Source organism: Dreissena polymorpha, chromosome 3 (genome assembly GCF_020536995.1).
Source record: "Dreissena polymorpha isolate Duluth1 chromosome 3, UMN_Dpol_1.0, whole genome shotgun sequence".
In the NCBI taxonomy this organism is placed as follows: Eukaryota; Metazoa; Mollusca; class Bivalvia; order Myida; family Dreissenidae; genus Dreissena; species Dreissena polymorpha.
The window spans coordinates 130,733,780-130,877,958 of NC_068357.1; the positions used below are offsets into that span (position 1 = coordinate 130,733,780).

General features: G+C 36.4%; 4 protein-coding genes and 1 long non-coding RNA gene across 14 annotated transcripts in view; 4 read left to right on the plus strand and 1 right to left on the minus strand.

Annotated features, from left to right (window-relative positions):
- Positions 1-18,496: 18,496 nt before the first annotated feature.
- Positions 18,497-19,897, plus strand: LOC127872594 (uncharacterized protein K02A2.6-like). Its single transcript, XM_052415922.1, has one exon. The coding sequence runs from the start codon at positions 18,497-18,499 to the stop codon at positions 19,895-19,897; it is 1,401 nt and encodes a 466-aa protein (XP_052271882.1).
- Positions 19,898-25,464: 5,567 nt separating this feature from the next.
- On the plus strand, positions 25,465-42,169 carry LOC127871466 (uncharacterized). Its single transcript, XR_008045349.1, has 2 exons — positions 25,465-25,586; positions 41,910-42,169. It is a non-coding gene; the product is annotated as an uncharacterized LOC127871466 (long non-coding RNA).
- LOC127871465 (uncharacterized) lies at positions 33,961-82,525 on the minus strand. 2 transcript variants are annotated; one of them, XM_052414410.1, is made up of 15 exons: positions 82,393-82,525; positions 65,064-65,084; positions 64,644-64,817; positions 56,239-56,396; positions 55,776-55,865; positions 51,324-51,390; positions 50,368-50,522; positions 49,944-50,070; positions 49,767-49,808; positions 49,456-49,635; positions 48,763-48,914; positions 47,256-47,348; positions 45,302-45,368; positions 43,658-43,845; positions 33,961-43,354 (listed from the first exon to the last, which is right to left on the minus strand). In XM_052414410.1, the coding sequence occupies exons 1-15, from the start codon at positions 82,442-82,444 to the stop codon at positions 43,142-43,144; spliced, it is 1,779 nt and encodes a 592-aa protein (XP_052270370.1). In that variant the 5' UTR covers positions 82,445-82,525; the 3' UTR covers positions 33,961-43,141. The 2 variants fall into 2 exon arrangements, with proteins under 2 accessions (XP_052270370.1, XP_052270369.1); XM_052414409.1 differs by lacking the exon at positions 82,393-82,525 and adding an exon at positions 77,026-77,272.
- Positions 82,526-123,897: 41,372 nt separating this feature from the next.
- LOC127871469 (SREBP regulating gene protein-like) lies at positions 123,898-138,851 on the plus strand. The gene is made up of 5 exons (XM_052414421.1): positions 123,898-124,013; positions 131,576-131,735; positions 133,648-133,796; positions 134,427-134,540; positions 138,356-138,851. Exons 1-5 carry the CDS (start codon positions 123,921-123,923, stop codon positions 138,443-138,445), a joined length of 606 nt encoding a protein of 201 aa, XP_052270381.1. The 5' UTR covers positions 123,898-123,920; the 3' UTR covers positions 138,446-138,851.
- A 29-nt stretch (positions 138,852-138,880) lies between these two features.
- LOC127871467 (uncharacterized) overlaps positions 138,881-144,179 on the plus strand; it is a 64,373-nt gene continuing 59,074 nt past the window's right edge. For all 9 annotated transcript variants that reach the window (XM_052414413.1, XM_052414418.1, XM_052414419.1 and 6 more), the window contains exons 1-2: positions 138,881-139,336; positions 143,309-143,455. In XM_052414413.1, the coding sequence (XP_052270373.1) occupies positions 139,223-139,336; positions 143,309-143,455 (261 nt within the window). In that variant the 5' untranslated portion in view covers positions 138,881-139,222. The remainder of the gene's footprint in view (positions 139,337-143,308; positions 143,456-144,179) is intronic.

Here is a 144,179-nt window from a genome sequence, read left to right on the forward strand (position 1 = left end):
AGAGTGGGTTTGCACCTTTAAGGGCCCATTTCGGACAAACAAGAGTTATCCTCCGGAAACGACCTAGTGCATGCTGAACTCCCGTCGGCTGCTTGTCGGACTGACCTAGTTTCGGCCCGGGGTTTTAATTTGGGTCGGCGTCACCTACAGCTATTTTAGCGTATGAATTATGCTTTATTTAGCGAATTAGGCTCTCTTTACATGGCGAGTGGGAATGCACCTTTAAGGGCCCCTTTCGGACAATTAAGAGTTATCCCCGGGAGCGATCTAGTGCACACTGAAATCCCGTCGTCTGCCTGTCGGGCTGATCTAGATTCGGCCCGGGTTTTTTATTAGGGTCGGCGTCACCTACAGCCTATTTAGCGAATGTATAATGCTCTATTAAATGGCGAGTGGGAATGCATCTTTAAGGGCCCTTTTCGGACAAACAAGAGTTATCCCCCGGAAGCGACGTAGTGCAAGCTAAACTCCCGTTGGCTGCCTGTCGGGCTCATCTTATTTCGGCCCGGGGTTTTAATTAGGGTCTGCGTCATCTACAGCCTATTTCGCAAATTAGGCTCTATGTACATGGCGAGTGGGTATGCACTTTTAAGGGCTCTTTCGGACAAACAAGAGTTATCCCCCTGTAGCGGCCTAGTGCACGCTGAACTCCAGTCGGCTGCCTGTCGGGTTGATTTAGATTCGACCCGGGGGTTTCATTAGAATAGGCGTCACTTACAGCCTATTTAGCGTATGTATTATGCTCTATTTACATGGCGAGTGTGTATGCACCTCTAAGGGCCCCTTTCGTACAAAAAAGAGTAATCCCCGGAGGCGACCTAGTGCAAGCTAAACTCTAGATGGCTGCCTGTCGGGCTGATCTAGTTTCGGCCCGGGGTTTAAATTAGGGTCGTCGTCACCTACAGCCTTTTTAGCGAATTAGGCTCTATTTACATGGCGAGCGGGTATGCACCTTTAAGGAACCCTTTTGGACAACGAGTTTTCCCCCGGGAGTGAGCTAGTGCACGCTAAACTCCCGTTGGCTGCCTGTCGGGCTGATCTAGTTTCGGCCCTGGGTTTTTATTAGGGTCGGCGTCAGCTACAGCCTTTCAAGCGTATATATTATGCTTTATTTACATGGCGAGTGTGTATGCACCTTAAAGGGTCCCTTTTGGACAAACAAGAGTTATCCCCCGGAAGCGGCCTAGCGCAAGCTGAACACCCGTTGGCTTTCTGTCGGGCTGATGTAGTTTCGGCCCGGTGTTTTAATTAGGGTCTGCGTCATCTACAGCCTTTTTAGCGAATGACGCTTTATTTACATGGCAAGTTGGTATGCACCTCTAAGGGCCCTTTTCGGACAAACAAGAGTTATCCCCCAGAAGCGACCTAGTGCAATCTTAACTCGCTTCTTCGGAGCCTTTCAATATACGAAGATTTACAATCCTTTCAATTTCAGTTAAAAATACCCAACATTTTATAATAATGTGACATGTTTGGCTTACTTAATCTGAATACTGCAGATTTTGTATTCATTTGTATTGGTAATTTACAGGACAGAACAAAGGGTTATCATCCTTATATGTTTATATAAAACAAGTGACCTCCAGCGTTAGGCTAGTTTTGACATCAGGGGCATAATGTAATATACTCGGTAGATTTTTTTTAAATATTCTATATACTAAATGTGTAAGTCATGTGAATTGCGGTTTAAGTTTATCAGTTAAAGTTAAATAAATAAGCCCTCAGGTCTAGGGGTTACTAGTTTTACTTAAAACAGTTTAATTCAGTAAGGGAGAAACCCCGGTTTTAATATGTCTTCTATGGCAAAAAAAAACCATTGCACATATTTCCAAACATTGTAACAAAGCACGAAAGCAAGAGTATAAAGCGAGAGCTAAGAATAACTAATATAGATGGCGTTCTCTCCAAATTACTGTCATACACGGCGTGTTCTCGAGTACTGTATTAACAGATATTGTTTTGCAATTTTGTGTTAAACAGGGGGGCACGCGTATACGGGAGCTTACAGCGTTTAAGTGAGAAAGTTGTTGCAAAACTTCAAGATGGCGTCGTTTGTTGGATTTTCTTAAAGGGAGGGAGGATATTTTCACCCTGTTAGCCCCTTTGTAGTTATAATTATTTTAAATGAATATGCCGTTTCGGCTCTCCAGTGTGTGTGCTTCCCTCGTTTTTAAGATGGTCGCTTTAGCGACCGTCTAAAGTGCTTAATGTGAAATTCAGGTCGATACGACCTAGGTATGATTAACCCAATAACCGCTTGCGTATCCGCGCAAGAAAGAGTTGTATAATTTATGCAAGAGGTTTGAGTTCTCCAATTATGTGTATTCACAAATGGAAACATTATATAAATATCGTGTTACATTCAATATTTTCGAACGGTGTTTTATAGGAAAGAATCAATAAACAATGATCGTATTGTAACTGTCGCGGAGGAGATTGTTTATGAATGATTAAAATAGTCCACTTTCTGCTTCGTGTGCGTGACGTAGTATTTTCGCTCAGCTCATTCATAAATCTGAGGCTGGCGATAAACAAAGGGGAGTCCGTGTGAGAATAACGCAATAGCATAAGGTTACGCTTGTTTATATTCACAGGTCTCAATTAATAATACGTTGACCACGAGTTCAACAATTATTACAGGGATACGATAGAAAACATAAAAAAAATGTTTCATTATCGCTGAAACTGTTAAAAAAACATTTAAATGTAACAATAATATTCTCTAAAAAATGTAGTCTTGCTGTTTTGAAATAAGGTTTGGAATTTTGTTTTCTAAATAACTTAATTCAAAACAAAAGTTTAATTATAGTGTTTTTTACTTGTTAGTCGCATATTTACCGCATTATAATGTGGGTTATAATAGGCAAACCATACATTAGTAAAATTCAATCTGCCTTCGCACATAGAAGGAATGGGTCAATTAGGTGCTGCGTTTCCTTTGCTTACTTCAGTTAGAGGTCAATTATTTACGTAATAGCAATCACACGGCTCCGGGTTCAAAGGAATTGCGGAGCGTTCTTACATTATAAAAGTCGTAGTCGCATGGTATTTGCGTTTTGCGTCCTATTTGGTCACGTGGTTCTTTTTCGAGGTTGTTTTGGCATTCATGATATGAGGCTATTAATAGATGCGCCTGTCGATAAACAAAGGAAAGTTTACGGGTTATAACAACGCAATAGGTTACGCTCTCGCATACAACTCAATGACGTAGTACAGGTCGTAAATTGAGAGATTCGGGAAAAAGTTGACGCTTATTTATATTCTCAATTTAAAACGTCGAACATAAGTTCAACAATAACTTCAGCGATACGATAGACAAAAAAAAGTTTCATAATTGCTAAACCCGAATATAATAAAACAATTTATAATAATAATACGAATGCAATAGTAGAAGGTTAGTAGAAGGTTAAGCTTGTTTATATTCACAGTTCTCAATACATAGACAGTTGGATATGAGTTCATCAATTACTACAGGCATACTATAGGCAACCTCGAAAATGCTTTTTAATCGCTAAAACCGAAAACAACTTAATATATTATATTAAATATATTTATAACAATAAATGTCTTTTAAAAATGTAGTCGGCGTATACGCTGACTTTGAAATAAAGTTAGCAATTTACTTTTTTAAATAATTAAATACAATTAAACAAAAGTTAAACTATTGTGTTGTGTTTTTCACTTGTAAGCTGCATATTCACCGCATGAAATGTTTGTTAGCATTGTCAAACCACACATTAGTGTGAGTAAATAAAAAATATACTACGGGAGTGCACTTCATATGTGTCCTCATATGCCTTGTTTTGAGTATCTTTCTTCACTATCGAAATATATCGTATGATTATATTGGATTTAAACGCAGTTTTCTTTCGACACATTTTAATCACACGTCAATAGCGCCGTCATGCGAAAATGGATCTTATGCGTTTCGGCAAGCGTTTGTTAAACCCAACATGTGCTTTTGCGCAGTCAGGCCATAGGCGATGCTGTTCGCTTTAAAATCACTCAATATGTTATGTTTCTTCTTACCAGATGGAGGGATAGCTGAGAGGGCTATTTATATGATGGGCGCATATGGAATAAGACCCATTTTCGCATGACGAGGGTCATTACAAATCTCATTGCGAATTGAAAATGCCACATTTAAGAACAATGCTTTTTGATACAAAATTGAATTGAAAATAGCAAACATGTTAATAATGGCAGCCTATCCACACATTAAGGAATGATTTCCAGACGTGCTGACCAAGTACGGCAAACATTGTGGTATGATAATTAAACGATTTTCTCTTATCGTGACACTATACTATTTCGCTAATGATTGTTTTCTCATCTTGGAGGCGAAAGTGAAATTCTGCGAGATGGATTGTAACGCGTAATTGTAACTGAAACAGCTACGCCTAAAAGCGCATTAGTGCTCTATACCTATGTTTATGTTAGCGTTGTTGACACCGTGTGAACTGCTCGGGTAACAAGTAAAGCATAAACAGCAATGTTTATATACTTTTATTCTTCCATATACAAGATACGAAGATTGTTGTATATTTTGAATTTGTATATGGTGTCAAAAATCAAAAGTTTTGTACACGGAACTTTCATTACGAATTTATATTCTTGGTGAGATAGTCATTTGATATTAGAAAAAAATATTCCTTTAATATGATGGTGACTGCAAATTTTCTTTATATTAAGTTATCATCACCATTTTCATCATACTTTCTATGCTTTCAGAACTTCCAAAAAGCATGTTGTTTTTATTTTGTCTTAGTTATTTCTATGAAATAATAAGGATGATAAAAAGTGCACACAAAACTCGACCCGTGCGCTATGACACACACTTTATAAAGTTGAATGGCGTGTGTTCATTTCAAACTTGCGATTGATTTTCAAAAATGAATTGCGTGTTAAATTATGCAATAGCGAACATCTTCAGTGCCTTCAGCGCTTTGATTTGTTTCAAGATCGTAGACGTCGGGATAAAAAAGTTATTGAAGGAAAATCGTCCACAAATCTGTTGTCTACTTACGGGACGTTCGAGAAATTGGATGTACAAATATCATTTTCTCTCATAATAAACAGTATTGACACAAGTGAACAGAAAAATATAAATAAAATCATGATTATTTCATTTTACCGACGCCGTTTTATCACTGATAATTAATTTATTGGCAAACATTATTGGTTTAACCCCCTTATTTGGAACTGACTTCCTTTTAAGCACATTTTGGGACCTGACTTCCAAATGACAAACAGCTCTTTCATATGTAAAAGAGCTTGACATGATATACCTACCTATCTTAAATAAAGTGTATATGTGTACTTCAATATTATAGTTTTATAGCATGTTACGTGGTGCAATATAAGTGTTTTCTAAATCACGTTACTTACTGTAGAATAATGATAATGCTGTTCGAAAAACCTGCCGACCAATTGAATCAATTCACCTATTTTCAAGAAGATGGGTTGTGTGGTGGCTGATGAAAGAGATAATACAACGTTTATCTTTCGGTAATATTATAATTAATTTCATGTATTTTATGACGTGTCGACCTTATTTGCTATGAACTTTTTTTAACCATTCTTTTACTGTCTTTTCAGATGATGCAGGTTAAAGGGCGAAAATAAGTGCATCTTTCGTTGCAGTATATGTAATGAGGAATTTTACATCAGGGGAGGGTTGAGATATCATGCCCCATTCATGGACCTCATGAGTTTAAATGTAGAATATGCAAGAAAGAATCCTTTAACAGAGCCGGACTAAAACAGCAAATAAAAAACACGAACATAACAAAACATGTACAGCTGATGTTTGTAGTGTTTTTGTTTTATTTATAAAGTCTACATAGACACGTCTGACATATAATTGCTATGAGTGCTACTTACTTACACGTTTTATTCCGTATATGTCATGATGCTAGTTTCTCACTTTGTTATGAAAATAAACAATTATCTGTGTTACGTCATTTCTTCCTACGATGTCTCTGCATTAATTTTCAATTGTATTCAGCACTTACATACATGAATAAAAAAAAGATTTGGGTCGGATTTAATTCGTTATGCATTTGACATATTAACATCACTTACGATTAGAAGGCAATGTTAGGAACAAACGAAATAATTTTTCTAAGTGAACCAATACTTTATTCCCTCAATACAACAGTCATAAATAATATGTATTCACATAGCTATAAAAGAGAAAAAACATACATTTATAAAAATTATATTGATCACTTCTACTGAAATCATATCGTGTATTGCATTTGCACAAATCTTTCTATCCACTACAAATTCACTTTTTGCGATTATAATATAGTGACCAACTCAGAACTGGTTTAAAAGAAGGTCGTCCAAAATGTGTCACATCTAAGTCACATACATGTATCAGTATCGTTATGGTAAAACGCGTAAAATGTCATTGTATTAAATAAACAATTCATATTTAAGTATCATAAAAAAAACATCCACCGATATGCATCTTTTAAGCAGATGGCAGGTATTCCAAATTGCTTCATGTATTCCGAATCGCAACAATGGCAGTATTTGGTTACATCAACCTAATACTAGTATCAAACCGGCTTAACCCTCTTCTGTTTTTCATTACACTTTTATTGCACGTATATGTGATTGTTTGGCAAGGTACTTCGACGTAATCTTTTTTGTTTGAGTGGTGGGTTTTCATGTACCTATCGCATTCTAGAGCGGTACACACTTCGTTACGCCGTCTTTTTTAATCTTGGCATCCTCAACATATAACTGGCGTCTAGATATCTGGAAATAGTAAGCATAGTTTTCCGTTGGATGCATATACAAACATAAGTATGTCCATATGTGTTAAAATAAACAGGTAAGAATCACACTGTGTTTATAATACCGTCGAATTTCTTATATTACACACACTAAATGTTAGCGTTAAGTACGCGATAAAACATATAATAATACAAATTAATAATAAAACAATTAATAGAAAAAAGAAAACTCTTGATTTCTTCAAGTGAAAATGTTTTCCAAGAAATTCGCACGAATGCGGAATTCATTCACGAAAGTTATTTCGCATAAAACCTTGTAACATAGGAAAGAGCTGTTAATCATTTGGAAGTCAGGTCCCAAAATGTGCTTAAAAGGAAGTTTAGTTCCAAAAATGGGGGTTAACCCGTTATAATTCGGCATTAAATGAATTAATAGACATAACAACGCGTCGAGATAATAAAGTATTCGTGATTTATGTTATATTTTACTGTAAACATGCACAAATACTGTTTATTATGAGAGAAAATTATATTCGAACATCCAACATCTCGAAGGTCAAGAAATTAAACAACAAATTTGTCGACGGTTTTGCTTCAATAACTTTTTTATTCCGACGTCTACGGTTTTGAAACAATAAACCGAGGGGAGCACAAACACCGTAGAGCCGAAAGGTATTATTCATTTAAAAGAAATATAAATATAAACTGGCTTACCGGGTGAAAATATCCGCTACTCCTTCACGAAAAACACTTAAACGACGCCATCTTTGAAGTTTTGCAACAACTTTCTCACTTTAACGCGGTAAGCTCCCGTATACGCGTGCCCCCCTGGTTAAAGTTGTTTAAAAAGCGACGAGTGGTTCATTTCAATTAAATTTAATGATCAAATGTACCAAAGTATTTTTATTGGACCTATTAAGTGCTTTTTAGCAACCACTCAATATTGACACTGAATGAAGAATAGTACAAATGGAATTGCACTCAGAATCATAACCAAATGAAGCTTTTAATCGTTCTTATTGACAAACAATCTGCATATATCATTAATTTACGACTGCAATAGCCTTGCAAAAAAACTATTTTGAGATTCATCGCCTCTTTCAATAAAGACCAAAACGTTTGACATGATTGCACGAAGTCTTTAGAATTACAAATAATTGAAACGGTATTGAATTATATCTTTTGCATTCATAACCCTGAACAAACGTGATATATTTATCCGCACTATGTATGCGATCTAATCTTTCATCTCCGTTGCTTTTCATTGCTTTTAATTGCTTGCAATACTCAAGATTCAATCCCTAAAGGTATTATACATACAGCTCACAATCCAAACACGGTGCATGCCTCAACTAAAAAAAATTCAAAAACTAATTAACAAGATATCACGCAACAAAACATTTAAACCTTAATGTACTCCGGGTGCAGAAAATATACTTACACGTACCCAGCCAATTTAGACTTTAACCGAGTTTTATTCCCGCCCAAAATCCGATGACGTAAAACGCGCTACGGAAAACAAAACAAAATTCTCTTTGAACAAATCCTGCCTCATCATGCTTTTTTAAGTAGGAGTTGCGATAATATTGCGGCAATTTTACAGAATATTGACATAAATATAAACATACTTAATAAATAATTCGCCGACAACGGCCAATTTCGCGTAAAAATTTCCGGGTTACTTTCAGTATATTTTTCGTACCAAGAAAAAAAATTAAGTTTATTTAAGAGTACCCGGGGTACATTTAAGTAGTACCCGAGCCGACAATCACCAATCGAGCATCATTAAGTTACCCTTAACATAGGTAACCAAATACCACAAGTGGCACCAATTATAATGATAAAAGTCAATTAAATTTTAAAAAGTCTAACATGAATAAGGTGTTGTCATGATTAATAAGAATAATCATGACCACATTTATGTGTTACTTATTTTCGATAGTTTTTTGCACTTAACTTGCTTAATAGGCTATATAGGCTGAAAAGGGTACTAAATAGGATGCCTAAGTCAAGCTATGTACTAGTTTTGTTTAAAGGCTAAATAGGCAGAAAATGGTGCTAAATAGGCTAAACAGGCTAAATAGGATGCATGTTTTAAACCATTGTAAAAGACTTGTAAAAGGGCTAAATAGGAAGAAAAGACTGCTAAATATGCTAAATAGCCTAAATAGGATGCATATGTAAATCCATGTACTAAACTTTTTAAATAGGCTAAATAGGCTGAAAAGGGTGCTAAATACGCTAGATAGGCAAAATAGGATGCATGTGTCATCCTATGTACTAAACTTGTTAAATATGCTAAATAGGCAGAAAAGGGTGCTAAATAGGCTAAATAGGATGCATGTGTCATCCTATTTACTTAACTAGTTAAATAGGCTAAATAGGCTGAAAAGGGTGTTAAATAGGCTATGTAGGCTAAATAGGATGCATGGTTCAACCCATGTTCTAAACTTGCTAAATAGGCTTAATAGGCTGGAGAGGGTGTTAAAAAGGACAAATAGGCTAAATATGATGCACGTGTCAACCTATTTACTTAACTTGTTAAATAGGATATATATGCTGAAAAAGGTGCTTAATAAACTAAATAGGCTAAATAGAATGTATGTTTAACCTATGTACTAAACTTGCTAAATAGGCTTAATTGGCTAAATAGGGTGCTTAATAGGCTAAATATGCTAAAAAGGATGCATGTGTCAACCTATGTACTTAACTTGTTAAATAGGCTAAAAAGGCTGAAAAGGGTACTAATTGGGCTAAATATGATGCATGTGTCAACCTATGTACATGTACAAAACTTGTTAACTAGGCTAAATAGGTTGAAAAGGGTCCTAAATAAGCTAAATAGGATGCATGTTTCAACCCATGTACTAAACTTGCTAAATATGCTGAAGAGGGTGCTAAATTGGCTAAATAGGATTCATGTGTCAACCTATGTACTTAACTAGTTAAATAGGCTAAATAGGCTGAACAGGGTGCTTTATAGGCTAAATAGGCTTAATATGATGTATGTTATAACATATGTACTAACCTTGCTAAATAGGCTAAATAGGGTGCATTTGTCAACGTATGTACTTAACTTGTTAATTAGTCCAAATAGGCTGAATAGGGTGTTAAATAGGCTAAATAGGATGAAAGTTTTAAATGAAGCTTTTAATCGTTCTTATTGACAAACAATCTGCATATATCATTAATTTACGACTGCAATAGCCTTGCAAAAAAACTATTTTGAGATTCATCGCCTCTTTCAATAAAGACCAAAACGTTTGACATGATTGCACGAAGTCTTTAGAATTACAAATAATTGAAACGGTATTGAATTATATCTTTTGCATTCATAACCCTGAACAAACGTGATATATTTATCCGCACTATGTATGCGATCTAATCTTTCATCTCCGTTGCTGAAAAGGGTACTAATTGGGCTAAATATGATGCATGTGTCAACCTATGTACATGTACAAAACTTGTTAACTAGGCTAAATAGGTTGAAAAGGGTCCTAAATAAGCTAAATAGGATGCATGTTTCAACCCATGTACTAAACTTGCTAAATATGCTGAAGAGGGTGCTAAATTGGCTAAATAGGATTCATGTGTCAACCTATGTACTTAACTAGTTAAATAGGCTAAATAGGCTGAACAGGGTGCTTTATAGGCTAAATAGGCTTAATATGATGTATGTTATAACATATGTACTAACCTTGCTAAATAGGCTAAATAGGGTGCATTTGTCAACGTATGTACTTAACTTGTTAATTAGTCCAAATAGGCTGAATAGGGTGTTAAATAGGCTAAATAGGATGAAAGTTTTAACCTATGAACTAAACTTGATAAATAGGCTAAATAGGCTTACTTCACACACGTTTCAGCCCGATAGGCAGTCGACGGCTGGTCAGCGTGCACTAGGTCGCTTTCGGGGGATAACTCTTGTTCGTCCGAAAGGGGCCCTTAAAGGGGCATGCCCACTCACAGGCAAAATGTCGCGTAATACGCTAAATAGGCTGCACCTGACTCCGATCCTAATTAAAAGTCCCGGCCGAGACTAGTTCAGCCCGATAGGCAGTCGACGGCTGGTCAGCGTGCACTAGGTCGCTTCCGGGGGATATCTCGTGTTCGTCCGAAAGGGACCCTTAAAGGGGCATGCCCACTCAGAGGAAAAATGTCGCGTAATACACTAAATAGGCTGCACCTGACCCCGATCCTAATTAAAAGTCCTGGCCGAAACTAGTTCAGCCCGATAGGCAGTCGACGGCTGGTCAGCGTGCACTAGGTCGCTTCCGGGGGATAACTCTTGTTCGTCCGAAAGGGGCCCTTAAAGGGGCATACCCACTCACAGGCAAAATGTCGCGTAATACGCTAAATAGGCTGCACCTGACTCCGATCCTAATTAAAAGTACCGGCCGAAACTAGTTCAGCCCGATAGGCAGTCGACGGCTGTTCAGCGTGCACTAGGTCGCTTACGGGGGATAACTCTTGTTCGTCCGAAAGGTGCCCTTAAAGGGGCATGCCCACTCACAGGCAAAATGTCGCGTAATACGCTAAATAGGCTGCACCTGACTCCGATCCTATTAAAAGTCCCGACCGAAACTAGTTCAGCCCGATAGGCAGTCGACGGCTGGTCAGCGTGCAATAGGTCGCTTCCGGGGGGTAACTCTTGTTCGTCCGAAAGGGGCCCTTAAAGGGGCATGGCCACTCACAGGCAAAATGTCGCGTAATACGCTAAATAGGCTGCACCTGACTCCGATCCTAATAAAAAGTACCGGCCGAAACTAGTTCAGCCCGATAGGCAGTCGACGGCTGTTCAGCGTGCACTAGGTGGCTTACGGGGGATAACTCTTGTTCGTCCGAAAGGTGCCCTTAAAGGGGCATGCCCACTCACATGCAAAATGTCGCGTAATACGCTAAATAGGCTGCACCTGACTCCGATCCTAATTAAAAGTCCCGGCCGAAACTAGTTCAGCCCGAAAGGCAGTCGACGGCTGGTCAGTGTGCACTACGTCGCTTCCGGGGGATAACTCTTGTTCGTCCGCAAGGTGCCCTTAAAGGGACATGCCCGTTCACTGGGAAATGACGCATACGAGAAATAGCTAAATAGGCTGCATGCACGGGGCCGACTCTAATTAAAAGTCCCGGCCGAAACTAGTTCAGCCCGATAGGCCGTCGACGGCTGGTCAGCGTGCACTACGTCGCTTCCAGGGGATTAATAGGCTAAATAGGATGTGTATGTCTACGTATGTAGTAAACTTGCTAAATAGGCTAAAAAGGCTGTCAAATAGGCTAAATAGGCTAAATAGGATGTATGCTTTGACCTATGTACTAAAATTTCTAAATAGGCTAAAAAGGCTGAAGAGGCTGTTAAATAGGCTAAATAGGATGTATATTTCAACCTATGTACTAAATAGGCTAAATAGGCTTAATGGGCTAAATAGGCTAACTTCACACACGTGCCCCTTTCAAGGCCCGTATATATGCTTTGATGTAGCACGGGTATTCCCTCATGTACTGTGTGTACTTAGGTTATTAAGTCTAAGATTATGATATGAACGAAGATTCGTGTTGTTATGAGTTCCCGTGATCTCGCGGACCCCAATATGTATGTCACGTCATTAACCACGTCGTCGGTTCATCAACAATAGCGGTCATGATTTTCCTTCTGAGCAGTCGTTGATAAACTGGCAAAATAAATGAAATAAATATAAAATAGCAGGATATAGACTTTATATAATGTCGGTTAAGTGGTAAAAGAAAAAAAATGTTCATCGGTATCATTTTTAAAGTAAGAGAAGTCAGTATATATAGTCTTGTTTATCCTTTTGGTTGCTCTGTTTAATAGCTTCGTTTTCGCTAAATAGTCTATGTTGGTGGAACTAAAAACTGCATTTATTCCACTCAGTGAATTGCCCATATTTACAGTGAACTACGGTGGTTTTAAGTTGTGAAATGAAGTATAAATGTAGGGCGCCAAAATTATGTTGGATGAGATTCTGTCATCTGTGTCGTTACTATGCGTTTCTTTTCATCTGCTTTTACAGCCTGGTAAGTGCGAAAATGTACCGTGTATTCGTTTTATTACCAGTTTAATTAAGTAGCCTTAACATGACGTTTTCGATGTGTACGTCCATGTGTACGTCCAATGCGTTTAAATATACGTAAGAAACTTTATTCACCACGTTTTATCATTGATTTATAGCCAAAGATACATACTACAATTTCTAAAATGCTTCTTTTGTCTCTAAGATTTGACCGGTAATATTCGTTTATGTATAAAACTAGCTGTCACTGTATTCAAACGTAATCGGCTAGACGCGTGTACAATCGCAATATAAATTATGCACTTCATAATGACACAATTAACGGTCGTGCGATACGCAACGAAACATGTGACAGCATGGACTTTTTCTGATAATTTACACGGTAATAAGGCGATTACCACAACTATTCCGCTCACCGTCAAAATTGTATACTTCTGACAAGATCACGGTATCCTTCAGACGAAAAGTAACATGGCGGACGAAGCAATATAAGGTAAGTGGGTGACAATTTTTTTATTATAAAACACTGCAAAATGATTGCCACTACCGAAGCAGTCCATCGAATTTCTGAACCAATATGTCGTCTATTTAAAAGTTGACCAGTCGTGAAATATTTAGCATGACTTTGAAATAGTGTTTACAAAAAGTCGTGTCGCGCTCGACACCATTCGTACTTGTGAGAAAAATGTAATAATCAGATGATTGTCGATGTGTCAGACCTGGGTCCGGTTTAATGAAAAACTATATAAAAAAAGACTGAAGTCGGTTGACTGTGTGGTCGACCGACGCTTGTCGGCCGCCAACTGACCACTGGTCGCATTCAAGGAGCAAGTTGCCGCGACTGTGGTCGCACGACGGTGTGGTAAGTCGACTGCCGTCGTGGTAGTCGCTATTTTTAGGAAAAGTTCCACTTCCGCCATCAACATACGACGGCGAAAATACACGTGAAAAATGGAAGACTAAGATTCAGTGTCATTCATGGTCCAAAAAAAGATAGATATCCTTTTAGAGCTTGTTATCGAGAACGAGAAACTGCTGGAGGGAAAGCAAGGGCCATTGGTGACCGAGGCAAACAAGCGGAAAAAAGTTGCAGGAGATTGTTGAAGCCATAAACGCGTGTGGGGTGGCGTTGAGGACAGCAGACACATGTTAAAACAAGAGATGTGTTTGTCAAAAACACAAGGCCTTCTATTGCGCCACTTTGAAGCCATATATTTGACCTTCGCCCTTGAAGGATGACCTTGACCTTTTACCACTTAAAATGTGCAGCTCCATATGATGCACATGCATACCAAATATCAAGTTGCTATCTTCAATATTGCAAAAGTTGTGGGCAATGTTTAAGTTTTCGGACGGACGGACAGACTGACGGACTGATGGACAGTTCAAGTGCTATATGCCACCCTACCGGGGGCATAAAAATATAGGGACATAAAGAGGAATGCATTAGACTGACCACTCGTCGCGTTCAAGGTACCAGCAGGAGACTCCCAGACAGTTTGAAACGATGTAAAGACCGCCTTGACACCTGCAGGAGACCCCCAGAGAGTCTGCGAAGATGCAAGACAGTCTCCAAGACCGGCGGAGCACGGTGCCAAACAGTCTCCGAGACCGGCGGCCATATGCAGGAGACTCCCAGACAGTTTGCGAAGGTGCCAAGACCGTCTGGACACCTGAAGAAGACTACCAGACAGTCTGCGATGATGCAAGACAGTCTCCCAGACCGGCGAAGCACCAGCAGGAAACTCCCAGACAGTCTGCGACGGTGTCATGACCTTCTGGACACCTGCAAAAGACTCCCTGACAATCTGCGACGATGCAAGACAGTCTCCCAGAACGGCGATGCACCAGCAGGAGACTCCCAGACAGTCTGCGACGGTGCCAAAATCGTCTGGGCACCTGCAGGAGACTCCCAGACAGTCTGCAACGATATCATGACCATCTGGGCACCTGGAGGAGACTCCCAGACAGTCTGCGACGGTGCCAGACAGTCTTTTAAACCGGCGGGGCACCTTCAGGAGACTCCGAGACAGTGTGCGACGGTGCCAAGACCGTATGGGCACATGCAGGAGACCCCCAGACAGTATGTGACGTTGCCAGACAGCCTCTTAGACCGGAGGGGCACCTGTAGGAGACTCTCAGACAGTCTGCGACGGTGTCAAGCCCGTAAGAACACATGCAGGAGATTCCCAGACTGTCTGCAATGGTGCCAGACAGTCTCCCAGACCGGCCGGCCACATGAAAGAGACTCACATACATTCTGTGACGTGCCAAGACCGTCTGGGCAACTTCAGGAGACTCACAGACAGTCTGTAACAGTGCCAGACAGTCTCTCACTCAGTCGAAGACTGTTTGGGAATCTCCTGCAGGTGCCCAGACGTTCTTGGCATCGTCGGAGACTGTCTGGGAGTGTCCTACAGTTGCCCGCCGGTCTTAGATATTGTTTCGCGCCGTCGCAGACTGTCTGGGAGACTCTTGCAGGTGACCCGCCGGTCTTATAGCCACTCTGGTACCTTCTGGGAGTCTCCTGCAAGTGCCTCGCATGTCCTTAAGACTCTCTGGCACCGTCGCAGACTGTCTCGGTGTCTTTTGCAGGTGCCCATATGGTCTTGGTAGCGTTGCAGAATGTCTTCGAGTCTCCTGCAGGGGCCCAGCTGGTCTGGGAGACCTTCTGAAACCGTCGCAGACTGTCTGGGATTGTCCTACAGGTGCCCAGACGATCTTGGTACCGTCGCAGAGTGTCTGGGAGTCTCCTGGCACGGGTTTTGGGTGCCGACAAAGCGTCAAGCGACGAACTGTCGTGGTGTGAGGGGTGGACTGCGGTCGTTCGACAATATGTCGAACAACGTGCGGTCGACTGACGATCGTCGCTCTCCATTAAACTCGGTTATCGTCGCACGACGAATATTCGCTGGTACAACCATAGTCGCCCGACCATGGTCGCTCTCATTAAACCGGACCCAGATGTAACACACTTAAATCATTGTATATATAAAAAGAACATGCCATACGACCCTGTTTGTTTCAATATCTGTTAAAGGCCTAATTTTTTGGTGAAGTATAAGCAAATGTTGGTGTAAAACTAACCGAAGGAAATAATACATTTAGTTATTATTAGAGTGTACAAAGTGATGGTGCATTGGTTAAATTTACTGAAATATGAATTTGGTTTTTGTGGCCCAAATCAAAGATATATATCAGAGATGCTCTCGCCTACTTATATCATAAACAAAGGGGTTACAATTATATAAAAAAAAACTTTTTTGAGACTGTCTATAGAAGTTTGTGAGTGCATTTCTCCATAGATAAGACATTACAGCGAGGTCCGTTTTAACGAGATGTAAAGGGTTCGAATAATAAATTGTTATTTCCGTCAAGTATTAAAAAAACAATTGAAAACCAAATATTTTCAAAGTACATTGTAATATTCAGCACCCGGAAGAAAAAGTCTAATTTTCTTGTTTTTTTTTATTGGTTTATTCAAACATATATTCGAACGTCTTTTCCTTCTGAAAGAAAAAATATCAGAATAAAGCGGTGCCAAAAATTCATAAAGATGCGGTGCTTTTACGGACATTGTTGAGCGGTAGTCATATTTCTATAATGTCAGTGTTGGGCGGTGCATACTTGATAACACGTGTAAATGTAAAAATCACAGTTATATTCAATGAAGCATGCCAGAATGTGTTGTAAATTGATTCTTCTACCATAAAATACCGTTTAACAAAAAAAAATCTTTCATTTAAAATGTTTAAAATCTGCAAAAAATACGATTTTTCGCGTCATGAAAGTCACTTCTTTCCCGACATGCTCAAGTTGTTTTCACTATTTTGAAATTAATAGCGACTCAATATTGATGCGGTAAACGGCAATTAGATGTAAAGTATAAACTTCGTTCGATGGAATATCTTTTTATTACCAACTTACCTTCTTTTCTCGTGTTTTCTTTCATTTCTGGACTCGCCAAAAAGTTTGCGACAATGTTTTTGACAGAAGTATAAAATTTCGACGGTGAGCGGAAAAGTTGTGGTATTCGCCCTATCACCGTGAATTAGGTTTAAATACTCTGTGATGTGTGTCCGAACGTCATGATACGCTTCTTTGCACTCCGTTTTAATCTGCTTACGATTTGACAGGTATTTGATAGGTAGTACCACTATCGTCCTACGGACAATTTCCATTCCGCTTGGCGATTCTTCGGAGTCTTCAAAAAATATTCTGCGAGTGACTCTCCCCTCGATCGCGACGTGCATGCTCCAGCTGCTGACCGAGCTCTGTGAAACTAATGAATACTATGTCATTTAAAGAATTACCTTGATTTTTGGACAATCGCCATTTTCTATTACATGTTCAACTTTAATCGCGAGCTGACAAAATTGGCGATTTTGTCGATCGGAAACGGCCCGAAACGCTAAAATATAATATCGTGATTTTGAAATAAAGATAAATAAATACACTTTAAATAATTTTATAAAACAAAAAGAGTTAAATTGTTGTTGCTTTTGTCACTTTTTTGTCGCATATTTACCGCTGAAATTTGTGTTATTAATTGCAAGTGTATTCAAACCACACGCAATTGTTGTAAATAAAAATAATAATACGGGAGATCACATCATTTGTGTCCTCAATTTACTTATTATACGCTTATTTTTTTCACTATCAAAATACATGGTATACAAATATTTTTATTAGCATGCAGTTTTCTTTCGACATGCATTTTTTCGACACATTCAAATCATACTTTTCTACTCGCGTCATGCGAAAATAGGTCTTATGGCGTGTTGGCTAGCATTCTATACAAAGATGGTGACGTCAATACGTTATTGTCACCTCTATACTAAAACGCATCACATTCGCCTGGCTTTGGGAATAATACTTCCGCCAAAATAGTTCTGCGTAGGAATGAAAATGTTAATAATGAAAGAAAAATCTGTTGTGTATTTAGATGATGCCGCTACGCCACGCCTACTTGTAAATGAAGCGTAGCAACGCCCCACCCCATGTTCTTCATCACTGCATGTTGACCTCTGATCTGGTTAGTTAGTTGTTAGGCATTGATCGCTTCTATCGTTGAATGATAATAAAGTAGCCACTGAAATAATTATGCGTTTCACATCGTTTGTTTACCCAAACACAACAAACTGGCGACGAGGATAAAACTTTGTGGATTATATTTCGAGAATTTTATCCGTTTAATAAGATTGTGCGTGAAATTCTGGATATAAACACAAAATGGCAACGGGCCTGATTGGGAACATTAACGCATATGACAAAAATGTCGAAACATGGACTTCCTACCAGAAACGACTTGAACAGTACTTTATGGTCAATGACATCGATAATGAACGAAAAGTGGCAGGACTTTTAACACTCCTCGGTGAAAAGACGTACGGGTTGTTAAGGAACCTCACCGTACCAGCAAAGCCGTCCGAGAAATCGTATGAGGAACTTTGTCAGATTTTACAAACTCATTTGTGCCCGAAACCGTTAATAATCGCGGAACGATTCCGGTTTCACAAGAGAAAACAAGCAGTGGGCGAAAGTGTGAGTTGTTACGTAACTTCACTTCGGAAGTTGGCAGAATTATGTGAATTCGGATCGAACTTGAACGATTCTTTAAGGGACAGGTTCGTTTGTGGACTTAAAGATGCAGGAACACAGCGAAGATTATTGTCAATCGTTGATTTGACACTGCAAAATGCCATAGAAATAGCGCTTGCCATGGAAGCTGCACATAAGGACGCCGCCGAGTTACAGTTATCGGCAGCCACCGATGTGCCTGTCAATCGAGTTGGACATTCAACAAAACCCAAGAAATGGAAGCATCACAAACACGCCAAAGAGAGCAGCAAGTGCATCAATTGTGGGAAAACTAACCATTCCTCCGAGAAATGCAGACTGAAAGATGCAGTTTGTCATCACTGTAAAGCAAAGGGACATATAAAGGCTATATGTAGGAAGCTTAAGTCGGTGCAGTGTATGGAGGAAAACGTTTCAGTGATCAACACTGTGAACAAAGGAGACAACGGGAAAATCATCGTTAAGCCGAAGATTAACGATGTCGAGGTACCCATGGAGCTTGATACAGGATCAGCAGTTACCCTCATAACAATCAAGGATTTCCGAAAACGATTCGGAAATATGAAGCTCGATCCAGCTTTTTCCATACTGAAGACATATTCAGGCGATGTCATAGAGCAACAAGGGACAGTTATGGTGCATGTCAGTTATAATGGACAATCGCGAACAATGCGACTTTGCGTCGTAAAAGGTGATGGGCCTGCACTGTTCGGAAGGGACTGGCTGAGTCACATCAAACTGGACTGGGACACACTTTTTAACGTGAAATCTGTGACAACGGAAGGCCTGAAGGTACGTCTAAATTCTATACTTGACAAACATAAAGACGTGTTTAGTGACGGTATAAGACAGGTGAAGGGCATTAAGGCAAGGCTCACCCTAAATGAAAATGCTCAGCCTAAATTCATAAAGGCTAGGCCGGTACCGTACTCTATTAAGCCAAAAATAGAGAAAGAACTGGACAGTCTCGAGAGTCAAGGAATCATCTCGAAAGTGGACACCAGTGAATGGGCGACACCGATCATTCCTGTCGTAAAAGGAAACGGCGATGTGAGAATATGCGGTGATTTTAAGGTTACCTTAAATCAATCAATCAAGGTTGATAGATATCCTCTCCCAAGAATCGAGGACATTTTCGCCAATCTGTCAAATGGGCGAAAGTACAGCAAGCTTGATATACGACAAGCGTACTTACAACTAGAATGCGAGGACGAAACCAAGGAGTTGCTTACGATCAACACCCACCGAGGATTGTACCGTAACAACCGGATGCTATATGGGGTTTCTTCTGCTCCAGCTATATGGCAACGCACAATGGACCAAATTCTTCAAGGAATCCCTGGGGTGCAGTGCATGCTCGATGATATGGTGATTACTGGTGAAAGTGATAATGTGCATTTGGATAACTTACAAAAGGTGTTGTGTAGGTTACAGCAATATGGAATTAAAGTAAATGAGGACAAGTGTGAGTTGTTCGTGCCAAGGATTACATTCTGTGGTCATGAAATTGACGAACAAGGTTCTATGGAAGTGTCAGGATAAAGTAGAGGCGGTATTGAATACACCACCTCCATGTGATGTTACATCACTTAGGGCATATCTCGGGGTACTCAATTATTACCATCGTTTTCTGCCAGATCTCGCGACCGTAACAAAGCCCATGAACGCGTTGCTCGAGAAAAATCGAAAATTCGTCTGGTCAAAAGAATGCCAGAGCGCGTTCGAAAAGTCGAAAACACTTCTCATTACGGAACCTGTTCTTACACACTACAACCCGTAACTTCCGGTTAGGCTCGCGTCGGATGCCTCACCGTTCGGTATTTCCGGTATATTTTCACACGTTATGCCAGATGGCTCAGAAAAGCCGATCGCATTCGCATCAAGGTCACTTACCAAAACTGAAATGAAATATGCTCAAATCGATAGGGAATCATTGGCAATTTATTGGGCAGTACAAAAGTATTACCCATATCTCTATGGTAGAAAGTTCACATTGGTTACTGATTGCCAACCCCTCACTTCAATATTCAGCCCGAGCAAAAGCATTCCGGCAACGACTGCTGCACGCGTTCAGAGATATGCTATATTTCTCTCTGGATTCGATTACGATATACAGTACAAAAGTACTAAAATGCATACTAATGTGGACGGATTGTCGCGTTTACCCGCGCCGTCAAAGGAAGAAGGTAAAGAAATTTCAGTTGAAGATGTGTTCTACACTTCTCAGTTAGAACAAATTCCGGTGACGAGCGCGGAAATCAGCCGTGAAACTAGGCGGGAGCGCGTTATGTCACGTGTATTTAGGCAAGTATAACAAGGTTAGAATACCAATGATAATGACCCTCTTTTGAAAGGCTATTACGCGCGACGAAATGAATTGACGATTCACCACGGATGCTCAATGTGGGGCATAAGGGTGATAATTCCCATTAAGATGCGCGAACGTGTGCTTGATTTATTGCACATCAGCCATCCAGGTATCGTTAAAATGAAGGCACTAGCGCGTAGTTACGTCTGGTGGCCTGGCATTGACACTGACATCGAACACATGGTTAAAAGATGCGAACCGTGTCAGATGCAACAGAAATCGCCCGCGAAAGTTCAGTTACACCCGTGGGAATGGCCTACGTCAAGTTGGGAGCGAATACATGTAGATTTCATAGGTCCATTTCTTGGACGCTGTTTTTGGTTATCGTAGATGCTCATTCGAAATGGCCAGAAGTCATCGAAATGAAATCAATAACTTCTGAAAGAACAATTGAAGAATTACGTACAATATTCGCAAGATACGGCTTGCCCAAGCAATTAGTATCAGACAATGGTTGTCAATTTACATCTGAAGAATTTTCTCTGTTTATGAAGAGAAACGGGATAGGTCATATAAGAACTGCGGTAGCAAAACCGTCCACAAATGGTCTTGTGGAAAGGTTCAATGGCTCTTTCAAATCTGCAATGCGCGCTTTAATGCATGAAAACACCGATTTCAATTTGAAGATCAACTCTGTCTTGTTGGCATATCGTAATACGCCACATTGTTCGACGGGGGAAACTCCTGCAAAACTGTTTTTCGGTCGGAATTTGCGCAGTAAACTTGAGTTGATGATACCCGACACACAGACACGAGTCACTAATGGTCAAATGCAATTGTCAATGGCTGACAATAGAAAAGTTCGCGAATTCGAATTAGGCCAACGTTTGTTAGCGCGAGATTTCAGACCTACTTCAAGGGAAAAATGGATCCCTGGGTCAATAGTTTCTCGAGATGGTCCACTATTATACAAAGTAGATATCGGGAATAATATGACATGGAAACGCCATGTTGATCAGCTTCGCGCGTCGGAAATGCAGAAGTATTCTGTTATAAATGTACCTGTTTTCACACCCTTAGAAACTACTTTAAATACCGCGAACACAAATGTCAGTGAACTTCAGCCGGCACCGAATTCGATGGAAATAAATGAGTCCCGGGATAATCGTGGTAATGATACGGATGTACGATTGCCAGAAAGACGCTATCCATTACGCAATAGAAGACCGCCCGAACGCCTGCAGTACTAATGACACTGATGGTTTAATGTTACCGTAAGCCAATTACGTTTTATAGTGGCATACAGACATGAACTTTAGTTGGCAGGAGAGAAAGACAGGTTATCGGTTGTTTTTACAACCTGTGTCGAATTCGGACGCTCACTTATGTTCTTTGATTGCATGCTATAATGAATAAAAGGTCATGCTTAGTTTAGAGAGGTCATGAACTTGAAATGGAAAGGTTTTATTGATTTATTATTCTAATGGTTTGTATGATCAATGAAATTAAAAAGGGGAGAATTGTTGTGTATTTAGATATGCCGCTACGCCACGCCTACTTGTAAATGAAGCGTAGCAACGCTCCGCCCCATGTTCTTCATAACTGCATGTTGAGCTCTGATCTGGGTTAGTTAGTTGTAAGGCATTGATTGCTTCTATCGTTGAATGATAATAAAGTAGCCACTGAAATTATATGCGTTTCACTCCGTTTGTTTACCCAAACACAACAAAATCGTGTTGTTATTGTGTGTTTTAAACGGAATGTTGTTTAAAGAAATGTTATTTAATTATGTTTAAATGTGATTTTTAATCTCTATTAAAACTGATAGCGATTATCAGAAGCACGATTACCTGACCTACTTTAGCTTTTCAGTCGTAAAAGAAGTGCCTTTCGCGTTAGTACACAGGTCAATAAGACCGGTGTGTACAAAATGCGTTGGCTAGCGTAGCTAAAGCCCTGTCTGCGCAGTTGCGCACGGTTCGTGAGTCTCGTTATGTATCGCTGACCTACAGCGAGATGCGCAGGCTGGACCATAGCTACGCTAGACGCATATGGCATAAGACCCATTTTCGCATGACGCGGATCTATAAAAAATATAATTGTTTCTTATAAATGGAACATTTGAGCACAGTACTTTTTGATAGGAAATTGAAGTAACACTGTGTTTTTTTTATAGAGAACTGGGAAATTTCGGTGGCATTTCAGTCTTTCAAGAACGACGTCCATACCGACTGAAGAGTACGGCAAATATTTGTGGTTAGATAATGAAATTTCCTTCTTTTCATAACACTAGATTTTTCGGTAGTTTTTGTTTCTCATATTGAAAGCAATACTGTGTAATCAACGTGTATCAATAGCCATATTGTGTCTTCCCCGGACGATTTAGTACCGAGTAAAAATGCAAAGTATTATTTAAACATATATCACACGCACAATAAGATAAAAAAAAGATCAATCCAAACAGTTGTGTTGTTTTCTTTTGAGTTTTAGCGAAAGTTCATAAATTATTTCCGATTGTCACGAATTTTCCCAATGAACTGCTTTTTAATTATAATTATAAAACAATAATGAAATTGAATGCATATGAATACTAAAATAAAACGTTTTTCTTTTAATATATTTTGCTTCATTTATCGGTTTTTCTTCCGTTCATCTGATAAAGAATCGGCCGTTATTAAGATTGAATACTAAAAGCATCATCTGCGCACGTGTATGTGTGAATTTCATTTAGATGTCCTGCTGCAGATTTCCCAGCCATATCAGATCCCCCCCACCCCCTCTGTACTACCAGAAATCAGCCAAGCGCTATCAACGTGATTACGCAAGAGACGCATGGTAGTGTATTGCAATCTCGACAGCAGTCATTTTATTTTCCCTGATCTATTAATAGCCTCAGATTTGGAATGAACTTTGCTGCGCAAAAATACCACTTGAATGACGTAGCTCGTAGTGGACTATTTTAATCATTCATTTACTTACTCGTCCGCGACACGAATAGCTAAACAATAGTTTTTGACTGTTTATATATACGATCCGTTCAAAATTATTTCATTAAACACGATATTCATATTATGTTTCAACTTGTAAATGATTGTATTGCAAGAACTGAAACAACGCCGCGAATTATTTCTCGGCGCGTATGCAGGCAGTGATCAGGTTTGGGGCCTGATTGATTTTATTTGGTAAACATATGAACATTACATAGTTACTACATAATGCAGACAATATAAAATATATTATCACAGCAATATACATAGCAAACCATGGAATGCACACACAATACCAAGGATAACACAAAAAAGAGAAAAATGATTTTCACTTATTTCCATTGTGGTCCTTGTTATTGGTGGCAGTAACCATGAAACAGTCATGTATTAGATTTTAATAATGCATATGTATCAAATATGTACTGTTTAATAAAGTATATTACTGATTAAGAATGAATAAATATAATCACATGTTCATTATTATCACAGAAGTTGCATAAGAAAGTTACACACTGCATAGGTAGTTAATAAACACACTTTGTAGCATACTATAAGTTAAAGAATAATTATGAGATCCTTGCATCTTATTGATCATAAGACTTAAAAATGTATCACAGTATTTTAACAGAACATAAAATTCATAATAAAAATTATACTATAAAAAGCTATAAAGACTCTAAAAACTGTTTCTTGATGGCACCCTTGAAATTGTTAGGTTTAGGTACATCCCTGATGTTTTGAGGAAGATTTTTCCATAAACAGATACCATTATATGTAAATGTTTTAGAACCAAAACTTCCTACTCTTGGTTTGGAAAAACGACCAGAGTCTTCAAATGTAAAATTTTCAGCAAAATGATCAGATTCTGGCTGAGCTACCATATTAGACCTAGTACAACGATTATGTACGCCAGACACTGGCTTAAAATTCTCACCCATATACTCTGGTGCAAGGCCATTTTTAATCTTATGTACATGACAAAGTATGATCTGTTCTACTCTTTTTGAAACAGGCAGCCAACCTAAATGTGAAAACTGTTCTTGACCAACATGTGATCTGTTATCCATATTCAGAACAAACCTAATCATCTTGTTTTGTGTAGTTTGAAGCCTATTTTTAAGTGACTGAATAAGACCAGGGTACCAAAAAGAGCAGGCATAGTCAAAGTGGCACTGTATAAGAGACATGACAAGGAGTTTTCTGGTGTGCAATGTTAAGAACTTACTATTTCTGTATAGGAACTTTAACCTTGAGTTTGCCTTTGTAATAATTGATCTAGCAATGGTTTTACCAGACAGGAACTGGTCCAATACAGCACCTAGGTACTTAACAGAACTTGATGGAGTAATTGACACATCATTGCAAGAGACATTTAACTGACATTCATCATCAAAAGTGGCTTGCAAAACTTGCTCATAACATGCGCATGCACAAACGCAAAGGTATGACATATTAAGAAGCATTATGATTATGTTATATAGTTCCGACATGCACTGAATGAAAACACAATGTCGCGGAATTGTAAATGACACGTTTAAATATATGCACTTCAACCTAGAACAGACCAAATTGAGAAAGTTATAAATTACTGTTTAATGATCAATCCGAAATGTATAATACGTTCGAAAACAACAGACGATATCAACATGTACGCGAAATTATATTGTTACCATAGGAACAGTTCTAGATTAACACAAAAGCATCAAATATACATAAAAGAGGAAATAATAAGAACGAGAGGGTCAAGAAGGCCCTAAAGAGCTCAACGGCGTTTATGGTATAGTACTTAAATAGCATCGAAGGTTTGACCCATTGACGTGGTTTGTTGATGCACGCGACCAAAACTCAAACTAAGCTTAAATATGATCGACACATTTTCAAGAGAAACATTCTGACCAAGTTTCATCAAGATTGAGTCATAAACATGGCCTCTAAGGTGGTAATAGGGGTTTTCTACACGATTTGAACAGGTGACAGTTTTTGGAGGCGAATTGAATGTAAATGTCCTATACTGACGAGGACCTTAGTAGCAAGTAATCGAGTTAACAAATAAAGCTCTTTTATGGTAACCATAACTATAGTTTATACTAACAAGCCTAATAATCACATTCAAAGAGCGTGCCCCCTTAGCGTGATCTCATTACGTAAAAAAGGTTCCGATGAACATTCTTTTTATTACAACTTAACCGACATCATATGAAGTTTATATCGTGCTGTTTTATATGTTACTCCGCCAAGGACGGTCCCAAGCCCGCGCTGAAAAAGGAGGAGGGTTGGGCGTATGGCTACCTACCCTACCCTACCCTGTTGAAACCTTATTGCTACAGAAATGCCAAACAGAATAACAACAGACATCACGGACCTTGGAGAAGGTGGACCTCCAGCTGGAGGACGTATGACGCCGGACGGTGAAAGCCAGTGTCAACTGGAACCCATCCCGCCGAAGACCATCATCTCCACCAGGACCAATAATACCATCGGTACATGGAATGTCCGAACCATGTATGAGACCGATAAGACAGCACAAGTGGCCGCAGAGATCAGGAAGTTCAACCTCACCATCCTAGAGATCAGTGAATCAATATGAACTGGCTCTGGGCAGAAGCGACTGACTTCCGGTGAGTTACTGTTGTTCTCGGGGCATGAGCAGGAGCATGCAGCATACACACAGGGAGTAACCCTGATGTTTTCAAGTCGGCACAGAGAGCGCTCATCGGGTGGGAGGCACACGGACTTCGGATCATGATGGCCTCTTTCCTTTTAAAGAAGAATGGGATCAACGTGGACATAATCCAATGCTACGCCCCAAACAAACGACAGTAAAGAGGATGAGAAGGACAACTTCTACAATAGACTGTTAACCATCATACAAAACAGACCAAAGAGAAACATCTTCATGCTAATGGGTGACTTCAACGCAAAGATCGGCAGTGACAACCGAGGATATAAGGAGATCATGGGAAAGCAATGGTTAGACGAGATGAACGACAACGGGGATAGATTCGTCGACCTGTGCGCCACAAGTAACCTGGTCACCGAAGGAAGTGTTTTCCATCACAGAAGGATACACAAGGCAACTTGGGTGTCACCACACCTGTCAATGGACGTGATTGACCAGATTGACCACTTGTGCATCGCAAGGAAGTTTCGTCGCTCCTCTTCATGATGTACATGTCAATCGAGGAGCAGACGTTTTCTATTTCTGTTTGCATATGTAGACATCTTATGTCTTATATTATAATCTAACTGGACATGTTTTAAAATAGAAACTTACTTGACAAACACACACGAATTATCATTTATATCACCCATCACTTTTTTAAATGATTAAATTATGTACTCTAAATGTAAAAGGGCTAAGCAATAAAGACAAACGCATAAAAATTAAAAAAAAAATTATATGTCTATTACAGGAAAGTCACTTAACACATACTTAGAAAATATGAACTTTGGTGAAAGTCTCATTCAGTGGGTCAAACTATTCTATACCGATATTAACAGTATAATCATTAACAATGGCTTCTTTTCAAACAGTTTTAACATCGAACGAGGGGTTCGACAAGGATGTCCACTCTCATCATCGCTATTTATTATTTGCATCAATCATCTATCACATCACATCCAATCAAATAAACATATAAAAGGCATATCAATAGAACCTGATGAAGAAATCAAACCGTCCCTATTTGCTGACGATGCAACTTATTTTTTTAACGACAATTACGATTCTTTCCATAACCTAATAGAGTAACTAACCCTTTACGGAATGACATCGGGTCTTAAACTAAACAAAAGTAAATGAACTGTGCTACGAGTAGGTAAATCCGATGAAGCCACAACGTTAGGAATTACTTTCACAAACAATGAAACGGATACAATTCTTAAAAACATACTACCTAAATAACAGAATTTAAAAAACGGCTAAAAAATCATGGCATCACCGTAAACTTACCCTTATCGGAAAAAAACACAGTATTGAAAACGTTTTCACTTCCTAAATTAATTTATGTATTAACAGTTCTCCCAAATCCACCAAATGATTTTATTAACGATATAAAAGCAGCAATATTTAATTTCATATGGGACGGTAAGCCTGATAAAATAAAACGAACTCAGTTAATTCAATCTGTAGCAAATGGAGGTATCCAATTAACGAACATTTACCCATTCTTGAATGCAATCAAATGAAGCTGGGTTAAAAGATACCTAGATAATACCAATACGAGTAAATGGAAATTATTCTACCAGAAAATCCTAAAAAAATATGGTGACTCCTTACTCTTTGAATGTAACATCAGCAATACTATCTTACATGAAATTGCAAACGAAAACATATTTCTGTCTGATGTTCTATCAGCATGGAGTGATGTCACTCATAACCTAGAAACCCAAACCAGCAGTAAAACTATTTTATGGAACAATAAGGACATAACTTCAAACAATAAGACGTTTTTCTATAAAGATTGGTTTGAACGAAGCATTAAATATGACTACAGAATTAAGGATTTTTACTCTTTTGATGATATATGCTACATATACGGAATACCTTCAAATAATTTTCTGAAGTACTACACACTAATCAAAAGCATACCCATACATATTAAATCTGAAATCAATACAAATGTACCCAAACAACATTCGTAGAAAACATACTTGGAAGAAAAAACAAAACGAATAAAATACTTTACACACTACAAATTAAAACCCCTACAGAAAAGTCCAAAACCCAAAATAAATGGCAAGTCCTTTTCGGAGAACATGAACTAAATTGGAAACACATATTTACCATGCCATATAAAGCAACTATTGAAAGCACACTGAGAAAATTTCAATATAAATACACCCATAGAATTATAGCTACAAATAAATATCTCTTTAAATGCAAATTATCTAACTCAAATCTGTGTGACGTCTGCGGTGAAAACATCGAAACTATAGGACATCTTTTTTGGGAGTGCAAACACATCCAGCCTATTTGGAATCAATTAGTATATTTTCTTGAACAACAGCAACTAAACGTTAAACTATCGTTCATAAATGTATGTTTCGGAATTTACTCATTGAAATCAATAGACTGTAATAATATTGTGAATTTTATTCTTATATTGATGAAATATTTTATCTTTAACATATAGAACAAAAAACAAGTACCAAATTGTAATTGTTTTGTCCATATTCTAGAACTAAAAATCCAGATTGAGAAAGAAGTAGCCCTCAGTAATGACACATTACAAATCTTTGAACAAAAATGGAATCGGATTAAATTCTCATAATGTTTGTCCACTTATATACATTTCACTCTAATGTTAGTTTATCTTTCTAAAATATTTTTGTATATTTTTTTTCAATCTTATAAGATCATTGTGAATATACAACAAAACACACAAGTCCAGTATGCTTTCTTCCGACTTTATACAACTCATCATTTTTCATAACTATTCTTCTGTTGTTCTTTTCTTTTCTCTTTAAAAAAATTATATATATACTAGCATATCTTGTATAACTTGTCTTAACTTTATTGCTTTGTACAATCACTATGTTGTATGATCATGTACATGTATACATTGTGTGTATTATATTGAATAAAAAAAAGACGTGGCTTCGGACCATCATCTCCTTGTCTCCAGATTGAAATTAAAGCTGAAGAAGAGTTGGACAGGAGGGGCGTGTGCAACCAACGCCAACTGCACAACAGTGCCAAGGCCCAACAACAGATGCAGGAAAAGACAACGTGGTAGCTGACAACTCAGCTAGACTATGCCTCACCATCAACAGATGGAAGAGCAAGGTGTTCAGGACCAACGCATTTAACAACACACCCATCACAGTCCAAGGCGAGGCGCTGGAGGAGGTGGAAAGCTTCACCTATCTCGGCAGCATTCTGGACAACCAAGGAGGAACGGATGCAAATGTCAGAATCCGGATCGGTAAAGCACGAGCAGCCTTCCATCAGCTGAAGAACATCTGGGGATCCAGTGCAATTGGCATCACCACCAATATTAGACTCGTCAATCCCATTGTGAAGCCGCTATTCCTCTATGGAGCAGAGACCTAGAGAACCATAAAGACAATACAGGTCTTCATCAACACCTGTCTCAGGAAGATCTCAAGATCCGCTGGCCAGACAAGATCTCCAAAGAAAAAATTATGGAGAAGAAAAAACCAGCAGCCAGTTGAAAAAGACATCCTTCAGAGACGTTGGATGTGGATAGGCCACACCCTTCGCAAGCCTGCATCCAATACGACAAGGCAATCCCTCACATGGAAAGAACTAGTTGCAACAATAACAGTAGCAGCTGAAGCAGAGTAAATGTAGGAGAAGTGCTGGTGGTAGCAGAATGAGTTATAGCGGCAGATGCAGCAGCAGTAGTTTGAATTGCAGTAGTAGTATTATGATTATTATTATGACAAGTTTTTTTCTTTATATTATTTCGTAATAGTATTACATTTTATGTAATTTTATCAAAACACTGAAGGCACTGCAGTTGTTCGCTCTTTGAACGTATTTAATATAACTTACAGTAACAGGACATGAAGTTCGACTTTTGAACACCAATGTAACTTACTTTTGATTGCCTACAGTGGTGAGATTTTGAAAAAAGAGATGCCATTGATTTACAGTCTCTCAGAGTTTTACACAGGATTCACACAGACTCCACTTACGATTACAAAGATGAAAAGAGAAATTCAACGTATATCTAAGATGGCGCTAAGGAAAAATATGTGATTCTAAGAATGAACCAAGTCATAATTCTATGCTAATTGCTTTGTCTTTTTATGTCCCTGTCTACAATGATATATATTAAGTATTACATTATGACATTAATTGTTTGGCATATGTAATTCTTTGCATTTCACTGTCAATAATTATATGATATTTTGTTTTGCATTAGTATTTATATATATATCTGTTTCCAGTCTTGTAATAAAACGTGTTGGAAAAAAAATCTTATAATAAATGTATTGGTATCAACGAGCAATGTATTAAATTCTCGATCAAACCACATAAACAAATATTAAATATTTTAGCATGAAATTAAATGCGTGATTGAATGTATTTCAATTTTCATTTTTATTAATTTTCATGTACTGACATTAACGCCTAACTCCTCTACTCCGCCCGTCACCAATATTTTTATGAACGTACAATCTACTGCTAGGTTTAAATTCGGAAATTAACGTATGTTTTCAATAGTTTCAATGGGTCAATACTTTCTCATCGTGTGCATTTATTCCGATTTAAATTTTGCATCCTAAAATACTTAATGAACTGAATTGCGCGTCTATATTTATTTACAGCACCTGGTCTTTTGCAACACGCACGCTTTACATGCATGGAACTTGATAGACAACAGCAACTATTTCGAACTCTAATAAAAACACGTTTGTAGATGCTTACGAAGAGACTTTAATTAGCAAAAAAACAACAAATGGCTGAAAAGCGAAATATACATGTACTGAAATTAAATTGCTATCGCGTAGATTCTTTAAAGGTTGTTGTTTTCACAGCCTACTCGTCATAAGGATTCAGTTGCTCAACATTTTGCTTTTAAGTTTCCATAAGTAACTATTGTTTACAGTTAAAGGTGTGATGATGATACCCGACATTGTATTTAATATGCTGTATGAATTACCGTTTTGTATTACGTAAATGGTAAAACTGTAATTACGTGTCAAACAATCTGCGGTAAACGCTTACTTCAGTGACCGACGTCAATCAAAAATAAATGTCGCCAGTTAACCCCAACCTCATAAGCATTCTCGGAACCGACTGGACTGCGAAAATTACAGTTTGGCGACTAGAAAGTAACCTGCGAATCTCTCGTGACGCATCTTTGTCAGTACAAATCACTGTAATGTGGCTTGTCAAATTTACCTCGGCTGCCCGGCTATTCGCCAACGAAATAATTTTTATTCGAATAGACCAGTGCACGGTGGCGAATGACACCTTAATGTGCACTGGTATACAATTTAACGGCAATTCATGTTGGGTTGCCCTTAACGGAACAAAGTTTCTCTGCAAAGGGAGTGCTGACTATTTAAGAAGACCTTCTTCCCGCTCCTCGCGCACTGCGCTGCTTGTATGGCCTCTCTAAACGCCACAAGCTCTCGACCCGAAACCCAGAACGGTTTACCCTGCACGTTGAGCGTACTGGGTACCGCCCTCTTTCGACACTTCCAATATCTTTATAGGGTCAGACCCTCGAAATCCTTGCCTGTATATCTGCCAAAGGTCCTCCACGCCCGTCTTCTACGCCGACACCTCCGCTGTCCCCTTCCATCTTCCGGCGATTAAGTGAAACCAATATCTACCTACGGACAATTACCATTCCGCTTAGCGATCCTTCCAAGTTCTGGGAGTCAGCGAAGTCAGCATAAGAGGACGTCCGGGTCGAGAGATGACGGTACTCGCTTGATTAACAGAGTCGCCCGAGGAAGTTCCCATATCCGACCCTCCTCAGGCGATGTAGGGAAACCACTTTCTTCCTACGGGCAATTCCCATTCTGCTTGGCGATTCTTCGGAGTCTTCAAGAAAATCTTCTGCGAGTGACTCTCTCCCCCCCCCCCCCCGATCGCGACGCGCATGCTCCAGCTGTTGACAGAGCTCTGTTCAACTAATGAATACTTCATGTATATCATGTAAAGAGTTACCTTGATTTTTTGGACAATTGATGAGATTAAAATAAAGATATACAAATACGCTTTAAATAATTAATCAAACAAAAAGATTTAAATTGTTGTTGCTAGTTGTCAATTGTTTGTCGCATATTTACCGCTGAAATTTGTGTTATTAATTGCACGTGTATTCAAACCACACGTAAATGTTTGTAAATAAAAATAATAATACGGGAGATTACATCATTTGTGTCCTCAATTTGCTAATTATGAGATTTTTTTTCACAATCGAAATATATGGTATTCAAATATTTTTTGTAAGCATTCAGTTTTCTTTCGACATGCATTTTTTCGACACATTGAAATCATAATTTTCTATCCGCGTCATGCGAAAATAGGTCTTTTGGCGCTTTGGCTAGCGTGTCTTAAGCCCTGTCTACGCAGTTGCGCAAGGTTTTGTGGTCTCATTATGCAATTGCTGACCTACTGCGAGATGCGCAGGCTGGACCATAGCTATGCTAGCCGTATATGACATAAGACCCATTTTCGCATGACGCGGATCTATACAAAGCTCATGGTTTCTTATAAATGGAACATCTGAGCACAGTACTTATCGACCGGAAATTGAAGTCAAACTGTTTTTTGTTATGGCAAACTGGCAAATTTCGGTAGCATTACAGTCTTTCAAGAACGACTGCCATACCGACTGAAGAGTACGGCAAACATGAAACGATTTCCGTCATGACACTATATTTTTCAGTAGTTTTTGTTTCTCATCTTGAAAGCAATACTGTGTAATCAACGTGTATCGATAGCCCATTGTGTTATCCCCGGACGATTTAGTGCCGAGTCAAAATTTGATTTGGAATGAAGTGTGCTATGCAAAAATACCACTTGAATGACGTAGCACGTAGTGGAATATTTAAATAATTCATAAACTTACTCTTCCGCGACACGAATAGCTATAAAATAGTGTGTTTTTTACTTTATTTATATACGATCCTTTAATTTTTTTTTGTTTAACACGATATTCCTATTATGTTTCAATTTGTAAGTGATTGTAGTTAAAGAACTGAAACAACACCGCGAATTATTTCTCGGCGCGTATGCCGGCAGTGATCACGTTTTGGGTCATCATCAAAAGTGGCTTGCAAAACTTGCTCTTAACCTTAGTTGTTAGCAAGCGAACAACTAAAAATGCAATTAATATAATTATTGTTCTACAAAATTTAATTAATTATTATTTCTTAAAGCTTCATTTGATTTCAATTTTGATTAATATTAGTTTGCTTATTCTCATAAATAGTTCTTATTATTATAACAGTATAAACTTTGCCATTACAAGGCATACAAATTTGTAATGTGGTACTTTCTTATGATGTCATTTTACGCATAACTTGGATGACTTATGCAAGTTTTTGTGGTCCAAGTTTTCATTTAAAATTACATATTTCTTTGAAGAGAACATATAACTTTGTAAAATACTTGAACTCGCACTAGAAAATACCCGAATATGACGATTTATTATTGTTGATCTGTGAAACATGCGCATGCACAAACTCAAAGGTATGACATATTAAGAAGCATATGATTATGTTGTATAGTTCCGACATGCACTGAATTAATAAAAAATTTCGTAGAATTGTAAATTACACGTTTAAATATATGCAATTCAACATAGAACAACATTGAGAAAGTTATAAATGACAGTTTAATGATCAATCCGAGATGTATAATATGTTCGAAAACAACAGACGATATCAACATGTACGTGAAATATTATTGTTACCATAGGAACAGTTCTAGATTAACACAAAAGAATAAAATATACATGACAGAGAACAGAAAAAAAAACGAGAAGGTCATGTGGCCCTATAGCGCTCAACGGCGTGTAAGGTGTAGTACTTAGATAGTTTTGAAGACTTGACCCAGTGACGTGGTTTGTGGATTCACATGACCAAAACTCAAACTAAGCTTAAATATGGTCAACACATTTTCAAGAGAAACATTCTGACCAAGTTTCATCAATATTGAGTCATAAACATTTTTTTTTATTTTTTTTTATTCAATATCATACATACAATGTAAACATGTATATGATCATACAACATAGTGATTGTACAAAGCAATAAAGTTCAGACATGTTATACAAGATATGCTAATATATATATATTTTTTAAAGAGAATAGAAAAGAACAACAGAGGAATAGTTATGAAAAATGATGAGTTGTATAAAGTCGGAAGAAAGCATACTGGACTTGTGTGTTTTGTTTTATATTCACAATGATCTTGTCAGATTGAAAAAAAAATAAACAAAACTATTTTAGAAAGATAAACTAACATTAGAGTGAATTGTATAAAAGTGGACAAAACATTATGAGAATTTAATCCGATTCCATTTTTGTTCAAAGATTTGTAATGTGTCATTACTGAGGGCTATTTCTTTCTCAATCTGGATTTTAAGTTTAAGACTATGGACAAAACAATAAAAATTTGGTACTTGTTTTTTGTGCTTCATGTTTAAAAAAAATAAACAAAACTATTTTAGAAAGATAAACTAACATAAGAGTGAAATGTATAAAAGTGGACAAAACATTATGAGAATTTAATCCGTTTCCATTTTTGTTCAAAGATTTGTAATGTGTCATTACTGAGGGCTATTTCTTTCTCAATCTGGATTTTTAGTTTAAGACTATGGACAAAACAATTAAAATTTGGTACTTGTTTTTTGTACTTCATGTTTAAGATAAAATATTTCATCAATATAACCATAAAATTCACAATATTATTACCGTCTAGTGATTTCAATGAGTTAATTCCGAAACTTACATTTAAGAAAGATAGTTTAACGTTTAGTTGCTGTTGTTCAAGAAATGATATTAATTGATTCCAAATAGGCTGGATGTGTTTGCACTCCCAAAAAAGATGTTCTATAGTTTCAATGTTTTCACTGCAGAAGTCACACAGATTTGAGTTAGCTAATTTGCATTTAAAGAGATATTTATTTGTAGCTATAATTCTATGGATGTATTTATATTGAAAATTTCTCAGTGTGCTTTCAATGGTTGCTTTATATGGCATGGTAAATATGTGTTTCCAATTAAGTTCATTTTCTACAAAAAGGTCTTGCCATTTATTTTGGATTTTGGAGTTTTCTGTAGGGTTTTTAATTTGTAGTGTGTAAAATATTTTATTTGTTTTGTTTTTTCTTCCAAGTATGTTTTCTACAAATGTTGTTTGAGTACATGGTGTATTATTTGTATTGATTTCAGATTTAATATGTATGGGTATGCTTTTGATTAGTGTGTAGTACTTCAGAAAATTATTTGAAGGTATTCCGTATATGTAGCATATATTATCAAAAGAGTAGAAATCCTTAATTCTGTAGTCATATAATTGGTCGACATATTTAATGCTTCGTTCAAACCAATCTTTATAGAAAAACGTCTTATTGTTTGAAGTTATGTCTTTATTGTTCCATAAAACTGTTTTACTGCTGGTTTGGGTTTCTAAGTTATGAGTGACATCACTCCACGCTGATAGAACATCAGACAGAAATATGTTTTCGTTTGCAATTTTATGTAAGATAGTATTGCTGATGTTACATTCAAAGAGTAAGGAGTCACCATATTTTTTAAGGATTTTTTGGTAGAATAATTTCCATTTACTCGTATTGGTATTATCTAGGTATCTTTTAACCCAGCTGCATTTGATTGCATTCAAGAATGAGTCAATGTTCGTTAATTGGATACCTCCATTTTCTACAGATTGAATTAACCGAGTTCTTTTTATTTTATCAGGCTTACCGTCCCATATGAAATTAAATATTGCTGATTTTATATCGTTAATTACATCGTTTGGTGGATTTGGGAGAACTGTTAATACATATATTAATTTAGGAAGTGCAAACGTTTTCAATACTGTGTTTTTTCCGATTAGTGTAAGTTTACGATGATGCCATGATTTTAAGCAGTTTTTAAAATTCTGTAATTTAGGAAGTATGTTTTTAAGAACTGTATCCTTTTCATTATTTGTGAAAGTAATGCCTAACGTTGTGGCTTCATCGGATGTCCAATAAAATTTCATTTCTTTTTTATATTGAACAGTACTTTGTTTTAATTTACCTACTCGTAGCACAGTACATTTACTTTTGTTTAGTTTAAGACCCGATGTCATTCCGTAAAGGGTTAGCGACTCTATTAGGTTATGGAAAGAATCGTAATTGTCGTTTAAAAAATAAGTTGCATCGTCAGCAAATAGGGATTGTTTGATTTCTTCGTCAGGTTCTAGTGATATGCCTTTTATGTGTTTATTTGATTGGATTTGATGTGATAGATACTCGATGCAAATAATAAATAGCGATGATGAGAGTGGACATCCTTGTCGAACCCCTCGTTCGATGTTAAAACTGTTTGAAAAGAAGCCATTGTTAATGATTATACTGTTAATATCGGTATAGAATAGTTTGACCCATTGAATGAGACTTTCACCAAAGTTCATATTTTCTAAGCAAGAGAACATAAATGAATGATCAAGCGAATCGAATGCCTTTTCAAAGTCTGCAAAGAATATTAGACCAGGATTATTTGAATTGTTGAAATAGTGTATGCATTCTTGGATAAGACGAACGTTTTCACCAATGTAACGTCCTTTTATAAAACCAGATTGAGATTTTGAAATGATTGATGGTAATATTTTTTAAATTCTGTTTGCTATACTTTTAGTTGCAATTTTATAATCATTGTTTAGTAAACTAATCTGGCGCCAGTTTGATAAGGATTCTAAGTTTTTTCCAGGTTTTGGAATAAGCGATATAATACCTTGTTTTTGTAGCGTAGTTTTCGTTGTTAAATGAATAGTTAAGTGAATTAATTAGATGTGTTTTTATCTCATTCCAGAATATTTTATAAAACTCGATTGTGATGCCATCAGATCCTGGGCTTTTGTTATTTTGCATTTCTTTTAGGGCTAATCCACATTCATATTCATTAAGCAATCCGTCGCACAGTTGTTTTTCCTCTTGGTTTAAAGCGTGATGTGTATTTTTAAAAAGGGTGTTATTTTCAACATTTTTTCGTTTATAGAGGGTTTCGAAAAATAAACGTTGTTCTTCTAGTATTTCAGTTCTGTTTGTTATATCTTTGCCATTGACTACTAATTTGTGTACAGTTTTTTGTTCACTTCTACGTTTTTCAATGTTTGCGAAATATTTTGTATTTTTTTCATTGTGTTCAACATGCTGTGCACGCGCTCTTAGTATTATTCCATTGAGATGTGTATGATAGATTCCATCTAATATTTGTTTTTTTAATGTTATTTCATTTTCAATGTCGGTGGTATCATTTGTGTTTGTTTGATGCAATTGTTTTTCAAGTGTTTCAATGGTTTTGATGGTTTCAGTTTCAAGTTTGTGTGTTTCTTTTTGTTTAAATGATGTGTATCTAATTGTTGTGTTACGTATATTTCCTTTAATTACTTCCCATAAGGTGTTTGGGTTTGCATCTTTATTATTTTGAACTGTATTTAATATTTCCTGTTTTATTTGTGTTTGATATTGTGTATCTAATAAGATGCTATTGTTAATTTTAAAGTATCCTGGGCCTCTTTCAGGAAGTATATTGTGCAGTTTAAGTTCAACTAGAGAGTGGTCAGTCATAAATCCTGGTTTTATGTTACATCTGTCAATAATGTTGCAAAGAGATTCAGATATTAAAAAATAGTCTAATCTACAAAATATTGTTGGTTTTGTGTTTGAGTGCCAGGTGAATTTGCTTTCGTTTGGATTTATAGTACGCCAGATGTCTATCATATTGTAGTTTTCAATTATGTTATTTAAAATGTTTCTATTTTTAGGATGAGTATAAAGGTTTCCACTCTTTTTGTCTAATAATGGGTTAAGAACAGTATTAAAATCACCACCGACTATGATGTTTTTATCTTGGTTATTAATTATAAAGGATTGTAATGTTTCGTAGAATGTGGAATCATCTATGTTAGGGCCGTAAACATTAATTAATGTTAATTCTGTTTCGTGTATTTTGATATCTATACTTGCTTGTCTGCCAATTATTATTTCGTTAAAGTTATTGACTGTGATCCCTATATTATTTTTTATAAGAAAGGCAATGCCTTGTTTATTAGTATGTTTTCCACTGAGATAGATTTCTCCGTCCCATTCATCTTTTAAGGTTTGTGCTAAAGTAGGTGTCAAATGACATTCTTGTAAAAGGCATATACTATTTTTTTTTGTCTAACCATTTGAAGATTTTTATGCGTTTGTCTTTATTGTTTAGCCCTTTTACATTCAATGTACATAATTTAATCATTTAATGGAGGGTGATGTAAATGATGATTTGTGTGTGCTTGTCCAGTTAGTTTCAAATTTAAAACATCTCCAGTTAGTTTCTATTGTAAGATAAGATATGTCTCTACATACAAACAAAATATGGAAACAAAAATGAGCAGAAAAAAAGTTATGTTTACACCCCGAAAAGCAACGGGTACACATGATAAAAAAAACTGTTTACAATGACAAATAGGAAGAAAGGGTTCCGCCAAAAAAAAATATATATATATATTGTGTAACAAACACTATCATTACACAAGTAAAAAAATGCTTAAGAGAAAGAAAAACAGCACACAGAACAACGCAAACACAAAAAACACTGGCATGCAAAAACAACAACAATGTTTGCGTGGCGTTTGCGTATTTAAACAGTACGTGTTTTTGTTTCCTATGCCGTAATCTCAAGTAATAAATATGTTTAGTTTGTACGCCTGCTCGTTGATATAATGTGATTGTTAATAAGTATATGCGCAGGTTCGTGCATGTGTGTGTGTGTGTGTGTATGTACATTCATGCGCGCGTGTGTGTGTGTGTGTGTGTACGTTCATGCGTGTGTGTATGTGTGTGTGCGGGTGTGCGTGTGTGTGTGCGTGTGGGTGTTTGTGTGCGCGGGCGTGTGTGTGTGCGTGAGTGTGCGTGAGTGTGCGTGTGTGTGATTTTTGTGCGTGTGTAGGCGCGCGTATATGTCCCGGTGTTTTGTGAAAATATATAAAACATCTAAAGGGACAGAGAAAAAACAACAGAACTACATTAAACATACATTAGATACAACAACCAAACATGTTGAAAATTCTTTTGAACAAAAAGAATAAAATTGGTAATTCGTTTGTATTCGAGAGAGCGTGGTTGCTTGCATGTAGCCATGCATTGGTGTGTTTTACTGTGTGTGTGTGTGTGTAACACTGATTTTTCACCAAAAAAAATAAAAAAGTGTAGTTTGTACGCCTTCTTGTTGATGAAATGAGATTGTTAACAAGTATATGCTCACTTTCGCGCATGAGTGTGTGTGCGTGCGTGCGTGCGTGCGTGCGTGCGTGTGTGTGTGTGTGTGTGTGTGTGTGTGTGTGTGTGTGTATGCGTGTGTGTGTGCGCGTGTGTTTTTTGTGTGCGCGTGTAAGCGTGCGTGTATGTCCCGGTATCTTGTGAAATATATAATACACAAAAAGAAACAAAGAAATAAAATATTAACAAACAGAACAACATTAAACATAGTAGAAAAAAACATAAGGTACAACAACCAAACATGTTGAAAGCTATTTTAAAAAAAAGGTAATTCGTTTGTGTTCGAGATAGCGTGATTGCTTGCATGTATGCATGCATTTGTGTGTTTTACTGTGTGTGTAAAAGTGATTCATTTTACACCAAAAAGGAAATACAGCAACAAAACAGCAATGTACAAGAAAACAAAACCGAGCGTGACATATTGTTTTGAATGATATACAACATATTTTTTAAGAATAAGTTATTCCGATCAAGTGAAAATTTTAAGTTTAAGTGAAATTAACGTGTTACGTTCGTTGTTGGCATTTTCACAATTGTAACACAGAATAAGTTTGAGCAATAAATAATTAAAAGAACCATTTGGTTTTACTATCAACTATCACTAATTGTTGGACAAAAAGGAAATACAGCAACAAAACAGCAATGTACAAGAAAACAAAACCGAGCGTGACATATAGTTTTGAATGATATACAACACATTTTTTTAAGAATAAGTTTTTCCGATCAAGTGGAAAATTTTAAGTTTAAGTGAAATTAACGTGTTAAGTTCGTTGTTGGCATTTTCACAATTGTAACACAGAATAAGTTTGAGCAATAAATAAGTAAAAGAACCATTTGGTTTTACTATCAACTATCACTAGTTGTTGGACAAAAGTTATTTTATCTACCAGCCATAGACGCATTATTAACGCAAATCATTTCAGAGGGTAATACAATCAAACGACTTATATAAATTTTTCAAAAAGAGTTCATTCGTCTGTCTTTTGTGTGTGTACGTGCGTAATGCATCCATCACTATACAACTGATTAATAATGTAAAAGCCGTAGTTGCCTCTACCAGCTATAGCAAGAATAAACAAGAGACACAATCACGGTACAGGCGTGCATTAGAAACGCACAATCCGTTTTTGTTGTTTTAACATAAAAGATATAACTAATTTACAACCAACAATTATTGAATCTATTTATGTAAAGAATAGATTCATCTATTTGGTTTTGTAATGTCATAGATATCGTGGGGACTTTTATTATATAAGACGATCTTTGTTAGAAAAATCTACTGTATAGTGTATCGTTCAATTTAATTTTGTTAACAGTATTTTGGGTTCAAAAACAATACAGCTTAGACTATTGTGTATGCTTCCTTTTAGATGTAATTTTTATAGTAGATAATTAACGGGGATTTAAGTTACAATATGCAGAAAAGAATGGTGTGTAAAAAGCTACTAAAAAAATCAATCAATAACAGCGATTGTTTCGAATGAAAAACCCAACAGTAAGTGCGGTTATAAAAACATCGTTAAAGTTCGTTTACGTTTTGCGGTTTTCACGCCCCCTTTATATGAACAATTAGTTTTTTTTTAATCCCACAAGTTGGCAAGTCTAGCGCGAAAATGAAAAACTAGATAAGCCTCATGGCTATATAATTTCAATGATAGTTAATAATTATTAATAACTCTGTTAATATAAAAAGTGTATGTATTGATTGTATTAGTTGTTTGCGTACTTATAAATTGTAAACCTAAATGTGTACTGGTTATTCAACACGACATCAAGCAAAGTATAATTTTATCGATAAGAGACAATTAAATTAGTGTTCCTGCGAGTAGAATCGTTTTTCTCGCCCTCTCGTTGCGCGGTCTGCACGTCATATACAATGTTCAACTGTGAAAATCTCGTGGAGCGTTTCTGGTTTATGGACACAGTGTTTATAAAAGAAAAGAGATCACATTTTCAATACTGGCTTAAGTGCTAGGCCATGGTAGATCCAGCCAGTATTGGTATTGGTCTTGGACGACTTTGTGTACTATCTCGTTGACGTCGCGGTAGTACACATTTCCCTCGCGTGACCAGGTCGACACGACTATGTCTCTCTGCTTTTTCCTAACGCAAGCAAGTATTGTGGTATTGAGCTTTGTAAGGTGATCATTCACATACACCGGGTCTTTTAGTGTTCGCAAGGCTTTCGCGTTTCTCATTATTTTGGTTTTTGTCATTCTCGAGATCATTTTCATGATTATTGGTCGGCTTTTTCGAGAGTTGAACATAGTTGAGTCATAAACATGGCCTCTAAGGTGGTAATGGGGGTTTTCTACACGATTTGAACAGGTGACAGTTTTTGGAGGCGAATTAAATGTAAATGTCCTATACTGACGAGAACCTTATTAGCAAGTAATCGAGTTAACATATTAAGCTCCTTTATGGTAACCATAACATAAGTTTATACTAACAAGCCTTATAACCAAATTCAAAGAGTGTGTCCCCTTAGCGTGATCTCGCGGACGCTTATGAAATACCAGCGCCTGCTCAGCTGGATTTAGGGCATTGTTACAGATTTCCCCGCAAAATCTTCTCAAGTATTTATCGTTTTCCATTCTTTATATTCAATAGCTTGATGTCACTGCTTCTTGAGTTGTAATAATGTGTTTTTAATATTAAGCGTGGTGATCTAGTTTTGGACGCATGGTACTAAGATTTGATCTTTGCCTAGATTTTGACAAGATAAATATTCTTATAAAGTTTCATTCTTATTCGATGAACAAATGTAGTCTGTAGAATGTTTACAGCTAAATAATGACGACGAACGACACACGACATACCACGACAGACGCCGGACATAGAATGACCACAATCGCTTACCATGAGCCCGTCGTGCTCAGGTGAGCTTAAAGAGGAGAGAATACATGATAATAAACAGTAAGTTAAAACATAAAAACACTGTAAACAAATGCATCTTTATAATATCTACCGTGAAATTCGATATGATTAGAAGAAAAGGAAACACATTCTAGGAGCAGTTACTAGCGTTGAGAACTGCAGGAACTTTCGTTGTGACAGAATAAAAAAAATGCACCAGACAGGCTTCAATATATTGAGCGAATTCTATGCGCTTTGATAGACGAATAGGTCAAGAAGTATAAAGTATCGAGAAAAAGTGTAAAACACGCTTAATGGTTTTACCGATTTCAAATGATGATAATCAAGCAATGAACAAAACACAACAAAATGATTTTACTCGGGAGTGTTATTTCGAATGTTATTTATTATTTACATTATTTACATTTTCCTATGGCATTTCTTTAAGAGATCATCATTTTTCGAAACCGAAACCGTGTCCCTTTAAAAAAGTTTTTCTCTGATCCGACTAAGAAAACAAAGCTTATAATTTACTGTACAACTGAATGTATTTAAAAAATAAAATAAATTGAGAACAGCGCAACTAGTTTAATGCACAGGACACCGAAACAAAAAGCCCTGAACAACGAAAACTGGCAATACTCGAACTTTGTTCATAACCAGCACAGCATTACCACATTGAGGACCATAGGGCCAGAATGGGTATAACTATGATCGCTCGGAGGGAACTGGCGTCAGAGGTGCCGGTAGTGGTCTTCATGTCCAGACTCATGTACACCGCGCGATAGTTGAGGGGTTGAACTGGGCGGTAGTTCGTAACCATCTTGTCCTCGTGAGTGACAGGTCCTGATGTTATGTGCAACATCTCCCGGAATGCATCGATCTGTTAAAAATATAGTCAATATTCATGTATAGTGTTCATTTGTTTTAATTTTTTCCCAAACACTTTTTAGACGGTACCCATAAAAACATCAACAAAGGTACGATGGGCACCTACGGAAAACAGCAGAAACGACACGGACTAACACTAATTACCATATGTCAAATATGTTATATCTCCTTATTCTTAGCATGTCTGGCTGGTAAGTTCAAAACTATGGATAAAGTAATACGTGTGTCGGCATTTTTGATAGCTTAACATGTGCACTAGTTCTAAAAAATAACATGACCACATGCGATTGGTTACCTGACTGGCGCTGATCTGGATTTTCGGTTCCATAACTGTCCACGTGACGACCTCCGCACATCCAGGAGTGGTCAAGCTCCCCTTGTACCGGTAGAAGGGCAAGTGTTTGCCACGGGTCTCGCTGAGGCGCAGGTCTTGGTGAGTGAGGTCTACCATGTTTATATTTGGGATCTCGACCTTTGGCGAATCTGCGAAAATGCAATTCACACATGAATCCTGTATAAAACATGAACACGTTAGTTGTTCATTTCAATTTAAGTACCATTGAAATCGGATAGACGATTTCAGTACATGGTGTACTAGCTTAATAAATATTGTCATTGATTGGAACTTCCTAACAGACGGAAAGAAAGTTGAAACTGACCTTTTAATGTACAATTTATAACGCATCATTCTAGATTAAATTTCTGGCTTATTTGTTGTTTCTAACGCAAATGATATAAACAGTTTGATGTCCTGATACGATATATAGATTGAACAATTCGCAAAAACTATTCTATATGCTCCTACTGAAATACACAACTGCCCGGCTTTGAGTGGGAATATGGTCCCCTTTAACCATTTGCATGCTGGGAAATTTGTCGTCTGCTTAAATGTTGTCTGCTGAATTTCTAAAATTAGCATTTTCTTCGGATTTTTTTCCAAAGAATACTATCAGAATAGCAAACAGTTTGGATCCTGATGAGACGCCACGTTCTATGGCGTCTCATCTGGATCCAAACTGTTTGCAAAGTCCTTCAAAATTCGGTTCCAGCACTCAAAGAGTAAAAAAAAAAAATATCCTAGCTGCCAACGTTATTATCTGAATGCACGAGCATTTTGTCACATTATAATACAAAAGTACTTAACACGGTCGGAAAATCGTAGCTTGAGACGGAATCTTATATAAATCATATCTTAATTTAATCGTATATAACGGGTTTATATTAATATAAAAGATAAATTGAAGTACCCCAAACCACACTCGAATTTGATGGAATTTCTAACTATTTCCTCATTTCAACTACTACCGGAAAGATAACCCCTTAGTTCGTTGTGAGTCACTGTATATACGCACAACGCCATACATTAGTATTCCGTGTAGGTCCGGATAGAAACTTACACTTTCATTACCACGGAGAACTGTAAACATGTTTTTCTTTACTAAAATATATATTGCATTAAAAGAAAACAAAACAATTGAGCATCGATCTAGAAAACCGGGACTTACTGCATGTGATTAAAGTGTCGTTCAATATTAGCCTGTGAAATGACAGGCTTATCATAGACACTTTCGGCAAAAAACTACATTTTCGCTAAACCCATTTATGCCTAGTGGACTTTCCCATCCTTCTAAATTGGATCAATTTATTATCAAAATTACGGATTTCTAGTATATTTATATCTATATTTAGAATATTTCTTACAGAAATTCCTTTAAGCAAACAGCGCAGACCCTGATGAGACGCCGCATTATGTGGCGTCTCATCTGGGTCTACGCTGTTTGCCAATTCCTTTTTTCTAGACGCTAGGCATAAATGGCGTAAAGGTGACTTCTTCTAAACGAACTGATAAGCCTGTGATAAACGGGGACAACACATTACGCTCGTCAATGATACCCCGTTTTTGTAGTGAAAGGCTAAATTGTATTTGTCATTAACGTACTTTTATACGCAATCTTCGGCAGCTCACTGACGATCCTGGAGTACTTGCCATTGGGGACAGGTGACACCTGCAATAAATAACTTCACTGAATATCACATTATATTGCAGTCTGAAACTTGACGATGCGTGTATTAACTATGTTGAAATGAAATTGCTCAATAAGTTAATAAGTTCAAGTGGTCCTCTTTTTCAACTTAATCCACTAATCAATGTAAGTAAGTACAAGAGCACCGCATAGCGGGTGCCAACGATCGGCTGCGGGTGCAGTTTTGAATAAATGAAAGCTTGTCAGAAGAATATTAGAGGTCACAGTGACCTTGACCTTTGACCTAGTGACCCAAAAATGGGTGTGGCGTGTAGAACTCGTCAAGGTGCAGCTACATATGAAGTAGTTGTAGGTGGAAGTACTTTGCTTTTAGACACAATGTCAAGGTTTAAGCACGACGCGGACGGCAGACGCCGGACGGCAGACGCCGGACGGCGTACAGCGAGCTGGCAATGACAATACCTCGGGTTTGCTCCGAAAACAGCCGAGCTAAAAATAACACCATTAACAGGAATCAACTGTTTTAACTTGATGGCGTTAAATGCATGGAGGTCCACTAATTGTTCTAAGCTTTAATATATCGGATCTGACGCGCATTGTAGTGTCAAACATATGTACACGTTGAGGAATGCCAGCAAGCACATTTGTTTGGAGATGATCATAAATATGGTGTGGAGTAACAACATTTGTCAGATGTGTGTATTTCGAAGTGTATAAGTCCGAAAAAAATGTTAAGAAAAGGGGTGTATCCCAGAACTCCTACGTTATTTACTAACTAGACTGAAGAAAGTGGGAAGACATTTTGAATTTCATTTTCCAGCTATTGTTTTTTTAACTGAAAGTCAATCATTTTTTTGCGACGGATCAGTTTATGAAATGCGTAAACACAGCGTGTCAACCGATTTTACCGACCGTATGCAACCAATGAAATCGATCCTAATAAAATCGTACACATGTTAAAAACAAAACTACTCCAAATAGTTTTCAACCACGAAAAGCACATAGTCGCATGTGATTACATGACGTTATATTTAAATGGGCCTTTTCACAGAATTTGGCATGTATTGTAGCTTGTCATTAAATGCTTTATATTGATAAATTTAAACATTGGACTTAAAAATCTCCAGTAAAAAAACAAGAATACAATTAAACAAGAGATGTGTTCGTCAGAAACACAATGCCTCCTATTTCGCCGCTTTGAAATAATATTTTGTTTGACCTTTGACCTTGAAGAATTAACCTTGACCTTGAACTTCCACCACTATAAATGTGAAGCTTCATGAGATACACATGCATGCCATATATCAAGTTGCTATCTTCAATATTGCAAAAGTTATGGCCAACGTTAAAGTTGTTTTTTCGGACGGAAAAACAGACTGACATACTGACTGACATACTGATGGACAGTTCAACTGCTATATGCCACCCTACCGGGGGCATAAAAAGGGAAAATCAGTAACCCTCAACAGGGCTAAACCACTGACCCCTGGACCTGGATTAAAAAGTCTCCCGCCTAGCCCACTCGACCATTCCTACTCATGCTAATGGATGTATTTTTTACCTATATAAGCAGTCCTCGTAGTTTCCCCAAAATATAACAAAATATAACAACAATAGAACTCTCCAAATTATTCAATCGTTTCGCGTTGCAACGCTTTATAATTTTAATGTTTTCAAATCGTCAAAAGATGCATATAATGGATATTTTATAGCATGGTAAATGTTCAGTATTACTATTTCCACACAAATATCATAACTAAAACGAAAATTTGCGAATCTCAAACAACTTTTTTTAATTTTGTCAATTGACCAAAGCGTGAAAAGGCCGCTATAAGGCGTTCGATTTAACACGTTGATCCTTTGGAGTTCCACCACATTTAATATATTTCGAAAAATATAAAATGTAACCTGATAGAAAAACCCCACAACAGCTAAACCGTCAGGCTGAGAGACAGCGCCCGCAACACTGCCATACTTCTCATTGTAATGGACAATGTGAATCTGAAAGCAAACGTGAAATCTAGGGCAATGCTGAATATGATAACATGTGCATTATCAAATGTATTTCAAACAACAAATATCCATATCTAAATCATAATCTGTCCTACATTTGTCCGTTTGAGACGATCAAATTCATACACAATTTATTGTGGAACGAATATTTTATAATCATCTTAAAAATTGTAATACGGTACATTGAGTATTCAATTTGTGTGTGTTTGTTTTTGTTTAAATTGTTCGGTGTTTGAAAATAATTGAAGCCAGACAGACTAGACAGACCAGACAGACCAGACAGACCAGACAGACCAGACAGACCAGACAGACAGACAGACAGACAGACAGACAGACAGACAGACAGACAGACAGACAGACAGACAGACAGACAGACAGACAGACAGACAGACAGACAGACAAACGGACTGACCTAACAGAGAAACTTTTTTTAAGTTTTAGTAGTTACCAATAAGTCAATTTTAACTAACATTAAAAGAAATATCTATGCTACCTACACACAAAAATACCGATCAACAGCCCAATATAAACTCAAATTACTGAGCGGAGACAATGAGATTATCCCAAGTTGCCCCAATTTCAACCCCACCGTACCTAGGTCTGCATGAAGGGTACCTACAAACAAACATACATAACAATGCCTCCATCCGAACTGACGTAATCCAGCAAGATTTCTTGTTATCTATATTAACCCATGTATGACCAGTGAACTCTCCCATCCTTCTAAATTGGATCAATTTATTTCCAAAATTAGGGATGTCTAGAATATTTATTTCTATATTTAGAATATTTCTTACAAAAATTCCTGTAAGCAAACAGCGCAGACCCAGATGAGACACCGCATCACGCGGCGTCTCATCTGGGTCAACGCTGTTTGCCAAGTCCTATTTTCTAGACGCTAGGCATTAATGGGTTTACACTGACATGAACCTCACTGGCCCAAAATGAAAACCCTCAATAGATGAGCCTGTAACCTACCTACACAACGAATGCCAGCACAATATCTCCATCGAAACTGGTGTTATTGAGCGAAAAGTCCCCATCTAGTTTTACTATATGTTTTTAGTAACAGTGACCATCAGCCAATCGGCCCAAAAAGCAACCACATGCTAGACATACATGTCTACTAGACACAGGAATTTGTGCTCACATTTGTTTTCCTGAATATACCGGTACAAGTATAATAAGTGGTATATTCTTCTAAAATGCAGATCAAAATTAATAAGTGAAGTTATAATTGAATAGATTTATGAAATTTCCATTGAATACCTGTATTACAAACGGAGATATGGTGATGCTGCAATAGTAATACGCGGACGCCAGCGCCGACATTTGGATGAGTAGAATAACTCGGATTATTCGGTGAATAGTATAACTGCAAATACACTGTTTTGTAACTCACCTCCATGGGGTACATTTTTCCCTGCAGTGTGTGCTCAGAGCCGGATTGGTCGTTGGGACCCCAGTGGAGGTGGAACTGGGCCGCCCGGAAGGTTCCCGGAAGTCCACCATTCTTGATCGCGAGCCCGGCGGATGGCGCGATATCAATTTGAACTAGAGACGGAGAAAAAGAACGGTTATTGCTGGCGTTATCTTGGATGATACTATCACCCAAACTTAAATTAAGAACTCTTCATGATAGGAAATATAGCACTTCCGATGTATCATATTAGGCTCACTACCTCATGATATTACCAGCGGAGAGAATTTAAATACCACTGATGAGTGTAATCCATTTCTTATTAAATCGAAACAACAACAAATAAATGTATTGACACGTGTATACGTGTGCGAAATATGCAATAATATGCCTTACATTATGCATACATTTGTCAGCCCATTTATGCCTAGAGTCTAGGAAAAAGGCCTTGGCAAACAGCGTATACCCAGATAAGACGCCGCATCATGCGGCGTTCCATCAGGGTCTGCGCTGTTTGCTTAAAGGAATTTCTGTAAGAAATATTCTAAATATAGAAATAAATATACTAGACATCCCTAATTTTGGAAATAAATTGATCCAATTTATAAGGATGGGAGAGTCCACTTAGGCATAAATGGGTTAAGTTGGACATAATTAGACAGTGCAGCCACTCACCAGCATGGCCGTTGTTTGACAAGCTTCCATTGAAAGCCTGATCGTAGTTGATAAAGGTCAAAGTGTCCAGATTCATACTAGAGTCAAACACCATTTCCGGCTTATTCGGATGGGGGATATCAATCGGGGACTGCGCAGCTCTGCCACATTCTTCGTAGTACAGGGGCCAGTTCTCAGGGGCTGCAAGCGTCGTCATGGTTACAGTGTATGATTATAACATCACGAGTCACAAACTCATGTTACGAATAAAAGTATATATTAAAGTATAATGCACATGTGTGAAATTATAATTGCAAGTATTATCGTCTAACCTTCATAACCATGGTATCCCCAGTGCCAACTGTCGGGTATCGCTGTAAATGAAATATAAAAAAATGATATTTTTTTCACACGCAACAAGATGCCTGATGTAAATAACAAAGTTACACACATGTTTTATTGTTCAACATCATAAACCAATTTAATCAGACAGTACTATGTCCAGTCACCTTTATCAAAGCTTTTTTTCACTGTCCTGCTGTTGAGGGGTAGCACAGGCCGGTAGTTCATATCAAGGGGCTCCTTGGTCTCATTGGCGCTCACGCCTTTCTCATAAAGCGCACGGAACTCGCGCATCTGCAATTACATAAGCTGCATTCACGACCAAGACGAAAGTTATTTGCAATGTGTCAACATAAATTGTAATATAAATGCTCTTACCCTGGAAAGACAATGCGAAAAAAGTACACATGGAAAAGGTGTCTACCAGGTTCTAACGAAACCCAAGTATTCCAATATTGAACATGCATGCATAAACGATTTTTATATGATTATTCGAACAGCATCACCAAAAATAATATCTAATACAGCATAATAGCACAATCATATTTCATAACAGTTCTTGTCCATGTTTGTTAACTGTGGAGGCATTACCTGCGCATCTGAGATGGTGATCTTGTCTTCAAACAGGGTCCAGATGACGGCCTCATCACATGTGGGGGTGGTCAGACTGCCATTGTAGCGGTAGAACTCAGTCACGTGGGCTGGCATCAGGCGGGAGAAGTCCAGGTTTAGAGGACGCGACTGGCCTGAAAACATGTTAACGTTAAATATAACAGAAAGACAGTGACGTGATATATAGTCAAATATAAGCATGTACGAGATTTGTAGGATATGATACGAAAAGGTTTTCGCTAAAAAAGACAGAGCGCGTGTACGTTATTTTACTTGGTCTAAACTAAATTCAAACGCGTTAACCCATTTATGCCTAGTGGACTCTCCCATCCTTCTAAATTGGATCAATTTATTTCCAAAATTAGGGATGTCTAGTATATTTTTTTCTATATTTAGAATATTTCTTACAGAAATTCCTTTCAGCAAACAGCGCAGACCCTGATGAGACACCGCATCATGTCTTTATTCTATACGCTCTGCATAAATGGATTAACTAGGCATCTGACCACTTACACCGCATTCCTTACTTCGTTCACAGCTTATTGTACAACACAAATCACTATTAAATTATTATCTTCGTCGTGTTATTTTTATTTCGTTATTGCTTTCTGCGCAAACAAATCACCATTGAATAAGCCGCGTCATGCGAAACTGGGTCTCTTGGCATATGCGGCCATGGGAAGCTCCAGACAAGTCTGTGCATCCGCGAAGTCTGGTAGGGAGCTACCTTGTCCGCAATAAGACCTTGCTACACTTAATAGCGGACAGCGTAGCTCATGACCAGACTTGTCCGATTGCGCAGACTGGTCTAGTGCTTCTCGGGTCGCACATGACATAAGATCCATTTTCGCATGACGGGGCTAAAATGATAATAATCTATATAAGATTCAGGTTTCGTTGCAAAGTAGTTCTCCTGAATATCACAAGTAACATACCGTAGTGTCTAATGTCGCGCAAGGCTTCAACAAGTGGCTGAATATCAGTATTGTTCTCTCCATCAACCTGTCAAATAAAATACCATTACGTGAGGTAAAACACAAATTGACATATATCCTTACTAAGTTAAGATTTACCTTGTGCCTTTTTCCTTGCTAAGTTAAGACTTAAATAGTATATATTTCCATTTCGACGTAGAGATTTTCCTTTTTTACTTTAAGATATCTCTTACTACGTTACGATTTTCCATTCTACGTTACGACTTCAATGTCTATGTTAAGATTATCCCTTCTATGTTAACGGTAAAGTTTCCATATTACACTAAGATTACTCTTTCTACGTTATGATGTACATGTATACGTCAGATTTCCCTTACTACGTGAATATTTTAATGTATACGCCAGATTTCCTTTACAACGTTAGATTTTCCTTGCTACGTTATGATTTCCATGTATGCGCCGTATTTCCCTTAAAGTTACGTCATGATTTCCATGTAAACGCCAGATTTTTCTTACGACGTTCAAATTCCGCTTACTACGTTAAGATTTTTCAAACGACCGATCCCCGCTACATGAGCAAAACACAGATGATACTGACGCTGGTTGATTGTCAAACAAGCAATAGATGTGTTTCGGAACTCAATAGTGCGTTATTTTTCCATTCATAGTAGTACTTTATTCTGAGGATTTTCAACGCATAGTAGACAGTGGATATATGCTTTTAAATACATAACATAACATAATGCTCTTTTAAGCTTTTCAATGAGTAGTAGAACGTGTGTCTATGTTTTATCGCAATCATAATTAGGCCGATGCCATGACTGAATAATTCAATGTGATCTAGCGAGTACAACATAATTTTATTAGCTGTAAATGTACAGACGGATTTCGTAAACGTTGTACAAAACTGCAGGGAATGGTGAAACCATTAACAAATTGAACGAGTTTATTCTTCATATAATAAGCAAAGCGTGGTTTAATATTTTAATATTATTTTAATTTAGTTTAAGGGTAGAATTAATTATCAGACCATATTATAATTGGTGTTCAATATGTGTGACATTTTATGATGAGTCACTTGAAGATACACAAAACAAAAGGCATATTCAATGAAATTAATGATTAATGCAGCTGACACTGTCAACGTCCAAACATGTACTGTTTATTTTTTTAACCTACATCCCCTTGTATCGAATTAAGCGGGATCACGTTAACTCACGATTTATTTTAATTCACTCACCGGACAAAAGTATCCTACCAGTTTTGGGGTATGTTAATGTCATGCCTGATGAATGATGTTGGGATTAACTTTAAAAGCACGTCACCCTCCTACAAACTTTCAAACAGTTCGTATAAATTTATAAAGTGGTATCACATTAACGATGTTAACTGATCAGGTAGCTGACGTCACGCAACATTTCTTTCAAAGTAAGTGAGTCGATCTCTTATTACACCGGGCCTAATGTCTGTGCTAAAGCTGTGACCCCATTTAAGTCTGTGCGGACTGCGACCATGCTCCGCCTAGACTGGATTTTCGTTTAGAAGAGACTTAGCGAAAAGCATCCTGATTATTTTGCGCGATAAAAAGCCCTTGCATTAAGCCCGGTTTTGCGAGAGTGATGTAAATAATTGATTTTAGCATTATACATTTGCTTTTTGCGTCACTTTTGTTCAGTTAAAGTATTTGGTGAATTATAAGAGTATATTCGAACAGTCGCTGAGTATAGGTACCCAAATCAAATTGTTATCGTATACAAATGTTTAATAAGTAAACTATAAATAAGTAATGTTAAATAATTAAATTTGATTGGCACGTGTTACTCTTACTAACAAGAGCTGTCACCATAGGATGACTTATACCCCCTATAAACGCTTGGTAGAAGTTATGAGCTTTTTTCGAAACCTAAACGCAGATTTCGAAACCTAAACGCGAACCCTATGTTCAAGGTCAAGGTCACAAGGGGTCAAAATTTGTGTGCGTATGGAAAGGGCTTGTCTATATACACATGCATGCCAAATATGAAATTGCTATCTGAAGAGACATAGAGGTGATGAGCATTTTTCGAAATCTAAACGCAAAGTGTGATGGACAGACGGACGGACAGACGGACGGGCAGTCCTATCACTATATGCCCTCCTTAGGGGGCAAAAAAATGTCGTAGAATATCAAAATAACTCAGAAAGCCACATACACTAGAGAGCGGACACCATGCTAAATCCTTGAAACGCACTAAGTGACCCCGTGACCTAGTTTTTGACCCGGCATGACCCATATTCGAACTTGACCTAGATATTGTCTCGATACAACTTCTGTCCAAGTTTGGTAAAGATCAGATGAAAAATACTTCAATAAGAGAGCGGACACTATGCTAAATCCTTGAAATGCACTAAGTGACCCAGTGACCAGTTTTGACCCGGCATGACCCATATTCGAACTTGACCTAGATATTGTTTAGATACAACTTCTGACCAAGTTTGGTAAAGATCAGATGAAAACTATTTGAATTAGAGAGCGGACACGAAAGGTGTGACAGACTGACAAGGATATCAGTAACTGATGGATGCTCCCCAATGATGCTTTGTCGATATATGGTTTAATTGTGTGGAAAAAGTGTGAACTTGAGAAAGTCTATTATTAGCCTCAGTGACCTTGAGACCAGTGACCTCAAACCTCATCAAAAAGGTAGAGGTCCATGCAAGGTAACTACATCCCAAATATATAAGAAATCGATCAAATATTGAAGGCGCTATGAGAAACTTTAACCAAAGTATGACCTTAAGAAAATCTATTATTAGCCTCCGTGACCTTGAACCCAGTGACCTCAAACCTCATCAAAATGTAGAGGTCAATGCAAGATACCTACATGCCAAATATGAAAGAGATTGATAAAGTATTCAAGGCCCTATGAGAAACTGTAACAAAAGCGTGACGGCAAATCTTTTATTAGCCTTGGTGACCTTGACCTTGAACTCGGTGACCTCAAACCTCATCAAAAGGGAGATGTCTATGCAAGGTACCTATATGCCAAATATGAAAGAGATTGGTAAAGTATTGAAGACCCTATGAGAAACTGTAACAAAAGCGTGACGGAAAATCTATTATTTGCCTCGGTGACCTTGACCCAATGACCTCAAACCTCATCAAAAGATAGAGATCCATGCAAGGTACATTGCAAATATGTAAGAGATCGGTAAAGTGTTAAAGACGCTATAAGAAACTGAAACAAAAGTGTGATAGATAATCTATTGTTAGCCTCGTTGACCTTGACCTTGAACCCAGTGACCTCAAACCTCATCAAAAGGTAGAGATCTATGCAAGGTACCTACATGCCAAATATGAAAGAGATTGGTAAAGTATTGAAGGCCCATGATAAACTGTTACAAAAGCGTGACGGAAATCTATTATTAGCCTTGGTGACCTTGACCTTGAACCCAGTGAACCCAAACCTCTTCAAAAGGTAGAGGTCCATGCAAGGCACCTACATGCCAAATATGAAAGAGACTGGTAAAGTATTGAAGTCGCTTTGAGAAACGGTAACAAAAGTGTGACGGAATGAAGGAAAGAAGGAGGAAGGAAGGAAGGAAGGAAGGAAGAAGTGAGGGAGGGAGGGAGGGAGGGAGGGAGGGAGGGAGGGAGGAGGGAGGGACGGGAGGGAGCGGGAGGGAGGGAGGGAGGGGGGAGGGAGGGAGGCAGGCAGGCAGGCAGCAGGCAGCAGGCAGGCAGGCGGCAGCAGGCAGGCAGGCAGGAAGGCAGGAGGAGGAAGGAAGCGAAGGAAGGAAGGAAGGAAGGAAGGAAGGGAAAGGAGAAGGAAGGAAGGAAGGAAGGAAGGAAGGAACGGAAGGAACGAAGAAGGAAGTGAAGGAAGGAAGGAAGCGAAGGACTAAGGAAGGAAGGAAGGAGGAAGACGAAACGGACGGAGTCCCCCCGTCCTTCTACGCGTTCCTGAAGGGCCCTTCCTTCCTTCCTGCCGTCCTTCCTTCCTGTCCTTCCGGAAGGAGAAGGAGGAAGGGAAGGAAGGAAGGAAGGAACAAACTGGCATACTATCTATGTCCGCCGAAATTTTATTTCGGGCAGCATAATAAGAGAGCGGGACATTATGCTAAAATCCTTGAAATGCACAAGTGACCCCGGACCAGTTTTTGACCCGGCATGACCCATATTCGAACTTGACCTAATTATTGTCTAGATACAACTTCTGACCAAGTTTGGTAAAGATTAGATGAAAACTATTTGAATTAGAGATTGGACACGAAAAGAGTGGCAGACTGGCAGACAGACAGACAGACTGACAGACAGACTGACAGACGGACAGAGCGAAAACTATATACCCCCTTTTCTTCGAAAGGGGGCATTAAAATGCTCGAGCTATATTATTAGCTATATTATTAACATAGAATAAATGAAATTCGGAAGGCTATAAACCATGATGTGGACGTCGTTGCCGAACTCACCAAAAAGAAGATTCCAAGTACGGCGAGACCGTCATACACGTTCTTGGCGTCAGCTAGCGTCATATTGTCCTTAATGTGTACGATATGCAACTAAAAGCATAAAGGAATCACATGTCCTTAATTGTTCATTTATTGTTCTAGTACTGTCATGTCAGAATTAAGCACAAATGTACATAATGTATAATATCTTATGTGTTTTTTTTAAAATTTAATCGGATGATTTAAACTGGCGTTCAATATACAATACGAATAAAACCACAATACATTTCCGAACTCAAAAACTAAAATTGCAACATATGTGTACGTAACTTGATGCGTCGGTGATAGTATAATGGCAAGTGTATGAAATATTATTTTAAATTTAAGAGCTTTTAAGTGGAACGGTATTTAACCACGGCAAAGCTGTTTTGACAATGTTACTCTCATTGGCTCCCGTAATCATCCACACCTAACACTCTCTTACCTCCAATGGGAACTCGCGACCCCTAAATGTGTGCTCGGAGCCGCGTTTGTTGTCCGGGCCCCAGTGGAAGTGCAGTTGGAGAGCGACATACTTTCCGACGAGACCGCCCCCTGTCATGTACGTTTTGCCGACAGACGTGTCATTGATATCCAACTGAACTGCAAACAAGACAGCGGGGAAATTTCGTTCAAGGTTGTTTTTTTTTCGGATTTATTTTGTTGTTACATGACAGACCCGATGCGCACATGCATATCAACTTACAAGTACAGTTATAAATGCGCATAAAATAAACGTCTGAAATTTGGTGTATACACCTATGTTGTATATTATTATATACTTAGAGAGCTTTTCAACGGAATTACAATTACTTAAAAAAAATAAGCAACCAGCGCTTACTGAAGCAACCATTCTATTTTGAACAAGAGATGTGTTTGTCAGAAACACAATGCCCCCTATTGCGCCGCTTTGAAGCCATACATTTGACCTTTGACCTTGAAAGATGACATTGACCTTGATATTTAGCCACTCAAAATGTGAAGCTCCATGAGATACACATGTATGCCAAATATCAAGTTGCTATCTTCAATATTCAGAAAGTTATAAAAGTTTAACCAAGGTTAAAGTTTTATGACACACACATACAATGACTGACACAATAACAGACGGACAGGCAAAAAACAATATACCCCCGATCTTTCGATCGAAAAGTTTAAGGAACGAAAAAAACAATGACATTTGACCTTTGACCTTGAAGGATGACCTTGACCTTTATTTTTCACCACTCAAAATGTGCAGCTCCATGAGATACACATGCATGCCAAATATGAAGTTGCTATCTTCAATATTGCAAAAGTTATAAAAGTTTAACCAAGGTTAAGGTTTTGTGAAACACACATACAATGACTGACACAATGACAGACAGACAGGCCAAAACCAATATACCCCCGATCTTTCGATCCGGGGGCATAAAAATAAAAAACAAGCAAAATTGTGGAATTGATATTCCCGTTTATTTTTGTTTGCGGATGGGTTAAAATCATCTTATCAACGGTACAATTCTAAAGAAAGTAATTAAGTGTATGATAAATGTTTTTATGCATAGCAATTATTCTCATTGATATCTATACATCCATGAAGTTTCATGATACATTCTTATAGCGTTCCTGCATTATACAAAAACAACAAAACGCAATAACTCTTATTTAAAGTGTAGAGTAATGATTTTGTGCAATGCCATTCTCCTTATTGATATCAACACACCCACAAAGCGTAATGTTGAAATCGTGCATTGTATCTGAGATATAGCCCTGAAAAGTAAAATACTAAAAAAGAAAGAGCAATAACTCTTATTTAAGAAAGTATAGAGTTATGGCTTTTGTGTATGACACTTATCCTCATTAATATATATACACACCCATGACGTTTAATGTTGATATTTTATATAGTTTCTGAGATATTACTATGAAAACTGTGTGACTGGAGGACGAACGGACTGACGGACGGCAAACACCAATCTATATCCATCCGCCTTTGGCAGGGAATAAAAATAAACTAAAACATGAAAAAAACTGAACGTTAAATGCAAATTAGTACATGTATTTTAAGATTCGTGAATACAACACAATGTGGAAAACTATACCGGAATATATTCAACTGCATAAGAGTTTAGTTATTCATTAGTTTGAGATAAGCATCCTTTGCCAGGCTCACTTTACTGACAATATCCGACAATATCGGCCACCAATCTTGCATTGTTGATGAGGAAAGTAGGCGGGTTGTACCAAGAGTGACAGGAAGTGCCTTAAATCTTGCTGACCTAAGTCAGAACATTTACTAACCGGAATAACGTTACAAAAACCAGTCGATTTTGATACGCGGTGAAAACAGAAGTGCGAGTGCGCCAAGTGTCGGCTGCAAAAATTTAGCTCTGATGAAACGTTGATTATTTGGACTTGTAGAATCTGGATTTTCGTCACATTGTTACATGAACACATAGCTTAGTACTTTTTACTTATTTGTAGTTAGTTTTTCATTTTAATTAGTAAAATAATTAGATACAAATAGTCTTATAAAAATTGTGTGTATAACTTATACGTTGTAGTGAGCAAAAAATCAAAGGATTATGTCGTTCATTCAGTACAATAAAGATCAATTACTGCACTGTGCAGGTGTGGATAGAAAATTGATAAAACCGGACAATGAAACTCTTTCACTATTGAAATCATACAGTACCTTGAAATACAGAGGCGCCCGCGGCGGTAAACATAAGCTGAAACGAAATCATGACATAAACCAGGGTGTCCACCTGGAGAATATTAAATTACTACCAAGAGAAATTCCTACAATAACCAGTAACTTGTCAAATACAGCAAAACCTCTGCAAACCGTCCAAAAGACGACCATTCATGATAACCTTATAAAAGTCAAAATTGAAGCTAAAATCACCGGTTAGCGGGCAGAAAAACATCAAAATATGCAACATAAATCCTAGATCTGGAAAAAACAAGACCCTGTCTCTCAACGATATTATATCAACTAATGAGTTTGATCTTGTAGCCATAACAGAAACCTGGCTTGGCACATCGACAGATAAAACCTGCTTTACCGAGCTCTTATCTGAAGGCTACCAAATAAAACATGTACAACGTCCCCGCGGTCGCCGTGGGGGAGGAGTTGCTTTAATACACAAGACTAGCATTGAAATAAAAGTCTTGACTTCAACTAAAGACAAACAATTCACTACCTTTGAACACATGGACTGTAGTGTACATATTAAAGACTACTCTCTAAGATTGGCTGTAATCTACAGACCGCCTCCATCAAACGACAATGGCTTGAAAGCAAGTACTTTCTTAGAGGAAGAATGGTCCCAGTTTTTATCAAAATATGCAATAACAGATAAAAACATCATTTTGACCGGCGATCTGAATTTTCACCTTGACGATCCGTCTGATAAAGATACTGTAAAGTTCATTAATATACTTCATTCTTTTGGTATGATGCAGCATGTAAAAGAGCCATTACACGTACGAGGACACACTCTGGACGTTTTAATCACCAGGGACACTGTGGATACGGTATCCAACGTAGTTGTTACCGATCCTGGACTTTCAGTCGGCTCAGGAAACATTTCTAAAGACCATTATGCCGTCATCTTAATGCAAGAGCATCAAAACCAGCTCCGGTTAGAAAAACTGTAACCTTTCGGAAACTACGAGAGATCAATATTGAAACATTTAAACAGGATATCACAGAGTCAGAAATACAATTTGAAAATATAGATGACCCTGAAACCCTTGTCCAAACTTATGATACTAAACTTTCATCTTTGGTAGACAAACATGCTCCACTAAGAACAAAATCTTTAACCCTGCGGCCGACTTGCCCGTGGTACACAGATGAGCTTCATGACGCTAAACATATCAAATTTGGAAAGAAAATGGCTAAAATCGAGACTCACTATTGATCATGAAATTTATAGAAACCACTGCGCCAAAATGAACAAAATGTTGAAAAAAGCACGCGTAGATTTTTATTCAGATAAAGTAACATCCTGTGGCCGTGATCAAAATCACAAAACACTTACTAGATGGCCCATCTGAAATAGCTCTCCCTTCTGGCAAAACATCCGATGAGTTAGCACAAGATTTCAATAAGTTTTTCATAAATAAAAGTGAAGGTATCAGAAAAGATATCTCTGAACATGCCCTATCTCAAGCAAATTCAAAACATAGTAATGATAATAACCCAACAGCAGAAACATGCAGTTTGACACATTTCCGTCCGACAACTGAGGAAGAAGTTGAAAAAATCATTATGCAATCCCCAAATAAATCTTGCGAGCTTGACCCTATTCCAACTTGGCTCCTGAAAGAATGCAAAACTGAACTGCTACCAATACTGACAAAAATCATCAATCTTTCGATGGAAACAGCAAGTGTACCAAGATCATTTCAAACATCACGTATAAGACCTTTATTTAAAAAGCCCACCTTAGATAAAGAAACACTACAAAACTATCGCCCGGTTTCGAATCTGCCATATGTTTCAAAATTATTGAAGAAAGTTGTCAGCAGAAGAATAGATGAACATTTGACAGAAAACAATTTAAATTCAGAAAATCAGTCTGCATACAGGAAGTTTCACTCAACAGAAACAGCTTTATTAAAAGTTCAAAACGATGGCCTTCAATCATTAGATAAGAAAAAGGTCACTGTCTTTGTTATGCTGGATCTCTCTGCCGCTTTCGACACCATCGACCACATAACCCTTTTAAGCCGTCTCGAACAACAGTTCGGCTTTGCTGAACAACCACTACAGTGGGTAGCTTCCTACCTATCTGACCGCTTCCAAACGGTGAGCATTGACGGCAAGGTATCATAACCAGTGCTGCTGACCTTCAGCGTACCCCAGGGATCTGCGTTAGGCCCAAAATTTTATAATATGTACACTAAACCTGTTTGGGAAATTTGCAAAAAACATGGACTCGGGCATCACTTCTACCCCGATTACTCACAGCTCTACCTTTCCTTTGAACCCACCGATGGAGCAGCCCAAGACGAAACACTAAATCGAGTTGAAAAGTGCCTCCACGATATCATCTCGTGGATGAATACAAATATGCTAAAAATTAACACCGACAAAACCGACGTCATAGTATTTTCAAGTCAAAACAACGCCAAGTACGTAGATGGGTTAACTATTAAAGTAGGGGACTCGACAATTAAACCATCGCAATACGTACGAAATCTCGGTGCTTGGTTTGATTCAAGAATGAACATCATATTAATGCTATAAGTAGATCATGTTTTGGTCAGATTAGGCAAATAGGTCACATCAGGCAATATCTTACACCAAATGCCACAAAATCATTGGTCAATTCACTTGTCACGTCTCGGCTAGACTATTGCAATGCACTGCTGTATGGAACACAAACATCAGCTATCAAGAAACTACAAAATGTTCAAAACACTGCGGCGCGTGTTATCACAAGAACATCCCGCTATAGTCACATAACACCAATCCTAAAAGAACTACACTGGCTCCCAGTAGAAAAAAGAATCCACTTCAAAATACTTACCAATGCGTTCAAAGCCTTAAATGGACAATCGCCTGTATATCTGAAAAACCTACTTTAAGTCTTTGAACCAAGGCGAAACTTAAGATCAGAGAACGAAGCGACTTCATTAGTGATTCCAACGAAGATTAAATCCGTATCATACGGAGAGCGAAGTTTCATGTACGCTGCTCCAAAACTCTGGAACTCACTTCCATCAAACATTCGAGGTTCTTCAACACTGAATTCATTCAAAAAGGCACTGAAAACTCACCTCTTCCTCCAATCTTATGCAATATAAGCAGTGGTTTATTCAATTCATTATATAAAATCTCAATCATCATCAACTTGATTTAACCCTTAAAAGGAAGCACAATTTTTTTTTTGTTTTACGTAGTACTTATTGTTTAAGTTTTAGATTTTATTGTTTCATTAATTGTCTTATGGCTATACACATAGGGTAGTTTTACAGTGTCTTGTTGATCTTTCTAATCTATGGTTACTGTGCATGTTTTTACGTAGTACTTATAGTATAATAGAGTAGTTTTATAGTATAATTGAGTAGTTTTGATCGATTTCTTTTGAAACAGCGTTGCAAAATGTATTCGTATCTGCGATACGTCAAATGTTCTTATGTAAAGCGCATTTGAACGTGCACACTTGCATGAAAAGGGCGCTATATAAATCCGGTAGCATAATATTAATAGTAAATCGGCGAGACTTCAAGTAGTTGAAAAACATTAATTTATTTCAGCTAGATAATATTTTTATTATTAAACAGGAAACCTTTATTGTGATTATAATTGTGATCTGCAACTGGGCTATTACAGTCATATATTAAGATATTAAAATAGAACTATATAATCGCGTGTTGCATTTTATTAAACTCATCGCAAAATTATTGTGTACCAAAAGCCATAGGATCGTATATTTAAGGAATTGGCTTACATAAAGCCAGTCTTTTATTATAACCACTCATTTCTACGCTTAGCTGCATGGGGTACCAGTAATAAGTAAACATATTAATGTCAGCAACTGCCAACAACAATATGTATAAAGTAACTGACAACTGGCATTAAATGCCAGGTACTGACTATAGTCCGACTTGAAACAAAGGTGGGGAGAGTAATAATATGAGACGCGTTCTGAGAAAACTGGGCTAAATGCATGTGCGTAAAGTGTCGTCCCGGATTAGCCTGTGCAGTCCGCAGATGCAAATCAGGGACGACACTTTTACGCTTAAATAGGAATTTTGCTAAGAAAAGACTTCTTTTAAACGAAAAATGTCATAAAAGTGGAAAGTGTCTTCACGGTGCCGTCCGCACAGGCTAATACGGGACGACACTTTACGCACAAGCATTATGCCCATTTTTCTCAGAACACGACTCATATCACTATCAAATCCGCTTTCCTAGAAATTTTAGTGCACCACTCAACTAACGGAACTTGCCGGCCAGTCGACGTAATTGAATACGAGCAATCGCATGTACGATTTGTCAGATTCAGTGGAGTAGATGTTGGGAAAATATATGGAAATACCCATAGTGCCACATGCCGCATTTAATACTGACGTGCGCAGAATACTACATTAGGCCAATGTTGAATACAGAATAAAACAAGAGCTTTCAGAGGACAGCGCGCTCGATTATTCGAGTGCTTGACAGTATAGCGTAAGCCATCATGGAGAGGGGGGTATAATGTGGGTTTGTGGTCATTTAATAGATGCTCTTTCAAAATAAAGAAAAAAAGAAAAATATTTATTTTGTTTTTATTTTATTTTTAATTTTTTTTTGTGGGGGGGGGGGGGATTCTTGGGTGGGGCGTGGGGGATAGTTTGGGTGGAGTCCATTGTGGTATGTCAGGTAAGTGTTGTTTTGTCAAAGTATGAATCAAATCTGATTTTAAATAAAAAAAAAGTTATGGCAATTTAAGCAAAATTTATCAATCTGACCTTGAGAGTCAATGTCATTCAAAGGTCATGGTCAAATTCAACTTGCCAGGTACAGTAACATCATGATGGTAAGAAAGTATTCGAAGTTTGAAAGCAATAGTCTTAATATTTAAGAAGTAAAGTGGATCTAAACACAAAATTTAACAAAATAATCAAAGTTACAAAGACAAAAAAGAGCCATAATTCCTACAAAATGCTTGATACAGTTGTCTGCTCTTGTTCATAGATTGTGGTCATGTTGGTAAAGAAGTATGCAAAATATAAAAGCAATATGTCAAAGAACATAGACAATATTTGAGGTGGTACGCAAACTTTAACATATAAAATCTAAGTGAAAAAAGGGCCATAATTCTTACAAAATGCTTGATACAGTTGTCTGCTCTTGTTTATAGGTTGGGGTCATGTTGGTAAAGAAGTATGCAAAATATAAAAGCAATATGTCAAGGGACATTGAAAATATTTGAGGTGGTACGCAAACTTTAACATAGAGTTATCAATAATATGAATATTCTAAGTGGAAAAGGGGCCATAATTCTTACAAAATGCTTGATACAGTTGTCTGCTCTTGTTTATAGGTTGGGGTCATGTTGGTAAAGAAGTATTCAAAATATGAAAGCAATTTGTCAAGACATAGAAAATATTTGTGGTGGTACGCAAACTTTAACATTTGCAAGCTCACGCTCACGCTCACACTCACGCTCACGCTAACGCCGACGCCGGGGTGAGTAGGATAGCTCCACTATATATATTTCATATATAATAGTCGAGCTAAAAATAAATTTAGAGAGGCTTTTAAAACTCAGCCTCGAGCCTTGACGAAAAACAGTCAACAAGATAATAATGTTTAAAGCCTCTATAAAGCTCAAAATCAACGAAAATTTAGTAAAGTATTTCGTAAAATAAAGTTAACAACTAAACAATCAGTGTTCCTTATAGCAATAGTCATTCAAGTTCAACGCTAGAATTGGTATGATTACATAGATTTTTGCTGATACAAAATGCTCGTTTTTATTAATTTGTGACACAATGACCTAATTCCATTTTAATTTCTCGCATATATATCTTTTCATACGACAAACGAACACTAAAATGGTTTCATGTGTTGTATGGATATCGTTGCGGGAAATTAAAATGAAATTAAATTATGCAAAATAATAATATAAACGAGCATTTTGTATCAACAAACATCAATATACCAGACCACATCTGGCGTTGAAATTTCGGCAATTGCCATAAGGAACACTGATTTTTAATTATTTAACTAAACTTTACGAAATACTTTACGAAATTTTCGTTGATTTTGAGTTTTATAAAGGCTTAAAACTCAGAAACCAGTCAACACTTAATAGAGGCTTAAAACTCAGAAACCAGTCAACACCAGATACAGCATAAGCTTACCAGTATGGCCATTGTTTTTTAGAATTGGCGAGTTGGCTGTCATGTTGCTGTATCCGGTGAAGTTGAACTTGCCCAAGCTGGCATCATAAACGAGTTTGCTGTTGGCGGGTAAATCTATGGGTGATTGGTTCTGTCCGCCACATTTCGGATATTGGTCCTTCCAGTAACTAGGCGCTGAAGTGAAAGAGGCAAATTTCAATAACAAAAACAACATATACAGGTTATGATGGGGCTTAAACATATTGATATCAATTAAGATTTTATTCTATGATTGTATTGAATATTAAAATATAATCTAAATTTATTTTAAAATGAACATTATTTATAGACTCATCGAGAATAAACTGTTCTACAATATTCTCTATCGAAATGCTGCTTAACCCGTAACTAGTAGATGCATAAGAAGAAAAGAAAACATACCTGTTTTCCCATCATAGGACCCTGAAACAGAAAAACGTGCACACATTTTATTTAATAAGGCGGATAATTACATACCAGTGAGAATGAACCTCCGGTCATATATCGGTATGCCTTTATATTACTGTTCATCAATATATAATCAAACTCGATGCTATACCGAATCCAATTAAGAAAAATCTCCTTGCGGCCATGTTGTTCAAGCAACCGCAACCATTTTCAAACTCGTCCAATTTATTATTAGTTATTATTTGAAAAAAATCTTCTGGACAAGTTTCAGAATGATCGGAAAATAAATGTGGCCTCTAGAGTGTTAACAAGGGGTATAAATGTGGCCTCTAGAGTGTTAACAAGGGGTATAAATGTGGCCTCTAGAGTGTTAACAAGGTTTTACTAGTGACTTATAAGGAAAGCCCAGGAATCTGGCGGCAATGTTTTTCAACCAACCGGAACCATTTTCGAACTCGTAAAAGATGTCATTGGCACAAATCTTCTGACCAAATTTCATTAAGATCGGGCAATAAATGTGGCCTCTAGAGTTATAACAAGGCAAACGTTGACGCCGCACAAACACTCGACGCACGACGCTCGACGGACAAAAGGCGTTCACAAAAGCTCACAATAATAGCAGTGTGCATGTAAACAAAGATATATCCGATACATAAATACTAGTGATGGGACCGAATATCCGAATATTCGAATATTCGAGTATCGGCCCAATATTCGAATCCAAAATTCATATTCGAACATTCTATTTTTATGCAAATATACTTCCAAAAAGTTATAAGTACATGTACAAAGTCGCAGTTTTGGTTTCCATTATAAGTCATTGCTTTGTTTACAGCTTCCATCAATGAACGAGATGATAATTGGCCGACGGGATGGTATAAGGAGAGGGACCAATCGTCGAATTACTATAAATTCATAGTTATGCAATATGTACAAACTATTTTCTGAAAATCAGTCGAAAATGAAAGTTTATTTATGTAAAGCATTTACGTATATTGATAAACATTAAAAAATTGGTGTTTTGACAGGTTTTTTAACCTCAGCGGTCAATTGTATAAACAGTGGTTAATATTAACTTTAGTAACTTGATTAACGCAGTTATTTACATGGTTATGTTACCGCAATATATTTGTAATTTTTTGTATAAACGATGGTTGCTTCGTTGTAACCTAACCATTGACATTTGTTAACTTACCACAGTACAATTACCAACAATACAACCCTGAAAATGACGTCGTTTTCGCGCAATTTGTCAGACGAGAGGTGGACGTTTTAAGAACTTAATGAAAGAGAATCTTCATAAACTCAAAGCAAACCAAAGCGGTCACACGTTACCCAATTACTAATGGACAACATGCTCGTTGTAGTCAGAAACTTGGTACAATATATTATTTATAGCCCCATTAACACTCAAAATCAACGAATATTCGTAAAATATTTCGTACAATAAAGTTGACCCAAACCCAAACCAAATCACTGTTCCTTAAAGCAACGGCAAAAATGTGAACGCTATATGTGGTCTGGTAACATAGATTTAATAAAATACATTTACAAGTTACCAGACCATATATAGCTTTGAAATTATGGCTGTTATATACGAAACACTGATTTTGTATTTTGTTTACTTTATTTTACGACATAATTAACGAAATAGTCGTTGGATTTTGAGTGTTTATGGGGCTTTGATGTGTATGCATTGAATCGCAAAATTCATTTATTTATCGGGATGATAGTAACTATTGTGGTTAGTCTACATTAGCGACACAGTAATTCACATGGACCGAAGTAGGGTGTAACGAAGCAAAACAACGAAACGAACACATAATTTTAAAATATTTTGTACAAGATTTATTATCAAATCCCGGATGAATACAGTTTCATGCTTTTGTACATAATTTCACGAAATTTATGATCGAATCCCAGCTGTATAAAGTTTGAAGCAGTAAACGTGCCCATTACAAAGATATATCCGATACATAAAGAATTAAATACATAAATATTAAGTATCAACGAGGCGTTCTGTTTACTTTGTATTGGTTAAATAACATAACGTCATACATGATTAAGTTTTTTAGACGCGCTGATGAAGCTTTTTTATGTATGCAAATTTACAGGGTGGTCGGTCGGTGTTTACGTTCACGAACAAAATAATCTCGCCAGTGCGTTGAATTATGAGCAGGGTGGGGAGGGGGCGTTATCATCAGGTTGCACGCGGAAACCGTCCGATCCGTCAGAGATCGTCACACAAACCTAGCTCTTACTACTGTTCAAGGTCATACACTAAATAGAGCGTTAATATTTTAACCGATAAGTGAAACGTTTATAAAAATGTAAAAATATTGTTAATTATTAGCTGGAAAAATTGCTTACAGTAGTATAGGAAACTCACGAACATCGTCGTCTTGTTAAATTAAATCGGTGTTGCGAAATAGAAATTGAAATCGTTTGAAAGAGTCGAATAACTTTGAATATACATAAATGTATATGTATTGATAAACATAGACATACACTGCACAATGTAAATTGTACTATTCAATAAAGCACATTTAATAGGAGACCCATATTTTGGCAAATCTATTTTCCGCTTGAAAATGTCGTACATCATTAAAACAAGTTGTAAATATTGCTCTAAAGTTGCATGTGTTTTTCCCATTACGTTTCTAAACAGACTGTCAATTGTGCGCTGCCCACTTCAAACTCCTATATACTTATCACGTTCCTGCTGCGCTTGCAGATTCCAGATGCCAACACAAATTTGCTTCTAATTCACCGCTTATCTTTAAATGATTTGCTTTTGCTTTTGCATATTTAACATGAATACAGATTTAAATCTGGTTTAAACATGAAAAAATCCCAATTTATAATTCATGCAAATGTCAGCGGGACAATGTTAAAAGATGTAATGATTTTTATGCTTCCGGTAGGCAATTTCATTTAGATCTTGAAAACAAAATGTTGCAAACAAAACTATCCCATTAGAATAGCTCTCTCCACTTGCTTTTATACTTAATTCTGTGGTTTAAGAATTTTCATAAATATTGATGCATCATACTCGATCCAAAAGCTATTTGCGTCACAAAGGCTTATGAATTATGTGTTATCTTTATTTCATAAGAACGAATTAACGATATGGTAAACGAGTATAATAACGACAACAAGATCTATATATCTTTAAGTCGTCAGTGTATGCAGGAAAGTTTGACTGGCAATAAAAACAGCATAGTGTTACCATATTGCTGATTTATATATGACGGTACCATTATAAATGGTATAGATGTGAATTATTCGTCCAAATCTCAGAGCATAGGACTTCCTCTGACGTATATTACATAGCGTGTGTTCAATCACCAATTTGCATCTGCACATTCGGGGAAAACTCTAACAAATATTGATCTTCAATTACTTGTCACCACGTTCAGCTTACAGTAAGGCCGCGGGAAAAACGTCTCTCCCCGCAGCCATCATCGGCAGTATCGGAACGCTTCCCGTGCTAAACATTGTTTTTTTAAAGAACACATCGTTTTCCAGAACAGACCAATATGCCATTAAGAATTGCCCACTTATGAGTTTACGTCGACATGGAATATCTGTAAGGACAGTCAAACCAAACGAACTGTTAGAAGATCAGATGCTCAACAGACGTCTTGTCAAACGAATCAAAATTTCCGAATAACTCTAGAAAACCATAGTGCAAATTTAATTTAACATAATTTATGTATTGTGAGTAGTCATCGAACAATTATTTTTAAAATTGATACATCAACTACTGAAATAAAAGCAGTTTACGAAAGCATAATTTACGTTTAAAGGTATGCTTTAAACAGTAAGTTAAGTCCGCTTTCCTTAAAACCACATTTGTTGAATTATTTTTTAATACAATATCAACCGCTACATTGCTCTAGCAAATAAATCTTTGTCTAAAGTTCTGAGTTTACGCGATAAACTGGATTGCAGTTCAATCATTTCGTTTAGATCATGTATCTGGTAAAACTTTAAAGCCATCACTCGTGAAACAAATAATCATAATGGCGAATATGTACGTCACCACTGATCTATTCTACGACTCCAAAGATCAGTAACGTGTGATTTAATAGCATACAGATGAAAACAGCGACTTATGGAAATGAATCCAAGCACTACGCTGTAGAAATCCATGATGCTAAATAACCTATGGGTGGTTATCGCGGTAATGCCCAATTCAAATCTTCTCAATATATGTAAAATTACATTGATAATTTGTTTGAAAGAAATTCTATGTCATTCAACGTCAGTATAATCTTTAAAGATAGTAATAATGCAGAAATGACATACTTATACATTCATTTCAGCAACCATGTAGCTTATTGATATTAAAAAGCAGCATTTCTGTTGAGTTAATAATTGTGTCAAATCGTTAATAACTTTATGTAGTGGTACATTGATTTACTAATTGATTGCAGATTTTGATTATGTAGGTTTTTTTACCAGCTCACCGTGTGCAAACACAGGTATGGTTCACATCTTTGCAGTATTTTCATTCAATTGAGCATTTTTAAAGGATTTTTAAGATTTTACACATTCAAAAAATTGCTTGCATCAACCTTTATCACATTTGGCTTGCTGAAGCACCGTTTACAGGCTACTGTTAATACAAGGTGTATCCCACAATATCCCACAATATCGTATAATTAACTTACTATAATTGAATTTCTTGTCCACAGCAGAATGAGCTATTTGATCAAATATATCAGTCGGTTGATTGGCTGTTTAGTGCCGTTCGATTGGTCATTGTCGGCTCGAGTATGTACCCCGGGTACGAAAATATGCTAGCACAAAAACTTGAAAAGCTTCCACACAAAAAGTCAACAAAGCAACGCTTTAAAGCTTGTTAATAAATTGAATTCAATGGTGCGCGTGGTTCAGTGGCATGTGCAATACTTAAAAAATAATATTACACTTCATTGCTGTACTGTCGTCAATCAGCCTATAGTAAATCGGTAAGTGGTAAGGACAATTTTCGTAAGCAACCTAAAAAAAATACAAAAACACCATAATGAAGTGTGCTTACATATTTTATTCATAAGAGCTACGAAAATTTGCTCAATACGATAAATAAATAAATGTTAAGCTATCTCAAGTGTTTTTAAGTGATGAAAATACGTGGTTGTTTTGATTGTGTAATACAATTGCTATAAGATGGAGTCCTAACGTTGCTCTTGTTTATAAAATCCATTCGTTAATAGGAAAAAGGTTAATGTGTAAAACGAAAACGATAATGGAAATGTTGTATTTAAATAGAGAAACAATGATTGTTGATAGATCAGAATGTTCAAGAGTACAAAGCGGTTAATATTGACATGCGAATTTTCTATTTGATTTAAGTGCTAACAATCCAATGACTAGTTTTGGTATGAAGCCGCCTTTACCAAAACTCAAGCTTGCTGGCTTTGTCTGCAGCAATCGATGATCATATGAGTCGCGTTCTGAGAAAACTGGGTTTAATGCATGTGCGTAAAGTGTCGTCCCAGATTAGCCTGTGCAATCCGCACAGGCTAATCAGGGACGACACTTTCCGCCTTATCCGTATTTTCGTGTAAAAGAGACTTCCTTTAAACGAAAAATACCATTAAAGCGGAAAGTGTCGTCCCTGATGAGCCTGTGCGGACTGCACAGGCTAATCTGGGATGACACTTTATGCACATACATTAAGCCCCGTTTTCTCAGAACGCGACTCATATTTGCTAAATTTACTTTGAAAATGAAATTTGTATGATTCCTGCATGTAACTGTATGTTCTGTTGTTTTTTCTCAAGCGTATTATTTTGTTTTGTTGCGATGCTAGAGGAACGAAGTGAGTTATTTCATCGTGTACATGTACATGCTACATTCATTTTAGTCACATGCTACTTCTTTGAAAAGTATTTGAATTCTTAAAGATGATTTACATTTATGGGTAGAATTATTATCTACATGACAATGAAAAACAAGAGCACCGCCATGCGGGTGCAGACCGCTCACCTATTTTTCTTGTAAAGGTGAACGGACCTATCTCAATACTTCAATCACAAAGAAAGGAGGGGTGGGGTGGAGAGAGGTGTATAGTGTGGGTGTGTGGTCATTTATTACATTATATTCCAAAAATAGGGGAAAAAAATGCAAACAAAATTTTTAAAAAAAATTGGGGGGGGGGTGAAGTCATTTATTAGATGATCTTTTAAAAAAATAATTTTTTTTTTGGGGGGGGGGGGATTCTGGGTTGGGGGCGTGGGGTATGGTTTGGATGGAGTCTATTGTGGTATGTCAGGTAAGAGTTGTTATGTCAAAGTATCAATCAAATGCAATCATAAATAAAGAAGTTACGGAATTTTAGCAAAATTTAATAATTTGACCTTGATAGTCAAGGTCATCCAAAGGTCAAGGTAATATTCAACTTGCCAGGTACAGTAACCTCATGATAGCATGAAAGTATTTGAAGTTTGAAAGCAATAGCCTTGATACTTTAGAAGTAAAGTGGATCTAAACACAAAATTTAACCATATATTCAAAGTTTCTAAGTAAAAAAGAGCCATAATTCCGTCAAAATGACAACCAGATTTATGCAACTTGTCCTGTACTGTCCCCTTATGATAGTTTGCGAGTGTTCCAAGCCATATCTATGATACATTAGGAGTAAAGAGGACCAAAACACAAAAACTTTAGTCAAATTTTCAATGTCTTAATATAAAGGGCCCATAATGATAATTCTGTCAAAATGCCTGTCAGAGTTACATAACTTTTCCTGCACAGTCCCCTTATGATAGTTAGTAAGTGTTGCAAGTATGAAAGCAATAGCTTGGATACTTAAGGAATAAAATGGACCTAAACACAAAAATTAACCAAATTTCCTAGTATAAAAAGGGCACATAATTCTGTCAAAATGCATGCCATAGTTATCTAACTTTACCTGCCCAGTCCTATCATGATAGTAAGTAAGTGCATCAAGTTTGAATGCAATAGCATTGATACTTTCTGAAAAAGTGGATCTAAACACAAAACTTAACCGGACGCCGACGCCAAGGTGATGACAATAGCTCATAATTTTTTCCAAACAATAGATGAGCTTATAAAAGCCCTAGACATCACCAAGGTGAAAAAAGAAACCCCCGCAGACATCAACAGGCGAAAAACGTGACACCTTAATCAAAGGTCACAATCGAAGGGCATGTGCTCATTACATCCAAAATGACCACTTAAAACCAGTTGAAAGTGCATTTACAGCTCATATTGGCGGATTTTACCTGAAATTAAAGCGAGTGCTTCCTGATTTTTTTTTCACCAACGAGATGATAAATAAGAATGCGACTGATGTCCCCAGGCTCATTTTCTATGCAGAAATAGATGTCAGGAAGCTTTGCATTGCCTCAGATCGAGCAGGAAAGTCCATAATTTAATGATGCATACGAATTGCAGAACGACTTAAATTAGACTTAGATGTATAAAATGCAAATTCATGTTCTTCAAAACCGGTATATATTACATTAAAATAAAGAGTAACATGACAATAAAGACGTTCAAACTGTATCAATTATTGTAAGCTGTATGAGCTAAGTCTAGTAATTTGAACCTTACAATTTGCAATGCAAAGTATAGAACATTTCAGAACATGTTGGTACTGTTTTGGTTCACCAGTCTAGATAGGCCACATGGGTTCAGGTAAAAGGAACAGTCAGGGGTCCGCTATTTCAATGTCGATCTTTTCCTTTCGTATATACACTACAAATACATTAATTACTAGTCATATCACAAAACCGTTTTGGGACCGTAAATAAATCATACCAATTCCATTAGTACTGACAATATTTCCTTTTTAGCACGGATTGACAATTAATAAGTCTGCGAGTTTTCTCACTTGCTGTGTGCACTAAAAAATCGTGTTCCCAGTGCATTCACATATTAAAGCCTTAACTTATCTTAACGCATTACAATTTTGCAAATCTTGCAAATTTTAACAGACACGATTCATTGTAAAACATTTTGTTTGATTGTTCATGATACGCCCGTAACATTTCTTAGCAGACACTTTATTATTTCGCGACCCCGGACTCACTTGCACGTATCAATTGCCTACTGAGTTGACGTCAGTGTTGCAGATTACAGGCGCACGTAAGCGCAAAAAGTGTACTAAATGCGTGTTAGGAACTGACAGCTTTTGGCCTAGTTTTATATTATTGCGTATAAACATGCAACACTTAGTCATGTGATAAGCTGACATGCGACGCGAAACTTCTTTAAACATGTACAATTAAATGTACGAATATAAAATGTCGTAAAAATATTTCTAACAGCATCGGAAAATAATATATACAATGTAAAACAATTTAACCTTTTGCATGCTGGGAAATTTGTCGTCTGCTGAAAATTATTAAATTAGTATTTTTTTTTTCAAAGAATACTTTCAGAATAGCAAACAGTTTGGATCCAGATGAGACGCCACGTTCTGTGGCGTCTCATCTGGATCCAAATTGTTTGCAAAGGCCTTCAACATTCGGTTCCAGCACTGAAAGAGTTAAGCATGTATCTGTTCTTCTTTTTTTCTTTCAAGTTGAATATGTTTGCAACATTTTTCTTTCGCGAATTTTGTACGTCAAGAGCATCAGACAACTACGGCTGGGCTATTTTGTTTCAATATCAAAACACAATGTATTCGATTACAGAGAGTTGTAATATAATATAACGCAAACTGTTTGTAAGTAGCAATTCTTTTGTTGTTCTTTATACCATGACAAGGCAAAACAAGAGCACCGCAATACGCAATAAAACCTGATCTGATATAGGTCGTTGCACTTGACCTATATAAACTATACCTTAATATATAATGCTCTACATACATGTATATACAACTATACCACATTAATATTTAACTATTGGATATGGCAACTATTGAGACGTTATCTTTATAGAAATCTTAGCCTTTTATCGCATTCGGTGAGTGTAAGCGACGATACTGCCGCTGTCAAATTGCTCGATTTGGCTTCAAATTATTGACCGTCAGATAACTATGCTGAGTGATATATTGATAAATTGAGATTAAATTGGAGGGCGCATAGAATATCTGATGACTACGACATAAAGTATATTTTCTCCTAGATTTCCTGTGAATTGTCACGAGAATATTTGTATGGGTCTTCATTGCTTTTGTTTGTGAAGGAGATGAAGTTGTCCGACATTAAGACGTTTAAGGGAAATGAAGAATGTCGTGCATTTTTCATTTCATTAACAATTGTTAAATCATAAGATCCATTTAGAGACAACACGAAAATTGGCCATCGCTTACGATTGCAGTAGAGTTTTACATGTCAAGATACTTTTATGACATGTTTGTGGATCCAAAAATTGTTAAAACGCCAGTTTTTGCAAGAGTTGCGTTGCTTTAGTTAATTAAACTTTCACCATATTATCTGGGCCCCGTTGTTTAAAGATGCGTATTTCTATCAAGCTACATGCGTCTAGAGTAGCTCCAGCCCAGCCCGTGCATTTTCGGCATCGTCGTTAGCACGAAGTTGTTTTCATGAATACGTCGTTTTTCCGACGCTGCCCGAAGGATGTCTCGCGTTCTTCCGACGCTGCCCGAAGGATGTCTCGCGTTCGCACGTAAGTGTTCGAATATCGTCACGGCAAATTCATATGGAATATATATTGTGACACAAAAAACGATCATGTTTTATCTCGTTAATCTGTTACCATACCACATCTAGCGTTGAAGTTTTGGCTATTGCTATGAGGAACACTATATTGTTTAGGCTAACTTTATTGTACAAAATACGTTGCAAAATACTCGTTGATTTTGAGTATTCATGTGAGTTTTCGTCATGCCCATTGCCGCATGACGCGGTGCATTAACCAATGCATCGAGCATCGTGTATGTTTTATTGGCAACAATAAAATTTCCGCATACAGGCAATAGTCTCCACTTAGGCAACTTCTAATTGCATGTCTCAATATGTGCACTGCTGCACTTGTATGATTAATATCATGTAATAAGTGTGCGTCTATTTTTTCATACATTGGTGTAAAAAGACATGCTACAAAGTTTTATATCGACAGAAACCCATTTTAAACTATGGTGTTTTGCATAAACCAGCGTTCCAGCAGAGACGTCGTGCACTTTCTTCAAAGGCGATACATTCCAACCCGCGGGATAGCAATGTCAGTGATTTAAGTCTTTCTGTAAATGTTACCTTAAAGTCGGAATCAGCTAACGAAATTTGCCCGCAATCTATCATGATTATGACACAGTCTGATTTCAAGTTTTTATTGGAAAGTATCTTGGTTCGATTTTTAATTGACAAACCGTAACTGTGATTTGAATCTTTACTTACATATTACGAAGGTGTTCTCTGCATGTATTTGTTTTATTCAATTAAGTGTTACCATAATAAGTTAAAACGATCACAGCCATTTAAGTTAAATCTGAAGATTTCCACAAAGTAATAATAAAAATACTGAGTATATATTGAGTGATTGTATTAAAAGAAACTAAACTTTCCGACTAGCTTACCGGTATCTACGAAAAGAATAGGGAACCTGAGTTAAGCGCTAATAAAAACAAAATGTAGCATGAAACACATGTTTTAATAAATGCAATGTTAATTCCTTACTAAGTATGTTTAAGAAATTAAGGGTAAGTTTTATTAAAGGAGACTTACGATATTTCAGAATATATCTCGCCACGGGTGCAATGTTCCCATTCAAAAGGTAAGAAGATTTGTGCAAAGGAAATAGTGTGTGTATTTTTTAACAAATGGAAATAACGCCTGAAAAAATAGTTCCTGAAAAATCAGAACCGTGAAACCTTGACAGTATGCGCTGAAAAACTCGCAGAAAATTGTACTGAACAAGTTAGATGAAAAAAAAGCTTCTATATGTTATTGTAAACACAGGCCAATAACTACTTAACCCATTTATGCCTAGCTCTATAAAAAAATGCCTTGGCATGATGCGGCGTCTCATCAGGGTCTGCGCTGTTTGCTTAAAAGGAATTTATGTAAGAAATATTCTAAATACAGAAAAAAATATACTAGACACCCCTAATTTTGGAAATAAATTAATCCAATTTTGAAGGATGTGAGAGTCCCCTAGGGTAAATTTGAACAAAGGGAAATTACTCCTAAAAAATAACTTGATGCCAAACCCTAACAATATACGCTAGAGAATTCAAAAGATATCATTCCTTAAAAGTTGTACGAAAAACACACGCGAAAATTCTGCAATTACATAAATAACCAACATACACCTCCCATTTCTTTTATCCCTGCGCCTTTTTTGTTTAGGTATAGCAGTGCCAAGAAACACATGCTTCCTTACAAACGCATCGAATGTAATCAAGAACGACGGGAATGCTCGGCGTAAATATTTATAATCTGGTTATTTTCATAGTGTTACTTGCATTCACTTGTTTTACGCTGCATTTTACTGGATTATTCGACGTGAATCATATCCGCGGTCTTAATGTATTTGTACGGACAAATCGTGCGCTGTATTTCTTATTAGTTGAACACAATACTGGTTACAAATAATGCGTCTTTCTGAAGCAAGATTATTACGTTGGAGCTATAGTGGCAGTAATTTGTACTTATTCATGAAATTTGAGAGCACGTGAATGTCCCTCTTTTAAATTTGATGCATTATATAGTTTTGATTTGAGGCATTTTGTAACGTTAAATTCTTAATACACAATAATTTAAAACACAACTCGTATTAAATCCGTGTATGTGCAAATTCTCTTTGTTCAAACCATTTTTCCAACAAAATCATTTTAATATTAATAGTACTCGATTGTCTAAATAAAAATACATGTTGCCAATTAACCAAATTGCAAACATTTAATACAACTAAATTGCCAATTAACCAAATTGCAAACATTTAATACAACTAAGTTGTATTAAATGTTTGCAATTTGGTTAATTGGCAACTTACTATTATACTAAGGGATACTCACATTCAGCCGACTGCGTTAATCCAAGAAGCGCTATCACATTTAACGCCAAAATCATTCGAGGCGTCATTTCTAAAAAGTTCACCCCGATTACAACGCCCAAGTACTTCGCTAAGAGAAAGCTAAAATCGTCAGCAAATCAGTGTTCGTTTGTTGTTGTTTTTTGCGATGACCGAGAGCGCAAAACAATCCACAGCCGATAGTTAGTGCAGATGATCGTATCCGCCAGTTCAGCGAATAGTGACGGGTAAATCACCAGTTCGCAAGCTTATATGTTTTCACGCACCGACAAACACGGGTATAGACCATTTACAGCCCGGAGCGTTACTTCGTAAAGCGGAGTTAATGGTATAAAACAAACCGGTTTTTTTTTCAAACTAGTTCGTATGTGTTAATTTACATGTATAGACGACAATAGTATGCGGTTCAAACGGTGGTAATTTAAAGCGGGTATATAGGATTTTTCATATGTGTTTAATTGTAATATATTGATAAAATATGTTACAATAACACAAAATAGGCAAGAAAAATTAAACATTAAAGCCGAATTTCATAAAATGCAGCAAAGACAAATTAGCGCCCCGAGCCGATAGTTACGTACATTTTTTCCTACAATAACCGAAGCATGCGTCTTTGTATTATAAACCGTTAAACTACGTAAGTTTAGATGCACATCGTACATGTATGGTATACATGCTGGCGAATTCGGCTGTACAGCCGTTTTCAATTTCAGAATTAAATATCTGGCTTATTTGGCATTTTTCGACACATGTTCTTCTTACCTTTTATTTTAATTTATATTGAAATATATATATACTAAGTTTTTTTACACAGTTTATATAAATTCATAAATATTTGACAAAATCGTATATACCCGCTTTAACAATATGGTTTGTACAACCGTCCAGCGACTCACCATGGTTCGACAACGAGACACTATAGAAGGATTTGTAAATGACGATTATTAACCATGTATTTAAATAGAATTATTATGGCGTTACAATTGAAGTGTGGCCATACTAAAAACAACAATTACAGGGTCAAGTTTTACATTAAATAAATCGACAGTTTACGGCTTATATCGATTACCTAAGGCTGAATAGAACGGATATATTGCCGAGTCCATGGAGTCATCATCCGGGCAGCAAGGTCACCCATGCCGCTACCTTTATGAACCAGTAATCGCACTAACAATCATATAAACTACATATTTGTATACTCGCTGGCTTTTTCAAACCCGTTATTTAATGGTGGCGAAGTAGTTTAATGTCTTGTCTATTCAAACGATTTAGAGCGCGTTAACCCGTAACAAAACGACATACCGTGGTAAATAATTTCACTAGCGTTTCAACCTTTTGTGTTTTATTCAGTTTCATGACCACATGTACACATGCATGTATTTGAGCAGTAAACTTCGACAATTGCTTATTCGTGATGTTAAAAAGCGATTAAAAAGACTAAAAGTAAAATTATAATAAATTAAATCAGCTTTCTTTCAACACGGGAACCAGAATGCTCATTGTGCACAATAGTACAGGCGCTTACAACAAACTAACACTCAATGTTCTCTTCTTTTCCGTACTTAACTTTTCAAAGACTTGATGAACCGCCTATCGGTGAAGCGGTTAGAATTGTCACCCATTAAACCAGTTCCATCCCTAGTTCATTTAACACTTAGTAAATAGTTTCCTCGGAGGACCATGATTTAAAATCCCGTTAAAAAGTGCACATACGCGGTAAGAAATGCTCTTTACATATTCAAACATGCCATTGCATGACGCTTTCTTTATTACAGTTGTAGAGCGATTTAAGTGATGTGTGAATTTCACTAATTTCGTTTGCTTACAAGATAAAAAAGAACACGATGGCTACAAAAAGATCATGCATTGAGAGGTTCGACACAGTTTAATACACACAAACTTAAATACGAAAAGTGTCGTTAGATGTATAAAAAGAAATACTTTCATATTCGTATTTTGATGTACATTAAAAATATATTTCAAAAATATTTCGGTTTGCATCATTTAAGACGTTCAATTTCTTTTATTTTCCCAAAAATCTTGTATTTTTAGCTAGTGCTTAAGGTGAGTTATTGTGATCAAAAGATGTCCGGCGTCCGATCCGGCAGTGGATGATAGACGTAAACCAATAGAAGACAATTCATCTTGTCACATAATGATATATCGGCTTCGGTGCTAGTACGGCGCCAGCTAATCATACAACGAGTGCCGAAAAGCATTGTACAAAATGGATTTATAACAACAAAGCGGCTCACCATAGGCGTCAGGGTTCGACAAACGTGGAACAACCGAATGATTTTTAAAATAGAATTGTTCGCAAGTTGACATTGAACTGTGGTATTACTTAAAACCACAATAACAAGGTCATGTTCAATATTTAATCAATCGACATTTCAATCAACAGTTTACGGCTTATATCAATTACATAAGCATGACTAGAACGGAGATAATGCCGAGTCACCACACGGTCAGCTAGGTCACCAATGCCTCTACTTTTATCAACCTGTAATCGCATAAACAATCATATAAACTATATATTTGTATATTCTCTGGCTAATTCAAACCGGCTATTTAAAGGTGGCAGAAAAAGTTTAATGTCTTACCTATTTCTAAAATCTAGAGCGCGTTTACCTTTAAAAACGACATAAATCATTTCGCTAGCGTTTCAACCTTTTGTGTTTTATTCAGTTTCATGACCACATGTATGCATTTGAGCATTTAAGTACGACAATTGCTTACACGTGTGGTTAAAAAGCGAATAAAAAGACTACTTTAATTCAAATGAAATTAATCAAATGAAATTAAATCAGCTTTCTTTCAACACGTTAACAAGAATGTCCATGTGCACAATAGTATAGGCGCTTACAACCAACTTACACTCAATGTTATCATGCAAAGAGAACCCTTCTTTTGCGTACTTAACTTTTCAAAGACTTGATGAACCGTCTATCGGTGAAGCGGTAAGAAGTGTCACCAAGTGAACCAGTTCCATCCCTAGTTCATTTAACACTAGGTAAATAGTTTCCTCGGAGGACCATGATTTAAAATCCCGTTAAAAATTGCACATACGTGATAAGAAAGTCTTTACATAACTGGTCATTACGCGTTACATAACTGGTCATTGCATGAAGCTTTCTTAATTACAGTTGTATAGCGATTTATGTGAATGTCACTAATTTCGTTTGCTTACCAGATCAAATGAAAACACGATAGCTACAAAAATGTCATGCATTGAGAGGTTCGATACAGTTCAATAAACCAAAACTTAAATACGAAAAGTTGTTGTTAATATATACATAGACATACATTCATAATCGTATTTTGATGTTTCATATTTCGGTTAACTTCATTTAAGACGTGTAATTTCTTTCATTTTCCCCTATATCTTGTATATTTAGCTAGTGTTCGCGGTGCCGGCGTCAGCTGGCATGTGGGGTTTGTCGTCTACTTTCAGCTCTATAGTAGTTGATAGGCATTTGTGCTTTATTAATATTCGAGGTTTGATTGTGTTTTTTTTAATGCTCAGCTTTCAACTAAGGTTGAAATACCAGTCGCACTGTTCGTCTGAACGCCAATGTGGCATGGCTTTTAATATAACTATGCAAGTAAGTTCAATATCATATCATAACGTTTTGGATGAATCACTATTCTCCTACCCAAAATGTTACAGAAAGCGATTAAAGGTCAAATTTGGTCATAAATGATCTTGATTATTCCTGTCTCAGCCATAACTTTGCCATATTTCATGACATACCTTAACAAAATTCGACAATTATAGCAAGACATGTCGCGTATTACGACTGCCCCCCCCCCCCTGCCTCACATTTAGAGGCCTGTAGTTAAATTTGTCCATTAACAGCTTGTGTTTGACAAAATGGAGTTCATAGATAAAAGCGAAAAGTGGAAGCATACGTACTCGATGAATTCATGTCTTGTTCATTTATACTTATCATTTTGTTCTTTTGTTCGTACCCTCTTTCTGAACTCAGGTGAGCGTTTAAAAGCCAAGTTTTCCGTCTTGTTTATTACCCTTCTACTTTTAACAAGTTTGCTTTCAATCAAACTTTCCAATGCGATCTAATCACGGACGATACTTTCATGGAATGTTTCGTTTTAAGCCACACACCTTGAAATGAAATACATGTTAGTAAATACATATATATGCAATTTGAAATTGTGCAAAATTGTAATTAAAAATAAAGCATAGTTAGCAAGTAATTTATTTTTATTTTCTAATTTAAAACCGAAAGTAGGATTTCTATACGTATACTTTCATTTCGACAAATGCGATTATTTTTAAGCTTTAAGCGCAAAAAGACGGATTTCTACCTTTTAACCACCAGATATATTCTAATTGTAATAGATACAATTAAATCTATTATCTGGTTGGCAAGTAATTTATAATTTTTCAAACGGTTCTGCTTTTAAAACCGCAAGTAGGATTTCTATACGTATACGTCCATTTCGACAAACGCGATTATTTTTAAGGTTTTTTTAAGCGCAAAAAAGACGGATTTCTACCCTGTAACCACCAGATATATTCTAATTGGCATAGATAAAATATGTTTCTTATTAATACCTAAATTTACTATGCCATGTATTTCATTTCAAGGTGTGTGGCTTTAAAGTAAGTCTCCTATAAACGAAAATTTAGTTTAAGCGGAAAGTCTCGTACTTGATTAGCCTGTGCGGACAACTTTTATGGGACGAAACTTTGCACACATGCATTAAGCAAGGTTATTTATGATCCCAATATGGATCAGGTAATTATCACATCTGCATGTGCATTTATTTACAAAACCCTATTTGAACCGGAAAGTCACATTAACAAGCCCATAAACACTTACAATCAACGAATAGTTCGTACAATGTTTCGAAAAAAAACACATAAAGAAAAACAATGTTTCTTATAGCAATAGCCAAAAAAAATTAACGCTAGATGTCGTCTGGTAACACAAATTTAACGCGATACAAAATGCTCGTGTTTTTTTGTGCCATAATATATTCCATGTATTCCGTGACCCGTGTATTCTATTAAAAAACGCGAACAATCCAGACCAGATACAAAGGAGAATACGTTTAGAAACTGCCGTCTAGATTTGAATCTCAAAAGTTAGCAACGCTAAATTAATAAAATTTAGTGCATGTTTAAATTAAATAATAATAAATGCTGTTTCTATTCATACTAGAGTTTAAGTTAAAGAAGTCTCGTTAATAAGTTCATCGGGCAGCAATTATTTAGCGGTCCGCTAGTTTCTATTTGACTGTATGAAAATTTTAGATTTTTTTATTATTATTTAAAGGTATATCATACACTAAACCACACAAACAACTACTAAATCGAACTTACAATCAGCCGCCTCAGTAAATCCCAGCAACACAGCCACAGTAAGAGCCAACATTATTGTCGACTTCTTTTCAGATATTTTCTCTGAATACCACGCAAGGAACCGCAGCAGTTGATAGCTGAAAGCCTTATATACACGATTAACAGTGACCCGGTGTGAGAGGATTAAAATTGCTCTCGTAGAACGTTTGCGGACTTAGATCGAAACAGCTTTGTCTAGAGTTTTGTTCATTTCTTTGCAATTACGATCTTAATGGTTTACAGGAAACAAAAACTGACGATTATGATGATTTAGAATTATATGGATTTAAAATGCATTTTAAAAACAGAAAAGAATTCTCTGTACGTAAATCAGGCGGGACATGTCTCGCTGTTAAAAACACAATCTGTAAACATGTCACAATTATTCAGTCAAGCAGTAAATTTGTATCGTGATTTAAAATCTCTAAACATTATACTAAAAACGAGAATATACTGTGCGGTGTTGTATATGTACCGCCTGAAAACTCTGTGTATGTAAACGATGATCCGTTTTCTGATATCCAGATAGAAATTGATAATTTTAGAGATAAATACAATACAGTTTTATATGCATGTTTGGTGATTGGAATTGTCGTACAAAACATCTAGCAGATTATGTTAAACCTGATCATGATATTTTTTGCGAATTACACTTAGATGACATGTACAATGATTTAATATGCGATGAGAAACTATTTTTAGAATCAAGTATGACTATTACTCGAAATAACCAAGATAAAACGGTAAATGGTTTTGGCTACAAGTTAATAAATTTCTTACAACGAAACCGACTGTTCATATTAAATGGTAGAACAAAAGGTGACTTTATGGGTAAATTCACTTGTAAAAATTCAAGCAGCATAGACTATTTTGTCGGCTCTCCTACGTTAGTTAAGCATTTAATCAATATAGAAGTTTTAGATTTTTGCCCATTACTTTCAGATGTGCACAACCCCGTTTCTATGGTGTTCGAATTTCCAAATTATCATTACAGGGATATTGTCACTGTTAACAATACATGTATATGTTTAAATGTCTGTGAAAATGTTGATGTTTGTGAGAATTGTATTGTTGCTGATGCAAATGTCGGTGATGTTAATAATGCTATTAGCAATAATGATAATAATAATAATAATAATAATAATAATAATAATAATAATAATAATAATAATAATAATAATAATAATAATAATAATAATAATAATAATAATAATAATAATAATAATAATACTAATAATAATAATAATAATAATAGTAATATCAATGAAAACGTGAAATTGTGGGATCATGATAAATGTAATGCATTTGTAGAAAATATAAGTACTTTAAATGTCAATGACATAATCCTGGATCTCGAAGCTTTTGAAAACGCGGATACCTATTCAATTAATGACATGGACCAAATAGTCTCCAAAATTGATTCTGTTTATCAAAACAGTTGTAAAAGCAGCTTCGGCACTCATAAACATGTAAATAAAGCAAAGTATAGCAACGAGCCCAAATCGTACGAACGAAATTGTAAAGAAGCCCGGACAAATTTTCACCGTGCCAAATATGTATACAAGACAAAGAAATCTGAAGCGCATTATAAAAAATTAACAAAGCATGCGGCATTGATAATATTTTGAATGAGCCCATTAAAGCATCATTTCCAATTATGAAAGATGTATATGTAAAATTATTTAACTTAGTATTTAAATCTGGTATTGTACCATAGGGCTTATAAATCCAATTTTTAAAAATAAAGGTTCTGAAAACGATCCTTTTTACTATAGACCAATCACTCTGTTGAGCTGTGTGAGTAATAAGTAACAGTTTGCACATGACCTAGTTTCCTCTGAAATGGACCGCTGATTGGACTGGCGCATGGTAATTGTAGTCAGTTTGAAATGCAAAGCTTTTCTGTTTTTATAAGTTATTGTGATCAAGCCCTTTTATTATGATGATATAAGATATGTCTATTGTTGTATAAACAAGATTAAAGGGGTCTTTTCACGGTTTGGTAAATTGACAAAATTGAAAAAGTTGTTTCAGATTCGCAAATTTTCGGTTTAGTTATGATATTTATGAGGAAATAGTATTACTGAACATTTGCCATTGTCTAATATAGCCATTATATGCATCTTTTAACGATTTAAAAACCTAAAAATTATAAAGCGTTGCAATGCGAAACGATTGAATAATTTGGAGAGTTCTGTTGTTGTCGTTTAAATTTGTGAATCTACGAAGATTGCTTATATAAAGTATAAAATACTCAGACTATGTATGCTTGACAGAATAGCTCAGTTGGCTATCGCGTTTTTACTTCAGGATTCCGGGGGTCACTGATTCGAGCCCTGCTGTGGGCTACTATTGTCCTTTTTTAAATTTAATTTTTGATATTTTACTGGAGCTTTTAAAATTTAATGTTTTCATTTATCAATAGCATTTAATGACAAACTTCAAAACATGCCAAAATCTGTGAAAAGGCCCCTTTAAGAACAACAAATGTCATCGTTAATTTGGTTCATTATTTTATATTTATTGTTATTATATAAATCTTATTATATTTATTTGTGCACCATTTATTCTACAAATAATAATAACAATTAAAAATATATTACATATATTGTAATATAAGTGACCAACAGACAGTTAGTTAATTATCAAATTATTCGTTAAAACAGAGACGTAGATAATAAGTTATCTACGTCCCTGGTTAAAATCACGTCTGTCGGCTCATTTTGAATCGGATAACTGTTAACCAAAGACCTAACAATACACAAAATCCGCGATAACCCGATAACGCTTATCTTTGTATATTGATAGGTCTTTGTGTTTACAAGATACACTATTTAAATTGTCGGCTAATTATATGTGTTAACCATTGATCGGCGATTACTATGTCATTAGTGTTTGCATTTAAATGTATTAACCAATGTGCGGCATTTCAAAAACTATGTGGGAAAGAATGTTCTGGCAGTGAAAATAACGAAATAATGTAGGAACGATTGTCTGTGTTCTCAAAATAACGTAGGAACGAGTGTCCGGATTGTAAAAACAACATAGGAACAAATGTCCGCTTTGTCAAAGTTAGCGTATGGACGATTGTCCGTGGTAACGAATGTCCGGATATTACACATTAAGGATTTCATGTGGTTACCAAAAAAATCTATCAAGTTGACTTATCTTCGCGACTTTTATTTAAGAGATAGTCTCAGATGTAAAACTTGTTTAAGAAATTATTGAAGTTTATACAATGGCAAGAACGGATACAAAAAGAAATCATATCGATTCATTCACGCGATATATAACTTCTTGGAACTTATATTCGTCTGACAAAAGCACTTACATTCTTACACATTGAATATATTTATATAACGTATTTTTTTATTAATTGATTTCACTAAGTTTGACACGGTATGTGGCAGTTAAAGCCAGTGTTTTATTGCTCCATTATGCAACAACTAATCATCTAGTTATGATAATACGTTTATTACACCAGACGGTAACTTACAATTGTTTAAGCTTAAATGCCAATAACAGGTCTTTATGTAATAAGTAACAGTTTGCACATGACCTAGTTTCCTGTGAAATGGACCGCTGATTGGACTGGCGCATGGCAATTGTAGTCAGTTTGAAATGCAAAGCTTTGCTGTTTTTATAACTTATTGTGATCAAGCCCTTTTATTATGATGATATAAGATATGTCTTTTGTTGTATAAACAAGATTAAAGGGGTCTTTTCACGGTTTGGTAAATTGACAAAATTGAAAAAGTTGTTTCAGATTCGCAAATTTTCGGTTTAGTTATGATATTTATGAGGAAATAGTATTACTGAACATTTGCCATTGTCTAATATAGCCATTATATGCATCTTTTAACGATTTAAAAACCTAAAAATTATAAAGCGTTGCAATGCGAAACGATTGAATAATTTGGAGAGTTCTGTTGTTGTCGTTTAAATTTGTGAAACTACGAAGATTGCTTATATAAAGTATAAAATACTCAGACTATGTATGCTTGACAGAATAGCTCAGTTGGCTATTGCGTTTTTACTTCAGGATTCCGGGGGTCACTGGTTCGAGCCCTGCTGTGGGCTACTTTTTTCTTTTTTTTTAATTTTATTTTTGATATTTTACTGGAGCTTTTAAAATTTAATGTTTTCATTTATCAATAGCATTTAATGACAAACTTCAAAACATGCCAACATCTGTGAAAAAGCCCCTTTAAGAACAACAAATGTCATCGTTAATTTGGTTCATTATTTTATATTTATTGTTATTATATAAATCTTATTATATTTATTTGTGCACCATTTATTCTACAAATAAAAATAACAATTAAAAATATATTACATATATTGTAAAATAAGTGACCAACAGACAGTTAGTTAATTATCAAATTATTCGTTAAAACAGAGACGTAGATAATAAGTTATCTACGTCCCTGGTTAAAATCACGTCTGTCGGCTCATTTTGAATCGGATAACTGTTAACCAAAGACCTAACAATATACAAAATCCGCGAAAACCCGATAACGCTTATCTTTGTATATTGATAGGTCTTTGTGTTTACAAGATACACTATTTTAATTGTCGGCTAATTATATGTGTTAACCATTGATCGGCGATGACTATGTCATTAGTGTTTGCATTTAAATGTATTAACCAATGTGCGGCATTTCAAAAACTATGTGGGAAAGAATGTTCTGGCAGTGAAAATAACGAAATAATGTAGGAACGATTGTCTGTGTTCTCAAAATAACGTAGGAACGATTGTCCGGATTGTAAAAACAACATAGGAATAAATGTCCGCTTTGTCAAAGTTAGCGTATGGACGATTGCCCGTGGTAACGAATGTCCGGATATTACACATTAAGGGTTTCATGTGGTTACCAGAAAAATCTTTCAAGTTGACTTATCTTCGCGACTTTTATTTAAAAGATAGACTCAGATGTAAAACTTGTTTAAGAAATTATTGAAGTTTATACAATGGCAAAAACGGATAAAAAAAGAAATCATATCGATTCATTCACGCGATATATAACTTCTTGGAACTTATATTCGTCTGACAAAAGCACTTACATTCTTACACATTGAATATATTAATATAACGTATTTTTTTATTAATTGATTTCACTAAGTTTGACACGGTATGTGGCAGTTAAAGCCAGTGTTTTATTGCTCCATTATGCAACAACTAATCATCTAGTTATGATAATACGTTTATTACACCAGACGGTAACTTACAATTGTTTAAGCTTAAATGCCAATAACTGGTCTTTATGTAATAAGTAACAGTTTGCACATGACCTAGTTTCCTGTGAAATGGACCGCTGATTGGACTGGCGCATGGCAATTGTAGTCAGTTTGAAATGCAAAGCTTTGCTGTTTTTATAACTTATTGTGATCAAGCTCTTTTATTATGATGATATAAGATATGTCTATTGTTGTATAAACAAGATTAAAGGGGTCTTTTCACGGTTTAGTAAATTGACAAAATTGAAAAAGTTGTTTCAGATTCGCAAATTTTCGGTTTAGTTATGATATTTATGAGGAAATAGTATTACTGAACATTTGCCATTTTCTAATATAGCCATTATATGCATCTTTTGACAATTTAAAAACCTAAAAATTATAAAGCGTTGCAATGCGAAACGATTGAATAATTTGGAGAGTTCTGTTGTTGTCGTTTAAATTTGTGAAACTACGAAGATTGCTTATATAAGGTATAAAAGACTCAGACTATGTATGCTTGACAGAATAGCTCAGTTGGCTATTGCGTTTTTACTTCAGGATTCCGGGGGTCACTGGTTCGAGCCCTGCTGAGGGCTACTATTTTCCTTTTTTAAATTTTATTTTTGATATTTTACTGGAGCTTTTAAAATTTAATGTTTTTATTTATCAATAGCATTTAATGACAAACTTCAAAACATGCCAAAATCTGTGAAAAGGCCCCTTTAAGAACAACAAATGTCATCGTTAATTTGGTTCATTATTTTATATTTATTGTTATTATATAAATCTTATTATATTTATTTGTGCACCATTTATTCTACAAATAAAAATAACAATTACAAATATATTACATATATTGTAAAATAAGTGACCAACAGACAGTTAGTTAATTATCAAATTATTCGTTAAATCAGAGACGTAGATGATAAGTTATCTACGTCCGTGGTTTAAATCACGTCTGTCGGCTCATTTTGAATCGGATAACTGTTAACCAAAGACCTAACAATATACAAAATCCGCGATAACCCGATAACGCTTATCTTTGTATATTGATAGGTCTTTGTGTTTACAAGATACACTATTTTAATTGTCGGCTAATTATATGTGTTAGCCATTGATCGGCGATGACTATGTCGTTAGTGTTTGCATTTAAATGTATTAACCAATGTGCGGCATTTCAAAAACTATGTGGGAAAGAATGTTCTGGCAGTGAAAATAACGAAATAATGTAGGAACGATTGTCTGTGTTCTCAAAATAACGTAGGAACGAGTGTCCGGATTGTAAAATTGTAAAAGCAACATAGGAACAAATGTCCGCTTTGTCAAAGTTAGCTTATGGACGATTGTCCGTGGTAACGAATGTCCGGATATTACACATTAAGGGTTTCATGTGGTTACCAGAAAAATCTATCAAGTTGACTTATCTTCGCGACTTTTATTTAAGAGATAGACACAGATGTAAAACTTGTTTAAGAAATTATTGAAGTTTATACAATGGCAAGAACGGATAAAAAAGGAAATCATATCGATTCATTCACGCGATATATAATTTCTTGGAACTTACATTCGTCTTACAAAAGCACTTACATTCTTACACATAGAATATATTTATATAACGTATTTTTTTATTAATTGATTTCACTAAGTTTGACACGGTATGTGGCAGTTAAAGCCAGTGTTTTATTGCTCCATTATGCAACAACTAATCATCTAGTTATGATAATACGTTTATTACACCAGACGGTTACTTACGCTCCATTGGTCATTGTCGGCTCGGGTATAACTTACGTGTACCCCGGGTACTCTTAAGTATACTTACATGTACCCCGGTTACGGTAAATATACTTAATAGAACCCGGTCGATATTAGACTGTACCCGAGTTGTATTCCCGCCTAAAATCCTATGTCGTTAAACGCGCTACCGATTATCTTAAACAAACTTATATTTAAAAAAAAAACTGCCTCAACATGCTTTGTGAGTATGAGTTTCGATAATATAGAGGCCATTTTACAGAAAATTGACATAAATGTGAATATATTTAATTAAAAAAAAGCTGACAACGAACGATTAAGCTTTAAATTTCCCGGGTACGTTTTAGTATATTTACCGTACCCCGGTTACATGTAAGTATACTTAAGAGTACCCGGGGTACATGTAAGTAGTACCCGAGACGACAATGACCAATCGAGCCTTACGCTCCTAACTAACGCTCGATTGGTCATTGTCTGCTCGGGTACTACTTACATGTTCCCCGGGTACTCTTAAGTATACTTACATGTACCCCGGGTACGGTAAATATACTTAAACGTACCCGTGAAATTTGACGCTAAATCGGTCGTTGTCGGCTATTTTTTTAAATTAAATAATATTCACATTTATGTCAATTTTCTGTAAAATGGCCTCTATATTATCGAAACTCATATTCAAAAAGCATGTTGATGCAGTTTTTATTTAAAGAGAAGTTTGTTTAAGATAATCGGTAGCGCGTTTTACGACATCGGATTTTTTGCGGAAATACAACTCGGGTAGAGTCTAATATCAACCAGGTACGATTAAGTATATTTACCGTACCCGGGGTACATGTAAGTATACTTAAGAGTACCCGGGGTACATGTAAGAAGTACCGGAGCCGACAATGACCAATCGAGCCTAACTAACATCATGGTGTCAACTCCACGACTGGCAGATGTCAATCCAATATATGCATACCAATTAGCATTACGCAATTAAGATACCATGTCTTCCTTGGTAGATGCAACGAGCAAACATTTCGTGGAGTAATTTAATTCCAAAAGATGTAATTATTGTTTTTATTAGTTATGTAACATATAGATAAATTAAAAACCTCTTTGTCCAAATAGATTATCAAAAACTATTTACTATTTAGATATTAGCCAGTTTAATGAAAGTAAAAAAAGTGTTTAATAACATTATAATATGATATCAACTAATTTAAATTGCTCTACATGTAACGTAATTGGCTGGTACCGGTTAATTAAAAACTCCGCAATTGCTTATAAATATAATAATATACGGCAATGCACAAATCGACATCATTTTAATAAGTTATAACGTTTGCATTTTAATAAGTTATAACGTTTGAGCCCAACGGGGTTAAACAATATTTACGTTTAACACAAACAAGATAAATTTATGATATAAAACGCTAGGTATTCATCATTAGTAAATACATTCATCGACAGTTTATGTGAAGGATTTGTTTCAGATGTATTTATAAACTCGTGAATGTTGTCATTTAATCGAAAAGAAAAAAGTTCCACGTTGAATAAAATTAAATTAAGATTTAAATATTGTCATGTACTCTGCTCTGTACGGAGCTTTACCTAATGAATGATTCAATGCACCATTTATAATATATAATATAATAATATATTATATGTATATATATTTTGTATATATATATATATATATATATATATATATATATATATATATATATATATATATATATTATATATTTATTGGAATCCTTCTACGATTAATTTGCAGATTTTTTTTTGTGAAATTGTCGTCGTTTAAAATTCATACCACCTTTATTGTGATGATGCAAATGACCTACTCGCATTTTAGTCAAGGTGAGATGAAATGTGTGAATATATGCTATAACTATACATGTTCATAATTAAAACAATGTCACTCTTTTTAATATCGTTATCCTTACACTTTCCAGCACTATTATGATTTAATTGGTTGTTATTTCCGCCCTGTACATTATTTGTTGTAAAATAGTACATGTATCATCGAAATTTAAAGACGTATGTAGTCAACGCAGAAATATAATTTCCATCGTTTGCATGTTTTTTTTAGAAATTACTTATCAATAGTTGTTTTTTTACAAATAAAGCACTTGAATCTACGAATCTATCAAATTTATTATTGTAATGTGAAGCCAAAATTAAACGTACAACATTTCATACATTCCTTAAAACAAATCATAACATTAGTTTTTTCAATACCATGCTTAAACAAGAAAATCGCCTAAAATTGTCAGCAGCAGACTCGAAAGCTAAATGATCACACTTCCCATATGGATGCCAGGAATGATCACACTTCCCATATGGATGCCAGGAATGATCATACTTCCCATATGGATGCCAGGAATGATCACACTTCCCATATGGATGGAAGGAATGATCACACTTCCCATATTGATGCCAGGAATGATCACACTTCCCATATGGATGCCAGGAATGATCACACTTCCCATATGGATGCCAGGAATGATCACACTTCCCATATGGATGCCAGGAATGATCACACTTCCCATATGGATGCCAGGAATGATCACACTTCCCATATGGATGCCAGGAATGATCACACTTCCCATATGGATGCCAGGAATGATCACACTTCCCATATGGATGCCAGGAATTCCGTTAAAACAAGCTATTTGTTTTATAGTTCCTCTGTTGTGAGCGATGGTGGCCTTCTTGCGGTTCCTGGTAAACGGAGTGTCCAGATCGGTGCCTGTGGACATCTGCCTTTATCACGGCGTTGTCTTTCTGGAAGCACTCGAAAGCAGCAGTTTCAATATTCACAAACGTGGTTGGTCCTAGCGTCTCCGTTAATAGTTGCCGTCTTATCATCCCATACAGATGCCCGGAATCGTGGTGGAACGGCTACGTATCGCATCCCCCCCCCACACATACACACCCGAGATCACCTTGCCGTAAGTCCTGGTCACATAAAAGGCGTCAAATTAGTAAAGTATTCGACGACGGGCGTTATGGCCACAGGGGCGAGCGTCCTAGGGTACGTCGAACCTTTTCGTCCTGGCGGTAAAGAGCCTGTAATCCCTCGCTCTGTATTCGTCTCCATGTCGATTGGGTTTGGTGGTAGAAACATCCCTATAATATAGAATGTTAGCAATAACAAATCTGTTTAATCGCAGACCGTCCATATAACAACAACGTATATCCTGATTCTAAATGTTATTATATTATAGATTAAAGACACCCTACCTTTAGTGAAGCTTTCATTTTTTTTAATATGTCCCGAAATTATACATAAACGTTTGACAATTTCTATATTTCGAAACAAAATGATAAGCCAAAACATAAGGAAATACATGTTATACCTGGATTGTTATGTTCTGGCTAATGACCGAGAGTGCAGCATTGTGGATCGCGGTCTCGAAATCAATAAATACAGATGACGTCAACAGTCTCACGTATTCACGTAGACATGCTTCCAGGATGGCGGTGAGGAAACGGTCTCACGTATTAACGTAGACATGCTTCCAGGATGGCAATGAGGAAACGGTCTCACGTATTCACGTCGACATGCTTCCAGGATGGCGGTGAGGAAACGGTCTCACGTATTCACGTAGACATGCTTCCAGGATGGCGGTTAGGAAACGGTCTCACGTATTCACGTAGACATGCTTCCAGGATGGCGGTGAGGAAACGGTCTCACGTATTCACGTAGACATGCTTCCAGGATGGCGGTGAGGAAACGGTCTCACGTATTCACGAAGACATGCTTCCAGGATGGCGGTGAGGAAACGGTCTCACTTATTCACGTAGACATGCTTCCAGGATGGCGGTGAGGAAACGGTCTTACGTATTCACGTAGAAATGCTTTCATGATGGCGGTGAGGAAACGGTCTCACGTATTCACGTTAACATGCTTCCAGGATGGCGGTGAGGAAACGGTCTCACGTATTCATGTAGACATGCTTCCAGGATGGCGGTGAGGAAACGGTCTCACATATTCACGTAGACATGCTTCCAGGATGGCGGTGAGAAAACGGTCTCACGTATTCACGTAGACATGCTTCGAGGATGGCGGTGAGGAAACGGTCGCACGTATTCACGTAGACATGATTCCAGGATGGTGGGGAGGAAACCGTCTCACGTATTCACGTAGACATGCTTCCAGGATGGCGGTCAGGAAACAGTCTCACGTATTCATGTACACATGCTTTCAGGATGGCGGTGAGGAAACGGTCTCACGTATTTAGTAGACATGCTTCCAGGATGGCGGTGAGGAAACGGTCTCACGTATTCACGTAGACATGTATCCAGGATGGCGGTGAGGAAACGGTCTCACGTATTCACGTAGACATGCTTCCAGGATGTTGGTGAGGAAACGGTCTCACGTATTCACGTAGACATGCTTCCAGAATGGCGGTGAGGAAACGGTCTCATGTATTCACGTAGACATGCTTCCAGGATGTTGGTGAGGAAACGGTCTCACGTATTCACGTAGACATGCTTCCAGGATGGCGGTGAGGAAACGGTCTCACGTATTCACGTAGATATGCTTCCAGGATGGCGGTGAGGAAACGGTCTCACGTATTCACGTAGATATGCTTCCAGGATGGCGGTGAGGAAACGGTCTCACGTATTCACGTAGACATGCTTCCAGGATGGCGGCGAGGAAACGGTCTCACGTATTCACGTAGACATGCTTCCAGGATGGCGGTGAGGAAACGGTCTCACGTATTCACGTAGACATGCTTCCAGGATGGCGGTGAGGAAACGGTCTCACGTATTCACGTAGACATGCTTCCAGGATGGCGGTGAGGAAACGGTCTCACGTATTCACGTAGACATGCTTCCAGGATGGCGGTGAGGAAACGGTCTCACGTATTCACGTAGACATGCTTCCAGGATGGCGGTGAGGAAACGGTCTCACTTATTCACGTAGACATGCTTCCAGGATGGCGGTGAGGAACTCCTGGTAGTGCTCTTGCTGCTGTAGAGTTTACTCAGATTCAGGTCTGAAGACAACGCACTCTTGCAGGGAAAGGCTCGTCTTTGTGTGCATGTCCAACGTATGCTGTCCTTCGAAGACTTGCTGAGTATACATGTAGTTGTCGTAACACAACATTCACACACCCTTACGTGTCGTGATGCATAGTATTTTTTCGTATGAAATTATTCCAGTTTCGTTTTTCTATTCATACTTGTTTTCATTTGCAATAAGTTGTTTACGAAGGTTATCATAAGTCAAGGAATGCTTTAATTGTCTTTGATGTCTTTGAATAGTTTACAGGTGTTATTAAACAATTAGCATATTTCGTTAATTAATCCACACTCAAATTAGTTTTAAAAAACAGTTTGTTCACGGGATTTATTAATCATCTCTTTTACCAAACCAATGTGCAAAAGACTAATTAGTCCAACAAGGACTATATCAATCGCCTGCAATCGGGTGCCAATTGTACGGGTTTACATTTTAATCGGGTGATAGTTGTCCTGGTCGACACATTGACAAGTTGCCGAGTGTCCGGGAAAAAAACACAGGGTGTCGTCAATTGCACGGGTGCAATATGGCCGGATAACGATTTCATATATCACTACACCCTACCATGTCAATTTATTGACTCGTTAGTCATTTATATGACTTGGTAGAACTATGTTTTGCAGATACGTGTGTGTATATATTGATCGTATTATTTCTATAAATACCAATCATTGTCCATGTACTATTTGCCACGTTCATAAAATATACAACTACTTCTATGCTGGTTGTACTAAATACAATATAATATACGTTTTATTTAAGTGTTCTATTGTGCATATCGGATGTTCTTGTCAAATTATGCGTATTTCATAGATAATTAACAGGTTTCGGTTGGTCTTAACGATTAAATCTATTGGCAAATGTGACATCTTGCCACTTGTCAAACTAACTATTATCTAAATATCGATCAACCTATAGGTGAGCGATACATCTAGGAGCCGGTTGCTTCCTGTTTGTCCGAAATTTTCAACCTCAAGCTGGATGCGAAGTATCAAATTCTTTTTTCACTGAGTCTCGTTGATTTTCGTAAATAAAACATTCGCGAAACCGATTTAAAGCTGGTTTATGTAGCTCAAGATAGTCAAATGCGCTTATGTAACCCAGACAGTCGGTATTTAGAATGATAGTTGTAGTCGTTTAATGTATATGTTTCTAGGGCCGAAACGTGATATTGACAAGTGCGAGTGTCAACTTCATTGTGTAGAATTACCGAAAAAAAAACGCTATAGTATATTAATTTATCTAAGAAAATGGCCCAACTTATTTATTGTGTAGCACTTTCAATTGTTAAGATTGATAAATGTTGTTTTACTTATGAAGTTATGATACATTTAAATTATACCACCTGTAAGGTAAAACATATGGATTAAGTTACCCGCTCTACGTAAGTTACCAAAGTTCCCCGTTATAAATAATAATTTTGTGTCAGATGAAACTAATAATTATTTTGTTTTACTATTTCCCCAAGAAGCATCGATAAATACCATCGTAGAAGTGTGTATAGCCTTAAATCCGCCAGTACATGTGTTTAACCTTGGGAATGTCGGTGTAACCTGCACGAGTGTCTTCAATATATTGAATTTCCAAAACCGCCGTTATGTAACGTTTATTTGCTTCATAAAACTATCAACTGCTTTGCTTCTTTAAACTTTTGTTTATACTGATTGATACATGTAGTATTGACAATGTTCACTATGCAATAGAATAAGGGATTGCTTTGCCCACTCGACATCGGCAAGCGTGTTCTAATTAACCCATTTATGCCTAGTGGACTCTCCCATCCTTCTAAATTGGATCAATTTATTTCCAAAATTAGGGATGTCTAGTATATTTATTTCTATATTTAGAATATTTCTTACAGAAATTCCTTTAAGCAAACAGCGCAGACCCAGATGAGACGCCGCATTATGCGGCGTCTCATCTAGGTTTACGCTGTTTGCCAAGGCCTTTTTTGTAGTCGCTAGGCTTAAATGGGTTAACGAACTTCCAAGTTATAAACGCTAGTACCTGTCAGATACACGTGAAACCAATATTATGTTAATAAATAACATGTGTAACTAAGATTGTATAAGTGACATTTACCGCATTACTAATTTTACATAGTGAGACAATGTGGGATTTCTGTACCCGCGAAAGGTTCATAGAGCATGGTTTAACTTACCAAATACCGGTTATAGAAAGTATATATTGTTTAAGAACTTAAAGTGTAATTTTCATTTGCATAATAAATGAATGTTAATCTATATCCTTTTACCCATATTATAGTGACTAAAAACGTTCGTAACAAACACTCGGAATATCGCGTTATCTACACGTTAACGTTTTCTAGGCGAGATGTCGATTGGTTAATAATTGTATTCTTTTCAAACAACAGCTATTTTTTATGATTTGATAAAAAAGCGAAAAGATTCGACACATTTTCGCAATGTTATACCTGGTATAAGATTTGCGCCTTAAGGTAGCGCACCCGTAATAGGCACCTATCCAAATATAATCTAATCTATTATTTTCTTGATCAGCATCATTTCACTGAACTTCATGCACATTTTTAGGTAGTCTTTTCATGCTTAAAAAAATATAATGAGTTTGTCAAAACCACCCCACACTCGGCTTTTGTCCAGTTTATGTGCACCCCTGGGGTATATGAAAGTTCCATAATTCGTCCAGTTTTCCAAATATAGGCATGCAATTGGTGTTTACAGATGCAGTAAAGGTGTATAAAGTTTAAACAAGATGAAAAAAATTCTTTTACAGACATTACAAAAAACCAACTTGTTATCTATGGAAGAGCGCCATGAAATGTAAGTGGTTTCAGACAAGTAGAAATTGGGTTGGTTAAAAACAAAGTGTCATAAAATTCAAAACAGTATCATTTAAGTAAAATTTTGAACTTCGTTTTATTGATACACTATATACAGCTAAAATACCAAGAAATAGAGACAGATTTACCGTTTACTTTTTGAAATAAAAATAAAAATGCAACATACATGGTTCGTATTTTCAGCAGTAAATCACCCAATTTAGCCATAACGTTGTTTTAATTTTAAAAATTGAAGAATGTGCATTAAAATTGCAACATATTCAACAATAAACATAGTTTATATGCCATATTAAATCAAATAACGTTAGAAAAGAAATAAAACGCGTCGCAAAAAGTATACGTCGTCGGCAGGATTCGAACCTGCGCGGGAATATCCCAAATGATTTCTAGTCTATCGCCTTAACCACTAGGCTTCGGCACCTAATTTTAGGCTCTTCAACCTTGAAAGAAATCGCAGGAAAGCATTAGGGGTGCACTACCTTAAGCGGAGCACAATATTGCATGTACAGATAATCAAAGGTACAAGTTAACAGTAGTTGAAATCAAATACTTCATCAGTTTGCAACCACATAAACAATTTTGAGTCTTTTATTGGCTATGAATTCGTGATAGACTATGTTTCTTTATCTACATAAATAAACTATTTTATAGTGCATGGCCAAATAGAAACAGTGCATGCATGCTCAATTGCTTGTCAGCAACACTGGGTGACCATTTAAGTCTCGATTTCGCAAAAACAATTATTTTCGTGTTAACCCATACGTTTATTTCTCCGGTTTATGTTAGCAGCTTTAAATGATATAAATCGCGTGCGCCGAAATGGTTGGAAACAAAATGTTTAACATCTTGTTAAGACTGTATTCAAATGAATTATTTATATCTTGCCCGAAGTCCACATTTCCTGTTTTCAATAAGGAAAGCCATTATATTTATAAATGTGAAATTGTTATCACATTTGCTTTTAAATTTACCCAGTTTGAACCAGTAATATATGTCATAAGTGTTATTATCTCTCCCACATACACAGAAAATCTGGAACAAAAGTCACATACATTTCTATATTAAACCTAGTGTTTTTTCAAGTCACCAATAATTAAAAATAACAGTCACGTTTATAATTTTCATATACTTGTAATTTAAAACTACAAAGGAAATTGTTTAGCGCCGTGGTCTTTAATTACACCGGAAGTGTATTTAAAGAGCGTGTGATGTTTTAACACAAATCACCATCAAGTGGCCAGCGCGAGTGTGGGGTGTTTTATTTCTGGTCTTCACGCACACGCACGTTCTCTAATTGCCTGTAGGTTTTTTTTCATGTTTAGTGTCCGTCCAGTACATGAGGCGTTAGTCCAACTGGCACTTGATTTTGGTTTGTGTGAGAATTTACTTGCTATCAGCAGCGTCGTAGCCACGCTGAGAAACTGTCTCGGCTAAAATTTGCAGAGCAATGTCGAGATTACAAGGAAAGCAAAATATGTTAAAGAATAAAATCTTTATTAGAAATTGAGGCAATTAAATGACTTTTAGGAACTATGATATTCACAAAGAAATATTATCATTGAGTACAATTGGTTCGTGTTGAGGCAGAAATTATTTTAATTTAATAACTTCAATTGATGCCAAAATAGCTCAGCAACATGATTTGAAAAATCCGTATATTAAACAAAGTGTCGCACTGTACACTTCGATGCTATAATCATGTTGGACATCGGAACGTATCGAGCTAGAATCGGGTATTTTATGACAAGGTCTGGGTCTATTTTGGAACTAGACACACTTCAGGTCACAGGTGGTTAGCGTGTGGCTATGCTATTAATTAGTGAAAACATCATTTTGAATGATAAATAATCATATTATAACTAAAAATTAACTTTTCTGAAAAAAAATATTTCACTATCAAATATATATATAACAAGGTATGCAACTCAAAATCAGCCCAAAACGGGGTGCATCGCTTTGAACAGCCATATCTTCATCAATTTTGCAGCGATTTTCACGATCTCGGTCTTATTCAACGCAGAAATGAATTTCCTTTCTGGAAATGTATATGTCTTGCAATATTTTTACAAATGCTGGGTCAACTTTTAAGAAATAAAAGTAAACCTTGTATAGGTCCCTGATAAAGCGCGTATTATAATGACAATAACGCCAGTAACTTTCTTGCTATTATGGCTGGAAATTGAGTGAAATTTCAAAAGTAATATACAGTTGTACAAGTAATAAAAGTTATAAAACGGCAAAAAATACCTGCCTCGGCATGGACGTCGCCATCTTGATAATCACGTGATTTTCGACTATGTCAACAAAGAAAAAATCACTTTTTGCAAATAAAAAGTTTTCGCGGCTGAATTATTTGATATTTTCCCCGTAATTAAAACAAACAATTAGCATGCAATTTTATACATCCTTATGCAAGCTGAAAACAATAATTTATTTGTTTTCACCAATTACGGATTTCGACGGTTCAATATAATAAACCCGTATGCGGCTTTATTCAAAGCTAACAAGTTCTTAACAATTAAAGTCGGTCCAGCCTACCAATTAAAAGATCGCGGTGCATATCGTTAAAGGTAACAGGTTCTCTGCCTGCCTGGGCGGAGCGATCACTGATAAGGCGTCATGTCAATTGTCAATAGGTTACGCGATATTCCGGATGATTTTTAAAGACTTTTTTACCCGATATAAAACTGGTAGCAGGGTTTTGTGTCACATTTATTATGCAAATGCAAAATATCATTAGTTTATATAAAACAATAGCTATGTATGTAACGCTTGCGTAACCGAAATTTAACCTAAATATCGATCAACTTATAGGTGAGCCATACATCTGGAACCGGTTGCTTTCGGTCTGTTCGAAATTTTCCACCTTAAGCTGGATGCGGAGTTTCAAATTCCTTTTCATCGAGTTCCGTTGATTTTCGTAAATCAGGGAGCTATACAAACCATGTTTGTATAGGTCCCTGCGAAAATAAAACGTTCGCGAAAATCAGTTTAAAGCTGTCAATTGGATTTATGTAACTCGGACAGTAAAATGAGATTTATGTAACTCGGAGAGTTGGTATTTACAATGATAAGTTTGTTAGATGTGGTCGTTGAATTTCTTAATTTCTAAAGCCGGAACGTGATCATAACAAGTGCGAGTAACAGTTTCATTGTGTAGACTTACCTAAACATCCCGCTGAAGGATATTAATTTGTTTAAGTAAATGACCCAACTTATTTATGGTGTAGTACTTTCAATTGTTAAGATTGATAAATGTGAATTTACTATTGTTTAATACGAATTATATACCACCTTGAAAGTAAAAACATATGGGTTGAGATACCCGCTCTACGTAAGTTACCCCAATAAATTCCCCGTTATAAATAATAATTTTGTGTCAGAAGAAACTAAAAACGATGTTGTTGTTTTTTACTATTTACATAAGAAGCTTTTATTAATGCCGTCGTATACGTGTTTTTATTCCTTCTTCCACCAGTACACGCGGGTAACTTTGGGAATGACAATGTAACCTGCTATGCACAGCTTTTATATGTTGAATTACCAACATCGCCGATATGTAACGTTACATTATTTCATGAAACAATCATCTGATTTGCTGCTTGAAACTTATGTGTATACTTATCGATATATCTAGTATTGACAATGTTCATTTTTACGTCTTTTAGTAATAGCACCTTTCTATGCAATAGAATAAGGGATTGCTGCGCTCACTCGACGTCGGAAAACGTATTTAAATTACCGAAATTCCAAGTTATAAACGCTAGCTCGTTTTATATACATGTGAAACCAATATCTCGTTAATATTTCCATAAAAAGCATCGGTATATCCCATTGTATAAGTGACATTAGCCATTTACCGTATCACTAATTACATCATTTCACGCAGTAACATGTGGTATTTCTGTAACCGCGAAAGGTTCTGAGAGTATAAACATGCAATACATGTCATAATGAGGTTTAAAAGGAAGGTCTGAATTTCAATTATCAGTAACGCATTTAATATTGCATCGAAGGGAAATTTTGTTTTTAATATTGTTTTGCAACCATTTCTGATCCCAGTGTCAGCAAATTGTATTGGTTTCCTTTTCAATTATAAATATAAATAAATACAAAATGACCCACCTCCTTACACTTTTTAAAAACGACGGCCTAAACGTTTATTATCAAATAATTAAGGCATAGAAAAGTTTTCACTTTTCCTAGTTCAACAGACTTAAAAAAAGTTTATTTCAATACATTGACTACATTTCTTCATGTTTACCGGAAAACATACAATGGAATATTGACGTCAAAGAGCAAATCAAAAGAAAATAGCGTCATGACTTTAAAACAACAGTTATTGCATGTTAACTTTCTTTTAATTTTTTATTTTTATATTGATCGGTCGCGGGTAACAACAGAATGTATTGAGTATTTTATGTTTTACTCGTAATGATATTTTATTTTTATTTTATGCAAAGTTCTTTGTATTTGCTCAACATCTGTTAAATGATGATGAAACAAACATCACCAAGTTGTAATTTCAAGTTAGACTTCATATACATGAACAAACATATTATCTTATGAACTTGAGTATTCGTCTGTATTTAGATTGTACATGCATCAACACACGTATATCTGATCAATACCAGTTAAATCTTGGCCAGTGAACGAATGACCCGCGTCATGCGAAAATGGGGCTTATGCCATATACGGAGAGCGAAGCGAAGTCTTATAAGGAACTACAACGTGAAAAATGAGACCACGGAACCTTGCTTGACTTAATAGCGGGCAAGTTAGTTCCTGATCAGTCTGCGCTAGCTTGTTCGGAGCTACTCTGGCCTAATATATTAGAAGACCTGTTTTCACAGGACGTGGTTAAAAAGGCACTCTTATGAGTTTGTTAGGGGTATTGATTAGGCAGCATGTTATTTGGTAACAGTCGTATTTTATTAACGAATGATGAACGAAACTATTGATAATTATAATGCAACCTCAGAACGACGTATACAATTTAAAGATACATTATTACCCTTGTCGAGTGTTAGAAATAGACAAAAACTAAAAAAACCAGAGCGTAATAATGGCCAAAATGGCTCACCGAATACCAACAACTACAAAAACCCTGTACCCGAATTTGAAAATTACGATAACCGGATAATATACATCTGTGAGTGGGAACGAAGCGGTTCAAAATAATGCACTGGTCTGGCCAATCACCATATTGTGTATTTAAAGACGGTTCTGTCAAAACTGTATGCACTTAAGTTTCGAAACTTATTTTCAATTCCAAAGATAATGAACGATGCCAATGCAGCCTCTGTTGTTATCAATATTGCATGGACAGATAATCGCGATATGGTGTGCAACATGAACATGCACACCTGAAAATAAAAGAAATACTTAGTACGTCGATTTGCAATACAAACATTCCTTCCTAATCAGAACAGGTTCTAGTATCCGTTCTAATTTATAATAATTAGAACATACAACCTAGTCATATTCAACAAGCTTGTACTGCAGAATAACAATCGAGTATTTTTTTGTTTTTTGCCGACACCTGCATGTAACAAAATTATATATTTACCAATCCGTATTCCCAACACGATGGTCGTCTTGGGCATCGGCAAAATTTTCCTCGCTGTCCGAGTCAGAATCAGACAAATCTGATTGACTGTCACTAAATTCTGGCTCATACATATACGGTTGAACGGAAAACTCATCGTAATCGCTATCATCTTCCATTTTTCAACAATTTTTTAACTAAAGTTGCAAGATATAATACATCCGAAGCCATTTATAATGCCGGCTCGAAATTGAGTCGATATTGAGTGCCTGTGACGTCACATCCGGTTTGAATGAAAATGGCGAGAACATCGGAATGTGTGAAAAATCGCGACTTTGTTCTATTCGTTCTCGCTAATAACACCGTATTTGAAATGAAGTGAGGTGCGAAATAGTTTAGATATGCACTAAATTCGATAAATAAAGGTGTTTTACGGGTTTTTAAAACCGCGGCAGGTGAACTTTAACAGTAGTTGAAATCCTATACTGTATCAGTTGGCAACCAAATAAGCAATTTTGAGTCTTTTATTGGCTATGAATTCGTGATAGACTATGTTTCTTTATCAACATAAATAAACTACTTTGTAGTGCATGGACAAATAGAAACAGTGCATGCATGCTCAATTGCTTGTGTAACACTGGGTGACCATTTAAGTCTCAATTTCGCAAAAAAAAATTTTTCTTGTAAACCCATACGGTTATTTCTCAGGTTTATGTTAGCAGCTTTAAATGATTTAAATCGCCGAAATGGTTGGACACAAAATGTTAACATCGTGTTAAGACTGTATACAAATGAATTATTTATATCTTGCCCGAAGTCCGCATTTCGTGTTTTCAACAAGGAAAGACATTATATTAATGACTGAAATTGTTATCACATTTTCTTTTAAATTTACCCCGTTTGAACCAGTAATATATGCCATTAGTGTTATTATCTTTCCCATATACACAGCAAATCTGCAACAAAAGTCCCATACATTTCTATATTAAACTTAGTGTTTTTTTTCAAAAGTCACGAACAATTAAAAACAAAAGTCACGTTTATAATTTTCGTATACTTGTAATTTAAAACAACAAAGGAAATTGTTTAGCGCCGTGGTCTTTAATTATACCGGAAGTGTCTTTAAAGAGCGTGTTATGTTTAACACAAATCACCATCAAGTGGCCAGCTCGAGTGTGGAGTGTTTTATTTCTGGTCTTCACGCACACGCACGCTCTCTAATTGCCTGTAGGTTTTTGTTTCATTTTTCGTGTCCGCCCAAACACATGTGGCGTTAGTCCAACAGGCACTTTATTTTGGTTCGTGTTCTGCTAAGAAGATACTTTTTAAAATGGGTGCATTTTGTGTGTGATTTAAACGTGGTCTTATTTGAGTCCTCGCTTTAACCATTTATGCCTAGTGGACTCTCCCATCCTTCTAAATTGGATCAATTTATTTCCAAAATTAGGGATGTCTAGTATATTTATTTCTAAATTTAGAATATCTCTTACAGAAATTCCTTTAAGCAAACAGCGCAGACCCTGATGAGAGGCAACATCATGCGGCGTCTCATCTGGGTCTATGCTGTTTCCAAGGCCTTTTTTCTAGACGCTAGGCATGAATGGTTTAATTAATGATCTTTACATTCTTTCTATATTCATAGCTACTGTGGCAGCAGATAATTGAGCGTTTATGACTCAAATTATCATAGCTGTTACTGGTACACACAGGAGGGCACCGTACATATTGCCGTAGGACCCTTATTATTACAATTGAAAACGAGTCGGTAATAATGCAGCAACGACCACAATCTAAAATAATGAGTCTACTGGAACAAAAATAAAATGTGGATCATGCCTGCATCCACTAAACCGCTCCAAATATCGCGTATTGTTATCTGAAAACAGTGATTGAACTACATGCAGAGTATATTCATTACCAAACACGAATAGTATCGCGCGTCACTTTAAGTGATCAATGCCACATTTAACAATGTTTTCACTGCACTTATCGCAAAACGAACATTTTGAGAAATTTGTCACAATTTCATTTATGCCTGACAACAATGGAGACACAACATAAGAAACACAAAAAGCAATTTCATTAAGATAGCAAGTTTCACATTCTGTAATGGATTCATGATTAACTAGTAAAACTTATTAAATTAAATAAAAGCCTATGTGTATTGTTGAACTAAAATGTTGCCATCATTTAGTTAATAAGTAATGACCGGGATACAGATAGAACGAGAGACAATGATAACATGGTGCTACCTGAATCTACACAACTGAGACAGAGAAGTATAGAAATACGCCGTGCTGTGGCAGAGCGGGGTCTAGTGCATCTACGGATAGGGTCGTAGTCCGCACAGGTTTTTTCAGGGACGAAGTATGCGCTTTCACAGTTTTCTTCGTTTAAAAGACCCTCTTCTAAGCGCAAATGCATTTTAAGCCGCCTCTTTAATTGAATTAAAGGGGCCTTTTCGCAGATTTTGGCATGTTCAGAAGTTATTCATAAATGCTTTCTATTGATAAATGTAAACATTTGATCGTAAAAGCTGCAGTAAAAAATTAAAGAATAAAATTAAAAAAAGGAAAAACCTTTGCCTGGAGCAAGTTTCGAACCAGTGACCCCTGGAGTTCTGCCAAGGTCCTTGAAGTATAAACGCTTTAACCCTCTCGGCTATTCTGCCGAGTATACATAGGTGATGTATTTTTTACATTATATAAGCAATCTTCGTAGTGTCACAAAATTTAACGACAACAACAGAATTCTCCAAATTATCCAATCGTTTCGCGTTACAACGCTTTATAATTTTTAGGTTTTAAAATCGTCAAAAGATGCATATAATGGCTATATTAGACCATGGTAAATGTTCAGTAATACTATTTCCTCACAAATATCATAACAAAAACGAAAATTTGCGAATCTGAGACAACTTTGTTCATTTTTGTCAATTTACCAAAACGTGAAAAGATCCCTTTAAACGTATACAACGAGGTTTCAATTTCGCCCACAGAATTATTTATTTTACACAATGTTTTTTTTTATCATACCACCGCATTGATATCTGCCTGATCTTTAACGTTACCTGATATATGTTTTTATATCACGGTCAACAGGAAGTTCTTATATCAGTCAATTTTTTGAGTTACGTGGGATTTGCAATAAAGTCAACAGTTTCTATCAACATCGATCAGGTTCAACAAAACAAACAATTTTATACCAAGAACGTACATATTTTATTCAAGTTTACAGTAATAAATCACAAAAACGTTTCTTTTTTAAATCACCACATCCCGCACTACAGAAGTTAAATGACGTCATCAATGGGACAATATATCTTAAATATCTATAGCCATTGCACTCGCAAGTGTTGCACAGAAAAAATCAAGTATTCGGTGAAGTGTGTTCTTCGATTAAATTTGTCGCTGCAGTCCATTCCTGATCTCCAATTCAATGCGTTTTAATACCTATGACCAGAAAACGCAAACCCTCCAAAGATTCGCCGGATAACGGTCAAGCATGTTCAAAACAAAATACGAGCAAACATCATACTCATACATGATGAAAACGCCAAATTATTATGGACATGGGTTTATACCTTCGGCACCGCCATCGCCGCCGCCAAGCTCGGGCATCTTATCATCAATTTCGGAAAGGCTAAAGACAAAAAACTATCACAACTAGACCAAATTCATCAAACAGTATCGGGAATTGTTTCAAGAATAGACAAAATAGAAGAATAGGAGTTGGAAAAATCGTGTGATTTCAGTGGGAACATGATAGAGAACTTAACAAAAAAAACAGAGAGAATTTGACTCAACACTAAAATCCACGAGCAGCTTGCAAAGCCGCGAGGATTCAGTGATCCTGCAAGAACATAAATTACAGGCCGAAATAACTGACCTCAAGAGCAGGAGTATGCGGGAAAATCTGTTATTTTTCCAGATACCTGAGGAGAAAGAAGAACAATGTGATAAAAAAACTGGAATTTATTGAGAAAAAGCTTAACGTGCAAAACGCCCAAACCGAGATAAAGTTGGGCACATACACTAGGCCGATACCAGCCGAATAAAGTACGCCCCATTGTTGCGAAATTCGCATATTACCCCGACTAGGAGAGGGTGTGCAAGGAGTCAAAACAACTAAAAGGTACCCCATTTGCAATATCCGAGCAGTACCCACGGGAAGTTATGGAGGTCCGACGGAAGCTGATACCCATCATGAAAAAGGCACGATCCGAGGGAAAGGAGGCGTATCTTAAAATTGACAAACTGTATATTGACAATCAAGTGTACAAGGAATAGGACGTTAGTGAGGATGTCATTAAATGTGTCACATGGAATGTGGAAGGACTAACTACGTTTAAATTCCCCTGCTCATTCTTTGTATACTAATGATATTTTTCAAACTATTGAATTTGATATAAATTTTTATCAAACCAAAGGAAAGGTATTTTTAACTGGAAACACAAACACGCGAACGGGAAATAAAGCCGATTACATCGAAAATGATAGGTTTATAAGCGATACCGATTTTGATATTTACCCAATTACTGAAACCCTAATCCCACGCTCAACCTGTGACCTAATTACGAATCGATTTGGAGACTACCTGTTAGATATATGTAAAGCGACTAATATTCGCATCGTGAACGGACGTTTATATAACGATCAAAATATAGGTAAAATAACGTGCTATACACATAATGGTGAAAGCTTAGTTGAATATTTATTTAGGTTCATGGGAGGGATAAAATTCATTAAAACTTCGCTTTGGTTTTTCTTTATTCAATGTGGTACAATATGGTCAAACTATATATCATTTTAAAGCTAAAGACGGATAGAATAACATAAACACATTTTTGACATTCAATATTTGTGTGCTATATTCATATTTTGGTTTAAAACCAATACTTTTTTACACTAATTTACAAAATCTCAATCTTAAGTTAGAAAAGATATGCACTACCTTAAGTTGAATAAATACAAAGCTATATACATATACAAGGTCAAGTTAGCAACATTTCACAGAAAATTATTTTCATAAAACAACAAATGAGTTTTTATTCAACTGCCTTTTTTGGATAAATGTCCTAAACAAAGTTCTAAAAATAACTAAAACGTTACTACTTTTTAAAAATCCAGGTATCGTGGATAATAAGTGTCACAATTCTATTTCAAAGGCTTAACAATTTTGTTATTTACCTCTCAACCAAATTGCAAATTTTACACCATCTCTAATTGAAATAGATTGCAGACGACATATAAAATTGTAAAGGAATATAAAGAAATTGGCAAACCGATTGATTTTATATTTCGATTCCTTCTACCCATTTTGAAAGCGTGGCCCTCGCTGTGCTCCGTAGAAAAACGTGCAAAACAAATCGGTCGAAACCACGTGCAGTGGTGAGAAAACCGGGTATGTGTATACACATACCTGAGAAAACACATACTTATTTTGACAGTTGGGTCGCAACTAGTAAAACAACTATTAACATTAATCAGCAAGAGATCGCACTAAATAACAGAAATGACCACGTAGAGATATCATCACTTACCCTATTTCAAATATTTTCCAGCTGAAAATTGTCCCCCGCACGTCTTTTTTAGTTTATTTGTATTGTTTTTCTGGAGCCGAAGTGCATCTCACAGAATATCCATCCAACTTCCGTTGTTTTCACTTTCGTTATTAAAAACTCCGTTTAAAAGAATTATTTCTACTTTTAGATTGTTAAAGCGATGTATTATTATATATTATCAATAGAATAGTATACCGTGATGAATTGAACGGAGTTACGTATCGATCTTTCTGTCAGTCTGTAAGCGTACTATTTTATGCGCAATAATATAAGTACATGTGATTCGACAACAATTGTAAAAATTGGTGAAATGCTTCTAACATAGCTTTTTTTTATAGTGTTTATGAGGTCTGATCGTGCAGTTTGCAAACATCAACGGAAAGATTACAATCCAATGCATTTGTCATTGTCAACCGTTTGGAATGTCAATTAGGCGATGAGTGAGTTTTTAGCATGTTTCTTTCTATTTTATTAATTTAAAAATTCATCTTGATGAAATGACATGTGTTCCAGTTTTGATATTTCTAGATTTGTAATTTTATTCACTTTTTAAGCGTAACTTGCCCTCGTCAATGTCGATATTATTCACTAGTGATATAATTTTCCGCCGAAATACGTTGAATAAACATGATTAAGATTTTTGAAAATAATGTATGTTTTTGTGTTAAAATCGCTTTGTATTTTGATTGATTTTGTGGATGGTATGATACCTTGATGTACAAAATTGGTAGCAGTTTGAAGGAAAAACATCCTTTAAAGCATATACGTATGTATACATTTTCAATGTGGCACTCTTCCTTTAGTCAAATTTGAGTTCAATGCTAGGGGTCCCACTTTTTTCAAAATGAAGCCTCTACATGAACCTTAACTGCGCGCACCAATTTTAAGGATATTACAGATTTTACCATTAACAATTTCACAAAATTCTCGAATCACGCGCCTCTGACATTTGCTCTCCGCACGAATAGAGCTGTTTCAACTAGTAATACTAATCCGATTGTTTATTTTAAATGGAAATCCGAGAAAAAATGCGACTTCCTTCGTGATGTTTCGTGCGATGTACATAATCTGGAACAAATGTTATTATCACAGATTGATTCAAATTCTGATCCGGATTTGCTAGTGGGAGAATTTTCGAACTTCTTAAATTTTAAAGGAGAACATTATTTTAAGCGCATAATAAAACTTGAAAGTAAAGGGTTTATAGATTCTGATAAAAATAAACAAAAGTGGTTTAACGAAGAATGTAAAACCAAACAATCTCTATGTACAAGAGCCAAATACGAATATAATCTAAGTAAAATCGAGCGTACACGAGAACAAATGATTGCATCGAAAAAAGATTATAAGTATACATGTAGTTTTAAAAAAAAGTTGTAGAAAATTATTTAGACACTCAAACAAAAGTTGAAAAGAAAATATTTTAAGGTGAATGTTTTTTTTTTTTAAATAAGTTAAAGAAATTTATTTAAGAGTGAAACGTTGTTTAAAAAAACAATGTTAAAGCGGGTATATACGATTTTGTTAAATATTTATGAATTTATATAAACTGTGTAAAAAAACTTATTATATATATATTTCATTATAAATTAAAATAAAAGTTAAGAAGAACATGTGTCGAAAAATGCGAAATAAGCCAGATATTTAATTCTGAAATTGAAAACGGCTGTACAGCCGAATTCGCCAGCATGTATACCATACATGTACGATGTGCATCTAAACTTACGAGGGGTGTTCCAGAAGTTCGTGGATTTTCGCTATAACTTTCATTTGGTAACATAAATGGACAAACAAATAGCATGTTAAGAATATTTCGTCCTTTCCAAATCTACTCTCCAAATATCATGGAAATACATAAAACAACAAGAGGGCCTGAAAGGCCCAAGGTATCCCCCGCAACATATGCTTTGTTTGAGGATGGGTGCAAATTGGACGGATGAACATAATGATAGAAGTACGGACGGAGGACAATAACACAAAACTAAGACAAAGGAAGGTTCTTAAGCCTTCACAATTTATTTAGGTGAATTAACAAGTCGTGCGTTTTCCACAAAAACATTCAATGTTTATATACACTCAATTTCAGAGTGTTGCAGAGTGAACACAACATCTGTTATGTTAAAAAAGATATGGCTCCGGACACAAAAGTGCCTATAGTAAAAAGCATTTTTTCAAGATACAAAGGGCCATAACTCTGGTTTTAACAGATGGTGTACAATGCCATTTGGCGTGAATCATCCTCTTATGCTTATATATACTCATACGAAGTTTCAATGAAATATGCCAAAGCAATTCCAAGATATGGCTCCGGACACAAAAGTGACGGACGGACGGACAGCCGGACGGACAGCCGGACAACGCCAAAACAATATCCCTCCGCCTCTGGCAGGGCTAATATACTCATACCAAGTTTCAAAGAAATCCGCCAAAGCACTTCCAAGATATGGCTCCGGACACAAAAGTGCCTTTAGTAAAAAGCATTTTTTCAAGATACAAAGGGCCATAACTATGTTTTTAACAGATGGTGTACAATGCCATTTGGTGTGCATCATCCTCTTATGCATATATATACTCATACGAAGTTTCAATGAAATCCGCCAAAGCACTTCCAAGATATGGCTCCGGACACAAAAGTGCCGGACGGACGGACGGACAACGCCAAAACAATATCCCTCCGCCTCTGGCGGGGGATAATAAATATATATCAGAGATTTAAACATGTGCACAATGCGCACACCGACGCACGTGTAACGTTTCTGTTCAACGTCAATGACGTTATGAAGTTAACAACTGTCAAATCTTTTCCACATAATCACCTCCAACGCGAATGCACTTTATGTGTCGGGAAATCCACTTGCCAAAAGTGTCTCTATACCAGTCAGCGTAAAAAGACGACACGATTCGCTTTGCTGCAACTGTAAGTTCCTGTTTACTTGCAAAGCGAATACCGCGCAACTGTGGTTTAACTTCCGGGAAGACGCGGAAGTCCATAGGGGCCAAATCCGGGCTGTAAGGAGGACTTAGGCGCTGTAACGGGAAATTTGCCGAAAATTATATATCTTATTACACTGTTGTAGAAGCTTTTTATAATAATAGTAAACATATTTTTTATATATATTTATATGTAAAAGCACCTTTCGCATGTATTATACTGTATTGCTTCAATAGAGACCATTAACCACGCCAGGTGTGTAGTGTATTATAGTGATCGTTAAACTTTTGTTGAGTGTTAATCATATGTATGTTTATAACAAATAATAGCATTCATTTGACTTAAATAAAAAAGAATGGAAAACTTTTTAAATTGTTTAATTGCTTTAAATAACAAACAACTTTGTAACTTTCATCCATGGGTGGAACATGCACACTGAAAAATACTATTTAATATACAACAGACTTGCTTTATATCATGATAATTTGTATCAATCATGAGAAAAAATGAGCCACATAAAAGGAAATTGGACCTTAGGGCGATTGCGCCCATTTTGGCTCCAAAAGAGCAGTCTGATCAGGATCCAAACTGTTCAACATAATTGTCATTCAGTCAGTACTTCTAAAGATGTTAAGCGAACACTTTGGATCCTGATCAGACTGCGCATGAATTGATCTTGATCCAAACTTTGTGTAGTGAAAGTTCTAGTACATAAAATGTGAATATTTTATTTAAAAAACCGTGAGTTACAGACTTATAAAAACATGTGCTGCATTTCATTTTATATTCAGAGAGAGTTATAGTGTTTATATATGTAAAGTAAACACAAGAGGCATGACTAAAATATTTGGTGTGTAACATCGTTATGAGGTTCTCTTTGAGGTTTGTTCAAATCATGCAGAAAATTTGTCCTCTCTAGGGATTACTGTTTTGCTTATAACATATATTTATATATTTATTCTGGCATAAAATAGCACAATGCATACTTATAGCCAACAATAGAATTATAGCGTGAAAAGTGAGAGGAACATGAAATATTACAAACATCAATCTGAAAAGGTTTAACATAGATGTAAGTGCTGTGCAAGCAAAATTTGCATAGTACATAGAACATAGTACAATAACAACAAACATGTATATCCATGAAGGTGACTTAGAATTTCAAACAAAATAGACAATATCTATTGCGACAAAATGTTGCTGTATAAATATAAAATGAGGTACAAAAAGTTCATTACACATATCGATAAGAGCTATGTTTGCGTTAAACGCAATATGATCTTAAGAAAAATATATAAGTAAGTTGCACATATCAATGACGGCTTTATTATAAATAATAACTTTATGATTTAGCGTACTTTAAACTATCTTCTAATACATGCTGCAAGAGACATTAGTGTGCTTTTTAATTAGGGTACATTCGGAGTAATAAGAGTTCGTGATCTTGTTGCATAATATATGTACTTCGATAAATTGTTTATTACTTTAGTGGATTTTGACGACATAAGAGACCGGAACTTGTTTATTGATGGCCAGTGACAGTAATATGGTTTCAAATATTGTTTTCTGATTGTGGTATAAGCTGGACATACAAGTAAGAAGTGGTATTCACTTTCGATTACCTCCATATTACAATATTTGCACAATCTATTTTCTTTTGCGATATTTTCATGTCGTCCTTTCTCAATCGCAAGATTGTGCGCGGATATTCTAAAATGAGTTAGGGCAATTCTAAATCTTGTTACGTTTATGCTATAAAGATATGTCTCGAATTCAAAATCTTTCTTATAGGTGCTATAAGAGGCTAGTCGATTTGAATTATTTATGTTTGAGTACCACAACTGTTTAAAGATATCATATATTCGATCTGATATAATTTTTAGGTCATAATCATTTGGTATAACTTCGTTTTGATTCCACCAGATATGTGCTAGTCCAATATTTTCTAGTAGAGATTTTATTTCAAAGGCCCAGTTTTTATTTCCGTATGTGATATTTTCATCAGCATCCTCTTTTAACATATGATAAATATTTCTTGTTAGTAATTTGTTATTTGGGTTTATTGTTTTTATCCAGTATTTAAGTACTTTTAGTTTTTGTTTTATAATAATTGGGTACCTTCCTAATTCTCCATATAATAAGTTAAAAAATGCCAAAATCTGTGAAAAGGCCCCTTTAAGTTCAAATGAAAATTTCTATGGAATGTGTTGTCTGTATTATTTTAAGGAGAAACAGCAATAACATGTTTTGGATATATAATAAACAGAGAGAGCTATATAAACGTGAAGATAATAATAACCCTTGGAACAAATACATAAAGCCGATTGAGCACCAGGGCCCTTGCTACACTTTGGGGGATTGGGGCCCTTAGAGGGAGGAAATTCACGTTTTCGGCGAAAAGGGGAATTTTACAAGATCTTTTCACCAATCATTCAACACTTAATATTGCTCTATTTTTATGTAATTTACATATATATACATTAAATCAAAGGATTATATCAAGATACCTAGCTGGCAACATAGGCATAAAAGTAAAAAAAAATAATATTTTTTTTTGTTGTTTAGAGGGGGGGAATTTTAGGTGAAATAGGGGGGAAAAGTATACTATTTTAATGTGGGAATGGGCCGAATTTCGGCCCCAAAAACGGCCAAACGAGGGCCCTGAGCACATTTATCAACAGAGCCTGAGGTGTGATAAATTTATTTTCATTCCTTGCAGTACAAATCTTGCAGTATGAAAACATTATTCACAGTTGACAGAACATCATATTTCGGCCAAATAATAACTCATTTTTGAAAAATAATGTCAAGAAAAATAAATAAAACTTTCTTGTGACTTTGACGGACATACGGACATCGGGACCCAATGTTATTTTCTTCAGAAGCTGTGTTGCATACTTTTTTTCTAAATAAAGAATATATATGGGTGGGTGGGGAATGGGATTATTGATGCAAGTACCTGTGGTTCAGTCCTCATGTTCATTATAAAGAAACGTAAAGAAGTACTTCTTGGACATTTTCGGGATGTTGATTTTTATCTATAAAAATATTACAGGATATGCATTTTAACAAATACGCATATTTATTAAACCTACCCAAAACTTTTTAACACACCGAAAGTTATCGATGGTGACACCTCTGCATCATCTGCAAAAACACATTATTATTTTGAATTTCGTATCACATAATATGGGCATGATGTCAACAATGGTGTTCTGAAGATTATCTTTTCTAATTGAAATTGTTTCTGCTCCGTTTTTTATTAATTTGATTTTCAAATATGCAACATTTGTCTCGTTGATGTTAATGTCCGCCATTTCGGAAATGAAATATGAAAATTGTTTGTTAAATACTCACCGATTGGCTAATAGCGTGTTGTATTGGCTGCAATAGCCAATGAAAATCGCTGACGCTTTACAAGTCGAATTGGCACAATCGAAACAACCCGTATTATAAACAAATTTTGAACAACACTTTCGGCAATCTGCGCATTTTTTTCTAGTTTTGGATAAAATACTAGGTCGGCGGGTGAAATGTAAATAAAAAAACGAAAGTGACTTTTATTTTTATTTGTATTTGTCAAAAAATAGGGTCGGTCGCTCCCGTAAAACAGCTAATAAAAAATGCTGGCCTAACAGATAATACTCCTTAAATCAGTCACAAAATGCCACCCAAACGTATGTATATGACCATGTATTAGAGACCAGCAGGCCATTAAAGGATTGTTAAGTGTGTCTCTACACTGATACAGGTTTCTTTTACTAGACTCGAGACAGTTGGGACGAAGTTTGAATTATAGCTGCAATATTTTGTGTTTTTACTGAAAGATATTTAATCTTTATGGCGTGGACTTCTTTTTGTGGGAAATCGGAGTATCCTGAGAAAAACTCACGTGGTGTCGTTAACAGGGATTGGACCCGGGTCGCCTATGTTGCGCTTACCATACAGACACACACACAAACGGACAAAGTGTTTTCTTTATAGCGTCTTTTGTTGCAGTATTTATACAATCGAAACAAAAAAGAAACGTAAATCCTTATTCATATATCGTTTTAATATCATATTAAGATTATATCATTGATAACAAAGTCAATGAATGAAAACATATACTGTTTTTCGTAATTCGTTAAATTTGATTTCAACGAAACAAAATTTAAAAATCAACACATATAAAGTCATATTGCCCTTATCAAATAACAAGAACTACTAGTTTTCCGTTTATGCAATGATAAAAGTTCATAAAACAAACAACGAGTGGCGTACCTGTTTTGGGAGGGGAATTAACTTATGACAAGCATGTCTCTTGTCTATGACTGAACATCCGTGAGCATGGCATCGTTAAAGTATGTGTGTAAACGTATCTACGTGCGTGGTACTGAATCATGTTTCAAGAACTTAAAAGATGTATAAGATCATCGGGCTTTCTTTTGAAGATTATGTTTGAACGCAGTCGCTTACAAACAACGCCATTATTATGACGTCAGCATTTTACAACATCAACGGCGATTAAAGCTTATATAACTTAATGCAATATATACAAACAATACTAATTTTTAATAGTGCTTCACGGATATAAGATACCAAAATACAAAGTGATGTGTTGCTATGTTTACATTTATGCAATCTTGATAATCAAATCCGAAACGCATGTGTAGCGTAACCCAAGAATTGTTTATACATGTTAAAGCTCTTAAAGCTTACACTAATTGCATTATGTTCGAACAACAATTGCTCAAGTTTCTGTAAAGAGTTTCCTCGATTCGGCTTTCAAGATCGTCGTATATTTTACGTGCACCATGCATGAAGATTACACAGATTATCTATGTAATTCGAACGAGACATCTCACTCTAGCAAACGACTTAATAAAATCAAAGGAATGAACTATTATGACGACCGTTCTTGTGCCAATAGATTAAAGCGTTCGCTTAGGGAGCGGGATGTCGAAGTTTCGAGCCTCAATGGGAGTACGTTATAACATGACCTGTTCCTTGTTCAGCAGCAGATTGAATCTACGCGCTCCGATTGATGAGTAAAGGTGTCTTATAAGTCAACACTGGCTGGCCTTCTACAGGGTTTATACTATAAGCAACAAGCTGGTCTTCTACCGACAGGGTTCACACAATAAGCAACACGCTGGTCCTCAACTGTAAGGGTTAACACTATAAGCAACACACTGGCCCTCAATTGACATGGTTAAGACCATAAGCAACACGTTGGTCTTCGACCGACAGGCTATACATTATATGTAACAAGCTGGTCTTCTACTGGCATATTGACACTTTAAGCAACAATCTAGTCTTCTACGGACAGCGTCTACACTGTAAGCAACACGCTGGTCTTCTACCGACAGGGTTTACATTATGAGCAACACTTTAAAAGCAATGTTCTTGTCTTCTAACGACAAGGTTTACACTTTAAGCAGCACGCTCGCTGGTTTTCTACCGACAGGGTTTACACTATAAGCAACACGCTGGTCTCCTACCGACAGTATTAACGCTATAAGCAACACGCTGGTCTTCTACCGACATGTTTTACACTACAAGCATCACGCTTGTCTTCTACCGACAGGGTTTACACTCAAGCAAAACGCTGGTGTTCTACCGACAGGGTTTATACTACATTTTCTGTATAAACAACACGCTGGTCTCCTACCGACAGGGTTTACGCTATAAGCAACTCGCTGGTCTCCTACCGACAGGGTTAACGCTATAAGCAACTCGCTGGTCTCCTACCGACAGGGTTTACGCTATTAGAAACAACTAGTTTTACTTGTATTATGCACAGTCGCTTGATGGCAATGTTTTTTTTTTTTCTATTTATTTATTTTAATATTTTTTTAGATACCCGTTGTTTATTATAATGCATATACATACTTAATCAATAAAAATCTTCCGACAAAGCTCTTCGTACAGAAAAGATAGTTCGACTATGTAGTATGTATATAGATAGTTCTATATACATAGTCGCAATATCTTTCTTTATTCAAAAAGACGTTTTTTCGGAATATTTTTTATTGATTTATTATGTGTATGCATTATAATAAACAATGGGTAACTAAACAATAATAATAAGAGAACCGCATAACGGTTGCCACGCTCGGCTACGGGTGCAGTTTTGAATAAATGAAAGCTTGTTAGATTTTTGTTCGAGGTCACAGCGACCTTGACCTTTGACCTAGTTACCCTAAAATGGGTGTGGCGTGTAGAACTCATCAAGGTGCATCTACATATGAAGTTTCAAAGTTGTAGGTTGAAGCACTTTGATTTTAGAGCCAATGTTAAGGTTTTAGCACGACGCGGACGGCGGACGTCAGACGGCGGACGTCGGACGACGAGCTGGCTATGACAATACCTCGGGTTTTCTCCTAAATCGCCGAGCTAATAAAAAATACATGGCCATCGAGCGCCTGTTATATAATGTTGTGATATTCGTAACTTACCCGTTCTAACGATTTATTAAATTGTGATGACTAGATAACCGACTCGCTGTACCGACAATTTTAACTTTGTGAACAAAATAACCAACTCGAGGTCACGACTTTTAAGGCCGTTTAAGTAATAATTAAAGCGAACGCAGTTTGAGCAACAAGATCGTGGAAACGACATAATTTCAAATACACAATGCCACATCTGTGTCACATATAATTGAGATATTCATGTAACAATTGTTCGTATGATAAAAATAATTACAATCATTAATACGATCACTGGTGAACTGCACTATAAACCCATTTATGCCTAGCGTCTAGAAAAACGGCATTGGCAAACAGCGAAGACCCAGATGAGACGCCGCATGATGCGGCGTCTAATCAGGGTCTGCGCTGTTTGCTAAAAGAATTTCTGTAAGAAATATTCTAAATATAAAAATAAATAGACTAGACATCCATTATTTTGGAAATAAATTGATCCAATTTAGAAGGACGGGAAGTCCACTAGGCATACATAGGTTAAAGGGACCTATTTTCCAATACACATTTTTAAGACTGTATGATCCATTTGTAATGCGTAAAATATGCTCCCAGACGTCCCAATTTTGAATCCAGGCGAAGTCATCAATTTAAATGCATTTTTTTCTGCTAAAATTTATACAGCATGCATTTTTTAATAAATATACAACATTTATTGGCAAAGTTATCGATACTTCAATATTCCGGGCTATTTAACCAATTAGTATGTTTCAACAAGAGATGTGTTTGTCAGAAACACAATTCCCCCTACTGCGTCGCTTTGATTTAAGTATTTTTGTTTTTGATTATATCCCTTTAAAAATATTACTTCCCTTGTCAAAACGATCTGTACCTGCCTAATGATAAATAGAAATTATCTCCCTTTAAAGTGTTTTACTTCCCTTGGATTTGATTTTTTACCTTTGACGTTGAAGGATGACCTTTACCTTGACCTTTCACCACCCAAAATGTGCAGCTCAATGAGATACACATGCATGCCAAATATCAAGTTGCTATCTTCAATATTGCAAAAGTTATCGCAAAACTTTAACCAATGTTAAAGTTTTAGGACAGACGGACGTCCGGACGGACGGACAGACAGACAGACAGACAGACAGACAGACAGACAGACAGACAGACAGACAGACAGACAGACAGAGACAGACAGACAGACAGACAGACAGACAGACAGACAGACAGACAGACAGACAGACCAAAAACAATTTATCCCCGATCATTCGATCCGGGGGCATAAAAACCACCAATATCATTTTTTTGCCGCGGTTGTATAGGCCACTCGTTAAATAATGAGTATGTGCTTGAGATGTACTTGTTGCATCAAGTTGTTTATTAACACCGGTACACGACATTATTTAAAAGGCTCTGTCTGGTTATACTATTTACACATTACAACGAAAAACACATAAATTTATCGTAATGATATACCTTATCCGGTTAGCCTACATTGCGACATGCTAATTCACGGAAAATTTTAAGTCAGTCACGACAAAGCAATTATAATTAAAACATACTCTTTGAAATATTTTCACACGATTTACAATCGAATCCCGGATATATTCAGGTTTATACAATGACAGTGCACATTTTGCAGCAATTAAAAAGAAACGATTGCATGCTTGCTTTGCATGTACATGTATTCAAACACTTAATTATCGAATCGATGACATGAAAAGTATAAAGCACTCCAAGCTCATGATTTGCAGCCTAGATCATGTCTTGTTACATGAAATCTTTAAAAAAAAAAACGCCATTCTTTAGTCTTGAGTTGAGTCTATGTATCGGGTTGTTCATTGACAGCATCATTTATAGTGTAAACGCTTTAAAGAAATTCGTTTAGGCAATGTAAATTCTCATTTTTTTCTCTCTCTTTAAAAAGGTAAACTAGGTCCGAACATAGATGCACACAACGTCAGATGGACTCTGTCGAACATTGTATACTTTCTAACAATGATGTGTAATTAGAGGGTTGAATACTAACACGTTTGATTTTCACGTTTTTTCTATCCAGGATATGAACTTGAAATTTTTGCAACGTCTTACACTAGATACACGTTTAAGCATTTAATATTGTATGCATAGTTGCACACATGAAATCATTTTAGGTATGCACGTAAATTTTAATATCCATTATATGCATTTTTTGACGATGCACATAAACATGAAAATTAAAAAGAGTTGCAACGCGAAACGATTTAATAATAAAGAGTCCTGTTGTTGTCGTTATATTTTGTGACACTATGAGAATGATTATATACAGTAAAAAATGCGTCATTCATTGTATGAGCAGTGAGCATGGATGGCCGAGTGGTCTAAATTTAGTCACTTCTAAAATTCGTATGTATTCATTTAGAGGGCCGATGCCACACCTGTGCGAATAAACATGCTATGTGTGTACTCTCTTAAAAACTATTTTAGTTGACTTAAAGGGATCTTTTCACGGTTTGGTAAATTGACAAAATTGAAAAAAGTTGTTTCAGATTCGCAAATTTTCGTTTTAGTTATGATATTTGTGAGGTAACACTATTACTAAACATTTACCATAGTCCAATATAGCCATTATATGTATATTTTGACGATTTGAAAACCTAAAAATTATAAAGCGTTGCAACGCGAAACGATTGAATAATTTGGAGAGTTCTGTTGTTGTCGTTTAAATTTACAAAACTACGAAGATTGCTTATATAGGGTATAAAATAACTACGCTGTGTATACCCGGCGGAATAGCCGAGAGGGCTAATGCGTTTTTACTTCAGACTAACTCCAGGACTCCGGGAGTCACTGGTTCGAGCCCTTTTACCGGCTACTTTTATTTCCTTTTTTTGATTTTATTCTTGATTTTTTACTGGAGCTTTTAAGATCCAATGTTTACATTTATCTATATAAAGCATTTAATGACAAACTTCAAAATATGCCAAAATCTGTGAAAAGGCCATGTTATATACTTTAAACTGTTGTTCTGGTTTTTTTTTTTTTAATTTGTAGCACATGTATTGGTCGCGTAGCCAAGTCACTTTCATACAATCAATATGTTCAAAGACCTAGAATACAAACTAAAATGCGGTCGACTTTCGTAAAATATATTCCATTTCGTTGGGAAAGTTTGCCACGTGACGAAATATGACCAAAAACGGCTACTTGCCAACATAAACTACAAGAAAACACTTCTCGAACTCGTATAAATGCGAGGTCGGCTCTGAATCTGACCCACAGGTATTGGGCAAGTGGCCAAGTCACTTTAATACTATTTATATGTCATAACAACATTTTTCATCATTTTGACTAAAAAAATGTTTTATGACATGTTGATAGTATTAAAGTGACTTGGCCACGCGCCTAATACCTGTCAAAGACCTAGAATACAGGTCTTTGTACCTCTGGACTGTAGTAAAATACTGCACTGAAAAGGGTAACATTCCACTAAAAACCGGCCTGAAAAAGGGTGTTGGCTTTTTCGGACCCAAGCTCTTTCTGCCCCGGTTTTTCAGGCTTATTCGGCCCCAATTTCAGGCTCATTCGGCCCAAGCACCAGGCTTTTTCGGCCCCATTTTTTATTTGAAAAAAATAGTTGAAAATATGTTGGTCGAAACAATTTAAAACTATGGAATATTGTTTATTACAGTAATATATTGTCTTTATTGAGGATTAATCCATTTGAAAAAAAAGATTCTCTTGTCTTTTGTTTCAGGTATATCGTCGTCGAAATGAGAAGAATAGATACAAGAGTATGGAACGACTGTGAAAATAAAACAAACTATAAAATTATTCCTATTACATATATTTGGATAATTTGAAAGTTGTAACAATAAGGAATGCATACGTCTTCGCAACACAATACATAAATTTGCTATACTGTAATTACATAATACATAATTTACTGCACACAAGTTGTTAATTTTATTAATAAATCAATTACATCATCATAATAATAATATTCATCTTAATTATCATCAACGTAACATCATAATCATCAGCATTATCATCAGCATCATCATCAATGAATCCATTATTGTTATATAGACACTTATCAATTTATTTTTATAAACAATCAAAGTATAAATTTTTATTCTAATTGACAGCATACACTTGTTCACACGTCGTTAAATCGTTAAACAGATGTTGTTTTCTTTAATTACTCCGACCCCGTCATTCATTATTGAATGAAGCCATTGTCTGGCACACTCGCACCTATGCCGGGTTTTATGATCTTTATCAGGTTGTTAAATACATGCGTAGTGTGTATTCGGATCAACAGGCAACATGTAACAAAAAGGTAGATCTAAGATGATAAATCCGTAGACTTTGAACTGACAATAAAATAAATAAAAAAAATTGGAAAATTAGACCTATGTTCAAGCTTACTTAGGAAAATAATTTATTTGTGGAAAATCAGAGCTAGTCAGTTGGCATTGACACTAATCTGTATTGTCATCATCATCTTAATGTTTTATATAATCAAAATTATGAAAAATGTAAATATTTGATGAGACTATAATAATAAACTCTTAATTCATTAATTACTACGACCCCGTCTTTCATTATCGAGTGAAGCCATTGAATAGCACCCGCACCTATGCCCAGGTTTTATCAGGGACCTATACAGTTGTTTGTATAGGTCCCTGGTTTTATGACCTTTATCAGGTTGTAAAATACATGTGTGTAACCAGATTAACAAATTGTAATAAGGCAATTAGATTTTTTCACGTTTGCCTTAAATGTCTCAGTTCTCATTTAAAAGCATTTTTACAATATTTCGCGAGAGAATTTAGAATTTTATTGTTAGTGACCAAAAGTATAAATGTATGAATACTAGGGCGGCAATAATAGATTTTGTCGATATCCTTATACAACTTTCTAATATTGGAATATTGGTATTTGTATAAACGAAACTTTTGTATATTAAATATTGTATAAACGAACCATATGTAGATTATATATGAGAAATATACTCTGAAATAAAAAACGTGCGAGCGGAGGGCCGAGTGGAAAATTTTAATTATTACCTGGACATAAATACAAAATCGCTTATATTGGACAATTAATAGACTGTCGAAAATCTTAGACATTATACTTAATAAATAGAGTTTGAATAGACACTTACCTGTATTGCAGGTGCGATGCTGCCATTTGTCGCAGACATTACATGTGATGCCATGCTGCAGCGAGCGAACGGCGTTCTTTCAAAACACACACGCGTCCTCCTCCATCACAAATTCACAATCACTAACACTAACACTGTGTAAACACTATTTGTTATAATTTATTTACGATTAACACAAGTAACATCCAATATCATACCAAATTTCACAGCACAATTATAGAACTAGTAACCTAAGTATAACATAGACAGCAAAATGATTTATGATACCAATGAACACAATAATAGCACTTTTATACGTTTTTGCAATAATTCCGTTAATAACTGCTTAATAACCGACAAAAAACAACAACAATGGAACATATCAAACAAATACTCATCATTTACACCTTTAATCAAACGCAATATTTAAACATACCGACAATCGATGCAAATAAAAGCCGACACAATTAAAACAATTACATAGATACAATAATCAAAAGCAATACAGAGGAACAAACCGACAGCACAATATATAATTTAAAACAACTTTATTCAATCATACACCCGCTGTAAATAGGTTTAATAAAATATAGGGCCGAATAATAAAATATAGGGCCGAATGAGCCTGGTCGATGGTGGGCCGAATAGCTTGGGTCCGAAAGAGCCTAAAATTTCGGTCTGGGCCGAAGGAGCTTGGGTCCGAAAGAGCCTGCTACAAAAAAAGTTGCAGTCTATTCGATTTATGTCAAGTTTTTCATGGCATGTGACACATATTTGTCATTACATAAATCGATTCCGCTAAGAACGGCCTTTAAAAAATGTATGGTTATGTGGTCTCTTTGTGAAGCTGTTGAATTTATTAATGCTTAATGTTGTCGCTTTTACATTAAATTATGTAGGGAAACTGTTTAGTATATTTTAACCTAATGCCTGTTAAACTTCGAATATTTTCACGTCTGTTTATAAATACTTTTTTTACAAAATGTATGTGCAAATATGTTTTAAACCGTTACACCAATTTGCATTGTCAATATAGCTATGTTGTTCTTTTAAGGCCCCAATGATTATATTTTAATTCGAATATATTTGTTTTGTTATGTTGCTAAAATACCAATGTTGACAATCAGAGCCTTTCGTAGGCGCTGGATTTTTGCCATTTTCCTCATTATTTTAGCATTATTCCTTTTGTTTCAAGTTTTTAATGAGGTAACTTTTTAATGAGGTAACAGTTTGTTAACAAAGAACTGATCAAGTATGCATTTATTAATTGTAGCCATCAGTTTGTACTCGACTAATTTCGTACCTGTCATGCCTGTGAGTGTGAGGGAATCCGGGTCCGTTCGCCCTAATTTCTGTTCGCCCTAAATCCTGTTCGCCCTAAATCCTGTTCGCCCTGGGTCCGTTCGCCCTAAATTTTATTATCAAAGCAGGAAAGTAATAAATATAACGAAATTTGTTATCTTTTAAACATTTTAATATATAAATGACAACTTAAGCTACAAACTTGCCAACATGTGTGAAAAATCAAGACGGCGCTCTTTAACGTGTAAGCTTGTTTGTAACAAAGCCGTCAAAGGCCAGTAATTTTCTCTAATTGTTTATTATATTAATTAATGAAAACTTTATAATACACCTTTATTGCCCAGGCATGAGGCTATTCCTTGATACGCTGTTTGACCTATAACAAAACATAAATACCATAATGCTTTACTGGGAATTATGCATGTGCGTTTTTTTGGTTTGCTTATACAATAAATGTTTTTTTTAATTGAAAAGGCGGACGAAATCGACTAAGGTTTTTATATAAATTGACATTTTATCTCCGTTTGGAGACCGTTTACATAATTTACGAAATTGGCCTTTAAGTTGCGCTGCTTACCATATTAATATTTATATAATTAAATAATAATAATCTTATACCTTAATGTATTTATTATAATTGAACATTTTCTTTTAGGCCAATTTCTACACAATTTAAAATATACCGCTCTGTTTCATTTACATAATTTTTGTTTATTTACTTAATCATAAGCTAATAATCATATTAAAGATAATTTATAAACTAGAAATGGCGCGGCAGAGGCCGACGCGTATCCCCACGCCGAATGTTTGACCTAGGTGTGCCCCAGGGTTGGTAATGGGGCCATGCATAGCTTAGATTGACCGTATTGTCATAAGAGAAGTTCATCATCAATTAGAAGTGAATTGGTGTAGAAATGAAGAAGTTATAGTAAAAGGCAATTTTGGGTGGGTGTGACATATGTGGGCAGGGCGCCCCAGGGTTGGTAATTGTGCCATGCATAGTTGAGATTGACCGTATTGTCATAAGAGAAGTTCAGTATCAATTTGAAGTGAATCGGTGTAGAAATGAAGAAATTATAGTAAAGGCAATTTTGGGCGGGTGTGGTCTATGTGGGCGGGGCCCCAGGGTTGGTAATGGGGCCATGCATAGTTGAGATTGACCGTATTGTCATAAGAGAGGTTCAGTATCAATTTGAAGTGAATCGGTGTAGAAATGAAGAAATTATAGTAAAAGGCAATTTTGGGTGGGTGTGGTCTATGTGGGCGGGGCGCCCCAGGGTTGGTAATGGGGCCATGCATAGTTGAGATTGACTGTATTGTCATAAGAGAAGTTCAATATCAATTTGAAGTGAATCGGTGTAGAAATGAAGAAATTATAGTAAAGGCAATTTTGGGTGGGTGTGGTCTATGTGGGCGGGGCCCCAGGGTTGGTTATGGGGCCATGCATAGTTGAGATTGACCCTAATGTCATAAGAGAAGTTCAGTATCAATTTGAAGTGAATCCGTGTAGAAATGAAAAAATTATAGTAAATGGAATTTTTTGGTGGGTGTGGCCTATGTGGGCGGGCGCCCCAGGGTTGGGATTGGGGCCATGCATAGTTGAGATTGACCCTAATGTCATAACAAAAGTTCAGTATCAATTTGAAGTGAATCCGTGTAGAAATGAAAAAATTATAGTAAATGGAAATTTTTGGTGGGTGTGGCCTATGTGGGCGGGGCGCCCCAGGGTTGGGAATGGGGCCATGCATGGTTGAGATTGACCGTATTGTCATAAGAGAGGTCCAGTATCAATTTGAAGTGAATCGGTGTAGAAATAAAGAAGTAAATGTAAAATAACCTAAAAAAATGAGTGATAATTTCTGACGCGGCCCCACCCCAACCGCTATAACTTTTGACCCAGGGGTCAGATCAAAATTCCAAATAGTGCAGGGTCGCACATATGCTCATAGCTACCATGTGTGTAAGTTTCAAGGTTCTAGTGCTTTTAGTGTAGGAGGAGATAGTGGCCAGGACGGACGGACAGACAGACGGACGGACGGATGGACGGACGGACGGACGGCGGAGATAACCACAATATCCCCACCTTTTTTTCAAAAAGCGTGGGGATAAAAATAATAATAATAACAGTTCTGTTTTATAAACATGATTTATGCATGCATCAATATTTAGTATACTCTTTAGGATTATAGTTTCAACTTAATAATCATATTCTACATAACTAATTTCTATATGATTAAGTAATTGATCTCAATGTTAACTTAATTAGGTTAAAACGACACTCAATCAATCAATCTCTTAATTAATCAACAACGATCAATAAAGGCCAGTTGCTACTTCACACAGCGTAATACACGTGAGAATTATTGGAAATTGATCAGTTTAGTAAATTGAATATTGATGATGTTTTTATTGAGATTTAATGATGTTTATATGAATTTTAAATTTATTTGCCTATGCAGGGATCGACAAGATTACAAGAATATAGATAATCCGACAGACGGTGGTTATATATTGCTGAATGAAAGAACCATAAACAACGCAAGAAGTTACACTCAAAATCTCATAATCTTAATGATTATAATACACATATTAATGTACAAATAATTTATAAATTTAATATATACAGCTTATATATAAAATAATAAATAATGCACTTTATATTGTGTACATTGTGTTCATACCCGATATGGAAATGATAATATAGGGCGAACGAACCCAGGGCGAACGGACCCAGGGCGAACGTGTAACTATGGCGAACGGACCCGATACCCCTGTGAGGTTGTGTCCTTTCTGTTCAGTTTCAAAATAACACTAATCATTAAGGTGTATAGGCACCCCTGTATTAGAATAGTTAAGTAAGGGGTACTATAGTTTCCAGATGTATCAGTGTGTTTACATTTCCTGATATCATTTAAAGTTATATGGTGCTCGCGATTGTCAATCAAAAGAATAACATATTGAAATAGTGTTTTTGACTTTTTGTCTATGTCTTTGCAAGAGCTATTAAAAAGTCCTGTGTTATGATAAATGATGAATGCTTTGTCAGTACTGTCTTATATGCATATTAAAAGCTTTGCTGTTCATGTAATACATTCTGGTGTATTTGTTCTGTTTAAGCTGTTAAAATATGCCATTTTGCATGTTCATCTGTCATTGACCATACAGTGTTAATGAATAAATCGTTTTTATTAAAACTTTACTATTTCAAAGCAAATTTGCGTTTTGTCACAAGTTAAGTCTTTGAAAATCTTCAGTTGTTTTCAAATTTTTGGAAATATTTAGTGTCCCGCCCACCTCAAATGATTTCTTGTTTGTAGATTGTGACCAATTGAAGGGGCTTATAATATGCAAAGTTTTGTTGCCATGCGCTTGTTCAACACACTTGAGGTTATGACCAGTTTCAGATTGACTATTCACAGAACAGTCAGAGTTGTAATACTCTGGCAGCAGAATGTTGGCCTCTTTATACTTTAGTGAATTAAGGTCACTTCCAACAGCCTTGCTGTTGGGCTAGCTCTTTAGCGAGGCGGTTGAAGTGTCTTACTACCACTCTTGAGGTCGTGGCTTCAATGAGAAATCCTGGGCTTGAGCTCAGTATTTCACAATAATGGCGACCACAGGTGGTAAGCGTGTGGCTATGATATTAATTAGTGAAAACATCATTTTGAGTGATAAATAATCATATTATAACAAAAAGTCAACTTTTCTATAAAAAAAATTCACTATCAAATATATTTATAACAAGGTATTCAACTTGAAATAAAATGAAAATAGGGTGTATCGCTTTGAACAGCCATTACTTCATCTATTTTGCAGCGATTTTCACGATCTAGGTCTTATTCAATGCATAAATGAATTTCCTTTCTGGAAATGTACATGTCTTGCAATATTTTTACAAAAACTGGGTCAGTTTTTAAGAAATAACACATTACACAACTCGCGTGACACACTTAACATCGATCGGACAGGATCTAAGACTGAAATCTTCATGGAGTAAAGGGCATTTTCCCTGCAAAGTTCACGGACCTCGATACCATAATTCAATAAAACGTATGAAAAAACATTCTTACCTTGCTTTCCGTTGCATTATGCATAAAAACTAACTGTCCATCCATCGCCTTTTGAAACCTTTGTTTACACACATTTCAACAACTGACATTTTAAACACACGAGTGATTTCATTGGTCCAATGCGAAAGTGTGTCTTTACACCTGGAGATGTAATTCATTAATCCTGTCTGATTGTTGTTAAGTAGGTCTTGTGAATTGTGTATTGTGTAATTTCTTAAAATTTGACCCAGTATGTGTAGTGAGATGTAAACAGTCGTTAAACTGCTGGACTACTGACATCCTCAGTCGAGAGCCACTGGTCACTGAATGTTTCGACCCATTGTGGTTGGTCCGCAGGGGTTGATCAATCCCCTACGTGTCAGTAGACGGCTGCCAGCTCCTCTCTTCTCTCCTTAGCCAAAGCCATCTCGATGCTCTTTCCGCTGCATCCCCAAGTCTGTTGACAGCTCGCTTTCTGTCTCTTCCTGTAGGCCAAGTGCAGTGAAAAGTCTCCAGAGAGACTTTGCCGGAAAGCCTCGGACGCTGACCTCCACTGGGAATAGCCACATGTGTCACCCCTTTTCCTTGCATTCTCTCTGCAGATAAGCATATTTTGCTGTTTTCCTCTCCATCGCCTCATCACAGCGCGACTCCCAATGAACTGCGAGTTCAACCATCACCAGACACTTGTCCTTTGCCGACCAGATCACCATGTAAGGGCGTTGTGTTGTCTGGACTACATTTGGGAAAACCAGCCTTTGTTTCAGGTCAACAACCATCTCCTATGACTGCGCACGATCTAGGATTGATGCTGCTTGCGCCTGCTGCTTCTTGACGGTTTCCCCTTCCTTACAAACCGCATCTTCTGGTCTCCTTCACAGTCCTCTTCTTTCGCCTCTCCCTTTCCACTATGTGTCCCAGTTTTTGGAGGACCTTGTCGTGTTTCTGCCATGCTATTCGCGGGCGCCTCTTCTCATCATCCCCAGAGCTGTTTGTGCCTGTGATGCTGGTTCTGCATGGTCTGGAGTGTCATCGTCCAGTGGGGGAAGCAGATAAAGAAGAGGGTCATGTTCGTCCTCTTCCTGCTGCCTGCCCTGGGTGTTTGAAACCAGATTCTCAGAAGCGTAGAGGTTCCTAGTTCTATGGGATTCTTCTCGACTTGGATCCTCCAACGTCTCACCAGGTGTACCACCTGAGCGTTGCGTCTGGGTGTCTGATTTCCCACAATCAGTCCTGGCTTGATGTATCCGTAGTCCCCTCAGATTCTTGCAGATCTTGTCACATTTGCCACACTTCACTATTGCTACTTCTCCGGTCTGTTGTACAAGCCTATTCGTCATTTGTGTATCCGTCCTTGTGAGTCTCCTCCCCTCCCCCCCTCTCGGAAGACTCTGGGGGTATTCTTCTGTGTGTGAGTCTGTAGCTGATGTTGTGGTTGTTCCTTCACAGGAACTGCATTCCGGGCTGCCAACCCGTCGTGCCCTTCCCAGGCTTTCCTGTAGTAATATAACAAGATATATACATTTCCAGAAAGGAAAATCATTTCTGCGTTGAATAAGACCAGGTTCATGAAAATCGCTGCTACTTTGATGAAGTAGTGGCTGTTCAAAGCAATGCACCCTGTTTTCGGTAGATTTCGAGTTGAATACATTGTTATATAATATATATTTATTTGACAATGATTTTTTTTTTTCAGAAAAGTTGATTTTTGTTATAATATGATTATTTATCATTAAAAATGATGTTTTTAATAATTAATATCATAGCCACACGCTTACCACTTGTGATGTAGACGAGCAAAAAAGGACCGTGAATGCTGGAATGGGTCTGAGCCATTGAATGGTTTCTGGGAGGGCCATGCAAGACACGCTGTAGCAGGTGTGTCTGGGCCTTGAAACATTAAGAGGGGGATGAGTGTAGTGAAATAAGGTCACTTCCAACAGCCTTGCTGTTGGGCTAGCTCCTTGGGGAAGTGGATAAAGTTTCTGACTACCACTCTGGAGGTCATGGGTTCAATCCCTGGCTATAGCTCAGTATTTTCACAATAATACTTTCAAAAGTCCGTTAACGTTGTGCATGCAAGATAAGTATTTTTTGGTAAAGGTTTGCAACACTGTCATATTTATGCAACTATTACAGATATTGCACTGAAACTGAAATCTATTTTGGGGATCATCAAGCTAGTTTACATACTAAGGCATATTTGTCTGACATGCAATTGAGCACAATTTTTTATTATTATTAATAATAAAAAAATTCAGATGAATGTTAGCTTAAACTCCTGTCTATGGCAAACATGCAGGCTTAGAAACAGGTTGCATTTTGGCCACTAGAGTCAAGGTCACTGTTGCAAAAATGATCATGACTTATGTTCTTTCAACAATTTAGTAAGAACTGAGATATTGTGCTGAAATTTTGTGTACGTAGGTCCCATACAGAGTGTAGCGTGAACCAGTCAAAGGTATTTTACTTGGTGATCTAGCATCATGTAATTCAGGATTGAAGAGCAATATCCTGATACTTTCATACATGTATGTTTTGGAGCATCCTTATGGTGAGTCTTGTTCTGATTAAACTGGGCTTAATTCCTGTGCGTTAGGTGTCGTCCCAGATTAGCCTCTGCAGTCCGCACAGGCTAATCAGAGACGACACTTACCGCTTTAATGGTATTTATAGTTTCAAGGAAGTCCCTCCTTACCGAAAATCAAGTTTATGCGGAAAGTGTCGTCCCTGATTAGCCTGTGCAGACTGCACAGGCTAATCTGGGACGACACTTTAGGCACATGCATTATGCCCAGCTTTATCATGACAAGACACATGGTCAACATCACTGTTACTTAAAAAAAAATATTCCACTGATTAAAAACTGATACAAAATACCCCCCAGCTCTGCTATACAACTTTTTTTTATAATTGACATAAAATACAGATATTCGAAATATAGACATTCATACAATTGCTAGTCTCTTGAGTGACTATAGTCGATAAAGTGATTTTATATATGCCTCTTTTAAGCTTCATACATAAACAAATAAATAAGGTACATAACAACATACAGAAAGACGGATGCTCCCAATGGGAAACAACGGTCATTAAGCATTCACATCATCATTTTATCTGTCAGTCTGTCACACTTGTGATGATTAAGGCTCATAAATGTAATGACGTAATTCAAATGCTATTTTATATAAATATATAATGATAGACTAAGTTGAATCATGTTCACATGGAATAAGACAGAATTTAGAACATTAAATTGAAAAAAAAACCCCAGAATTTTCTGAATTAGGAATACACTGATATCAGCGCCTGTTCAAGAAAAAAGAGCCCTGACTTTGTTAATTTAAATTTGATTTCAATATCTTTATGCTCTTTATAAATTGCAAAAAGAACTATGTAATTTTATTTATTTTGTAGACCCAATCAGCCAATGCCAGTGTGTATGAAGTCCAGCACACTCTCTTAAGACAACCTTTCCAGTGGCACCCCAAAGTGAGCGATGTAGTTGGTGAAAGCTCTAACATCACAGTGTGCAGAAATTCTGTCCAGGGTCGGCAGCTTATTGTTGATGAGCGAGGTATTTCCTGCATGTTTTGCTCACAACGCATTTTTATCATTTGAATTCTATTTCTCAAAACACAAGATAATTATTAAATAAAATCTTTTGACAAACAAAAGAATTGTTTCCATTTTGTTTAACATAATAAAGAAAGAAATGTGTGTAAATATTTTAACTTGTTAAATGAAGAAGTTAGAAAACACTTAAAAGTAAATTAAAATCCAACTAGAAATGGCGCGGCAGAGGCCGACGGGTATCCCCATGCCGCATGTTTGACCCAGGGGCGCCCCAGGGTTGGTAATGGGGCCATGCATAGTTGAGATTGACTGTATTGTCAAAAGAGAAGTTCAGTATCAATTAGCAGTGAATCGGTGTAGAAATGAATAAATTATAGTAAAAGACAATTTTGGGTGGGTGTGGCCTATTATGTGCGGGGTGCCCCAGGGTTGGTAATGGGGCCATACATAGTTGAGATTGACCGTATTGTCATAAGAGATGTTCAGTATCAATTTGAAGTGAATCGGTGTAGAAATGAAGAAATTATAGTAAAAGGCAATTTTGGGTTGGCGTGGCCTATGTAGGCGGGGCACCCCAGGGTTGGTAATGGCGCCATGCATAGTTGAGATTGACTGTATTGTCATAAAAGAGGTTCAGTATCAATTTGAAGTGAATCGGTGTAGAAATGAAGAAATTATAGTAAAAGACAATTTTGGGTGGGCGTGGCCTATGTGGGCGGGGCGCCCCAGGGTTGGTAATGGGGCCATGCATTGTTTAGATTAACTGTATTGTTATAAGAGAGGTTCAGTATCAATTTGAAGTGAATCGGTGTAGAAATAAAGAAAGTATAGTAAAAGGCAATTTTGGGTGGGTGTGGCCTATGTGGGCGGGGCGCCCCAGGGTTGGTAATGGGGCCATGCATAGCTGAGATTGACCTTATTGTCATAAGAGAGGCTCAGTATCAATTTGAAGTAAATCAGTGCAGAAATGAAGAAGTTAATGTAAAATAACATTTAAAAAAATGAGGGAAAATCTCTGACCCGGCCCGCCCCAACCACCATAACATCTGACCCAGGGGTCAGATCAAAATTCCGTCACTGTCACCTTCGCACATATGCTCATAGCTACCATGTATGTAAGTTTCAAGGTTTTAGTACTTATAGTGTAGGAGGAGCAGGTGGCCAGCACAGACGAACAGACGCACATCACCACAATATCCCCACTTTTTCTCCGAAAAACGTGGGGATAAAAATGTATAAATTTAAATAAATGTGTCGTGTTCTGAGAAAACTGGGCATAATGCATGTGCATAAAGTGTCGTCCCAGATAGGCTAATCAGTGACGACACTTTCCGCTTTTATGGTATTTTTAGTTCCTAGGAAGTCCCTCCTTACCGAAAATCAACTTTACCCGGAAAGTGTCGTCCCTGATTTGCCTGTGCGGACTGCACAGGCTAATCTGGGACGACACTTTACGCACATGCATTAAGTCCAGTTTTCTCAGAACAAGACTCAAATGAAGACAATCTACATAATGATAATTGAACATAAGAGATTTAGTCCATAGCACTTAGGGGACTTTGTACTTTGCATTTAAATTGTTAGAAGAATTTGAGCCTCACTCTGGGATAACAGGGCTTAATGCATGTGCGTTAAGTGCCATTCCAGATTAGCCTGTGCAGTCTGCACAGGGTCAGCAGGGACCACATTTTGCACGTTTTTTCTTTTTCTTTTTTCATTTTAAGTTACATGTAGTCTCTAAAATCAATTTGAAGCTGACTGCACACTCTTATCTGGGATGACACTTTACTTTTATGCATTTAACTGTTTTTCTAGATCGATGCTCATTTCTATTGAAAATACTCAATTGCAATATGGAATAAATAAAGCACATTTGTCCACACTCATGAAAAAATTTTTTTTTTTCTCTGCAGGTTATATTTGTTATCACGAGGGACTAACGTCAGGTGGTTGTTGCTCCGCCCAGCTCGGTGTATCTAGATACAACTGCTCCACTTGCAAGAACAACGGCTGCTGTTATGTGTATGAGCACTGCATTTCCTGCTGCTTGGAACCACAGAAGGTGGGACAATCAGTTTGAAATTAATACTTAGGGGTTTGAAACTGGTGAATCCAGGCTATATTAAGCTTAAAATCAGTAGATGTAAGTGTATCGGCTGGCACTTTGTGTTTTGATGCCCCAGTAAATGTGTTTGACTTCATTTTTAAGGCTCTTAAATGACATGTATGCTTCTTGTTAATGTTTGGGACATTATTCAATAAATGGACTGTTTACAAATGTTAGCTCTGTTATAGTGTGATATGTGGTTATGTAAACAAATAGATAGAATTGTCCCATTACGTAACATAATATTACTGTTTATTGATGGAGAAATGTCATAATGACTGCAATTTACAAAGTATTACCGGTACTAATCTTTCTGAAGTAATTTATCAAATATAACAAAACAGCAAAAAGCAATGCCACTTTGTGAGTCATCAACTTCTAACTACACTCAAATGCATTTGGCCCCCATATATGCTTTTTTCCCCTTATTTAAGAAGACAAACAACTAATACCTGTTTCAGGTGTGAAGTTTCTTAAAATTTTTTAAATGTGTTCAACATGAATTGTCATACAGATTTACTTTATTGCAGTACCGGTTTTACCATATTGTTGCTCCCTTATAATGAGCATTTATTTTTATTTAAGAAACCAATTCTTCAAAGGATTTTGCAAGAGGCTAGAGATAACAAAGAAAAGCTGTTGGTTTCTGTTTCGGACCCATTTGAACTCTGCTTAGCGAAATGTAGAACTTCATCTAAGGTCAGTGCATGCAATGATTATAATAGCAGGATATTTACATACAGTGAATTAAGGCCTTTTATGAATTATTAGCACATGTATGCTCAAATCAAATTATGGAAGATCAAAGACCTTTTATGCAGTAAAGGTTTATGCAGACTCTTTCATGTTTTAATGATTTTTTTTAAATGCTTCAAACCACTCATGGATAGAACTTGAAGTTCAAGCAGTCCTCTTGAAGAGTGTTAAAATGAAAGAGAATGCTTATCAAGGACCATAAAATCTTTGAAACATTCCATAATATTTTGAAAAATACAAACCATGAGTTCAACATTTAATTTAATGACTTGTAGAGTTGAACATGCATGCACATGCATTTACAATCTCTCTATCTCAAAGGCAGACGGACTCAAAGGTGGTTGTAAATCTCTTCTTAAAAACAAACATATTGTGTTATTTTCTCAAAAGAAAGTACACAAACCAGATAAAAGTTTTTGATTGTTTAGAAATTTTTAATACCTCCTACTTTGTTTAAAATATGTTATAAAACATTCAAGTTTGTTTTACAGTTTGATAAATACTATTGAATTTTAAACATGTTTGAATTACATGATATTTGTGCTTGAAATGAAAAATATTGAATTGAATCATGAAACTATAGAAAACTTAAAGAGACTTAAGTTGTCTTTTATTACTGAATACTTATATTAAGTTGATTCTTTGGTAAACATCTCTGATGTAGACAAATGGACACTTCAGCTGCCTATTTTAGCCAAATAATGAAGCATTGATGAGTATACTAATACATGTAGGGCATGGAAATGTGTGGGCTTGCATAATTATAAAAACTGTACATAACATGTCAACTGGGCAGGCTTGCTCATGTAGAGCCCTGGACTACATATCTGAAGTTTCCAGATTCAATACCTGACCTGGCCGTATAACAGGTGCATAAGTATGGAAACTATTTACACTGGAATACTCTCCTAACTCTGATTCAAGTTGGACAGTTGTCGGTAGCATCAACCAATGATTTTTAGCTCATCTATTTTTTGAAAAAAAATTATGAGCTATTGTCATCACCTTGGCGTCGGCGTCGGCGTCTGCGTCGGCGTCGGCGTCGGCGTCCGGTTAAGTTTTGCGTTTAGGTCCACTTTTCTCAGAAAGTATCAATGCTATTGCATTCAAACTTGGTACACTTACTTACTATCATGAGGGGACTGGGCAGGCAAAGTTAGATAACTCTGGCGTGCATTTTGACTGAATTATGTGCCCTTTTTATACTTAGAAAATTGAAAATTTTGGTTAAGTTTTGCGTTTAGGTCCACTTTTTTCAGAAAGTATCAATGCTATTGCATTCAAACTTGGTACACTTACTTACTATCATGAGGGGACTGGGCACGCAAAGTTAGATAACTCTGGCGTGCATTTTGACAGAATTATGTGCCCTTTTTATACTTAGAAAATTGAAAAATTTGGTTAAGTTTTGTGTTAAGGTCCATTTTATTCCTTAAGTATCAAAGCTATTGCTTTCATACTTGCAACACTTACTAACTACCGTAAGGGGACTGTGCAGGCAAAGTTATGTAACTCTGACTGGCATTTGGACGGAATTATGGGCCCTTTATACTTAGAAAATTGAAAGTTTGGTTAAGTTTTGTGTTTTGGTCCACTTTACCCCTAAAGTATCATAGATATTGCTATCATACTTGGAACACTCGCAAACTATCATAAGGGTACAGTAAAAGGACAAGTTGCATAACTCTGGATGTCATTTTTACGGAATTATGGCCCTTTTTTGACTTAGTAACTTTGAATATATGGTTAAATTTTGTGTTTCGATCCACTTTACTTCTTAAGTATCAAGGCTATTGCTTTCAAACTTCAAATACTTTCATGCTATCATGAGGTTACTGTACCTGGCAAGTTGAATTTTACCTTGACCTTTGAATGACCTTGACTCTCAAGGTCAAATTATTAAATTTCTCTAAAATTGCCATAACTTCTTTATTTATGATTAGATTTGATTGATACTTTGACAAAACTACTCTTACCTGACATACCACAATAGACTCCACCCAAACCATCGCCAGTGCCCCCCCCCCCCCCCCCAACCCCCCCCCCCCTATTTTTTTTTTTTTTTTTTTTTTTTTTTTTTTTTTAAGATCATCTCACAAATGACCACCACACCCTCACACTATACCCCCCCCCCACCCCACCCCCTCCCCAATTTTTTTTTTAAACGGTAAAAACACAAAACTATTTATTTTGATTATTTTATGTTTGAAATACCGTCCAACCATCGCACCCAAGAATCCCCACCCCCCCTCCCCCACCCGAATCCCCCCCCCCCTATTTTTTTTTTTTTTTTTTTTTAAGATCATCTCACAAATTACCACCACACCCTCACACTATACCCCCCCCACCTCACCCCCCCCCCATTTTTTTTTTATGAAACGGTTAAAAAACACAAATATTTATTTTTTATTATTTTATGTTTGAAATACCGTCCAACCATCGCACCCAAGAATCCCCCCCCCCCCCACCCCCCCCCCACTCCCCCCCCCCCCCCCGATTTTTTTTTTCCTTTTTTTCGCATTTTTGGAAGAAAATGTAATAAATGTCCACACCCCCACACAATGCACCGCTCTTCACTCCACCCCTCCCTCCTTTGTGATTGAAAATGAGAGTCCCTTCACCTTTAAAAAGAAAATAGATGAGCGGTCTGCACCCGCAAGGCGGTGCTCTTGTTTAAAACAAGTAATTGATGACAAATGAGTGTAGAAATAATAATTAGGATTTAAGAAAACATTTTCTGTTTGTTTAATAAATTACTCTGAAAATTCTATTTTTCATGATCTTTTTTGGCAATAAGGTGTTACAAACTTTCAAAACATGTTATAGATTTTTTAACAAAAAACTGGTACTAAATAAACTTCTATGATTATACTGGATGAAATGCACATATTCTCCAGAACATTTATAATTTTATTGTTTATTCTTGAATCTCCTGTATGAACTAGAAATAAACATTTGATTAGAAAATTCATACAGAATGATGTTTACATAGTTTGATTTTAATTTCAATAAGCATATAGAATCTTTTCCTGTTTTTATCACTTACGTCTCCGTTTTGGCAAGTTTTGCCCAAGGATTATGGTGTAACTGACTATAACTGGTTGATAAATGATTTATATTTTCATTTGATGAATTGATTATTTCAAGGCTGATACACTGAGAAGCTGACACAAGTTTTCATCAACATTTTTATGTTCCCCACATTATTTTGCCACTTGCTTGTTGAATGCCAATACAGAAATGATTTAAACGTAATATTCTATTGATTTCAGCCAGAAATACTGTCTATAACTGCGAAAAATAAACATGCTGATTTTTATATTCTGTATACTGATTCCATGGAGCATTATATGTTCTGAAAGATTAATGTCTCAACTTTCTTGATTGGATAATTTCGGACTGTTAAATCAAGTCAGAAAAGAGCTTTTAAACATTATTTAGACCCATGTAAAGTGAGATAATAAAGAGCCACTTTTTGAATTATGTTGATTTGTAACGTAAAGAGTTGCCTTTCTTGTTGGTTCATGCTATTGTCAGTTACTGAAAAAGTATGTGCAGAAAGTACTTATAAACAAGCATAGCCATGAGTAGTGGAAGTGGGTTGACTGAATGCTAGGATATAACTGAAAAAACTGAAAACAACAACATTCATGTAACATTTCTCAATTATGTAACAGATGCAGCAGTGGTACTTTCAACAATTTGTATGCTATTTTAGTGCCTAGTGAGATACCTGTTATTGTAATTCTGCCTTTCAGAGTGTTCAGCATGAGAACTCCTATAGAGATCCCTCGGCTAAATACTGTTATGGAGAGGACCCCCCTGAACTGCAGCTGGTGGCCACATGACCGTCACATGATTAGCACATGACCGTCACATGATTATCACATGACCATCACATGATTATCACATGATATTGCTTGTATTATCACATAACCAGAAACTTCACTGAAACCATATCAGCAATAAGCATTCACAGAAATATATGTAAAAACGGTCTATGTCATTTTGAAATTATTATCGTCTTTGATTAAAATCATTTGTTTTATGTGCATCTTTTTGTGTAAACATACTTGTTAGCTTAATGTAAATTTGTTAAGTACTCCAGTGATCTGTAATGTAGTAACATGTAGTTTTCTAACATTTTTAATTGAAATGTCTGTGATATGTACATAGATTTGTCATTCATTTATGCTTCATTCATTTATGATTATGAAAAGAATAATATTTGAATGCCATAAAATATATAATGAATATCATTGAGTTATACTAATTAAATAATACTTTGTCTTGTACGTATCAATATTTGCGCATACACATTTAAAAAAGTCACTATGTGAAACCCTTTGTTATATTTTATTGTTATGTTTTTCACACATTTAGTACAATTTCATATGGAAAAGGGACCTCTATATTCAGATATTCTATATTTTTACTTCTGCCAGATCAATTAAAGCATTGCCTTTAGTTGACAATTTGTAGTGTGATTTTTGTTGTAAGTGTCAAGAAAGTTCACCCTACATAAATATTTTCTGTAGAGCTTTTAAACAGACTTCTGTCAAACCTAAAAGGTTAAACATTAAAAAAGCTCGTCAAAATCCTGTTCCTGGTATCCAGCATACAACATGGCCAATATTGACCAAGAACGAGAGGTTCGCCAGGACCGAGAACCATACCAGATTCAGTGGCTCAACTCTGCCTATCAGCAGACCTTGCTGCCAACAGCACCTTGGCATCAGGTGTGTTGGCACCCATTTTTCTTTGATTTATCGTGTAAAATTGCTATTTTCCATTTGTGCTTAGATGTGTATATGTACATGTACTGATCAAAGACCATTAGCTGAAGGGGACCATTAACAAAACAATCAGGATAATTAATAATAAAAAACAAACAATTTTGTCGAATTTCATTGAATGCTGTAAATTTTCAGCTGTTTTGAATAAGTATTAATACAAATTCAGAGTTGCTAGCTTTTTTTGACACACTAATGTGAACAGGTTCAAAATGGCCTGCTATGGTTGCAACTTTTTTTTGTAATTAATGAATTCAAAAACATAATTACTCCATATAATTATAAGTTATTTCCATTTCAAATATTGTTTTCTATGTTGATGTTTCATTAAATATCTATCAAAAGTATCAAAAACACTTATTTGTTTATTTTTCCTGTAGATGAGTATTTTTTTTATACAATATGAACTATCAACAAATAATTTTAAGCTCGGCTGTTGTGGAGAAAACCTGAGGTATTGTCATAGTCAGCTCGTCCTCCGCCATCCAGCGTCTGCTGTCCGGCGTCGCCGTGCTAAAACCTTGACATTTTGCTCTAACATCAAAGTGTTTCCACCTTCAAGTTTGAAACTTCATATGTTGATGCACCTTGATGAGTTCTACAGGCCACACTCATTTTTGGGTCACGAGGTCAAAGGTCAAGGTTACTGTGAAAAAATAAATTCTGACAAGCTTTCGCAGCTGAGCGTGGCGCCCGTTTTGCGGTGCTCTTGTTTTACAATTTTGTATATCTGAAACATTTGAAGGACACATGCAAGTCAGACTACATTTTTATGCTCCCCCAAAATTTATTTTGGGGGGGAGCATATAGTCGCAGCTTCGTCTGTCCGTCCGTGTGTCCGTCTGTGCGCAATTTTTGTCGGGGCTATTTCTCAGCAACTAATGACCGGAATTCAATAAAACTTTATGGAAAGCTTCACTACCAAGAGGAGATGTGCATATTATCAGCGGATTCTGGTCGGATGATTTTTCACAGAGTCATGGCCCTTAAAATTTTCAGAAAATTTTTTTTTCCCCCCAACTACTCTGCCCTCAAGACGTTTCCTTTTATTGGAATATATAGTGCAATATTGTGACCAAAAAAAACTTTGGGGAGCATCACCTGTCTCCGACAGTTTCTTGTTGTCGATGGTTATTGTCTCCTACCGGTTTCACTGGAGGGACTTATGGTTTTCGCTCTGTTTGTCCACCTGTCCATCAGTCTGTCACACTTTTCTGGATCCTGCGATATCTCCAACTTTGGTATAAACATCCAAACTGATTCTGTTTTGCACTCAAACTTTTATTAGCTCACCTGATTGCTCAGGTGAGCTTTTGTGACCGGTCTTTGTCCGTTGTATGTCTGTCCGTCCGTTAACATTTGCTCGTAAACACTCTAGAGGCCACATTTCTTGTCCCATCTTCATGAAACTTGGTCAGAAGCTTTGTCCCAATGAAATCTCGGCCGAGTTCGAAACTGGGTTGTGCCGGGTCAAAAACTAGGTCACTAGGTCAAAAAAAAAGAAAAACCTTGTAAACACTGTAGAAGTCACATTTCATTCCCAATTTTCATGTAACTTTGTCTTAATGATATCTTGGTTGAGTTCAAAAGTGGTTCTGATTCGTTGAAAAACATGGCCGCCAGTGGGCGGGGCAGTTTTCCTTATTTGACTATAGAGAAACCTTGTAAACACTCTAGAAGTCACAATTTTTTCCCAATCATCATGAAAGTTGGTCAAAACATTGGTTCAAATAATGCCTCGGACGAGTTCGAAAATGGTCGACATCGGTGAAAAAACATGGCAGCCAGTGGGCGGGGCATTTTTCTCTATATGTATATAGTGGCAGTTTTCCCTATTTGGCTGTAGAGAAACCTTGTAAACACTCTAGAAGTCACAATTTTTGCCCAATCATCATGAAAGTTGGTCAAAACATTGGTTTTATGGATATCTCGGACAAGTTTGAAAATGGTGGGGATCGGTGAAAAAACATGGCCGCCGTGTGAACACAGTAGAAGTCACATTTTTGGCCCAATTTTCATGAAATTTGCTCAGAAGGTTTGTTTCCTTGATACGAGAGTTGAGTTCAAAAATGGTTCCGGTCAGTTGAATAACATGGCTTGCTGGGAGGGGGTAGTTTTCTCATTATGCCCCCCCCCCTTTCGAAGAAGAGGGGGTATATTGTTTTGCTCATGTCGGTCCGTCTGTCCACCAGATGGTTTCTGGATGATAACTCAAGAGCACTTATGACAAGGATCATGAAACTTCATAGGTACATTGATCATGACTCGCAGATGACCCCTATTGATTTTCAGGTCATTAGGTCAAAGGTCAAGGTCACGATGACCCGAAATAGTAAAATGGTTTCCGGATGATTACTCAAGAACGCTTAGGCCTAGGATCTTGAAAGTTCATAGGTTCATTTATCATGACTCGTAGATGACCCCTATTGATTTCCAGGTCACTAGGTCTAAGGTCATGGTCACAGTGACCCGAAATAGTAAAATGGTTTCCAGATGATAACTCAAGAACGCTTACGCCTAGGATCATGAAACTTCATAGGTACATTGATCATGACTCGCAGATAACCCCTATTGATTTTCAGTTCACTAGGTCAAAGGTCAAGGTCACGGTGACCTGAAATAGTAAAATGGTTTCTGGATGATAACTAAAGAACGCTTATGCCTAGGTTCATGAAACTTCATAGGTATATTGATCATGACTCGCAGATGAACCCTATTGATTATCAGGTCACTAGGTCAAAGGTCAAGGTCACAGTGCCAAAAAACGTATTCACACAATGGCTGTCAAGGTCATGGTGACTCAACTTAGAAAAATAGTTTCCAGATGATAACTCATGAATGCTTACGCCTAGGATCATGAAACTTCATTGGTACATTGATCATGACTCGCAGATGAAATAATGATGAAACTTGACCAGGATGTTTGTCTGGACAATATCTAGGTCAAGTTTGACATTTGGTAAAGATTGAATGAACCGACTCCTCTCAGGTGAGCGAACTAGGGCCATCTTGGTCCTCTTGTATAAACATCCAGACTGATTCTATTTTGCACTCAAACTTTGGTATAAACATCCAGACTGATTCTGTTTGCACTCAAACTTTTATTAGCTCACCTGATTGCTCAGGTGAGCTTTTGTGACCAGTCTTTGTCCGTCGTAAGTTTGTCTGTCCATCTGTTAACAAAGCTCCAGATAAGGATTTGTGAAATTAGTAACGGTACTGCCACTGGCAGAAAGAAAAGGAGTAACGCTTAAAATCAAAAAGTACCTGTACTACCATATCCAAAAATACAGGTAGAACTGTACTACCTGTGTTCTTGGATATTGAAGGGTGTATAACTGACTTTACAGAAACATTTGAAGCAATTATGATAAATATATGTAGCTTCTTAAACAGTTACTGTATTAGGTTTTCCATTCTGAATTATGATGCAAATACAACTACACATTAAAACTAATGACTAATACTATTTCTTCATTTTTCTTGACAAGAAAACACAAGTCAACTAGAAAGCTAAGTAAATGAACACTTATTTCACTGTCTCATTCGTTTCCAATTTTGTTTTCTAACGTTTTAAGCCACCGATGCAATCAAATCGTTTAATATCGGGGCAACAATGTCAAACTTTTATATTAACATAACAGACTGATTCTGTTTTGCACTCATACTTTGATATAAAGATCTAGACTGATTCTTTTGTGCACTCGAACTTTGATATAAACAACCAAACTGATTCTGCTTTGCACTCTAATTTTGGTATAAACATCCAGACTGATTCTATTTTGCACTCAAACTTTGATATAAACATCCAGACTGATTCTGTTGTGCACTCAATTTTTAATATAAAGATACAGACTGATTTTGTTTTGAGCTTAACCCTGGAAATGTATATGCAGCCCAACTAGTGTTGTGTTTCAGATAGAGGACCGTATTTCCTTCATCCTTGCCCAGCGGGTGGAGAAGCAGTTCTTGAAGCCTGAGAGGAAGGAAGCCCTGCTGCAGCTACTAGGGCAGGACTTTGTGGACAAATACCTGCCCACTGCAAGGCGCAATCCTTGGGTCCTAGTGAGTTTGACCCATTTATGCCTAGTGGACTTTCCCATCCTTTTAAATTGGATCAATTTATTTCCAAAATTAGGGATGTCTAGTATATTTATTTCTATATTTAGAATATTTCTTATAGAAATTCCTTAAAGCAAACAGCGTAGACCCAGATGAGATGCTGCATCATGCGGCGTCTCACCTGGGTCTATGCTGTTTGCCAAGGCCTTTTTTCTAGATGCTAGGCATAATTGTGATAAAAACATCCATCAGCCTATTCCAGCTCTTTTGTGAGTTGGAAAACAATATTAACTTTCAATATCAGAAACAGCTTTATAACAGTTGCAAGTGCAGTCACGTGTTGACTCTAAATAATATTCCATTTAAAGTCAGTTATGATAACAATAAAATGGCATATTAAAGCCTTAAATAACTAGAAGGAATGATGTGATGGCCTATTGAATCAGAACTTTTTTTGTTTTGAATGCATTGTTAATTGCATACTTGATTGCAGGCATCAATGTATCCCTCATTGCATAATTCAGTGAACCCATAATTGCATCCCTGACTCCATCAGTATGCCTGTTAACAGAAAGCTCTTAAGGGAAATTATACCTTTAAGTTGTACGGAAGGGAAAATTTCAAATCAAAGTGTCAAGGTCAAATATGTTTTCTTACAAATAAAGTTTCTTTATCATTTTCGCAATGTTTACTTGTTTTAAACAAATAAAGGCAAAAATATTTCTAC

What these genes read in the sequence shown, in the direction of transcription:
- LOC127872594 (XM_052415922.1), top strand. Translation starts at nt 18,497, where the DNA reads ATGGAAGCTGCACATAAGGACGCCGCCGAGTTACAGTTATCGGCAGCC.
- LOC127871465 (XM_052414409.1), bottom strand. Translation starts at nt 77,092, where the DNA reads ATGACGCCTCGAATGATTTTGGCGTTAAATGTGATAGCGCTTCTTGGA. An exon ending in GTCCTATGATGGGAAAACAG is followed by an intron (nt 64,818 to 65,063) that starts GTATGTTTTCTT and finishes CTTTCACTTCAG; the next exon opens with CGCCTAGTTACTGGAAGGAC. An exon ending in AAAAAACAATGGCCATACTG is followed by an intron (nt 56,397 to 64,643) that starts GTAAGCTTATGC and finishes TCTTGTTTGCAG; the next exon opens with TTCAGTTGGATATCAATGAC.
- LOC127871469 (XM_052414421.1), top strand. Translation starts at nt 123,921, where the DNA reads ATGTTGACAATCAGAGCCTTTCGTAGGCGCTGGATTTTTGCCATTTTC. An exon ending in TGTTTCAAGTTTTTAATGAG is followed by an intron (nt 124,014 to 131,575) that starts GTAACTTTTTAA and finishes TTTATTTTGTAG; the next exon opens with ACCCAATCAGCCAATGCCAG. An exon ending in GCTTATTGTTGATGAGCGAG is followed by an intron (nt 131,736 to 133,647) that starts GTATTTCCTGCA and finishes TTTTCTCTGCAG; the next exon opens with GTTATATTTGTTATCACGAG.